General features: G+C 48.6%; 35 protein-coding genes across 35 annotated transcripts; 18 read left to right on the plus strand and 17 right to left on the minus strand.

The window, feature by feature from the left end:
• Nucleotides 1-2077: 2077 nt before the first annotated feature.
• Nucleotides 2078-4806, minus strand: ABOM_010034 (putative glutaminase; the record flags this gene model as incomplete). The annotated part of the gene is made up of 6 exons (XM_022537162.1): nucleotides 2078-2423; nucleotides 2498-2769; nucleotides 2822-2952; nucleotides 3003-4008; nucleotides 4072-4480; nucleotides 4538-4806. 6 exons carry the CDS (start codon nucleotides 4804-4806, stop codon nucleotides 2078-2080), a joined length of 2433 nt encoding a protein of 810 aa, XP_022385118.1.
• A 2052-nt stretch (nucleotides 4807-6858) lies between these two features.
• On the plus strand, nucleotides 6859-8069 carry ABOM_010035 (uncharacterized protein; the record flags this gene model as incomplete). The annotated part of the gene is made up of 3 exons (XM_022537163.1): nucleotides 6859-7185; nucleotides 7259-7438; nucleotides 7491-8069. 3 exons carry the CDS (start codon nucleotides 6859-6861, stop codon nucleotides 8067-8069), a joined length of 1086 nt encoding a protein of 361 aa, XP_022385117.1.
• A 760-nt stretch (nucleotides 8070-8829) lies between these two features.
• ABOM_010036 (zinc binding dehydrogenase) lies at nucleotides 8830-10081 on the plus strand (the record flags this gene model as incomplete). Its single annotated transcript, XM_022537164.1, has 3 exons — nucleotides 8830-9044; nucleotides 9428-9533; nucleotides 9605-10081. The coding sequence occupies 3 exons, from the start codon at nucleotides 8830-8832 to the stop codon at nucleotides 10079-10081; spliced, it is 798 nt and encodes a 265-aa protein (XP_022385116.1).
• Nucleotides 10082-10463: 382 nt separating this feature from the next.
• On the plus strand, nucleotides 10464-11734 carry pex19 (putative peroxisomal membrane protein receptor Pex19; the record flags this gene model as incomplete). The annotated part of the gene is made up of 3 exons (XM_022537165.1): nucleotides 10464-10695; nucleotides 10759-11573; nucleotides 11630-11734. The coding sequence occupies 3 exons, from the start codon at nucleotides 10464-10466 to the stop codon at nucleotides 11732-11734; spliced, it is 1152 nt and encodes a 383-aa protein (XP_022385115.1).
• A 346-nt stretch (nucleotides 11735-12080) lies between these two features.
• Nucleotides 12081-12939, minus strand: ABOM_010038 (uncharacterized protein; the record flags this gene model as incomplete). Its single annotated transcript, XM_022537166.1, has 2 exons — nucleotides 12081-12301; nucleotides 12378-12939. 2 exons carry the CDS (start codon nucleotides 12937-12939, stop codon nucleotides 12081-12083), a joined length of 783 nt encoding a protein of 260 aa, XP_022385120.1.
• Nucleotides 12940-13447: 508 nt separating this feature from the next.
• Nucleotides 13448-14313, minus strand: ABOM_010039 (uncharacterized protein; the record flags this gene model as incomplete). The annotated part of the gene is made up of 7 exons (XM_022537167.1): nucleotides 13448-13617; nucleotides 13672-13729; nucleotides 13791-13821; nucleotides 13900-13928; nucleotides 13988-14041; nucleotides 14098-14133; nucleotides 14197-14313. The coding sequence occupies 7 exons, from the start codon at nucleotides 14311-14313 to the stop codon at nucleotides 13448-13450; spliced, it is 495 nt and encodes a 164-aa protein (XP_022385119.1).
• Nucleotides 14314-15149: 836 nt separating this feature from the next.
• midA (putative cell wall protein) lies at nucleotides 15150-16004 on the minus strand (the record flags this gene model as incomplete). Its single annotated transcript, XM_022537168.1, has 1 exon — nucleotides 15150-16004. One exon carries the CDS (start codon nucleotides 16002-16004, stop codon nucleotides 15150-15152), a length of 855 nt encoding a protein of 284 aa, XP_022385097.1.
• Nucleotides 16005-19096: 3092 nt separating this feature from the next.
• On the minus strand, nucleotides 19097-19562 carry ABOM_010041 (uncharacterized protein; the record flags this gene model as incomplete). The annotated part of the gene is made up of 4 exons (XM_022537169.1): nucleotides 19097-19179; nucleotides 19247-19361; nucleotides 19423-19440; nucleotides 19527-19562. The coding sequence occupies 4 exons, from the start codon at nucleotides 19560-19562 to the stop codon at nucleotides 19097-19099; spliced, it is 252 nt and encodes an 83-aa protein (XP_022385098.1).
• Nucleotides 19563-20981: 1419 nt separating this feature from the next.
• On the plus strand, nucleotides 20982-22405 carry ptpB (tyrosine protein phosphatase PTP1; the record flags this gene model as incomplete). The annotated part of the gene is made up of 3 exons (XM_022537170.1): nucleotides 20982-21185; nucleotides 21241-21504; nucleotides 21560-22405. The coding sequence occupies 3 exons, from the start codon at nucleotides 20982-20984 to the stop codon at nucleotides 22403-22405; spliced, it is 1314 nt and encodes a 437-aa protein (XP_022385095.1).
• Nucleotides 22406-23250: 845 nt separating this feature from the next.
• On the minus strand, nucleotides 23251-24019 carry ABOM_010043 (VanZ family protein; the record flags this gene model as incomplete). Its single annotated transcript, XM_022537171.1, has 2 exons — nucleotides 23251-23885; nucleotides 23995-24019. The coding sequence occupies 2 exons, from the start codon at nucleotides 24017-24019 to the stop codon at nucleotides 23251-23253; spliced, it is 660 nt and encodes a 219-aa protein (XP_022385096.1).
• Nucleotides 24020-24635: 616 nt separating this feature from the next.
• ABOM_010044 (SAGA histone acetyltransferase complex subunit SPT7) lies at nucleotides 24636-28334 on the plus strand (the record flags this gene model as incomplete). Its single annotated transcript, XM_022537172.1, has 4 exons — nucleotides 24636-25710; nucleotides 25762-26900; nucleotides 26954-27642; nucleotides 27692-28334. 4 exons carry the CDS (start codon nucleotides 24636-24638, stop codon nucleotides 28332-28334), a joined length of 3546 nt encoding a protein of 1181 aa, XP_022385101.1.
• Nucleotides 28335-29727: 1393 nt separating this feature from the next.
• ABOM_010045 (putative eukaryotic translation initiation factor eIF-2C4) lies at nucleotides 29728-32733 on the minus strand (the record flags this gene model as incomplete). Its single annotated transcript, XM_022537173.1, has 6 exons — nucleotides 29728-29924; nucleotides 29983-31819; nucleotides 31872-32020; nucleotides 32091-32281; nucleotides 32334-32446; nucleotides 32530-32733. The coding sequence occupies 6 exons, from the start codon at nucleotides 32731-32733 to the stop codon at nucleotides 29728-29730; spliced, it is 2691 nt and encodes an 896-aa protein (XP_022385102.1).
• Nucleotides 32734-34723: 1990 nt separating this feature from the next.
• Nucleotides 34724-38029, minus strand: rna14 (cleavage polyadenylation factor subunit RNA14; the record flags this gene model as incomplete). The annotated part of the gene is made up of 5 exons (XM_022537174.1): nucleotides 34724-34743; nucleotides 34830-35522; nucleotides 35584-36586; nucleotides 36651-37082; nucleotides 37133-38029. 5 exons carry the CDS (start codon nucleotides 38027-38029, stop codon nucleotides 34724-34726), a joined length of 3045 nt encoding a protein of 1014 aa, XP_022385099.1.
• Nucleotides 38030-38621: 592 nt separating this feature from the next.
• asf1 (nucleosome assembly factor ASF1) lies at nucleotides 38622-39649 on the plus strand (the record flags this gene model as incomplete). The annotated part of the gene is made up of 4 exons (XM_022537175.1): nucleotides 38622-38730; nucleotides 38783-38822; nucleotides 38878-39186; nucleotides 39250-39649. The coding sequence occupies 4 exons, from the start codon at nucleotides 38622-38624 to the stop codon at nucleotides 39647-39649; spliced, it is 858 nt and encodes a 285-aa protein (XP_022385100.1).
• A 2189-nt stretch (nucleotides 39650-41838) lies between these two features.
• ABOM_010048 (putative SNARE-dependent exocytosis protein (Sro7)) lies at nucleotides 41839-45200 on the minus strand (the record flags this gene model as incomplete). The annotated part of the gene is made up of 7 exons (XM_022537176.1): nucleotides 41839-41864; nucleotides 41919-42206; nucleotides 42289-42410; nucleotides 42466-43021; nucleotides 43084-44664; nucleotides 44722-45061; nucleotides 45114-45200. 7 exons carry the CDS (start codon nucleotides 45198-45200, stop codon nucleotides 41839-41841), a joined length of 3000 nt encoding a protein of 999 aa, XP_022385103.1.
• A 1122-nt stretch (nucleotides 45201-46322) lies between these two features.
• Nucleotides 46323-47377, minus strand: ABOM_010049 (phosphotransferase family protein; the record flags this gene model as incomplete). The annotated part of the gene is made up of 2 exons (XM_022537177.1): nucleotides 46323-46446; nucleotides 46521-47377. The coding sequence occupies 2 exons, from the start codon at nucleotides 47375-47377 to the stop codon at nucleotides 46323-46325; spliced, it is 981 nt and encodes a 326-aa protein (XP_022385104.1).
• A 2362-nt stretch (nucleotides 47378-49739) lies between these two features.
• On the minus strand, nucleotides 49740-50964 carry ABOM_010050 (THUMP domain-containing protein; the record flags this gene model as incomplete). Its single annotated transcript, XM_022537178.1, has 4 exons — nucleotides 49740-49862; nucleotides 49936-50076; nucleotides 50138-50569; nucleotides 50926-50964. The coding sequence occupies 4 exons, from the start codon at nucleotides 50962-50964 to the stop codon at nucleotides 49740-49742; spliced, it is 735 nt and encodes a 244-aa protein (XP_022385112.1).
• A 787-nt stretch (nucleotides 50965-51751) lies between these two features.
• ABOM_010051 (alpha-keto acid decarboxylase family protein) lies at nucleotides 51752-53721 on the plus strand (the record flags this gene model as incomplete). The annotated part of the gene is made up of 5 exons (XM_022537179.1): nucleotides 51752-51866; nucleotides 51923-52003; nucleotides 52085-53309; nucleotides 53365-53572; nucleotides 53632-53721. Coding segments are annotated over 5 exons (1719 nt in total), but the record flags the coding sequence as incomplete, so codon positions are not given.
• A 1709-nt stretch (nucleotides 53722-55430) lies between these two features.
• bck1 (putative MAP kinase kinase kinase (Bck1)) lies at nucleotides 55431-60364 on the plus strand (the record flags this gene model as incomplete). Its single annotated transcript, XM_022537180.1, has 3 exons — nucleotides 55431-58278; nucleotides 58373-60173; nucleotides 60244-60364. 3 exons carry the CDS (start codon nucleotides 55431-55433, stop codon nucleotides 60362-60364), a joined length of 4770 nt encoding a protein of 1589 aa, XP_022385114.1.
• A 462-nt stretch (nucleotides 60365-60826) lies between these two features.
• Nucleotides 60827-63374, minus strand: ABOM_010053 (Golgi transport complex subunit COG3; the record flags this gene model as incomplete). The annotated part of the gene is made up of 4 exons (XM_022537181.1): nucleotides 60827-61609; nucleotides 61674-62699; nucleotides 62755-63094; nucleotides 63166-63374. 4 exons carry the CDS (start codon nucleotides 63372-63374, stop codon nucleotides 60827-60829), a joined length of 2358 nt encoding a protein of 785 aa, XP_022385113.1.
• Nucleotides 63375-63674: 300 nt separating this feature from the next.
• Nucleotides 63675-65417, plus strand: ABOM_010054 (RCC1 domain-containing protein; the record flags this gene model as incomplete). The annotated part of the gene is made up of 1 exon (XM_022537182.1): nucleotides 63675-65417. The coding sequence occupies one exon, from the start codon at nucleotides 63675-63677 to the stop codon at nucleotides 65415-65417; it is 1743 nt and encodes a 580-aa protein (XP_022385108.1).
• A 271-nt stretch (nucleotides 65418-65688) lies between these two features.
• Nucleotides 65689-67812, plus strand: nop9 (RNA-binding RNA processing protein NOP9; the record flags this gene model as incomplete). The annotated part of the gene is made up of 1 exon (XM_022537183.1): nucleotides 65689-67812. The coding sequence occupies one exon, from the start codon at nucleotides 65689-65691 to the stop codon at nucleotides 67810-67812; it is 2124 nt and encodes a 707-aa protein (XP_022385107.1).
• A 673-nt stretch (nucleotides 67813-68485) lies between these two features.
• ABOM_010056 (pyridoxal phosphate-dependent decarboxylase family protein) lies at nucleotides 68486-70291 on the plus strand (the record flags this gene model as incomplete). Its single annotated transcript, XM_022537184.1, has 2 exons — nucleotides 68486-68530; nucleotides 68624-70291. The coding sequence occupies 2 exons, from the start codon at nucleotides 68486-68488 to the stop codon at nucleotides 70289-70291; spliced, it is 1713 nt and encodes a 570-aa protein (XP_022385110.1).
• A 307-nt stretch (nucleotides 70292-70598) lies between these two features.
• On the minus strand, nucleotides 70599-73290 carry ABOM_010057 (RINT-1 family protein; the record flags this gene model as incomplete). The annotated part of the gene is made up of 5 exons (XM_022537185.1): nucleotides 70599-72212; nucleotides 72266-72407; nucleotides 72460-72765; nucleotides 72823-73070; nucleotides 73141-73290. 5 exons carry the CDS (start codon nucleotides 73288-73290, stop codon nucleotides 70599-70601), a joined length of 2460 nt encoding a protein of 819 aa, XP_022385109.1.
• A 71-nt stretch (nucleotides 73291-73361) lies between these two features.
• Nucleotides 73362-75995, plus strand: ABOM_010058 (putative DNA ligase I; the record flags this gene model as incomplete). The annotated part of the gene is made up of 1 exon (XM_022537186.1): nucleotides 73362-75995. The coding sequence occupies one exon, from the start codon at nucleotides 73362-73364 to the stop codon at nucleotides 75993-75995; it is 2634 nt and encodes an 877-aa protein (XP_022385106.1).
• Nucleotides 75996-76940: 945 nt separating this feature from the next.
• ABOM_010059 (uncharacterized protein) lies at nucleotides 76941-78103 on the minus strand (the record flags this gene model as incomplete). The annotated part of the gene is made up of 2 exons (XM_022537187.1): nucleotides 76941-77945; nucleotides 78044-78103. The coding sequence occupies 2 exons, from the start codon at nucleotides 78101-78103 to the stop codon at nucleotides 76941-76943; spliced, it is 1065 nt and encodes a 354-aa protein (XP_022385105.1).
• Nucleotides 78104-81673: 3570 nt separating this feature from the next.
• On the plus strand, nucleotides 81674-84181 carry ABOM_010060 (zinc metalloproteinase; the record flags this gene model as incomplete). The annotated part of the gene is made up of 4 exons (XM_022537188.1): nucleotides 81674-81982; nucleotides 82069-82152; nucleotides 82243-83983; nucleotides 84039-84181. 4 exons carry the CDS (start codon nucleotides 81674-81676, stop codon nucleotides 84179-84181), a joined length of 2277 nt encoding a protein of 758 aa, XP_022385087.1.
• Nucleotides 84182-91683: 7502 nt separating this feature from the next.
• ABOM_010061 (grainyhead-like protein) lies at nucleotides 91684-94237 on the plus strand (the record flags this gene model as incomplete). Its single annotated transcript, XM_022537189.1, has 5 exons — nucleotides 91684-91697; nucleotides 91765-91899; nucleotides 91979-92500; nucleotides 92556-93859; nucleotides 93915-94237. The coding sequence occupies 5 exons, from the start codon at nucleotides 91684-91686 to the stop codon at nucleotides 94235-94237; spliced, it is 2298 nt and encodes a 765-aa protein (XP_022385088.1).
• Nucleotides 94238-98099: 3862 nt separating this feature from the next.
• On the plus strand, nucleotides 98100-98967 carry ABOM_010062 (uncharacterized protein; the record flags this gene model as incomplete). The annotated part of the gene is made up of 4 exons (XM_022537190.1): nucleotides 98100-98175; nucleotides 98231-98290; nucleotides 98340-98384; nucleotides 98441-98967. The coding sequence occupies 4 exons, from the start codon at nucleotides 98100-98102 to the stop codon at nucleotides 98965-98967; spliced, it is 708 nt and encodes a 235-aa protein (XP_022385089.1).
• A 450-nt stretch (nucleotides 98968-99417) lies between these two features.
• ABOM_010063 (CLH domain-containing protein) lies at nucleotides 99418-103592 on the minus strand (the record flags this gene model as incomplete). The annotated part of the gene is made up of 5 exons (XM_022537191.1): nucleotides 99418-99707; nucleotides 99809-102114; nucleotides 102163-103124; nucleotides 103175-103201; nucleotides 103254-103592. The coding sequence occupies 5 exons, from the start codon at nucleotides 103590-103592 to the stop codon at nucleotides 99418-99420; spliced, it is 3924 nt and encodes a 1307-aa protein (XP_022385090.1).
• Nucleotides 103593-103922: 330 nt separating this feature from the next.
• ABOM_010064 (RMD1 family protein) lies at nucleotides 103923-105298 on the plus strand (the record flags this gene model as incomplete). Its single annotated transcript, XM_022537192.1, has 2 exons — nucleotides 103923-104261; nucleotides 104324-105298. 2 exons carry the CDS (start codon nucleotides 103923-103925, stop codon nucleotides 105296-105298), a joined length of 1314 nt encoding a protein of 437 aa, XP_022385091.1.
• A 626-nt stretch (nucleotides 105299-105924) lies between these two features.
• Nucleotides 105925-107494, plus strand: ABOM_010065 (T2 family ribonuclease; the record flags this gene model as incomplete). Its single annotated transcript, XM_022537193.1, has 6 exons — nucleotides 105925-106202; nucleotides 106266-106560; nucleotides 106630-106822; nucleotides 106860-107123; nucleotides 107196-107293; nucleotides 107351-107494. Coding segments are annotated over 6 exons (1272 nt in total), but the record flags the coding sequence as incomplete, so codon positions are not given.
• Nucleotides 107495-108262: 768 nt separating this feature from the next.
• On the minus strand, nucleotides 108263-110580 carry ace2 (putative C2H2 transcription factor (Swi5); the record flags this gene model as incomplete). Its single annotated transcript, XM_022537194.1, has 3 exons — nucleotides 108263-109701; nucleotides 109779-109919; nucleotides 109977-110580. 3 exons carry the CDS (start codon nucleotides 110578-110580, stop codon nucleotides 108263-108265), a joined length of 2184 nt encoding a protein of 727 aa, XP_022385093.1.
• A 462-nt stretch (nucleotides 110581-111042) lies between these two features.
• On the plus strand, nucleotides 111043-112624 carry ABOM_010067 (ubiquitin-ribosomal 40S subunit protein eS31 fusion protein; the record flags this gene model as incomplete). Its single annotated transcript, XM_022537195.1, has 4 exons — nucleotides 111043-111219; nucleotides 112018-112123; nucleotides 112193-112473; nucleotides 112535-112624. The coding sequence occupies 4 exons, from the start codon at nucleotides 111043-111045 to the stop codon at nucleotides 112622-112624; spliced, it is 654 nt and encodes a 217-aa protein (XP_022385094.1).
• A 314-nt stretch (nucleotides 112625-112938) lies between these two features.
• On the minus strand, nucleotides 112939-114459 carry ABOM_010068 (glycoside hydrolase family 18 protein; the record flags this gene model as incomplete). Its single annotated transcript, XM_022537196.1, has 5 exons — nucleotides 112939-113658; nucleotides 113710-113759; nucleotides 113811-113840; nucleotides 113898-114252; nucleotides 114304-114459. The coding sequence occupies 5 exons, from the start codon at nucleotides 114457-114459 to the stop codon at nucleotides 112939-112941; spliced, it is 1311 nt and encodes a 436-aa protein (XP_022385086.1).
• Nucleotides 114460-116537: the final 2078 nt, after the last annotated feature.

A 116537-nucleotide genomic window follows, 5' to 3' on the forward strand; every position in this document is an offset into this window, starting at 1 on the left:
GAGAGAGAGAGAGAGAGAGAGAGAGAGAGAGAGATGCGAACTGAGATTCGAGATTGCGTTTTATACGGGCCTAGCAAAAGGCGCTTATGTGCGTTCGCTGTATATCGTGACCTGGTTATTGGTCGTCTGGGATTCTTTTCGGGTGATTTGCTTGTGATTGTCTTCTTTGTGGAAGGTGAGCAGGAGAGGAGCTGAACGTATTGTAATTATCGTTTTATTCTCTTCTTTGTTTGGCTACACAATGGTTGGAAAGGGTCTTCATGGCTTGCATGGGTTCGGACAGAGCATGCATACTACTTACTTCCGTTCATGCCTGTTAAAGGGACTATAAGTCCTCTTGCCCGAAGGGAATCAGGTGAAGGACTCCACACATCCTATTAGGGTTATCAGCCCCCAAAGCTCAAGACGGGCCGAGCCAACATAACAATCGACAACGCAACTAATCCATCTACCTTAGCCATGCACATCGGCATCTATGCTTCGGTCCACTGCCATCCGGAATACTTGACTCGCCTGCCCTCCATTCGTGAGGTAGTACTTGACACTTGACGTGGGGGGCTATGGAGATAGAGACTCCAGTAGAATCAGAACGTGTCTAGACGGCTCGAATTTGAAGCTTAAATTGGTCGGCTGCCGTTATCATTGTCGCGTGTCATCGTACAATTCCAGCGCTAGCGAAATGCAAATATTAGCGAACGAAAGGCCAACCCTTTCTGCGAAAAGTCTAGCGAGGCAGAACATCTACAAGGTTAGTGATGAGCCGAGCCGCCTCGACAGTTGGATATGTGGCCCATACCCACGCTGCGCAGGTATGGAGCGGGTCCAGATTCATCAGAGGCGAATCAGGGGGATGAGTATGCAGTGTTGGAAGCATTTGACCATGTCATATTTGCCATTGCGTGCAGGGGTGGCCACTGGAGCACAAAGCTTCCACCGAGGCAGCCAATCCAGCCCCGGGTGGGTTTCTTTGTTTGTCTGCGTGCACTTGATGTGCACAGACACGGACAGTACGGGAGTTGCTCCTGGATTAGCAAATCAAGCGGTGTCTCAGCTGTCGGTCGTCTTCTGGGACTGATTTTGGGTTGTCTTATTGCTGGGGCTGGTAGGGGTGCATGTAGATGGGTGTCCTCTCAGGGTGGGTGTTGTGGTGGTTCTTGTTGAGTGTTCATAATTGGCAAAGATGTAGTACGGTGTTTAACTGGTTACCGATTGTCAGTGGTTGAGGATTTGGTGGATCATATGCTATGAAACTTGAGGCTGCTCGTGTTTTATATGTCTGTGCAGGTGACTTCCCGAAATGGAAGGTGGCATTCATTACTGCCTTCGATTTTTCCTCATCCCCATAGTGTTAACTGCCATCACTTGATTAATGTGTCTTTTCGTCCTTGCCTCATCAGAAATACGCCAAGTTAATATCCAACCTGTCGGAAATTCAGCATATACTCCACCACCATAAACTATTAATAGAAAAAGCATCTATATCCAGAGCCATGAACGACAAAGGATTATCAGGGGTCTCGAAGACCTGAAACAAGCGAAGCAGGAGCCAACAGGCATAGAACCTAAGTTCCTACAGCTTTCCGATTATACTTGACTAGCCTCAAACAATCTCCTAGTGGCCTGTGTAGTTGAAGTCTCGTCAAAAGTCCAGACTCTAGTTCGACGCCATGGCGGCGCCAGAGATATCCAACCAAAATATATCTACGTCGCTCCAGGTCTGCCATGGGGCTCTTTTAGGCCACGTTGAGGCAGGCTAAAGTGGCTCTTTAGCATTGGGTATAACACCATACATTTTCGATGTTCATCTTTTGAAGCATAGAATATCTATAATGCATTGTTCTTGGTAAGTATACGAACGATAATGATCAACGAACAGTGAGCAAGGCTGATGAGAGATCAATCAACATGCGAGCAGTTACGGTAGCCCCTTGAAATTTATATGTCTTGTCGCCTCGTAATATAGCTTTAGCCGAGAACATCATGATCAAAGGTGCTACGCTTAATATCTTCAAACCCAGCCAGCTCCTACCAACTTCGGATACGCCACCTAAATATGGTATATACACGAATCCAAAGCTTACAGCTCTACTCTCTCGGATTCATACCCGCCAAATTTGAACTTCTCCGCTGCTTTAGCGGCCATGGCCTCCCACTGGCTGAGCGTCTCAGCTGACGCTACCGAGTCACCTCCAAAGCCTGGCTTTCCGTCAAGGAAAGCCAAGCCCTCCATTGCCCGACCCTCGCAGGCACGCTGAAGAGCTAAAAACGCGAAATGACCCCCGATCACCGGCCGAGCAAAGAAGTTCGGCCCTGGGAACTCACCCTTGCCTTCAGTATTATGCAGATCGGTGAAGGGCAAGTCGGTCACCGTTTCGTTCACCCATCTAGCGACGGACTCGAGGATCTCACTCCGTACGTCCTCGCTGGCGACAGCATAGAGAAAAACTCCCAGTCCGTCTTGGTGTACAGATGGCGGCTGTCCAAGGGGAGACCGTACTTTTGCCTTACGTAGTGGTACCATATAGACTGCTTCTGGTAGATATGATGTGGAACGAATCCGCTCTTCCCGGAGTGCGGGTGGAGTGACTTTTGACTGCCACGTGCAGGGGAAACATCGGTGCCCTCCAGGTGGAAGCAAAGCTGGGCATCTGCATACAGGTTATAGATCGTAGTCCAAGATCCATACCAGTCATAGGCAAGTTTAGCATGCGTGCCGTCTCGAGACATGCCGAATTCTTCCCACTTTGCGATGTAGGTATCGGCGATATTCTGTATTTGAGTCAGAGGATTCACCCTCCTAAGTCATATTGAATATACCAACCTTATAATATGATGCGTTCGCCTTGTGTCCAGCCACTTCAGCTAGCTTGCTCATGGCATTAATACCGATGATGCCCTTAAGGGCAAGGTTCGTCTGAAGAGCAAGCCAGCCAGCAAAATCGTCCGTGGAAACTACATTCATCAGCTTTCCCCATATTCTCGCAAAACAGAAGGGTCCTCACGTTGGTTAGCAGGCTCCAGAGAGAATTCCACCAGGTAACTGGTCCACTGGGTCCAGATTTTGTAACTGCGTTGAACCCATTTTTCTGCCAAGTGCTCGCCTTGGGCACCACCGCCCCATCTTCCGTCTTGCTTATCAATTCCTCCCAGGGCTTGGAGGTTATCCAGAGGGAAATAGCCTGAGTTCTTGTCGGATGTTTCAGGGGCTGTACCTCGAGTAGACCAAACGGAGGCCGCCGCGGAGTCCGCAGAATAACGTAAGGAATTCACAACAGCCAAACCCATGATGATAATGTTGCCACACTCCTCTACAGGCATGTACTCGTCGTTGCCGTCTGGGTGACCGGTGGCATTGGGGAAATGTGTTCCCAGGTCATGCATAGCATACTTGTTCGGGTATTGTCCGCTCAACATATGTTCAATCAGGGGCTCGAGGAGATAGGCCAACCATCGTGGGTTCGTGTAAAGGAAGAATGGGAATGAAGGGAAAATAACGTCGATAGTCTGGAAATTACCGTTAGAAGAAATCTCCTTCAGGAACAGAATCGGGTTCTCGGGTGTCCCAGCAAAGGTGGTTGCTCCCATGACCTGTCGGGCGGAGAGCGCTACAATATCCACATAGTCGTAAGCCCCCGACTGATAGGCATCCTGGGCCAGTTGTTCCGAGTAATCGGAGGCCAACGTGCCTGCATTGGCCAAATCATGATAATGGAAGCTGAGCAGGGCCTCTTCATTGGAGAACCAAGATCTCCAGAGAGGCCGCATCAAGGTGAGCCCGCGTGAGGAGGCATATTGAACGACCGGATCTTGGATCAGGGCAAGGGTGAAAGTAACGCTATCGCTAGCAGGCCCTGATTTCTTTGAGGGGACGAAAGACTTGGAGAACGCAAAGACCGGTTCTCGGTCACCAACGGCACGGAAAGCGCCATCATTCTCGTTGCGCAAGGCTCCCTCGGCGACGAATCCTCGCCGCACAGCCAAGGCTTCTCCAGATTGAAACCGAGCGTCCTACCCTCAGTGTTAGCGGTGACATTTAGGATTCGCGGTGACGCTCATCCAAGGGACACGAACAGCAGGACCAGTAAAGTGGAGGGTACCCCATTCTGCCCGGTCGCGGATCTCTGATAGCAGCAGTTCTGTTTCTCTCTTAAACCGCCATCTCTGGAGAGTAGGCTTGCTGCCTTTGGTGTCGAAACCATCATATTGCCATGTGATTTTGCTACCCGCATCTCCGCTTACCCAGCGGCCATTGACATCCATATAAACGTTGACACCCACATCGCCATGGACGTGAATCGTCACATACGAAGCCGGAATCGACTGCCGCAGAGTCGATGTAGGCGTAATGGGAGACAGGAAAGAAACGGTGATCTCAAGGGGAGTAGAAGCCGATGTATCCAAGTCGATGCGGTAAGTCAGGTTAGTGGTAGACGCATCGTAGTTAGCTCCCAAGTAAACCGGAAACGCTACCTCTGGTGAGCTATGTCTTTGTTAGAGAACATTGTCAAAATGCCTTGGTTGCTCTGAGTATGCTTACTTGGAATCAGAAGCCAGGGATTCATGGGGCTTGCCCAACAACGGATACACGGTCCCCGTACTAGGAACGTGTGCCATCAAGGAGAGGCCAACCTCCTCTCCAGTATAAAACATGGGCCATTTTGACCACGGCGCCTCACGAGCATTACCGAACCAAGTGCTGAGGTAAGGGTTTCGTACAATCAGCGGTAGGACAGGCGGAGTCAGTGTAGATGCCGTACTGACTACCGCCTGAAGGGCAGCTGTCAGTACTGCAAAGGATAAACGCATCTCGATGGTGTTGGGTTGATCACGAGTGATGGGTGAGCGAAAGAAGGAGTGCAACACAGAGGCAAGAGAGGGGATGTGAGAGGTATGCAGGCACCGACCACGTGCAGACCCTCTGATGCAATGGTGTCGGAGAAGATCCCATACAGTAATGATCTACCCCAATCCAAGTAGTATTTACCCTGGGTAGGCGATTCTCTGCCTTAGATATCCTAAGGTTATATGACAATATGCAAAGTAGTAAAAGGTCGAGAGAAAAGGATTGGATAGAGGTGGTGATCTATAGGCGCAATGGTCAGACGGAGCAGTGTTGGATTTAATAGTGCATTGAGTTGGCGTTTCTTTGGAACCCCAATGCGGGGAAAGCTTTCGCACTCGGGCTGTCACGGGGTAAGAGGAAGCCCTTGGAAGGCCAATAAGGGGAAGGCGGTTTTAGGATGAATTCGATCCAGGAATGTAAACAGATTGGATAGATAATTGATGGAGTCCGCTTCCTATGTAGACCTTCGTCTACTCCAGAGTAGATCAGTAAAAGGTGATGATGTCATTACTCCAGATTGATCAATATAGAATCAGTATATCCCTCTTGGTAAAGGAAAGCAATCAATACATTGTCAAGTGTATCTATATCATTAACCTTTCGGACTTCCTTATCTCTCGTCTTTTGGGATTCTTTAATCTGTGCCCTCCAATGCACCTGTACTCATCGAATCGTTGCTTTACATATATAGCCAACGGCCTTGGCTTGCTGTTGGAGACTGGTCTACTAATTGGAAATGATTAGTTGATATGTTCTATATACTACTAGCCACTCACCCGAAAGGGTATTATGATAATATACTAATTAATCAAAGGACTACTGTTTGTCATTGCAGAAGAGAGTACATCCATATGTGAGATGGAGTAGTAACATTTTCGTGTAATCTTCTACTATAGAGTCAGTCTCGTATAAGATCCTCTCCCCCCTCTTCTGCTTATCAGACCCCAACCTTCCTTCTCCGTATATATATATATATATTTTCAAAAGGTATGCCAATAGGAGCTTTATTGGACACTTCAAGTTGTATCTAGTACAAGTGCCTACTTTTTAACAACCTGACTATCGATCTCTTGCAGGCGGTGGGGCTGAGTGGCACGTGCAGGACGGATCTAGACCCAAGCGGGCAGTGGCTGAGATCGGGGCCACAAACAGCATGACTTATGTTTGTTGACCACTCGATGGCTGGGAAGAGTCGCGCGTGAGAGCTTTGTTATATCCACAGTTGGTATATGCTTGTACTGTCCATATCCATGCCCCTTTCTCTACGCTAGACCTTGTACAAGTCTCACGTTGTGATCTTGGGGTTCCCCACAGTAGTCAGATGCCAATCATTGCTCGGAAATGCTCAAGTCAGAAGGGCCACATGTTGCGCATTCCACGTCGAAGTATCACATGCTGACCTACTCAGATCCTTGTATGGTTTGAATCGAGAGGGGTTGATGAAGTTTCACTACGCGGAAATATGCAGTGGTTGTTGCGGCATGGCGCTGCGTTTGCGTGTGGTCATGGTTCCAGGTTCCTTAGTAGGTTACTAGAAGAGGGCAAACGTAAAGAGTTGCCCTCCTATCCTCCGTAATGTATAACAATTCGACAAAGAAGAGAAGTTAGGGAGTTGCATGGGGATATGGGAGAAGTGGATATCACACGTCGCGGGGAGGTGGAAAATGGAACTAAGTCACGTCTCCCTCCGAAACGGCTTGGGAATAGCGCGAGATACACCAAACTACAACGCGATTTACCTCCCACGCGACAACTTGACTACCACCTTACCTCGCAAGACCGAGAGAACAAGTCGTGTTAACCTTCTTGTTCATATCATCTTGCTTCTCTCGTTCTTACTCTCTTCCTTCCATCCCCCTCAACACCACAAAAATACACCTTTCTCTTCCCACAATTGCTTCTGGAGCCCTAACCTCTCTTCCGCTCTCCGTACGGGTTCCTACTTGAACCCCAAATTCCTCCCACCTGCCCTCCCGCTTCTACTCTCTTCCTCTAAACGCTCCCAATACACCGGAATGTACCCAACTACACTGCACCCCAGCCCCGTCAAAGATGGGAGGCGCGTTCTCGGTGAAAAGACCGCCAACGCGTGTCTGTCACCCGCTCACCATCGGCCCGATGCTTCGCCCAGCAAACGCCCACTCCTCGAACCACCTTCTCCCAAAAAGCTCCTTCCCTCTCCTTTATTCGCTGGCCAGAAACGCACAATTGATCAAGTAGACGACCAAGCGAACAATGTCAACGTGCAGGCTCAATATGGCGAGTCTCGGGCGGAAACACAGACGGTACACGGCGTGCATAATGAAGCTCTCACACACTCTACAGCTCACAAGGATGATCGGGTACGTTGAGCAAAAACTTTGAGTGGCACTTGAAGAGTTTCAAATTTGAATCGGGACTGATTATCAGGGGTAGCCGGACCAACAACAAACAGACGCGACGGAGCTGGATGGAGCTCCATCACGGGAATCAGATAAACAACAGTCACCAACACACGCCACGCCGCTTGCCCAAAGCTCTAGACAAGAAAGAGAAGCAGGTTCAACACGAGCCGTCCCTGAAGACCCTGAAACACGGAAGTTATTTATCCAACAAGTCAGTGTGATTGATCTGCCATATTCCTATGCCAGTCTAACCCACGGAGCAGAAAGCAAGCCTTCTTCGGAACCGAATCCAGAATGCCATGCGTCACGTTAAAGATCCTCAATTTGATCGCCGTCTGTCAGAACTAGAGGCCCACAGTCGCAAATTCCCGCGTTTATCACTCCTCGAAACGCTCACGCCCGGCCATCAGAGGGAGGCGGTGACACCGCGCCGACAAGACGAAGACATCATGCCCTCCTCTATCACACCACGTGCTCTTCAACCCGCCGTCGAGTTCAAGCTGAGAACCGAACCATCATTAATTCCTCTCGGATTATCATCGCCTCCCCTATCGACAGAGAATGACAGTTCCCAAGATCCTATGAAAACGCCTACACAAACTCATCGCAGGACAGACACAGCAGGGTCTCTGATGCAGCTCAGCAGTCCTCCAGCTACCGTGTCGCGAACCGGCCGCGGCAGAATGATGGGGGAAGTCGACGAGCAAGAAGATGACATCGAAGAAAGCCAACCCGAGAAACAGGCTGTTACACCATCTCAAAGAGGAGATGCTGTTGATGGGCTCCTGAAGCTCATGAACACGGCAGATAAACGTGAAGCTGCGAACACCTGGACTGGCTGATTTGCCTTCTGACGATGAAATGACCGTTCTGTCTGCTCAGATTGTATACTATATTTACATAATCCTGTACACAGGACTAGATGCGCTAGCCATCTAGGATACCGAGGATATCCCGACGCGTCTACTGACAAAGATGCGTTCGCTTCATCCGCTGTCTCCATAGACAAGAGTGAGGAAGCAGTATCGGAACTCCAAACCATCGTATGGCGAGTTTCTTGATGCCCCACTTCATTGCCTTTAAGCAATGGGAATTAGTCAATGATACCACATACTATTTGACGGGTTTATTGATGTCACGCTCGCATGTATTAAAGCCTCCATAGCACAGAGCTCAATATATCAAATTCAGAGCACCAACACGACATTCCTGGCTTCGATCATTAGAGTATCACGATTCGTATTCCTTGTTTCTTGTGTGTTAAAAGGTCGACACGGATCAAGACATTGCCAGTGTGTGTAGATTGGATTGGATTCATACTCCCATGTGTTTTAAGTTTTAACAAGCTAGATGTACATCAAAGTACGCCAACATCCAACTGCGCTCCAAAAAGTCTCCCCAAACTGCAGATAAGAATAGACTCTCCACGATACTTGGGGAAGACGCTTCCCCACTTTGGGGAACACCTCTTGGGGTAAACCATCTAAGAACTCATAGATTCCCCAGCTTTCGATCATGATTTCTTTCCTTATTTGTATAACCTGTGAATGTCAATACTTATCTATTCTAAACCACAACCTCCAAGCATCACTTGTTCCCATCATGGCACCCACAACAATGAAAGCCATCCAAATTCAACAATACAATGAGCCCTACCATATCTCCGAAGTGTCCATTCCCAAAGCAAAGCCACACCAGGTTCTAGTCCGCATCCAAGCCGCGGGGTTCTGTCATACAGACCTCATGGCATTGAAGAATGAATTCAACACAATGCTACCTTTCATCGGGTCCCACGAGCCGCCGGGATCATCGAAGAGGTAGGCTCGGAGGTTACGGGTTTCCAGCGAGGTGATAGGGTGGGTTGTATCAATTTCGATAGCGTCTGTGGTAAGTTGCAAGGATAACTGTATAGTTGACTTCCAGGTTATCTCTAATTGGTATAAACTTGTGTAGGTAAATGCGCGGATTGTAAAGCGGGTCTCCCAATCTACTGCGATGCGCCTCTAATGAAGGGTATTACGACGGATGGAGGCTGGGCTGAGTACATGGTTGCGTATGTGGTGAGATTTCAAGATACCCTTAAACGAGCCGATTTTGCTAATAAGGCTATGGCGATACCCTAGTGACGCTCGCTTTTTGGTCAAACTCCCAGGTGACATGGAGTTCAAGGTGCTGCGCCGTTGATGTGTGCGGGTATTAGTATCTATGGAGGGATTGTTCGAGCGGACGTCCCCAAGGGCGGGTCGATAGGGATTGTTGGGATCGGTGGATTGGGCCATCTTGGGACACAGATTGCGAATTGCATGGTAAGGTTATTTTCGACGTCATTGCTGCTAGTATTCCAGACCAGTTCGCTAAGCAGTTACGGAGGATACAGGGCTACAAGGTGGCGGCAATCGACGTGAAGCAGTCCGCTCTAGATGCAGTGGCATCTTATGAGCATAGCCCCGACACTTTGATCCTGGCTATGGATCCAGTGGAGAAGTCCCTGGATAAGATCAACGGGATGATTTCCTCGGATTACCCCGGGCTGGATGCCACCGTGCTTGCGACGGATCATCCAGCTGCGTTTGAGCTGGCGGCGGCTCTGACCAGGAAACATGGAACTATGGTGCTTTTGGGTCAGCCCGAGAAGGGGATCACCATGTCTTATCAGACGGTCATCTATAAGGATATTAAGCTGGTCGGTTCTTTAGTGGCTGATACTGCGCAAGCGCAGGAGCTGGTCGAGTTGTTCCATCGGAATAGGCTTCATGTTGAGATCACGGAGTGGAAGATGGAGGAAGCTGAGCAGATGAGGCAGTGGTATTGCTCGGGGGCATCGAGTGGGAAGAATGTCATAGTTATGGAGTAGTAAGTAAGTAGTATGTACTGGTATGTATGTACAAGCGGTCGTCCGGCATAAGGATGCATTTACTACTAGTACTAGTATAGTAGTAGTATACTGTCAGAAAAGCCGCGGCGATCGGCATTGGCTCGGCATCTCCGCCCAGTCACAAAAAAGGGTCTCGCCATCAACTGATTATTCATTCACATGACAATTAACTAACTATTTGTTCCACCGTCACAAAACATCCTTCGGCTCTTTTTCTTTGTCTTCTCGATACAACCCCTTTACTCGGTTCCTTCAAACCCCAGGCCTCTCGTCGGAAACGAGTACAGCTCGACTACAATCGCCTACGCATTTCCCTCCCAGTGATCATTGCTGTTCTTCCCCTCCCCCGCCTTTCGGAATCATGTCCACCCCATCGGCATCGCCTGTCAATGGGGGTGATCCCCAACAGAACGAGTCTGCGCCCGTTTCCACTTCAGCAGAAAATGTAAAGATGGCGACGACGACCGCAACGGCTGTCCCAGAGACCTCGGCACAACCTGCAGACAAGCCACAAGCGCAACCTCAGCAACCGAAAGAAGCAATTGATGATGATGACGACGACGACGATGAATCGGACCTGGATGAATTGGACGGTAAGCTCTGAGGATCAGATTTCAAACAAAATAGAACCAAATCTCAACAATTGTTATCAAAAGATGTCCTCGACGACTTCAACAAGCCCAAACCCGCCCCCGCCCCCGCCCCCATCGCTCCATCTCAGCCTGCGACCGCACCAGAAGCCAACGACTTCGATGAAGAAGCGTTCATGAAACAGCTTGAAAAAGACATGGCGAGCATGATGGGCCACGCTGCTAAGGAATCCGGGGCACCTGACGACAAGGGTTTCGAAGACACCATCAACCAGGGCGCCGACGCCTTCACGAAGCAACTGGAGGAGAGCGGGATTCCGCCCGGTGACTTCCTCAAGCAACTTTTGGCGGATGTGATGGCTGAAGAAGATGGTGGGGATGCTAGCGCTGGAGCTGCTGCTGCGCCATCGACCGGTAGTTCTGGGTCTTCGTCTGGTGGGGCTGGAGCTGGAGCGCCGCCTGAGTCATTTAATGACGCTATTCAGCAGACTATTAATCGGATGCAGGAGTCCGGAGATAAGGCTACGGCGGCAGCGTCAGAAGATGATGCGGACGATATGTTGGCACATCTGCTAAAGGCTCTTGAGACAACCGGCTTAGATGCTGATGCGGACGACGGCGGTATAATGAACGTAGTTGCAGCGATGATGGAGCAGCTCTCGAACAAAGAAATGCTCTATGACCCGATGAAGGAGCTTGATGGGAAGTTCGGACCCTGGTTGGTGGAGAACAAGGGCAAGGGGAGGTTTTCCGATGAGGAAATGGAGCGGTTTGAGAAGCAGGCGACTCTTGCGTCGCAAATTGTGGCCAAGTTTGAAGAGCCAGGTTACACGGATGAAGATGCTAAGTGTCGCGAGTATGTGTGGGGGAAGATGCAGGAGGTATGTGATCCTTTTCGTACTGGGTCTGTTGGGTTATCCTTACTGATCTGCTGCAGATGCAAGCTGCCGGAAGTCCGCCGGAAGAACTCGTCGCGAATCCGTTTGGGAAAGACCTTAAAGGTCCCGGGGGTATGCCGATGCCGGACTGCACCCAGCAATAAAGATCTGGTCTCAAATCTCCGAACTTTCGGTGACATTTACCCAGTTTCGCTGCAAAGTGGTGATTGCAGACTCCATCTCTTATGGCACTTCAAATGCATCTGGTGTTGGCATCTTCTGTACATATATCATTTCGATACCCTATTTACTAGCCCAAATGTCACAAGGCTATCTATCTTGACATGTACATCACAGACAAATACAAAGGCTGTTGGCCCGAAACAAATCAAATGTGGACCGCCAGCGACCAACCCAACCGACGCCGTAACCCTATCTAGCTCATGTGTATTACCCTGTTCCCTGTATATCCTCCCAAGTCGTGTCAAAGGATCGTAATCCTCAGTATTCTCACCCCGACATATCCATATCTTGACTCGGTACTGTCTGATCGGCTAAATCCATGAATATGTCCTCGTACTCGTCATCACTAAACGATGAGCCAGGATCTTTCCATGCCCTGTCATTATCTTGTCCAGAGGGCGTCTGCACATCCACATTCTCAAGCAACTCCATCTCCATTGCCTGCTCCTGCGACAGATACTCATCCAGAGCCTGGATATCCGCCTCGTCTAAGAAAACGATCAGGTTAGTCATTGGTCCCGCCAACAAGTTTGTTGGAGGGGGCAAGCACAGAAGAAAGCGTACCAAGCATATCATCAACGCCCTCTTCTAAATCCCTCAAGTATCCCTGCAGAATCCCATCCGTCCTCCTACGCATCGACTCGCCCCACTTCTTCTGCTCCGCCACATGCTCCATCAACACCAGCTGCTCGCCCCTATTAGCAAAACGTGCATCGTCACGCCCTTGCCTGATCCGATTCAAGAAAACATTGCGTCTCGCTTCGCGCGCCGACGGCGAAGAGGAAGCGGTGCCATTCTTGGACGCGTTATTCAACGGGTTAGATATCGTACTCGCATAGCGCTGAGCATATGTAGGCGAAGTCTTGGAGCGGGAGGACGTGTCTGCACCCTTCGAAGGCGAAGGGGAGATCGGAGACCCGGAGAATATATTCCTGGACTCTGTTCTTGACGTGACGGGTGTGTTGGGTTGACTTTCTGATGCTGGGGAGAAGTGGAAGGGTGAGGAGGATAGCGAGGCCATCGGGCGCGCCGGCGAACTGCGAGGTGAGAGTAGAGACGGACGTGCGGGCGCGGTAGCGCATTGCGAGAAATTGAACTGCTGCATGGGGGGAAGTGCGGCGAACATGATGTTAAGGATGATGGGCAGTGGTTTGCGCGTAGGATGGAGTCAGTGTAGGTATAGGGAGTCCTGCGTTGTGGTTCCCCGGTTCGGAGATGGTGGGTATAGACGGTGGCGGTACGCGTCTCGAATCTCGAGGTGCAGCTTTTGATGGGTTGATATCGTGTCAATGGAGGTGGACTTCGGGTTTGGGGGGAGTAAGGAAGCCTAATTAACGATTTATGTGGAGTTAAGAGCTACTCTGCTTCTAATGTCCTCGTGTGCATGAGTTCTCGACCTCCAGCCACCGCGTAAGACAGGTGGGCTGGGGGGATTCTTAGCGTCGATCCGCGAGCGCGTCCCCAACACGGCATCACGGGGCACTAGTCCCGATGTGGTCATATCGCATTCCTGAGGCTGCAACCCTGGCTACAAGGCTTGGATGGGTGGATGTCCAGTACATAATTCATCGATTCAGAACAATGTTGTATCACGCCGCTTGGCTACATGCCAAACATACTGGCACATCGCCGCCTTAGAGATCGCAGACAAGGTCGAATTCTGAGTCGTATGGGATGGTGGTTTGGGCCAATTGCGCGGTTACAGTGGTCGCATCTGTTGTCGAGCTGCTTGCTGTCGGCGCAGAGGCTATGGTAGCACCTTGTGACGCTACGCTCGTAGATGATACTGTCGACATGCAACTATCTATTTGGCAGTAGGTCAGAATAATTGTTGATGGTCTGCCAAGGCCGAACGTACTTAACTGATCCTGACAATCTTGGAGGGAGAAGGATGATGTCTGGTCCGTGTTGGCTATCTAAATACGAGTTAACAGACCTCTGCGACATTTGTCAGTGGCACAGTGCCGCCATACTGACCTTTTGGCAAGAGTTAAATTGGTTGTTGCAGCTGATGGATGGACTCGTGTTAGATAAGGATTCTACATGGGACGGTGAAACATGGGACGTGGAACTCAAGGTGAGCTACCTTCTCGAGGCTGCTGATTCATAATCCGTCTATGAGATATCAGCTTGGTTATCATTCGGTGATAGGGAAATGATCGATAGAAACTTACAAACGTGTCGCCGTCCACGCCATACGGCCTTTCAGGATCACCTGTGTTCGTGACCTAGGTACATACTCAACATTGATACATCTCACAAGTCAGAATACTATGGAACTCACAGCGGGTGCGGAACCCCCTAGTGTTCCGGTAAATGTCTAATGAGAGATTCAAGATATGAGAGCCTAACTTCAATCATGGTGACGGGAATAGCTGACTACCTGACGCTTGCCGACAGAGGCGGGCGCATATACCAGCCCGACTGGATCCAGGATGAGGGCGCGAGCGCCAAGGATCAGAAAAAGAGCGCTGATGATTCTTGTCATAGGAGGCGCCATGTCTCGGGCTATTACTCCTATGGCATGGACTTGATCACCCAGATACTAAAAGGAGTAGCATCTCGAATGTGGGTAGTACTGTGTAATAATATTAATTGGACAATGTTACTCCGCATATAAATATTCCGTGTCCAGCGGCTGGGGATTTACATAGATTAGGTTTCCTATTCGACACGGGGCCAATCCTTGCCTGTATGGGAGTGGCGGCGGTTAAAGTGCTCTATTAACAAGGGGCGTTTGGTGTTTCATCGGTCGCACCATTCCGATGCATATCCGCACGCGATGTACAGTCAGTGTTTCGAGGCGGTACTAAAGCAAACACATTCGAGCTAGTTTCTGTGACAATTAAATACATAGATATCAGGGTAAAAAAGTGTTTTTGTTTAGTTGGATCGCCAGACGATCGTCCAACCAAGCTATCGAACAGAAAGAAGAGACAGTGAGACGGAGGATACCACACATCTCAGTATCTCTATGCAGAACCAGTGCTTCGAGCAGGGGAATCAAAGACAACAAGCCAACCATGAATGCTAAAACAAACCGCTGTACGTAGAAAGGAGCGTGATCTTGGGGAAGGAATGACAGGCGTTCTATGTGAACAGTATGCAAGTAACAAGGACATTGAACGTTGCATACCAAAGAAAAGAAGAAAAAGACCCAATATATCTTCACCAACAAGCGCCAATGATAACTGCGTAATACTCGTACAAACTTTACAGTGTCAAAATCACTGGGCCATCATGTACCATGCCCACATCTATATGGAAAGGGCCAGGTACGGCCAAAGAAAGCTGTCACGTTAAAAACCACCGGGGAGTGACAGGCACCTGGCTCGTTTAGAAATTCGACGCGGCGTTGACAGGACCGGGGTTATGGTATTGGTCCAAGGTGCTCTTGAAAGGTGTTCCACCAACCCCGGGGCTGGGAGCCTTCTCTCGAACGCCGGAGCCAACAGCGGTACCGCTCATGAGGTCTGTAGCTTCATCGTTGTCGTGGGCATTGCGCTTGCGTGCATGAATTCTCCAGGCAACCACACCAAGGGCACCGATTAGAATTGCACCACCTACACCAACAACGACACCAATGATGGTCTTCTTCTGGTTAGAAGACAGGCCCGAACTCTTCGAGTCCTTCTCTTCCCCATTCAGCGAAGGAGAGTCGGTCGCGCCGACAGCAGCGGACGAGGTGGTGGTAAGCGTGGTGTGAACAGGCGTTCCACTGACCGTCTCGATAGTAGTAAGGGTCTTTACAACAGGAGTTTGGGTAGTTTTCGAGCTGTTGTCCGCTGTAGTGTTGTCGTTGTTGTTGTTGTTGTTGTTGTTGTTGTTGTTGTTGTTATCTGTTGTAGGGTTGCTAGTGGCTGATGCCGAAGTTCTCGTCGGCTGGTCGGTCGTGGTTTTAGGGGGGTCTGTGGTGGAAGTTGACGAGTCTGATTCTGATGTTGTTGTGGGGTCAGCCTTGGTGGTCGTTGGCTTGGTGTCACTAGTTGTCGAAGTGCTTTCTGTAGACTCGGACGAAGATGAAGAAGTTGATGATGTCGACGATGTGGATGTCGTGGTCGCTTCGGTCTGGGTAGGTGCGGCATCCTTAGAGGTAGCGACATCTCCGCCCGTGACCGCAGCGCTCTGACCGGAGACAGCGGCCAACAGGGACAAAGAGTATAAGAGGAACGAAAGACTCGACACTCGCATGATGGGCGGGCGATGCGGGATGGAATCAATCAAAGTCGTCTCGATCCAAAGGTCCGGAGGAGATGAAGCGAAAGAATAAGGCGGTTCAATCTCGTGACTGTATGACTGACGGATACTCCGGAGACTTCCAACGAGGGTATAGGAGGTGGCAGGAGGGAGGGATAAGAAAAAAACGATCGTACGTATCAAGAGGGGAAATTCAGTGAACTGCAGATGCAGGAGGGGTTAACGAGAGACTAGATAGATATACGTATGAGAGGCACGATGTAGATACGAGAAGAGAAAAGAGTGTAAGGAGGCGGGATGGAGATGAAAAAGGATTGGAGACGGAAGGCTCATTGAAGAAAGGGAAGAGCGCGCAGTCCCACTCTGACTGGTTCCTCCGGCTAATCACTCTCTTCATGTGTCGGCTTGGGTGCGAGGGACGCTAGTCCTCATTCTTTTCTCTCGTTTCTCTTTTTTCTCTTTTTTTTGCCCTTGTTCCATACCACACACGGTTAGTGAGGTCTAATCGAACTAGGATTTTACCGAAAAGGCGGACCAATGCACCAATACCAGCAACGATGCCCGATGTGGGCGTGCACTAGTGTCAACTTGGAAAACTAAGCCCCCCCACTGGCCAGTCAGTCAGTGCGGGCTGAGACATTCTAGCCAGGAGAAAATTGGATCGCTGGGACTGTGTGCCTGACCTCTCGGGGCAGAAACTCTGTTTGGCTCCGCTACCCTTCGCTATCGCCATTAGTCCATACGACCGTTTCCTTCTTAGCCCGTCAGCTGTCAATGTTGGTCTACGAATGGGGTAACATCGTCCATGCGCAGCAGCGTACATCCAGGATAAATGGAAAATCGTGGGTGAGATGATCTTCCTGAAAACTTATTAAAATGCAATCAAGAAAAACTTGTGCTATTTTAAGGAACGTTCCACGGTACGCCGGCCCAGAAACCACAGGACACTTGGCTGCTGAGTTGTTTAATCGTTTATGCACCCATGGTTCTTAGGTAATGTTACATAGGAAAAACACAAACAAATCACCTTTACTACCTACCCCAACATCAATCTCTCCCTCCTGAGTCAAGAATTTTCTTCGCCTCTCGTTCGCTCCGTAGATGCCGTGCTTATCCGAGGATTCCAATAGCAGCAGCAATACAAGACGGAACATCCTCGGGCTTTCTAATGAGTTCCCCATTTCCCTTTAGGCCGATCGACTGCCTACTGTGAAGTAGACTACCCATTCTGTGCCGGTACTGCCGACCGGGTAAACGCCGATCGTCTTCAATTGAGACATTCAAGCCCTAGCGAATCTTACGCATTAATTGTCGGTCTGTTGACCACCCGAAGGAAGATCGGAAGGATTCGTAATATCGTTGTCATCCTTTGCGCTGAATTGTCTCTACTCGTAAGTTCAGTATAACTACAGTGCCTTCTGACTCTGTGTACGGCTGTGCATCATCCAACAACTTTTCCAATGACGCAGGGTGTGACGATCGACAACAGGTGATGAGTTCTAGATTCTGAAGTTCTGGACCACCACCTACTTCTTCTGCTGCTGCTGCTGCTGCTGCCTTATCATTTGCTCGTCACTTCAAGCAAACGTGTACTAACCAAATCAGGCGTACTTACTGTGTGTCATAATACTAGTACTCAGGGTATACATGCTCCGTACTCCGTAATTCGCACCGAGCGAGTAACGCTCACATGACTCGACGGGAGGTGGCTCCTGGTAGCAGTTCAACTGTGGAGGCGAGGGTCATGCAGGTTCATAAACGTTCGAGATGATTCCTGATCTACCAGCGTGATGCTCGAACATAACTGAGATTATTCGTCGCCACTGTTTATGTGACCGCCCAACGGGCCCGTCCACTGATAAAAATGACCTATATCATCTTGTCATTCAACTGGTATACGTGACTAGATCAAGCCCTGCATTATCCCCTGTCCAGTAACGTTTCGGCTAGCCCGGGTGCACAGGGACTCCCCAGCCTTACCCGTCCCAGGAGGCGGATGAATGACCGTCCCGGCTCTACAAAGGACAATAGATTTACAATGCAGACACAAATGCGGAGTACACAACAGCTACATAGCAGAGAGGAAGGGGCGTTTTAGATGGATGCCAATGCCATGTTTCACATTTCCAGTAAATGCGGCATCAACACCCTCGCAAAACGCCTACTGCTGGATTGAGGGGAAGGTTTAGCTTTGGTTTAGAAAACCAGTCGAGGAATAGAGTGATAATGAGCTTTTATTCGCAAGGAAGCTCGATGGTATCCTTTGGGGGTTGCGGTTATTTGGTAGCTACTTGCAATATAACAAGTGGAGAGGCTATATTTCGGAGGCTCGGAAGACTGTGTTCCTGGCAGCAATTGCGCTACTAAGGACCGTTATTCATTGTCCTGGGATTTGTCTAGGTTGGGTTGACTCCACTTGCTGTAGCTACGTATTATGCGCACCGCCTATCTAAAATTCATCACCAACATCAACCAGGAGAGATAATATGGTGATTTATGACGTGTTTTTGATCCTGTACAGCTTAGGCCTTAAGCACGAAAAAGCATAATGACCTGAGAGTCAGTCAGTGCATGCACATGCCGACGCATGCCTGCTGGCTGTTCCTCGAAGCTGAGTCTTTATCTCTTCGGTTACGCATATTGCCTGCGATTCATTGACACGCTTGGGTTACAGCCCTTACATCAGATCAACACTGCTTTTAGGATCAAAAAGAATAATATTCCGATTGCATAAGCCTTCTAGGTATTGTATTCTATTGATATGTATGCTTCCAACTTCCAAAGCCGAACTAGACCATTGACAGAACCGGATGGGCAAAGCGGATGGAGCAGTTGACGTTTGATCTCCGGATGGAATGAGGGATGTAGCTCACGGTGTAGAAGAGTTACAGCCCAATCTATATCCGGTCACACAAGCGTGTGAAATCTAGAAGTACGAGATCAACAACGATAATGAAAGGGACAAAAAGACGAAAAGACAGAAGACAGGAAAATAGAGAAGAGAAACTAAATTGGGTATCATAGTAGTAGTCATAATCGTACACAGAGCTTGGGGAATGATTGAAACCATATACCAAGGCCCATCATTAGAGCTTATTCGGCGGTTTTCCTTTGAGCTGGTCTTTGATCTCCTCCTTAAAGTACTCGATAAACTTGCTCAAACCGGGTCCTAGAGATGCCATCAGCACCAGCTCAGCACTTGAACATTTCATCCTGTAAGCACACGAGCGCCATACCATGACTGTCTCTATGAGTACCTCCCATTTCTTCGGGAGGCACCCCATGTTTCAAATGTTGGACCTTTTGATGGACTCGTCCCACAAGTCTGTGAAACGCCGGGCTGGCCAGCAGCTATACGAGAGAATATCAGTACGAAACTCGCGTGTAGGCGGTTGTGTGTGGATGTGCATACCCGAGCAGTGAGCCAAACCTAATTGGAGGGGAATGAGTCAGTCATGGATGATATCGAAAATGGCAGTAGGAAAGAAGCTGGTCTGGAACCGCGCGATTACGTACCTCGAATGTCCGGAGCCAGAACATTCGGAACACCATCTTGCGAATGGGCTGTTAGTACCTAGTAATCACAGGAGGCAAATGTATGGAGAATGTCGGTGGCAGCTGACGAGCAACGAGACCACAGGCCTCAAGAGCCGAAGGAAGGAAAAAGAAGAGGGAGGAGAAACAGAAGCCGAGGAGGTTTTTCTGTGCTGTCAGAGAAACGGAAAGAAGACTAGTCAGTCAGAAAGTGGCCTTTCCCAAGTCAAGCCTTTAGTTGTGCCACAACAGATGACCTGCAGCCAGTCAAAAGCGACGGTTTCAGTCCACCAGCCCGGGTTTAATTTTGTGGCAAGTAATTGACGAAGTCGTGCAACGGGAGGAATTAAACGTGGAATGTGTTATCATTACTTCTTTTAGGTAGATCTATGGACCTGATCGTCTTGTAGAAAAATTCCCCAGAACTTCTCCTGTACAACAATTTTAATTTTAATTTGATTGTATTTTATTATGACCATTCCGATCTGATTATATATCTTTTTCTTTTTCTTTTTCTTTACCTTTGTACTCTTTTCCTCCCCAAGCTTACAAGATTCTTCCATTGTATCAATTTATCCCTTCTTCAAATTACATCACCGTCGAGAGTCACGGTCGAGAGTCACGCCGACAATTTCCATTCTCATTGAACCCCTGCCGTGATCCCCTGGGAACTTTCTCGACTCTTTCTTTCGTTCTTTACTGTCTTGAACTTCTCCAACCATCTGCAGAATTGATCTGATTGATACATTGATTCCGACAATTGCCGCCGATTATTCCTTCTCCCAATCCTGGACTGCTGGCACGTCCTTCCAATATAGAAGTGCGGGGGAAGAATATTTTTTTCTTATTCTAAAATTTTTTGGCCCTGTTTCCGGGGGGCATTTAATATCTGTTTACTTAATTTTTTATTTATTTCTTTTTTCTTTTTTTCTCTATTGACTACTGTGCCCCTCGTTCTGTCTATATTACGCCCTGTGATTCTGTGGGGGCTTCAATAATTATTCACGCCAACCACATCGTCTTTTTTGTCTTCAGCGAGAGTGACCGTTATCGACACTGCGCGGTGTCCTGAGTTTCAACGTTGTTGGTCTCCGACTTCGCCGATATCCGCCCACTAAGATTTGGCAGCGATTTGCTCCGGTAAGATCTAAAAATCTGGCCAAGCAAATCACGACGAGGGGCAGCTTCCACAGCTGTCCCGATCTGTCCACGCTACAGATATCATCCCTGCCGCAACCGCCGAACGGCGCGAACGACGATCCATCCGGCATTGAGGGGGAACTCGTTACTGCACCACCTTCCCGCTCTACATCGCCCGACGCCTTCAGCCTCCGCTCCGGACCCCGAAAGCTTGTGTCGACTAAGAAGCGGGTCTCAAGAAAGGCGCGCGGCGTCCTGGGCAAGGTTCGGGCCTTCCAAAGGATAGCTGCGGCCAAAATGGCTCATCCCACCATCAAGATCGACACAAACGTTCAAGCGACCAAGCGCGCCCTTCCCGAAGACAACGATGAAGGCTTCGAGGTCTTGGACGGCCCTGATCAGGATGGCCCGGGTCTGGAAGCTGGAGATACTGACTCCGTCCCACATTTTCTCTGCCAGTCCGTCTTAGGTTGGTTCGCTCCTGTTCCCACTACTCCGGATGTTCGTCGGTCATGTTCCAGTAGGGCTAATCAGATGGCCGTTTCATTTTCCAGAGATCCATCAAAAATTCGAGGAACTCGAGTGGATACAGCGGACACGTCTCGCAGAAGGTATGCTCGCCAACGACCCCTCCCATCGTTGGGCGCTGGAGGCCGATCCAGAGGTCAAGGCAAGGAACCGATATATGAATGTGCAGGCGTGGGCAAACTCTCGTATCCATCTTCGCGTAAACGATGGCGAGTGTGATTTTATCAATGCCTCGCCGATTACTCTGAAGGATTCCGTGTCCCAGGAGGAGAGAAGGTATATCGCGACGCAGGTGAGCATGCCGCCGCGCTGGTAAAGAAGTGTGCTTTCTAACCACTCCACTCCAGGGACCGAAAGTAGGAAATATATCCCATTTCTGGCACATGGTATTCCACGAAACGAAGGAAGTGGGTGTCATCGTTATGCTTACCCAAACATTTGAGTCTGGACGAGAGAAATGCTCTCAGTATTTCCCTCTCAGTAGTGATAATCCCTTGATCCTACTGCGGGAAGACGAACGTGACCCATATATGAGCAACGAGAACCACCCGATCGGAGATGAAAACGTCGTGGGCACGGTTGCGCTGCTAGAGACCACTTTTGACGAGAAGTCCCGTTCCGAAATCCGCAAGTTGCGACTCACTTTGGGTGCCGAATCGAAGATCGTTTGGCATTTCCTCTTTGCTGGGTGGGCGGACTATTCCAAGCCTGAAGGCGACGACCGCAGCGCACTTCTTCACTTGATTGAACAATCAGGCTCCAAGAGCTCCTGGGATAACCCACGTATCGTGCACTGTAGTGCTGGTGTCGGCCGAACAGGCACTTTCATTGCCCTCGATCATCTCCTACTGGAGCTTCAATCTGACCAATTGTTGCAAGTCACTGACCCAGAGGTTGACCCAGTCTTTGAAACGGTCAACCAAATGCGCGAGCAGAGAATGATGATGGTTTACAATGAGATGCAGCTGCAGTTTATCTACGAGGTCTTGCGAGAACAAATCGACCGGAAGCTTGGGAAGGTCCCTGAAGTCAACGGGCGAAAGTCCGATGAACGATCTTCAAAAATGGCCAAGTTATCCACCGAGTCCTACTACCTGCCTTCCTCGAAACCAGAGCTGGAGCCTGTCTCGGATCGTGCCTCTACGCCAACCAGAAGCTGGTCGGGAACCCCAGAAGTCTCCGACAACGAATAGAGGTTCTCGCTCCTGTTTTTATTGCGTCGCATTACGGACAAATCACCAGGCTACGGCAGGGCCATCTTTCACTGTTATATATATAGTTCTCTTAATAGCTTTCTCATCTGTTTCCCAAGTTGCAGCATTCACGACGAACTATGAGTTCCTGACTTGCATTCGGCTTCACGCCTTTTTTTGCGCTTAATTGCATAACCTTTCACCATGTTTGAATATCCAATTTACGACACTCATGTCCTCATGTGTTTGCTAGAGTCTTGTGTGGGAGCATGGCTACCACTGTTTATGGTTCAGTTCCACCTTACAAGGTACTGAGAGTCCTATACGAAATGCTTCAAGCTCTGTTTCACGATTTTCATTCTTCGCTGTATAATTTTACCAGGCTGTACGGTTATAGCATGAAGACTGGTGTACGGGTAAGATAATAGGATTTGCTTTCAGCGATATTCTGCTCCGTATATTAGAAAGCGCATAGTTTTGTACCTTATTTACAACGCCGGAAGTCCCTGATGAAAAGAACACGCCAGAAAGTCGAGACTTAGTGTGCGAGGACGGACCGCAAATCCACAAAATGAGATAATCAAGTTCAAGATCGTAAGGAGTGTTATATCCTGCAAATTAATCATCAAGCAAGCTGAGCAACATAGCAATAACAGGTTGGGATATAGCTTGAAGGAGGGCGTAAAACATGATGGATAAATCGGTAGAACAGACCAGTCATAAGGGATAGGGTATGGATATGGCGACATTGGTAAGGATGGCAATGGCGTGAAGGTTGGTCTCCACGGTAACAACGACCAGGTAGGTTTCATGGCGATTAGATTTAGATCTCAGTGTAGATCGAATCAGTCACTTCGTTTCTTCCCCTCTCCCTTGTCCCCGTTGACGGCAGGCGCGGAGGATTCCGAGCCGTCTCCGATCAAACCGGAGGGCTCGTTCGCACCGTCATCCGAATCCCAGTTATCGACAGCATTCTCATCCCAATTGTCGACCTCACGCTCCAGATTCGTAACCCCCGTTTCCTGGGCCCCTAACCCCTCCTGCTCATGGTCGGTCTCACCATGGCCGGGGCCGACGCCGAGCTCAACGTCATCTGTGGCGTCTCCAAGAGCTCCGAAACGGGCTTTGCGCCGCCTCTCCATCATCCGCCGGTGGTACCAACTGCACAGGCCGACTGCGCCGAGACTGCCCACTATGTTGGCGAGGAGGTCAAACGGGTCGAACGAGCGACCATTGGGGAGGATTCCTTGGACAATCTCGGAGCCAATTCCCAGAACAACGGTGCAGACAATTAAGGTCAATTGTAACGTGCGTCGACGGGTGGTGTCGGGAATCCAGTAGAAGATGAGAGACAGCAGGAAGAACGTCACGACATGGAGAAACTTGTCATTGGGCTGTAGTTTCGACGGAACGCTGGGAGATGCACTGTGGGGGAGAAGACCGATATAGGCAGCCAAGAGCAAGACGAAGACGAAGGCGCCTGCGGAGGTTCGGATAAGTCAGTGACTGATGATGTAGGACGAATGTCTATGATGGTTTTCTGGAAGAGGAGGAGGAAGCTGCGAATCTTGTCAACAGAGGTAACATACCCGCGAAAGGATAGCGGATCCGCATGATGCTTGGGTGGTGGTCAAGGAGGCGTGCGGAGAGAAGTTGTGGTCGAGAAAGAGTAGCGATAATGATTCCGGGTGCGTCATGTGCTTAACTGAGGGAACATCAGGTCGGATGGGGAATCAGATATCAGAACACCTGCAACAATGAAAAAAGTACCTTCTTTGGATTCATTGTCGCCGCCATCCAATCTCAAGTCCACTGGATGTGGGGAGTTCACCAACTAATATACTAAATTATACACGGACTATATACTACACATTTCCATCCCAATATAATATACTATACCGGATAAGAAAACCGTTGATCATTCTCAAGAGAACTGCGCGGTTGGTCTGAAGGCTGCGGCAACCGTTCCGCCTTCACGGGATCGACTTCACTTCATCCGTTCGCGCAGAGAACCTCGTACAGAAGCCGTTCACTTCCCCATCAAAATCTCCGCCCGTCCCATCGTTTTTGGGTCGGAGATTATCTCCTCTCTCTTCTTTGCACCTCTTAGTTTGTCTCTATGTTTTTTCCCGTCACTCCAGCCACCTTGTTGCTGCCTCTCCGCACCTGAATTTAACCGTGGAGAAACGAGCCCCCTCGCCCGCCCCAGAACTGGGGTCTTGGAGCGAGCATGTCGCTCGGACACCACCACACCTGGTTGCCACCAGGACATCTTCGGCCTCCCGATGATCATCACGATTCGCGGGCAATCAATGGCTACTCGAAATCATTTTCCGGCCCCAGGACGCCCCAAATGCGCGCCTCGGTCGACGCTGATGGGTCTCACGCGGGTAATCTGATATCGGAGGCTGATATGGCAGCCGAGGAAGACCCACGCATTGCCATATTTCGCGATCTATACAGACGCAGTGAGGCGAAAATAAATAACCTATTTGCTGGCCAGAAAAATGTGGAGGACCTCGTTGGCGCCTCCGTCGCGGACGCTAATGAGCCCGACACCAAGAATGAGCGCGCTGATGAACCCGCACCTCCTCCGGTTCCCGCTAAGAAACCCGCGAGGAAGCTGGATGACGATGACTACGATGACTATGACGACGATGATGATGATGATGATGCTCCATCGCCGCCAAAGCCCAAACCGCTCACCCCTTCCCAGGAATCTAGTGCTCCTCCCCTAAGTCGCTATACGAGTGGTACGACATCGGCAGGCGGTGATGTCTCGAAAGAGACGAAGAAAGAGACGTTGGAAGATATCCGGAAGAAGTTGGAGGAAGACAAGAAAGCAACTGAGGAAGCTGCGAAGAGAAGTTTCCATACCATTTTCTATACACTAGAAAATGACCGAGATGCTATGCTGGATCAACAACGCCTAGAAGAGTCTGAACGGCAAGTTGAAGCTGAAATGTCGAGCCAAGCCAATGCTGGCAGCAATGCGACTTCAACTTCAAACGGGTACGGCTCGTTGAGCAATGCTAACCTTGGCGCGTCGAGTCTAACGTTGAAGAATCTTATTGCGAGAATCGACATGAAGCGGACAATGGTGCAAGCCTCTGATGCAGAGCTTCGGAGTTTGATGAGCGAGGTACGGAAGAATCGCAGCAAATGGGCCAGTGAGGATAAAATCGGCCAGGAAGAGCTATACGAAGCTGCGGAGAAAGTCCTCAGCGAACTTAAAGCGATGACGGAGCATTCGAGTGCCTTTTTGACTCGTGTGAATAAACGAGATGCGCCGGATTATTACACAAGTACGATATACCCTTGACTCGAAGTCACGCCTGTACTAATTCATTAAACAGTCATCAAGCATCCCATGGACCTGGGAACAATGACCAAGAAGCTGAAAGCACTGCAGTATAAGTCAAAGCAAGAGTTTGTTGATGACATCAATCTGATCTGGTCCAACTGTTTCAAATATAACACAAATCCGGACCATTTTCTGCGCAAGCATGCCTTGTACATGAAAAAGGAGACGGAGAAGCTTGTTCCTCTTATTCCAGAGATTGTAATCAGAGATCGTGCTGAAGTTGAAGCAGAGGAGCGTAGACTTCAGCTCGCGGAGCTTGACGGTGCAGAAGAGAGTGACGATGAGCCTATCATGTCGTCCAGAGGTAGGAAAGCTCCCGGTAAATCGTCCAAGAAAGGTGCTGCTCCAGCTCGAAATACCCCTAGCGGGTCTGAGCCGCCTGCAGGTGCATCTTCCCAGCCACCAGCACCTGCACGCGCGGACTCCGATGTCCCTGCCGATGGCACCCAAAACGGTTTCGCGACACCACCACCCGGGACACAGACACCTTCAGACCCTGCTGGCGTCGCAGCTGGTGTCTCCGGAAGTCATGGCGATTCTATGGAAATTGATGGGTTAGCGCCCCCGTCTAATGCACTTAGTGCTTTATCAGCACCGGGCGCGGAGGCCGAGGATCCTGAGTACAAGGTTTGGAAGCAAGTCACGAAAAAAGACAGAGCTCTTATTGCTGCAGAAAGGCATCGGTTGTTTAAAGGTGACAAGCTAAACTCGGACGAACCGGCTCTACTGCGCACCAAAGCTGGTATGCGAAGGTGGCTGAGGAATCAAAAACAGATCAATGCGGAAGGTGATAAGTCCAACGAGCCAAGTGCACAAGCCATGGGGCCTGGCCCGGCTGGTGAATCTCTTGCTGAAGGGATTGAGGTCGAAGAGGATAAAGTGATTCCTGATTATTACGATGTTATGTCAGGCGTTCCTGATCTGCCTGGGCAACTGCTCTGGAGGGAAGACTCTGATGGCAATATCGTGGATGCTTCAGAGGAGTTTCTTAGGATCCTGCCGAAGGGAACATTCACCCAGCCCGAGAGCAAACTTTCCCGCAAGATGGATGCGAATATGCGGCAAATGCAAGAGACTCGAAAGATTTGCTCCAAAATTGGCATAGTCAAGCAGATGCAGTTGCAATCTCAGGTATGTTTGCTCGCTCCTGTGAGGGCTGGTGAATATTCTAATTTGAATTGTAGATGTACCAGAACCAATTCCAGAAATACCAGCCGGAACCATTTGTTGAACACGATGTTCCTCCTCATGTGATGAATGATGAAGGACCTGTTGTTTCTCCATGGGTTTGCAAGGCAGCTTTGCAGCGCTCCGTTGCAAAGATATTCTATCATACTGGATTCGAGGAGTACCAACCGTCAGCTCTTGACGCTGTCACTGATATCGCTTCTGATTTTTTTCAGAAGATAGGAGAAACCTTCAAGTCTTATATTGAGGCACCCAAAGTTCCTACCAACGATTCAACGGATATTGTGTCTTCAAGCAATCAGTGGAAAAAGGCATACACCGAACCGGAAATTGTGCTTCACACACTGAACTCTGTCGGCATCGGAGTTGAAGACATTGAGTCTTATATAAAAGACGATGTGGAACGACTTGGAACGAAGCTCGCGACTGTCCATGACCGCTTGAGGTCTTTGCTTTCTGAGCTTCTGCGGCCTGCCCTTGCCGATGGAGGTGAAGATGGTTCCAGTGCATTTGCAGATGGCAGTGAACAGTTCGTTGGTGGTGACTTCGCTGAAGACATTGACGAAGATTTCTTTGGATTCAAGGAGCTCGGTCTGGATAAGGAATTCGGCTTGGCTACTCTCAGTGTCCCGCTTCACCTGCTTCAGAATAGGATGTATAACGCTGCTCAGTCCCAGAATACAAGGTATGGTAGACAACTCCCGGATGCATTATGGATACTCACCGTTTCTTAGCTCTACCCAAACCGTAACCCTCTTCCCACCGCCCCCTCCATACCCACGGATCACATCGGAGACGTTACCGGCACAAATTGGATTGGTCCAAGGGTTTTTCGGTGCCAAGTTGCAAGCGAACAACAACGAGGGTCTGGTTGAAGATCTCGAACTACCACCGAAACAAAGACCAATGGCTGCTAAACCTCGTCTTCCAGCCTCTGGCAAGATCCAGCCACCCTCAGCCCCGACCGGGCCGACTTCCAGCCCCCAAAAGCGGCCACTCCCTCCGGCAGCTCCTGGTCAGCAACCAAACGCTATCAAGCCTGGGCCCTCAGAACCCAGTAAGAAGAAGGTCAAGAAGAACAGTGGCGTGGCCCTGGAAATTCCTGGATCAGCTGCCGACGGGGACGAAGCTGCAGCGAATCTGGATGGCACTAAGACTACCGATGACCCAACATCGACAAACTTGGATTCCAAGGATTCTGCTGAGGTCCCGGGGGGTCCCGTCGCTGATTCTAACAACATTAAGAACGGACCAGATAGCTCCATGTCAGACGTCACCGCTGCTGGTGAAGGCGCCGGTGATGCCAACGGCGATCCAAACAAAAGTAACAACAGCACGGTTCCTTTGACAAACGGTACAGTGGGTGATACATCATGATGTTATACGAAACATACCGAACCCCTCGTATTGCAGGCCACAATGGTACTTGTACAGCCTTTCCACTACTTATACCTTTGGATGACTCTCTCTCATCTATCTTCCAGGGTCCTAAAACCCTTTCTGTTACATTTATTTCTGCATTATTTCTCACTTTCAGTGTTTTTCTAAAGTGCATGAATACCCGGCATTTCTGGTTGGGCAGGTGAAGCCAGTTTCTTGGGCATGAAATAGACAACGACTCACATCCGAACACCGGGGGAACGCTAGCGATGAGAATTCGATATTCTGGTTTTCTGGCAGCAGCGTTCTCTTCCATTTTCCCTCCTTTCTCTCAATTATTCTGCATTAGGGACCGGGACATTGAAACAAAAAAGATAACAGGTGATTATATGGAATGGCGCAGCATGGCATGATTTTAGGAGGGAATAAACAGCACAGCAACTCATCCATTTTCTGTACCAGCTGGTTCTAATCCTTGACTATTCTATTTTATCCTTCTTTGACTTCGAGACAAAGGGTGCACCCTAGAGCAGCAAATCAGTTCGGGCCAAATTGTTCACATCTGGGTGTCTTTCCTTGTCTCTTTTTACTGTACTTTGGTGATTCCTCTTCTTCTATACCATGTACTCGTATGCTAATATAAGCGTGCGCAGTATTTCTTTCTCTCTTCGTTTGGATTTCATTTCTTCTTCCTACCTTACTACTCCTTTCCCTCGTTTTGCTTGCTCGTTCATGCCATGTCTCCACTTTTTACTTGCTGTTCTGCTCTACTGGTCCATTCATCATCGATGTATTATCCGATTTTCTGCTCTGCTACTCTAAACAGAGATCAATACTCGTATAGTACATAACATGTTATCTGACATAAAGACCTTAACAATCCAGTGCCTGGCTAAGCTGCAGTTTAAAACCAAGTTTTGTTTTCAGTCGACTATCTTACCTATTGGTGAGACGCACTCGATTCCGTTTTCGTTATGTCATGGTACCAAAGATTTAGAAACATGATGATGATTACATCTACTGCCATACGCCCCGTGGGTGTTTGGTACTGAAGGACGTAGCAAAGCAAGTTGAGATGAGATTGTGAAAGCCTAAAGATATTCCTTAGGTACATACTGAAACTCTCGTCCACAACAGCCGTATCCTCCAGATCCATCCGCCCTTGCTAAAGGCAGTCAGTCCCGTTGGCTCAGCCGTCGCTGACTCGAACCTCTAAATGCATGACCATGGCTAATGGAAAATCCTGATAACATGAGCCAACGCAGCAAGCAAAGCTAAAGGAGCGGAGATAACCCAGTCCATATGCCAGACATGGCTGGGGAGACGTAGACAAGTGGTGAAAATAAATTTGCCGCTTTGCGTAATATTCAAGTATCCATATAGCCAGCACTTAGATGTACCAAACTGCGAAGGGCAGTCTATTTGGAGTACCGTGAATTGGCAGGAGCCTCGGGTCGACGGGCTTATCCTTGGGCTTAGGGTTCGTCATTGGAACTTCGCGTCCGCTTCGCGGACCAGAACTGGCAGGCACATCCTCATGATGACGAGCGCGGGCCGCAATAAGGTGTGCATAGTAAACTGCGGGGACTATAGTTGTTTATGTTAGTCACGAAGTCTTATACAATAGGGAGAAAAAGGTGCGTACACAATGAAACCGAGGTAGTAGACCGCATGTACTGATAACAATGATCATAGATCATGTTCTCTAGCTGATGTGCTTTGTGCCCAATTTGGTCCAAAATAACATGGTAATGGACGGGCCGTGAGGTACCTTGAAGTGCAATGTGAGAGTATAGGAAGAAGTCCCAGTCATGCGGGCTAGTAACGTCCTTCTCAATGAGAAGTCCTGGCAGAGGATTACCGTTTTTGTCGGCCGCATTACGATCATTCGGTTTAGGGAATGCTCGGATATGGTGGCGCTTGTTTGCGATGATAACTGTAAACTTTCCCTTCCATTTATCTTGGGTTAATTTCATGAAGATAGACTTCATATCCAAGACTTCTTGCTTGAGAATCTTCTCTCTCTCCCCCTCTGAGACACCATCGCGGAAGTAATAAACGTTTTCGGGGGCGCGTCCTTGACCAACAGTAGACATCCACTCTCGCACAAGTGGGGTGAGCATGTGCTCCATATTTGCACGAGCGATAACCTCCACTCGGTCGCCATTCGTCTCACAGGCACCCCAGTAGCGCCCACCAAAAGTATCCATGCAGACGGATACAGCGGCCATCGAAGGCGACCAAACACCTATGGTAGGATGCGTGACATCCGCACCAATGATCATCGACATTGGCCTGAGGTTGGCATCATTGACTTTTGGTATAATGCGAGCAGTGGTACCCCCGAGCTTTGCATTGACTTTCATCAAAACGTTAGAAATATACTGCGGGTTCGCCTTAGCCACGTGGGCAGACTGCAAGACCTGGGAAGGCACACCCCAACGGCAGTCACAGGATTTCTTAATCCGGAGGTATGTGAACGAGTTCTTGTCTGGGACAATAATCAACAGGAGCTGGGGCTCCCTTTGGAATTTGTTACCGGTTGAGTTGAAAAGTCTCTTTATGGCCTCACCGGTGTCCTCTGTCAATTCAGCAATTAAGGGACGTTGGGTAACATTTCCTCCATGGCCAGCATAGGTCTTCATGAAACCGTCAACAAAGTGTTCCACCTGGGTTCTGTTGATGGCGTTGCGTTTGCCTGGGATAAACCCAACACCCCAGCAGCTGAGAGGCTGTTTGTTCGGCTGGTAGAACTTCTTTCCACGAAGATCCCAGCGGCCGTTGGTTCCTGGATTGTGACGTTGGTTGCCGCCAAACTGGATATCAGGGTTTGGAAGCAATCGAGCCTTAGTACGGATCATGTTTTCGTCAATTTGGAGTCCGAAAGTCTGTAGAACCGGATCCTTAGAATGATCCAGCATTCTCTTGGACTTATGGATTGAATTGAGACGATCAGCTGGGCGTGCCGCAGCATATTTGATCATCTGCGAGGTCTGGTATTCGTTTAGTTTCCAAGGATATTTGTGGAGACCATGGATAGTCAAGTACTCCATGGGGTAGACAATGCCTTTCTTTGTCATTTCAACCATGGGAAGATCTGGGTATGTGAGTAGAAGGTTGTATTTCTTCTTGAAATATTGCTCAACTGTGATCTTCTCAATGATACCGGTCGCTTTGTCCTTGATCTCGATAATGTACTTGCTAGCACTGGCATTGATGAGGCCCTTAACAGTAAAATTCACATTCGTGCAAGGGCAGCCCCGGTAATGTGCTTGGACCACGAGCTTTTTCAGCCGGCGGTGGACTTCAAAAAATGCGTTCGATTCGGTTGTGCCGCCGTGACCATCCGCGACAGGTCTAAGCTCATGCATGAGATGCTGATGATCACGACAGTCCAAGACGGCCATAGCAGCACCCAAAAAAGAAGTGCGAGCCCAGAAGCAAGTGTTTGACACGTCAATGTTGACAATAAGCCCACGATTCTAGATAGCATTGTCAGTCTGAGGAATAGATACAAAAAGAGCATTGGCTTACAATAGCAGGCCTAATAGCCTCATAGACGCCCTTGAAGGCCAACACACCATTGCCCAAGTCCTTGTGCTCTCCATTTTCGTCGAAGAAGGACCGGCGAATTGCCAAAAATTTGCCGCTGGGCCATTCCCGAATGACGTGGTCAAGAAAATCTTTGATGGTTAGTTTATTTTTGAAGACAACCATAATGGTAAGAAGAGACAGGAGAAAGAAGGCACATACTCAGAGCCTCTAAAACAGATTCAGAAAAAGCAGCACGTCCCTGGAGCCAGGCATTCAAGACGGCGAGATTGACCGTCTTAGTAGGCCGTACAACTAGACGGAACGCATTCGAGGTTCGACCTCCAGGGCGGCCTTGTTCGGCATCAAGGTCGACCATAATATTCAGTCCGTTCGAATAGTTGTTCATCGACCTGTGACGGTGAGCAACCCCTCTTTCTATAGATTGTGCATTATGGGACATACCATGCAAGCTTGCGACCATCGTAGATGATCTGCTTCAAAGCAGTCTTTCTCGCATTCGAGTTCCAGACCTTCTTGCAGACGATATTTTTCTCATCACCGCTCCCGATGTTGACCTATATTCTGAGTTACTCCAGGTCTTCTTATGAGGCATTGGATGGACTCATTGGCTGAGCCAATGGCTGCCGGAGACACTCACATCGTATTGGTAAACGTTCCTACTAGGGAACTTGGTGATCGGGTATGCGTTTAGAGAAATATCCACTTCTTTGCCAGTGGTGTTGAAACCCGGACGAGGCACAGTTTCGACTGGGACAGAATACTTGACGACTTCGTCAGCTTCACGAACTCGGAGGTGGCGGAGGCCGCCGGTAAGTTTATTGACGACTTCGAATTCCTCCATGGTAGAAGAGAAAGCAGACGTATCGCTGGTATGAGACCAGGAGAGCGGCAGTATTAAAGAAACAAAACGAGGCAGCAAGATCCTACCGGTATGGGACAGACGAGGGAAAGCGAATAAGTTTGATAGGGAGGAAGATAGGGCTTTTTATAAGGGGAGAACGCCATCCTGTGAAGCGTTTGCACTTGATTCAGGTAATAGAAGACAAGTCAATGAATGCCGGCTTCCCACATCGATGGATAGCCTTCGGCCTGTGAATCCCCGTGATTCCATGTATGTGCCGTTTGGGTAAACGGGAATGAGCATGGGCGTGGGAAGGAATCCGCACAGTGAAGGGTGGAGAGAATAACAAAAAGACCAAAGAAGAACCAAGACAAGGGAATTAATGTGGCAAAAGAGAACAAAAAAAGACAGACGAGTCCAAGGAAAGAAGAATAAGAATAGAAGGCGAGAATGCCCAAGGGAATGTGGATTAAACCCCTACTTACCAAATGGTTAATCGCGAAAGCTGACAAGGGCAGGTCAACGTTTCGGCACACATCGGTTTTTAGCCTTGGTTTATCCAAAGCTGGGTCGATAAGAGGTACTGAAGCCATTCTTAGATTGGTGGTTGGGGTTATGATGCAGGTGGAATGGAACGGAATGGACGTTGTCTTCGGATGCAGGGTTACAACGGATTGTAAGACGTTTGTGGGGCAGACACAAGGATGGAAAATGGCGAGCGGTGATGAAGGTAAGAATGAATGATAGAGGTCGGTGGAGGGTTGATTGGTGATGGGAGGTGATGAGATGTGTGGTAGAATGAGGTAAGAAGATGTTGAAGAAGCAGGATGGAAGAGGTGAGGTGAGGAAGGTGAGGGAGGTGAGATGTTGCCAAAGAAACACAACAGGGCAAGTGAGGTGTAGTTCAATGATTGGCTCAAGGTGTTGCCAAGGGTGATGGTGATGATGATGATGATGATGATGATGAGAGTTGATTGAGCAGCTTGAAAAGTGGAAGGTGGAAGGTGGAAGATGGAAGAATAGATCAAGGGTCAGATGAGGAAGGTTCAATAGACCGTCGTGACTACCGCTTGTCTCCTGTGAGTGAGGATGGGTATCAACGGACACCGGGAAAGAGCCTTGGAGGAGTTGCGTGGCCAGAGTCAACAGAAGTTGACAGTGGTTGACCAGATCTCTTGCTGGAAATCCCGTCACAGTCAGTGTCACGTTTGAAAAGCTTGCCTCTTTCGGACTGTTCTATACTTGACATCTCTCAGCCACTGCGCACGTTGTGGAGGTGGCGCTCCCCAAGGAAAATACTAATAGAGCAAGTCGAGGCCGAGATACATATGTTCTGGAACTAAGGCAGTGGATAGAACAAGGCTGTGGAGCTGCAGAAGATCAGTCTGGGCTTTAGCACCGCTGGCAATATCATGTTCTCATCACGCTGTGGCACACTTGCATAGAGGCTTATTGAAGGAACGATCTGGATGATACATCGCACCACGCCTTTTACTCAGGTGGAAAACGTCGTCACTTCAAGAATACGTTAAATACCATTGTCAAAGTAGAAGAAAGATATTGCAGACTCGAGAGGTATCCTGAGAATCGCACAATCCGTGCCATAGAACGAAACAAAATTTCCCCTTCATCCACCCACCACAACTTCCTAGTGACCCGTTTCATATTGGAGACCAAAGATATAAAGAAAAAACTGTACAAACCCAACCTGCAATGGATAACATATCCTACCCAAAAGAAAGTCACCGAGTGATATTTGCTTGTTGATCCCAGCTGATAGGGGTTTCGTGACAATTTGCCAAACCAAACTTGAACGCCGTTCGTCAAATGTAAGCAACGTTTGAAAATGACTACAGATCTAAGACACGCCAGGCCGATGAGATGTGGTTGAAGCCGATGCGAGACACCAGGCAATGTGAACCCAAGATATTCAGATATTGCGCATTATCATCAAGCAATAGTAGGAACCATGCCTCTATGCGTTGGTATATTACTGTGGGCGATAGACACCTGTCGGAAACGGCAAGCATTAGTTCCACTATTCGGACAAAAGAAAGGTGGGGTTCCAAAAAGATTCTAGAGAACTGGAGGCGTACCAGGAAACCCAAGCCCGCGGACAGAGGGTGGAAGTGGAATCTGTGAGATGGAGGTGGGCATATCAATTCTTCGGATAAGGTCAACCAACTTCTCTGGTGAGAACCGACCAGCGTTATAGGCTGATGCCGAGGGAATGATGCTCAGGAGATAAACAATGTCACGAGGCAGTGGAGCAGGTGAACCTTGTGACCGAAATTGAGATCCAGTCTGGCTGCTGATGACTTGTTGAGTACGTTTTGGCGGGTCCAACTGTCGCCTCTGGGCTGTTTTCAGCGGGGAGTCAGCTCGAATAAACTTGCGCGGTCGATTCGTATCGTCATCAAAGTCTTCTAATGGTCTTTTCGGGGAGTTGGTTACTGACGCATCCGGATACCTCGAAGATGGCGTGCCATGACGAGACACGGGCTGCTCCGTTGGGAATGCTGTCTTGGGCCTTGTTTGGGAGGGAGAGATGATCGGCCGCACCACGGTAGGGTCGAAAGCAGGGCTAGAGTATCGATGGGCGAACTGTTCTAATGTCGGGTCTTCGGGGAACAGTTCACGCATGCGATTCTCCAGATTTATGACTTGTACTAAATCTCCGTAACGAGACTCGTATTCGTGAAGGAAGGCAAAGATGGGTTTGGTCTTGTGCACATTTTCTGGGTTAGATGCCAGCTTTCTTACCGTCATCTCGAAGACTGCACGAGCGTCTGGAAAGAGGTATCAGCTTCCACCTCAGAACGACCTACTAAATGGGATCAGGGGACTTACTGATAACATCATTAATGTCAATCAAGTGCTTCAAGTATTCGAGTGCGAAATTCTCATCCTCGGGAAATAGCTTAGCACCCCTTTCGAAGATCTTTGTTGCAGCCGGGTCTTTATAGCAGTGATATTCGATGAGTGCGCTTGCAATATAGACATCACTAGTGATACGTCCTCTTTTGCGGGCGTCCGCAAACACTTGTCTGGAGCCAGGCATTTCGCCAGGTTTACCCTTGCCTTGTATGCGGCGCATTGCGCGCATGAGAGCAATCCATGCGAACGAGACCGTTTTGGAAAGGATGTTGATTTGGATTGCATGCGCATTGCGCAGGGCTTCGATCTGGGCGTTCTTCATCGACTCTCTTGCCTTCGAGTCACTTTGGTCGTCATCGTCATCGTCTGTCTTGGACGGCTGAGTATCCGGGTTCATTTTCGCGAAAGTTTCCTCGAGTCGTGCAACATCTTGAGATTCTCGCGTGCGTGCTTTGGCGATTAAGTCGTAAAGCGCATTAAGAAGCTTGTCATAAGGTTCTCTAACCTTGGCACCTCGCTTTATGGGATCTTGTTCGGACTCTGAAGTGAGTTCCAGCCGGTCAGCACGCTTGAACGCGAGAAGACAACTCTCCGGGTTAGCTTCTATGCCGTTCTTTAAGAATTCATTGCCCTCGTTCTCCATGTCGTTTAGGAAGCAGAATTCAGCAGCCTCAAACCATATCTCTGGTAAGAACCTAAGAGCCATGAGAGCTTGCTTATACACATAAATTACACGAGCTTTGAAAGCAGCCTGATCTTCCTCTTTTAGAACAAGTGGGTCTCCTTTCTCCCATTTGATCCAGCGCTTCCAGATATCAACCTGTTGCCCGAATTCAATGTCACCATCAGAGCCTAGAACAGGGGGTAGCCTTGGTAAAGTTGTCCGGTTCAGGTCCCTGGTGATATTTTGCAGTTCTGTGTAAGAGCTGCGAGCGGTCATGTACGAGGGCGACTGCTCCTGAAGGAACTTCCGTCCCTATACATAAGCATAGCAACATTAGCGTGGGCACGCAACTACAGGTAAGCAGGGCATAAATTACCGTGAGTTTGTTTAGACCCATTTCAAACTGGTCGTATTCTTTCCAAAGATTATTGACAGCTTGAGTGGGAACGCAGATAGCTTTCTGATAAGCCTTGCGCAGCAAATCCATTTTTTGCTGGTCCTGCCACCCAGAACCGCCGACATTCCCTGGACCAGAACGTATGAACTGGACATAATCCGTCCATATAGACCCGGAATCCTTATCTACACCGACATACTGCAGTGCTAAATCATAGGCGGACGAAATAATCCTCCTTGATTGACCAGTAGTATCAGTTGTCAAAGGGTTACGCCGGCGAACGTAGTCCAGATATACCGTCCAGAGCTGGACGTCAGCAATAGTCAAAAGAGTCCTATTGAATATCTGTTCAAGGCGATATAACTCGTTGAGCTCAGACTCCATGGTGGCATATGCCACCCACTGTTCGGCCTAAGAAGGGTTAGTCCTTGCCTTCTCCAGACGATGCATGAAATACTTACAGAAAAGGGGAACGCCGTCAAGAAACGCTCGTATACTTCACGTGCACTGTCGATTCTATTGCGGCTTCTGTGTTCATTGATCAACTCGAGCCATGCTGGGATGTCACCACGTGGGTCTTCTTGTATTCTGTCCTCCAAGATACCAACGCGATCGTGAGGCAATCGGCCCTTGGCGGTCGAAGGAGAATCAGGAGCGGGTGTAGCTGCAGCGCTATCTTGCATATTTTCAGGCTGTAAAGTACGTGAGTTGTACATATCCTGGCTCAAAAGCGCAGGTGTATCGCTTTTAGAAGCAGCAGCAGAAACAGGGGTATAAGAGCTATTGGGAAAATTCTTTGCGTTGGCAGATGCCTGCACAGCACCGTCCATTGATACATCAGGGGTAGGAGTATCTTCATTTGCATTTCCTGAAATGGGTTGCTGAGGCACAGTCATAGATATAGTATTCATGTCCTCGACACCTAGTACAGCTGGCGGTTCATAATCCGCATCACCCGCGTCATCCTCATCTTCGTCCTCAACCACAAAGCCCCCAATTGTCCTCGTCTTCAATGGCACAGAAGTACCCGACGCAGGTGCCGACGCTGATGCCTGGGAGTCAGCTCGGGATGGTGTCTGGGAAGGGTAGGCACTATCCGCGGGCTGGCTGGGATCCGTTTCAAGGGGGATAGACTGTGTAGGGGGGGTTGGATCTGAAGGAGAAGCACTTGAAGGAGCGATTTCACTTTGCTTAGAATCAGGAACGGAAGCAGAATATTGATCTTGAAGTGTTTTCGAAGGATCATAATCATCTGAATCTGAACTAGCGCCCTGGTCTTCAACAGCCTTATAGTCCACGGAGTCCGCATTCATCGCCTGGGCCTGGAAAAAGGCCATTTCAGCATCATCTTCAGCCATGACAAAAGCGTTTTCTGGATCCCAATCAAGGTGTCGTGAAAAGAAAATCTGCGTGTTCGGATCTGGTTAGCGACTGACTCCGCAGAGGGGGGAAATGGACGATCCGATTTTTCTGCTACCCAAGCAACGTACAATGAATATGAAGACCCCTAGTCTGTGAGAGGAGAAGCCGGAAGGCGCCCAATCACTCTTGGGAGGTATCCGCCTCAAACAGAATCCGGGGTAAAATAAGATTCAGTAGGTCAATGGAATGCCAGTGATAGATGATGCCGTCTCACAAGCTGTGGCTGAAGCTGCAGCTGTCACGCAGAATCGTCTCACGTGATGGAGGCGGTGGGCGCGAGATTGCGCCCAACAGACGCGGCGCGTCGTCGATCCTTCTTTAGGGTCGAACTGGTTTAATTAGTACTTGCTCGCTGTGTCCCTCCCCTCGATTGAAGTCTCCAGTTTCTCCGTCCTTCCTCCCTCCCTCTTCGTTTGACTTCGACATTATTTTCCAAGTGTCTTCTACCGTCTTATTGACCACCTCTCCCCTCCTTCGCAAAATTTCCATCCAACCTTGCCCTACAATTAAAGACAGCCGTTTACCGCCATGTCCGTTGTTTCTCTCCTTGGGGTTAAGATCCAGAACAACCCCGCCCCTTTCCTTGCTCCCTATCAATTCGAAATTACTTTCGAATGTCTTGAACAGCTGCAAAAAGGTACTATATAGAATATCGCTCCCACAGCGATACTTGGCTAACCAGATGCTAGACTTGGAATGGAAGCTCACTTACGTCGGTTCGGCGACATCGTAAGCGAAGCTCGAAACGTCGCTTTCGACAGACATATTTAACTAACTTGAATAGGTCCGAATATGACCAAGAACTTGACTCTCTTTTCGTCGGTCCCATCCCCGTTGGCGTGAACAAGTTCATTTTTGAAGCCGAAGCACCGGACCTTAAGCGGATTCCTACATCTGAAATCCTTGGCGTCACCGTGATTCTCCTCACCTGTAGCTATGATGGTAGAGAATTCGTCCGTGTTGGTTACTATGTGAACAATGAATACGACTCGGAGGATCTCAGCGCAGAGCCTCCTGCAAAGCCAATCATTGAGCGGATCCGCCGAAACATCCTTGCGGAGAAGCCAAGAGTGACTAGATTCGCAATCAAATGGTACAGTGTTTGATGATCATCATGCGAGTATTAATGTGGCTAATGCTCACTTGTTTTTATCAGGGACTCGGAAGAATCTGCACCAGCCGAATATCCCCCAGATCAGCCAGAAGCTGATATTCTGGAAGATGACAGTGGTGCCTATGGTGCTGAAGAGGCGGAGCTTGAAGCCGCCCTAGTAAGAGAACTTGCGGATGCAGAGAGGGATGTGAAGGGTGAAGATCATGAGATGGAGGGCGCCGAGCCCGCCATCAAGGAAGAGGAGGAAGAAGACATCTCCGATGCTGAGAGTGAAGATATCGAGGATGAAAGCGACGATGATGAGGAGGATCTCGACGAAGAAGAGGCCGGCGATGGCGATGAGGATGTTGAGATGGGTGACGACTCTGAACAGAAAGATGATGGTCCCAAGGCTGATTCTACAAATCAACATTCTCACCAGCCAGAGGTTATGGTTCACTAGGTTGAACATCTCTTGAAATACGCATTGACATCGCCCCTATTACTTCCTGACATTTATTCTAACAAGTTTGTTTTACATGATTTTACGATTCAGTTGCGACGTTATGATGACAACCCTACCAGCCCTACTATCGTTTTACAAAATCGCTGCATCTAGTTTATGATATAGAACCAACATAATCTAACGAATGAATAGTTGCTAGGTTTCCAAACTATCTTCACTTTTTTACTCCTCACTATGAACGTAAGGAACAAGCAAGGGTATGTAGCCGGGGTAACAGGATCACTATCCACCTAGCAACTAAACTCCCGGCATTTTTGCCAGTTCATCCCTAGCGGATACATGCAAGGTGGCTGGGAGATAAGCACTCATGGCGCCCCAAAATCAGGATCTATCGTCTCGATGGATACGGTGTGAACCCGACCAGCATTGGCCGTTCTATTTATCGCTATTCCCCTTTTCCTGCTTTGGTTGAGGCCGCAACAGACGGTCCGTCCAACGCTCACACAGCAGTGCGCGACTCCTCGACATCCGGGTACTTGGGACACCGCTAGTCACGCACAAGCAATTGTATAGTCACTTTGAAGTCGGTCAGCCTGCGTTCACGTGAACACTCTGGATAAAGGGCCTTAAGTTATCCCCGTAAAAGAGAGATCGACTCGCCGTTCGAAGTATTGAACCTTGATAATACACATGAGGGCGATCTCAGCCTAGCGGGGTCCGTATTGCTCCCTTGCAATATAAGCATAGAAAAGATAGACAGGCATACTAGCCACAAAAACAAAAACCCTCAAATCCTGTGTCGTGCCTTGTTTATCCCCGTGTGATCATGTGATCATGTATAACCCTTACATGTGCTCCTGTATGGGAAAGCCCAGGCGCTTAACCAAGAAGTTATGACAGTCGGGCATGAAATAGCAGATGCCTAGTAGATATAGTAGTCTGAAGTCAAACATATCGAGTTTGTTAGTCTCAGAGCATCGCGAGGTGTATCCTTGGAGGTCTATGCACCTGAAGCAAAATAGCTAGGAAGTAAAATATATCTGAACACTAGTAAACGATAGCCAGCGGTGCAACCTCTGGAGTAATCTACATCGAAAAGATATGAGAGCAATCCTAGGCATGGTATGGTCACATGAATATATAACCAAATCGTTTTGATACATCTGTTTCAGTAAAATTTTGTACAAAGACTTCACACAGGTATCTTAAGTTTATTATATGAGAAGACTGACCTTAGCATGAATGAGGGCTTATATGGTTAAGGCAGAAGAGGAACCATGTCACATTCTTACATTTGGACTGCATATATTGAAGCAATCTCCATAAATGATATCGAGTACTATACACAGTTGCGCTACCGGCCTCGGTAGAAGGGCGAGAGGAGGGAGGGTTCTTTCCTTCCCTTCTATCTCTTTACCTTCCAAATCGTTCTCTTTCTCTTGACTAGATAGATTTTATTCACCTTTATGGCTCGATTTCTTCACCAAGTATTCTGTGTGACAGCATAAGAGCTAGTATTTATTCTAAGCCACTGAATCCCACCTAGCCTTGGTTGAAGTACGCGCCCTAGTCTTTGGTATTCTATTCTCCGTCTGAGGTGAAGTAGCTCATCATAGTTAAATGGAGGCTTTCTTTGTGCATTTTAGCATAAATGAGAGAAGAAAGACTATTCTTAGGCTGGCATGAAAAGTTAAGAACAGTGCATCGGGATCTAAATAGCCTGTGAATGATTCTTTACGGTAGTAGTTCCAGGGCCTATTAATATTACTGTAATCACTATCAGAGTTTCACGGCTAGGGTTCTGTTGCTGGGGTGCACCGAGGTAGCATTGTGTACTCTACACACATCCAGAGCATAGTCGTTGCTATTACAGAGGTTACCGGCGCTATATAGATTCATCTTAAGCAGGGTTGACTTGTTATTTTCAAGAAATAAAGGGCCTGATTGTTTCGGAAGGCCTTAAGAACTAGAAATAGAATGACTATCTATACTTACGCACGCAGTTTCTGAAAGTAGACAGTATAGAGATAACTCAACCAACGAAGACGAGAAAGAAATAACACCAACGCCAATACCTAACGTGGGGTATGTAAATAGTAGCTATACTGCATAGACACAATCTAAGACAATCAAACGGCATACTTGCCCACATTTTATAAAGGAGTCGTCTACCAGTCACAAGCATTTTAGAGTCCAAACTTTGACCCTAGCACTGTTGTTTTAGTTAGCGAAGTATGGTTAGAAGAAGAAACCAACACGGACTTACCACCCAGCACCGCCTTCTTCTTCTGGTTTTGAACGTACTTGTTGACGTCCCGGGCCCAGTTACTGCTGTTTTCTTCCAGTCGTTCCATCTGGTCACCGGCAAAATTCAGCTTTTCAGTGCGCTCTTGCACCTGGCGCTGCATATACGACCAATACCCTTCTTGGCTGCCTTGTTCCTGGGACAGATTGGACATGGTTCGTCCCTCCCTTGCAAGTCTTCGGCGCTCTTGATCTTCGAGCTTCATCTGCTCTTGCATCTTTTTCGAAGGCGGGCGATCAGGGCCTCCAACTATACGAACACCACCGTCAGTAAATACTCCTTAGTCAAATGTAGCAGAGAAACCTAGAGAAGTGGGAACGGGTATACGAACTAAGAATGTCCATGTCAGCAGGAGAAATATATTGGGTGCCGGAGATCCATTGCACGTTGGTAATCGTCGGGCGTGGGGGGGTGGCTGCCTGTACGTTATAGAGCTGGTCTTCGGAATGTCGCCTGCAATCTTCATTAGCGAATTATTGACCTCAGGCCAGTGAGAAGGTGCACATACAGCCCATTTCCAGCTCCCCAAACGTTAAACAATCCCACTTCGGAAGGCCCGGTCCAAGTAAGAACTGTTCCATTAAAGCAAACCGTGGACTCCGAAAGGCGTTTCATATCAGCCATGTAATTTATTTCCTTGCAGCCCATCTCTTTGAGGCCTGGGATGGAGAAAGCCCGCACGTTGCCATCACCAAAAAGCCCAACAAGACTGTAACCTCGACCCTCAACTTTGACAACTGCAGCAGAATCGCACAGATAATCTTCCCACGATTTATGTGCGCCCTTAGAAGTTGCAGGCTTGAAAATCCTGCAGCCAGACACGGTTACAGCAATGACGACACCGTGTACCCGAACTCCATTTCTTAAACCTCCAACAGCGTTCGGAGTAGCTAAGGCAAGATCGCCACTCTCAGCATCAATAGGAATGATGCTTATGACCTTATCATCCAGCAAAGTTGCTCCAGCAAACGAAGCCATATAGCCTCCATTTTCCGTTGGAAGGATCTTAAAGGTTGCAAGATTTCCTCGGTTGGTGCCTACAAAGCAGCAAATGCTCGAATAATCTGCAGAAAACCAAGGATTAGCATAATTTTGCATACCTCAAGACCTCGCTGTCTCTTCCTACCTTCTCCCTCCAAAGTCAATACACCAAATTCAATGCTCGTTGGCCATTCTGGTGGGGCGTCATCAGACGATCGGTGTCTCAAGAAACTACTCCGCTTGCTAGGCTTTGTTAGTTCGGACAATCGCGCTGTATGAATCACTACCGGTCCGCGCAAGTCGACGATCGCCAAACTGCCACCTTCGAAGCCGGCAGCGACAAACCCAACTTGACTATGTTTCAGCGCAGTGACTGATCCTTGTTGCATATCCAAAATGGTAAGGGGAAGAAGTCCCTGCTTCAACCCAGGATCAGCCCTGTGAGCGATCTTAGTCAACTTCCCCGGTCCTTCGTTAGCGCCGGCGGGCTCTTCGTGGCCAAAATTTCCATTATTGCCCCAACGGAATATCACAACCTCGCCACTCCTGAGGCCAACCGACAGCTCACCCGTTGATCCGCTTAGAGCCATTTCGGTGACTTCCACATTACTGACACGACCAACGGCACGAGCCAAATCCACCTGGATGACATCCCCATTCTCGACCTCATCATCATGGCCGACATCCCAGAGACGAATGGTGCCATCGGCATGAGCGGTTGTAATCACATTACGATCTTCAAAGCGTTTGAGGACCTTTTTCCCTTCCGCACCACCTAGTAGGAATTTTGGTCCTTGCGACCTCCGTTCCCTGAGACCAAGCCAAGCTGAACGATCGACTGGCGTAAGAGTCATCTTGTTCACGAAGGGATGAACAAACGAAAGAGAAGGGTGGACCATATTGGTGGGGGTAATCGGATGGCCGCTTGGGAAGCTTAAAGTTATCAGCTCTCCCGAAGAAAGCACGGCGATCAAGGCAATCGGATCATGCCCACCAGCATAGTAGGGCGAGGTGCGGGGAATAAGGCAGAAATCCACGACTTCTGCGCCTGGAGGTGTTGGGAGATTTGCTATTTGTTTTGGAGACTCGAAATAGTTCGATATTATGGACCAAGAGGATGTTTGATAATTTGGAGTTGGCCCCAGGTCGATGAAAGTAAGTCCTTTGTTGACCTCAGCTTTCGGTTTACCACCAGCTATTAAAAGTCCACTATCATCCCCGTTTCCCTTAACACACCACGCAATATGAGTAATGGGGTCCCTGAGCCCAACAGCGCTCCCTGATGGCAGTGGTCTCTCAGAGCTAGCACCTGGCTGGTCAATATTGGGGGTTGTAATTGATCTAGCCGCTATCTTGCGGCCATCTTTAGAGTCCCATAGCACCAAACTATTGTCATCATGCACTGTCAATACGAAAATCCCGTTAGGGTGCCAGATAGCCCTGGTAAGCCGTGGCCTGCGCGGCTCCTGGGATGGGACATCGCAATTCCCACCCAATGCACCCGGGGGAACTTCATACTCGAAGTACTTCTGTGCTATGTTCTGCTTGAACGAGAATGTCACAGCTCCTTCGGGATACCCCACTAGGATCTTTCCAATATCGCGAGGCGAAAAGGAGAGTGCGATGACAGGGCAAAAGCGTGCTCGCGGATTACGTTGGGCCCAGAGATTGGGCACTTTAAAAGGCGTTAAAGATTCACGATCGAGATCGTATGCAATGACATCACCTACGGAAACCAGTTAGCGCGTCATCAGTAACCGTTGCGGAGGGATTGCCCGGGTACCATTCTGCAGGCCAATGAAGGCATAGTCGAGGCTAGGATCCGTCAACAATGCGCTGACATGATTAGGCGGGGCATAAGAGAAGAGCGTCTGTCGTGTCTCGAGGGAGAAAACACAAATTTCACTTTTCGAATCAACGCTGACAAGTTTGTCGGCACAAAATTGTAGGAACTTGGCCGACGCCTTCCGGGGCAGTGAAAAGACAACGGATACCCGACGCTGGCCGAAAACATAGATCTGACCGCTGCCAAACTGAGTATCACTGGTACCAACGGCAATAAGAGATTGAATAGGATCGTAGGCAATAGCGCTGATCTGAGAATTTATGCCATATCGAGCAAACTGCGAACAGGTGAGCAACCGGAAAAATGTTGCCTTGGGTGCCAAGACATACATCATCGAGGGCGAACAAGTCCGGCGACAAGCCGTCGGACAGGTCCTTTTGGATGCCAGCTTGCTTTCCTCTCAGGAAATGCGCCATTTCCTGCAAATGTGAAGCTCTACTGAGAGGTAAGAAGAGTGTGGAGGGGAGGAAAGAGAAGGATGAGCTGTGTTTCGCGGTGTTGAAGGGGTACGGAGCGGAGACCCCACATATGAGCTTTGAAGCGTCATGGCGCGGACACTGTTGCAGGGCAGCCGATCAGCCCCGCCCTTTAATTAGGTTTCTTTTCTGCCCTATAAATTACGACCTCCTGAAAATCAACGAACAAGTACAGCTAGTACTAGCAGTACATACATACCAACTGACAAGAAGAAAAGAAGAAGATGGGGGGGGGGGGGGGGATATCAAAACAAAAGGAAAAGAAATGAAAAGGTGGGGTGCAGATCAGATCGTAAACCGTCATTTATTAGTATTAGCAGTAGGAAACCTATCGTGTAATACTTATCCACCGATATATGAGCAGATCTAAAACAGGGAAGATATAGGATAATTGGGATTTTCTACTAAACAAGTTTTGGATTTAGATTTCCTTGTCTTTAAGATCCACTGAGACTTAATCACTTAATACTTGATTTTCACTTCGGCATATACTAGCTTCGGATTCATCATCTAGGAGGGGCTTATGGTTGCTACAGTAGTATCAGGTCCAAGTCAAGTAGAGGGTATCTCTGAGAAACTATACTACTATTGGTCTATCTTCTCTAGAACAAAGGAAATACTTTTACTTGTTGTACTTATTTATCAGCGTTAGTATTAACGCGTCGATAGATAGATAGCTTAAGATATTGACAAAAGACAGCACCAATATTTATTATCCAACTGAAGCAATTTCTTTCGCAAATCACCTAGCAAACCTGGACTGTAATCAAGTCCGAGCCAAGCATTTGTATTACAGACAGTAATCGCCAGATCTGCTAGGCAGCAACAATCGACCGAATATTTACTTCTAGTTGAGGCGGTCCTGTCCTTCTGCTTACGCCCAGATTTAGCTTTATCAGGTCTAGATTCCCATTCCCGTTACCTACCTTTAGATACTAGTAGTTCCGAGTCCCGCTCGAAATGAAATCTATGGGCTTGTATCAAAGAACACCTAAACGCCGGTATTGTGCAACCCCCTGAAATGAGTCCCCCATTTGTAGGTCTGAGAACCGGGTTCATCCCTCAGATAGCAGCCATCTTGTTCAATATCATCGTCAACCGCCTCCTTGCATCATTTTCCGCAATCATATCTCGATTCCGATAGTATTGCACGGTGACTCTTTCAACCGACCGATAGCAAGCATATCTGTTAAAAGTGGCGACAAAGAAGGAACGTCAGTGCTACATATCCCAAACTCCTTGTAGGACAGATTCACATACAAAAGCTGCCGTATTTTTTCCATCTCGCTTCCTACCATCAGCGATCGTCCAAAGCCGTCCAACATCGAAGACGATGGTTCTTCAAATATTTCACCCATGTAGATGTCACCCCATAGCGTTTTTCCCAAGTCCACAATGCCAGATAACTGTTTGGATTCGGGATCGACTAGTACTTGCGTAGGGTGACCAAAGTCAACGACTACTAATCGCGGCAAAGTGATTTCCTCAAGCGCTGGTGATAGCCGACTAAGCTGGTGCCTTATCTCAGCATAAGGAAGGTTGACAAAGACGTCCTCTGAGTCACGGAGAACGCTTTCAAACAGGATGACAAAGGCCTCTCGCCATGATCGCCTTCCAGCGCCGCTGGCTACCTGCTCCAGGGTCCCAAAGGAACCAGACACATGTTGTCCAATCTTTTGGGCTAAGAATCCCAGTCGCCGGTCAATATCTTTCCGATTCTGAGGAGTAAGCCAGGGTTCCATCTCATGTAGTGTAGCTCCGGTCACATAATGCCGCATCAAAAAGGCGGAATCACGTAAATTACCTCGAGAGTTGTAATGGAATATTTGCGGAATGCCGGGAATTCTGCTCTGCTCGAGTAAGTCGAGTGCACGGGCTTCTGTATCAAGTATGAATTGCTCTCGCCGTAGTAACGGTGTCATCGGCGCCGGCGAACATTTCAAAAGTACATGGTTTCCATTGGATAGTGATATGAGACAAAGGGGATGGAGGTGCCCGTCAAGGGGGGAAATGTTGCTGACATGGACAGCAGAAGTGAAGATCCGCTGGATAATTGTACACAGCTTCTCAGATACTTCGAACCCGCGAGAGTAATGGTCAGTAAAGGAAGGACACATGATTTATTGTTCTGGCTTGAGGGATAGGTTGTCGGCAAAGATAAATACTAGTTTGCTCATTATGGAATGTTATATATTAGCCAGGGCGAACCCGCTTATGACCAAGCTTTATAGAAGATAGAAAGCAACATATGAGGGAGGAGGGAACGTGGAGGGTTAAGAAAAAACATGGTTCAGACATCAATCCTGGAATACCACCCTACAGCGTAACGAAGCCAAGGCTAAGATGCTATCAGAAGTGTTAAATTGGATCGTCTAAACGAGGATCCACATCAAGGACTCCTGCTTCGTTCGCCTATGTATTCTGCAGTTCGGCTGTATGAGACGCTATCGTCTCAATTTACCAGACCATTCTACCACCGGCAAATCACCCACTGGTTCTCTCCCGAATCGCCAAAGCAAACCACAAAATTGGATTCAATGACATTGTAGTAATGGGGTCGCCAGTCAAGCGAACGTGCCCCCTGACTGGTTAGACGGAGGAATGAGCCGACTGGATTGCACGGAGATATGCGGGCACTGATGAGGTCAATCGAGTGAGTGACATTAAGAACTGGGGCTTTCGCCTAAGGCTCCCGCTCTTAGAAAGGTGCGATGCAGTTGACCCAATCAGAGGTCTGCCTTGCCGAAGACAACAAAGCGTCCCGTCCACCTAAGGAGTTTTGATCCCCTGTAGTGGACTCGTCTTAGTACTTGTGCGCCTTGAAAATATATCTGTGCACTTGCAGTTTCACAAATTAATTTCCCAAAATGTCTCTTACGTTTTCTATACCTGTTTTGTTCTGGTTTTTGGGACTCTTGGTTCCCCGAATCACTCAACATTATTCGATATATAAAAAAAAAAAACTTAGTTTATGGAGTAGACCGCTAATTGGACCATATTAACGAAGAACTCCTACTCTCAACCGAAACAGACTCGAAACATCTGATGGATTCTGGAAACACTGTCATGACCTGTGGTCTTCACGCGTGATTAGGAATGGCATCATGACGAGGAATTATGGCGAGCTGCTAATGTTGGGGTAGGAGCATGAAATGAGTAATACTCAGTTCGTAACAAGTACAAACCTGGTCTGTACATACAATTTCAAGTACCCCGGGCCAGGTTGATCCATCACCCTTTTGGCGAGGCAAACACGTGTCCCAAGCACGTGTGAAAGGCCGTCGAATGGTCAAACAATGGTACCTTTGGGCTAAGGTTTGGAGATTTGGAATCGAGAGTATTCGAGTTGTTCCCACTTGGAAGTAAGTGGGCCTCTCCATCCATGACAACCAGACCCAATGAATCACATGGACTCGAGTGTAACTGCTATTTTGGGCAAAGGAGAGAGAGAAAGGAAAAAAAGAAAAAGAAAAAGAAGGCCTTTCCGTGGTGCAATCATTTCCTCAAAAACTGCGGGCATCTCTGTTGGTGGTGGGTACGTGGGTACTATAAAGTCTTGACTTTCGCTTACAATAATGTATGTAGGTACATAAAGCACCAGTTTGTTTCCAGAACTAACAGGTCCATGCTAAGTACAGGTAGCACATTGGATATCGTCCGACCTTGCCGTAAGTAGAACGATATGAATCGCTTTTATGGCGCCTTCCTATTCTGTCTGAGCTGCACTAATCAGATCTTACATTGAAGCGCCCGCCGCAACGCCTTCCATGCTAACCTCAGCCACATCCTATCTGAACCTCATCTTACTCAAAGAGGTCTTGGCTACTGTTCTCAGCTTTTGAGTGGGAGATATGTATCTTGATGTCAATCTTACACTCCTAGTATTCAATAAGTAAATAACACGCATTCTCTGAACAAAAATATATATAGTAGCATATCTCTCCTAGTAACTAAGTACCATAAATTTTACCTACCGGATAAAGCCACCCGGAATTTTTCCTTCCAAAGAAGGTTAGCTAGTAGTACATAGTCTTAATACCAAATACTGACAGTAATGCTATCAATTTACTACCATGGTTCTGGAAATATCTCCGCTGGCGTGGTCCTCATTAAGGTTCTTCCAAGATTTTGTTCTCCTCAAATACGAGGGAAATAACAAATTCGGTATGACTAAATGCTTACTGCCAGTCCTAGTAGGTGTTCACCGGGTCATGGTATATACTTGATTCTACGAAGCACAGTGGAGCTTGGAAGTCATCCTGGTACCGGACTTGTTCGTTACTTTCCCACAGGCCTTTGTTCTTTCTTTCCCTTTTTGTCTTTTCTTCTTCTTCTTCTCCTTCCTCTTCTTCTTGTTTTTGGGCGATACTGTAATAATCCATTAGGTAGTATTTCTTAAATATCCAAGGTTGATATTCACTATTTTCACCGCTCAGATCAAATGTATTATATGCTACGAAAGTCGATTCAAACCAGGATTCAATCAGTTGACTGTTTGGGCTCAACTTCCTGCGCGCTTGGTGCTGGTTTGTAGAGCTCGGCCAGATTGTATCTTTTCAGCTTCTCGTAATCACTTCCGGCAACACTCATGCCGATCACGTTCTGGAAACAGGGGTCAGCCATGTGGGAAAACGTATTTAAAGAGCATGAGAGCAGTGTTAGGTGAAAAATATACCTGGATAATATCAACAAGGATAATAAGATCATAATTCTCAAGATCAACAGAATGCTCAGGTCCCACAACACTGGCTACTGTTTTGATGAGACTGTCTCTGTCGAACTTTTGGTTTCTCCTTATCGCAGGCCGGATAGCGAACTGCATTTGTGAACACTAAGGGCATGTCTGGAAATATAAAGCTCAAGGTGCTATGACATACCTTTTTGGGACCCCCACCGGAGTGAAAGTGAGGTTTTAGAATCTCACCCGCAAAAGCCTCTAAATCAACGCTGAGGGTCTTTCGGATAGATTTGACAGGCGTCATCCGTTGGATGTATCTGCTTCTCTTCCTGCTTGGGTTGGCATGCGCATCCACGCAGATCTGATGGACTAGTTTCTCGGGATCAATCGACTTATCGAATCGTATAAACGATACTGGATCAGTTTTAGTCCTAGTTGCATAATCTTTGGATAGCGCTAAAAGCATCGACGAACCACACGGAATGTCTAGCCTGATGGCCTGAAACTGACGAGGTTTAGCCGAACTAGGCTTCAGACCTTCGACTTCCTTTCTGATTTGGGCTTCAATATCATCTTCGTCCTCCGAGCCGGAGTCACCACCTTGACCCCCAGCGTCTGGCGTTTCGATGCTCTGGTGCACAGGGCATATGTCAGCTGCACAGTTGAAGAGTCCGAAAAATTGCCGCAGAGCACCGCATCTTTCTGGTCAAAGTTTCTCCCGTAGAATCGTACTAACCTGAGAGAAGAGATCAAGCACCTCTGAGATACATTTCCCTTCCTTTCCTATTTCACAACTTACAAAAACTCCCCAATCCCCACTTTCAATGCCACCGTTGCCATTTTGGTGCTTATGCCAATTACTGCCTCCCTGTAGCACACATTAGATCTCCTGACTACTGGAGCAATGTATGTAACGAAGAGAAGAAGGGAAAATTCGGAAGATCATTGGATCAAGCTCGCCGAGAGGCAAAGCAAAAGTAGGCCAACCTTTCTTCTTTTAGAGGACTGAGATGAGTTGTCCGGCATGGTCCTTTTTCCTGTTCCCGCCATTCACGGATGTAGTCCGAGTCAAATTTAGGTACTGGTGCCGTTCTTTTCCTCGCAGGGATTATTTCTAAAAAAAAGTTAAGGTTGCTGTATGTTTGCACGAGTTTGGCCAGATCAACATATCAATAATGCTAGTGTCTGATGCCGCTGTGTGGTCTTCCCTGGAAATTCTTGATTATCATTGGCATTGCGGCAACGCCGCGGGGGTGTCGAGACGTCCACATTCGGTTTAGTGGAAGAGTACCTAGGCATCATCCCATCCGTATCGGGTGGGGTGGGCTGACTGTCACGCCAGCGACTCGGAGCCTCGGGTTCGTCGGCATGGAGAACCACGGATATACCTTCCAAACAGTTATCAGGTAGATCCCGATATAGACTATCTTCCAACCATCGGCCCATTCTCCATTGCGTTGGGTCGCAAGTGTTCTTCACCGTGAACTACCCTAGGGATAGCCCAGACACTTTGTATTTCTTTTACCGCAGGCCTTAACTACATTGCAACCTTGACTATGACAGCGGTGGTTGACGGTATTGTAAGTTTGTAATTTTTGTGTACGACCTTTTATCCAACTCGGCCTGGAAGCCCTGACATCACGTTATCATGACGTATGGTCTGGTTATTTTGTTGCACGTCGAGGTGTACAGGACTGCATTCATTACTATATAACTGCCGCCCTTGTCCATGTTTTCAGGAAGAATCCAGTATCCAACAAACCATAACCAAGACCTTATCATCTACTATAACTTCCAATTTTTCTACTGAGTCCTTACAATGGCGACAGATATCGCTACAAGGGATCTTCGCAAGCCCATCGATGTCGCAGAGTACCTCTTTAGGCGACTACGTGAGGTTGGCGTTCGTGCAGTACATGGTGTTCCTGGTAAGTATCAACTCGCTGGCTTTCAACGCAATTACTGACAATATCAATTCTCACAGGGGATTACAACCTGGTGGCTTTGGATTACTTACCAAAATGCGATCTTCATTGGGTAGGAAACTGTAATGAGCTTAATGCTGGTATGTCTCCACTGAATGGCCACTGGGATTTCTGAGCATGATAAAGGAGTAGTGTATATCGCTAACGGTAGTCAAATGCAGGATACGCTGCTGATGGATATGCTCGAATCAATGGAATGGCTGCATTGGTCACCACTTTCGGTGTGGGTGAGCTATCGGCACTCAATGCTATTGCTGGTGCATACTCCGAGTTTGTACCTATTGTTCACATTGTTGGCCAACCGCATACGAAATCACAGAAGGATGGGATGCTCCTCCACCACACTTTGGGCAACGGCGACTTCAACGTCTTCACCAGAATGAGCGCCGACATCTCGTGCACTCTTGGATGCTTGAACCAAACTCATGAAGTGGCAACCCTCATTGATAACGCTATTCGCGAATGTTGGGTTCGCAGTCGACCGGTTTATATCTCTCTCCCTACTGATATGGTGACCAAGAAGATCGAGGGAGAACGGCTGGATACCCCTCTCGATCTCAGCCTGCCACTGAACGATCCCGAAAAGGAAGATTACGTTGTGGACGTGGTTCTGAAGTATCTGCACGCGGCAAAGAAACCCGTTATTCTTGTTGACGCTTGTGCTATCCGCCATCGTGTGCTTGACGAAGTTCATGAGTTTGTGGAAAAATCTGGATTGCCCACATTTGTGGCTCCAATGGGTAAAGGAGCAGTGGACGAGACTCACAAGAACTATGGCGGTGTTTACGCTGGTACTGGATCAAACCCGGGTGTTCGTGAGCAAGTTGAGTCTTCAGACTTGATTCTGAGCATCGGCGCTATCAAGTCTGATTTCAACACGACTGGATTCTCCTATCGTATTGGCCAACTCAACACCATTGACTTCCACAGTACATACGTGCGCGTCCGGTACTCCGAATATCCTGATATTAACATGAAAGGCGTTCTTCAAAAGATTGTTCAAAGAATGGGCAATCTCAATGTCGGACCAGTCTCACCGCCGTCGAACCTACTGCCAGACAGCGAGAAGGCATCAACTGAACAGGCGATTACCCACGCATGGCTCTGGCCTACAGTTGGGCAGTGGCTGAAAGAAAAGGATGTTGTTATTACGGAAACTGGTACTGCCAACTTCGGTATCTGGGACACTCGGTTCCCAGCAGGTGTTACAGCCATTAGTCAGGTTCTTTGGGGCAGTATCGGTTATTCAGTCGGAGCTTGCCAAGGAGCCGCGCTGGCCGCGAAGGAGCAGGGTCGACGGACTGTACTTTTCGTGGGTGACGGAAGTTTCCAGCTGACGCTCCAGGAAGTCAGCACCATGATCAGGAATAACCTTAACCCTATCATGTAAGTTTCGCCTTTGAGTGTCACAAGTCTCATGCCCAGCTAACATCATCCGTAGCTTTGTCATTTGCAACGAAGGATATACCATCGAACGGTATATTCATGGATGGGATGCTGTTTACAATGACATCCAGCCCTGGGACTTCTTGAACATTCCTGTGGCATTCGGCGCAAAGGACAAGTATAAAGGATACAAAGTCACGACCCGGGACGAGTTGAGGGAGCTTTTCGCAAATGAAGAGTTTGCTTCGGCACCTTGTCTACAGGTAGGTTACAACCCGTTTGCCCCTGTCTAAAATGTACCAGTGATACTAATCAAAAGTAGTTGGTTGAGCTCCACATGCCTCGCGATGATTGCCCAGCCAGTTTGAAATTGACAGCCGAATCGGCCGCTGAGCGGAACAAGTCCCTTTAATTTCTTCAAGACATACTCCGGAATAAACCAAATCTCTTTCCTTCTTTACGATTCGGGAAATCGGTTTCAGTTGGCATGCCACCATGCGTCTTTAATTTCATCATGACACGTGGTTAAGAGATTCTGTTGATTGCGATAGTTTTAATCGGTTATTTATCTGCTTTACCTCTCTTTCTTTCTTCTAAATACCTTTCTAAGTTGACACTCGAATCAATTGGATTAAACGACAATGAATTAAATGTTCTTGGAAGAGAGGGAGAAAAAGAAAAAAAAGAAAAGAAAAGAACAAGAGTCTCGGGTGTACGAAGGGGGGGGGGGGTTGGTTGAACAAGCTTTGTTCAAGTGCTGCTCAGGGAAGAAAGCGTGGCTAGCTGGACTAAGGGACCGTTGTAGGGCTGAAAGAAACGTTCAACAGTTAAAAGTGGAGAAAAGGAGGTAGTTCTGGTGAGGTGTTCTCAACCTCTCATGCGCTATAGATCCTAAACATCACTAGTTTGTCTCTAAACGAGATTGACTGAACAACATGTCTCAATCTCTTGCCTATCACATCCTCCAATGACTCGAGACAAGCTTATAGTGAGAAACTCCTTTGCGAGAAAAAAGGAACAGTAATCAAAGTTGTTTCAGAGAAGGCGGCATTTAATGGAGGACTACAGCCTTGGATTAAAAGGAGAGAAAGAAAGGCAGGTCAAAGCTAAAGAATAAGGATTAATTTAAAGCAAAATAAAATACGGGGTAGAATAAAATTAAAAATTTATAAGAAAAATAAGAAAGAGAGAGAGAGAGAAACAAGACGGGTGCTTATCGGCCACGTGATTTGGCGTCAGAAGCTCTGGCGTTTCTCTCATTAATTAAACTCCTCCCGTTAAAACATTCGGCCGGGCCTCGATTGATTGATTACCCCGACCGTGATTGAGAGCGCATTTCGACCCAAGCTGAGAAGCTACGGCAATAACTCTTTGTGGCGCCAAGATTTGACCAGCTGTCATCGACCCAGTCAGAGAGCTAACTATCGCTCTCCTCCCAGCAATTTAATATTAAGTGGCTGTGGTATGTTTTATCTCTCCCCGTCGGCCCTTCCGATTTAACCCCCCCCCCCCCTCCCCCTGCGAAGACACTAGCATGCCTACTACGATCAGGGGTTGATTAACGCATCTTTTCGAGGCTATCGCTTACTTATTCACAATTAGCTGCTTTAAGACAATAATATTTTTTTTCTTTTCCTGCCAATAAATGCTTCACCTTATTCCCATCGCGCCTTCGGAGTTCTCTGAATTGCCTCCCACGCCATCCGCGCAATCGAAGGTAAACCTCGGAATCAACAGCGCCAGTTTACTGCCTGTAACACCATTTGTGCATATTTGGCTGAAGAAACTGGATGCTGCTTAGGACATAGAGTCAAATCATTGATTGATAAACACGGAGATGTTTTATATTTGCCCAATACCATCCTTCCCCTAAAAACAAGACTTGCTCCTCGAGTATCCTCGCGCCTACAGCGAAAGCCGTTACAGAATATATATCCACCGGAACAGTGTTGAGTGTCGATGATGAGTTTCACTTCCATACCATAAAATTCCGGGATCACGTTTGTCAGGATTCAGGAAGGCGTGTGCTGGAAGAGGACCAGTCAGCTGCGGAGAATATTCGGGGTTTCTTGACTACTTGGTGTACCCTATAGCATTGGCATTTGCCAAAAGACTGATACCATGGACGGCCAACGGCAGCAACAGTATATTCCGGTTCAACCGCCTCCCTCGGCGCAGTCCTCTCAGTCGCACATACTACTGCCTCCTCCCCCTCCGAGATATCAGCCAGCACAAACTCAAGGGGTAGTTCCCCCACCACCTCCCGGACCACCCCCAGGAACAGCATACGGCGCTGCGAAGATATCTAACCCACAAGTACAAGCTCCAAACACCCTTGGATGGCAGCAGAACTGGGCGGCAAGACAAGCACTGTCCCAAGGCTATCTACCCCCTCCTCCACCTCCCCCACTGGTCCCCGCGAATCAACAACTCTACAACCGAACCCCTTTGTCAATCCCTTCTGGTGAAGGTCGTACATCTGCAACCTACGTCCCGCAGCCTGGAACTTTCGGGCCAGGTGTTGGGATACCTGCATTCGACTCGCACACTCTCCCCGCATATGAGAATCAAGGAACGTTGGTGGGCAGTGATCGACAAAGACCCCAAGTGAGCCAATTGTACGAATATCCTAGCCCAGATTCTGCATACAAACGAGATGGAACTATTCCACCTACACCGTCGGCTCGCACCATCCCTTCGGCTCTAGCAGCTAATGAAAGTGCCCACGAGCCATTACCCAATCATGGACAAACTACAGAACTTACAAAGTCATCAAGCCAGCGGCACAATAACAGCAACACCTTACCTGGTGGCATGTCGCCTGGAGAAGCTGCTGCTCAGTGGCCGCTCGAAAGGGTCTTGCTGTGGCTCGCGAAGAATGGGTTTTCCAAGGACTGGCAAGAAACTTTCAAGGCCCTCGAGCTTCAAGGAGCTGATTTTATTGAACTAGGTCATGGTTTGAATGGCCGACCGAACTTGGGTAAGCTGCATAACGTTGTATATCCTCAACTCGCGAAAGAGTGCGAAAGCAGTGGGACAGGATGGGATCAGGCTCGCGAACGGGAGGAGGGTAAACGTATGCGCAAGCTAATCCGCCAAATCCAGGAGGATGGGGGGTATGATGCCGGGATACCTATTCCGAAACAACGCGACTCGCAGACGCTACCGGGCAGTGCCCCTGAGGGTGTTCTGGAGGCTTCTCCCATGCTTACACATGAACCCTTATCTGCTGGTCCTGCGGCAAATAGTCCCAACCTCAAAACACTACAGCCTGTGTATACCCAGAGGCAAAGCGTGCAAACGCGTTCTTTTACGACGCCAATTCCTGCTAGCCATGACCACCTGTCATCAGAGCCTAACTTGAACGATGGCACAAATTGGGCTCGGTCAGACATCTCACGAGCTGCTCTGTCTAGTATCGCTGGTGACCACCGAAGGCAGAGCCCCTCTGTTTCTAGTGATGGTGGCCATTTTTTCCCCCCTGCTCGACCATATGAGGGTAGCCCCAAGAGTGGCAGCCCGGCTACACAACATGCCACTCTCGCCCATCAGGGCGCATCGTCATCCACAGATGACTTGGGGGTCCGATTCGAGCATTCTCGTGGCAACAGTTCAGACTCGACCACAGGCCGGCGATATTACGAATCAATACGACAGGACAATACTCGTCCGTCGCCTCAAGACCCCTACAACCGTCAGTTGAGTGGGGACAATCCTTCATCTTACTCAAAAGACCATAGCAATCGCCTTTTGCATTTCTTCAAAAAGAGATCGAGAACCGGAGATTCTAACCACCCATCTCCCGAGGAGCAATTTCTGGAGTCTCCCACTAGCCCTGTGAACATGCGTCAGAATGCTTCACACCTCCCTTACACTAAGCCGAATTTCAGCAGTAGCGACATGTCGCTGGTCGAACGTCCGTCGTCTTCGTCTGTTTCCGACCACGAGCGGCTCGCCTTACGAGCAAAATCTGGGCACAAAGGGAGAAAGTGGGCCTTTGCGACCATGGATGGATGGAATTATCGTTTAGTGGATATTACCGAAACGGAATCCGTGGAGATGATACGCGCCACTATCTTCCAGAACCTTGGGATATCTGATTGGACCGGTGCTCAGATATTTTTGACTGAGCTGGGGCAGACGGAGCACGATGAACCTTTGAATGACTCCTCCCTGGCTCTCTGTCGGAAGACGAAGTCGGATTCATTTGGTTCTCTGAAATTCTTTGTACGAGGATCACATACACATGCAGGTGTGAGCAGCTCTCCGCACGTTGCTGGCCTTGGGGTCTCATTTCCCGAAAGGCATACAGCCTCGCCTACAAGCGGGCAACATCAACTACACCGTAAACCACTGGATGACGAGGCTTTGAACAGGATCGCAAAACCGACTTCTCCACAAGTGGCATCACGCCAACAGCTAAGGACCCCTGCTGTTAAACTACCTACCCGTGATATATCTCAAACTTCACTTGCGGCATCCCCAGTAGATGGTGGCCAGGACGCTGGACATCTTGACCCGGAGCAGGCAGCTCGCCATGAGGAACACCAGCGGGAGGTCGAGAGGAAACAAAAGGCCTATGGGATCTCTAAAGTCTCATCGGTACCCCAACCGAGAAAGGATGCCTATGGTGAAACTGGTTATAGACGAGAAGGAGTCATTGATTTCGACTCACCTCGTATATCTCCTTACGAAGACAAAAAGGCAGAGCCTCTTGTACCGCTTCGCAAACCACCCACTGCGCCTCATGAATCCCATACTCTCACCAAGGTTAATTCTTTAAGGAAGAAAGATGCTGATCGCCCCCGCGTTCAACAACCTGTTCAGACCCATGGCCTTGGCGCGGTTCTGGCTAGTGTTGGTAGGATGACTAGTGCCATAGGAACGCCGACACCTTCAGTGTCTACGTCACAGGCTGGAACGAACACCCATGCCGACATTGAGGCTCCACCCGAAAGTCATATCGCAGGTAAGCTTGATATACATACTCTCGGCCATCGCACATGTTCCCTTTGCCCTTCACTAGCGTTCCTTAAGATGGTCATACCTAACATATATGTTAGACGAATTAAAAAGCACTTCACAATCGCCTGCGGCAGAGGACAGCCAAGAGACTCCAACCTCGCACACCAATCAATCACCTGCCAAGACTGCTGTTTCCGAGGAACCACGACCAACGGTACAGTCTCGCAAGTCTTTTGGACCCGAGTTTGACTTCGAGGAAACCAACGTTTCCTTCCAGCGCTCGCCCATACCGCAGGAGGATTCAGACGACGACGATTCAGACGATGGCCTTTTCGCAATCCCATTAGCGAATAGCAAATCGCCGACAAAGGAGAAAGATTCTGGAACTGGTTTTTCGGCTAGTCAAAAGCTATCAGCAAAGCCCTCGCTCACCGTAAACACCGAAAATAGGTTGAGAAAGGGATTGTCTGTGAGCTTCAGATCACCTAGTGCCACGCGTGAAACTTTTGCGGGCTCAAGCGGTGATCCAGATCCTAGAACAGGGTCGGTCTCCGATATGACCGCTTCGCCTGAGGAAGAGAAGCCCCCCCGGAGGGATTCATTCGCTCGAGGCGATATCTGGGCAAGCAGACCTCCCGTAGAAGGCGTTATTGAGTACCTGGACGACTTCTTCCCCAATATTGATCTCGATGCGCCTTATCTAGATGGACAAGGCGCATCCCCTCCCTCGTCACCAGCGAGCAGAGTTGCCGCCGAAAGTGAGCTGAGCCAAAAGGAAAGGCCGCAGCCCCCTCCTAATCCTAGTGAATCGACATTAGGCTTGAGTGAGCCGACGATCAAACCACAAGAGGCTAATATTGTTGCTCGACGCAACGTCAACCGCTCCGGCGGGCTTACCCGAATGAAGTCAATCCGTGAAGTTGCCAGGGGCGCCAACCAAGCAAGCAGGAATCGAAGTGTCACATCCTCTACAGGAAATCAAAAATCTGGTGATATCCTCCGGCGTAAAAGTACGAAGATGTTTGGAGCAAGGATTATGCAAATTAGCCCTAAACCAGGAAGCCGGCTCAGCCAACTCGATCCTATCCCTCAAAACAATGCCCCTTCTACAACTGTACCCCAAAGACAGCCAACCTTCCGCATCATTCGCGGTCAGCTTATTGGCAAAGGCACATACGGCCGAGTGTATCTGGGCATGAACGCAGATAATGGTGAAGTCTTGGCTGTCAAGCAGGTGGAAATCAATCCTAGAATCGCTGGACAAGACAAGGATAAGATGAAGGATATGGTAGCTGCTATGGATCAGGAGATCGACACGATGCAACACCTCGAACATCCCAATATAGTACAGTATCTTGGGTGTGAGCGGGGAGAGTTGTCTATCTCAATCTATCTCGAGTATATTTCTGGTGGCTCCATCGGCAGCTGTCTCCGCAAACATGGTAAATTCGAGGAAAGTGTCGTGAAATCACTTACACAACAAACCTTGAGCGGACTGGCCTATCTTCATGATCAGGGAATCCTACATCGTGACTTAAAAGCAGACAATATTCTTCTGGATTTGGATGGGACGTGTAAGATCTCTGATTTTGGCATTTCTAAGAAGTCGGACAACATCTATGGAAATGACTCGACAAATTCCATGCAAGGATCAGTATTCTGGATGGCGCCAGAAGTTATCCAATCTCAAGGCCAGGGCTACAGTGCCAAGGTGGACATTTGGTCACTTGGTTGTGTAGTACTGGAAATGTTCGCAGGCCGACGGCCATGGAGCAGGGAAGAGGCCATTGGTGCTATATTCAAGCTTGGAAGCCTAAGTCAAGCGCCTCCGATTCCCGAGGATGTATCCATGAACATTAGTCCAGCGGCGCTTGCTTTCATGTATGACTGCTTTACTATGTAAGTGCTTCCTGCTGTGACCCCGACCTTTGCATGAATGGACAAGCGTACTGACACAAGACTCATTTAGTGATTCACTCGATCGCCCGACTGCTGAAACTCTGCTCACCCGTCACCCTTTCTGCGAACCAGATCCGAAGTACAACTTCCTCGATACCGAACTCTACGCAAAGATCCGTCATGTTCTCTAGATTATATCTCTATCTGAAGCATCGTCATTGAGCGCGTATATATCTTTTTTCGGCTATACTGTTCTTTGCTGATCATACCCAATTCAGTATTCCTTTACAACGTTGTGTGTATATACTTGCAAGAACCATAATGCAACCTCTCTAATTGGAATGGTGATCTGCCCATTGAATTATGATATCCAGGCTTCTCCTCATGATGGCTGGCTTGGTACTACTTGACGCATAATCTAGAAAGAACGAGAATATGTTCTGGCGAAAGGCATCGTCTAGGCTTGATATCGACGTCTGCCACCATGAACGACGTGGTTTCTTTAACAAACATACTATAGGCTCTAGAGAACAGGGCGATGGTACCATCATGTACAGTGTTAGGTATAGACATTGCGACAATATGGACATGGCATTAAGAGGTTTTTGTATATACATTCAGCAACTTGATATCTATCCAAAAAGATAAGCCAGCTACCGACTCCTAGACTCAAGGCTGCCGCTCCTGCTCCTGCTCGTATCTTCATCGTCTGCATCGGAGATACCAACTCGGAAGATACTCTCACACCACTCTGCGAAAGTGTCCACATCCCATACGGCATCCTCGCGACCCTTGCCCTTGGTACTCACGAAATGTCCCTTGCTCTTCTCCGACGACATGTACTTGTCGAAGAATTCTTCGTAGATCTGGATAACGCGTTCCTGGACGGCACCCACTAATGTTTCCTTCATACGGACATCGTCGAGGTAGTCGCTGAGGATCGTCCGGAGATTCGGGACTTCTTTCTCGATGTTTCGACATGTGGGATAGATGAGCTCTCCGCGCTGCAGATTCCGGGTATCGACGAACTTGGCCGGGAGGGAGGCCGTCATTGTGGTGGCGTATCCGCTGATGAAATCGTTGATCACTGTTCTGAGGCGTCCGTCCAACTCCACCTTTGCGTCTAGCATGTTTTCTACGACTCGGGGTAGTAGGCCGTGGCCGACGAGGCGCATCAGGTTACGGGGGTTGAAGAGACCGCCTCTTTCTCGTAGTTCCCAGAACGTGTTTGTGACGCCTGAGAAGTCGAATGAGACTTCAGGGGCAACGTATTCAATGTCAAAGGCGACGATTTGTTGTTTTAAGATGAGCATGTGGCTCATCAGAAACAGTTGGCTGTCTGTGACGGATTTGCTGGCGATCAGGGAGCTTGCGTAGTGGAGAGAGATGTTGGTTTGGTGGACTATTTGATGCGCTAAATCATCAAATACAGTGGACTATGAACAGATTGTCAGCATACCCAGAATATCTAATTGACAAGGTGAGTTGGGGCCTTTGTACATTCACAAGGCGGTAGATCCTGCTCAAAAGCCAGATGGCTTTCCGTAATGTAGGGTACCAGTTGCTGGGCGAGACCTGCGACTCAAAGTCCCACTTTGAGTCTTGTTCTAAAGGAGAGTCTACGCCGTCATCGGGCTGCTTTGCGGGCTTGGGGAGATTTGCGAGAGCATCGGCAGCCGTAACTTTCCTGCCCGAAATTTGCCCGTCCGTAACTGATATGGAAGCCTGTCTGTTGCGCGCAGGGTAATCAAGGTCATCGGGGCGAGGCTTGTAGCGTTCAATTTCGTCGCGAAGGAAGGCCTGGGCGCGGAAAACTAGCCGAGTCTGAACGTCCTCCAGCACAGGTTGAATCAATGTAGAGAAGTCAAGTTGATTGACGTCTGTGGGCTCGGTCTCTTCCTCCTGGTCGAAAAGGTAACGGGTTTGAAGAAGAGCACAAAGTTGGCAGAGTTTGATGATTTTATCTTCGTGTATGATTCTTGGTTGAAGATGGTCGTAAAGAGGCTCACATATTGTTTCCAGAAAGTCGTATAAGCCTCCCTGTCCGTGAAACCATTCGCCCCACAGGTCAAATTCGTCCAGACATACACCGCGGATATAGCTGATACTACCACGAGCGAAAGCAACTAGATCCGTCGACGTACTTGGGGCCTGCGCAATCTCATTGAGTTTCTTGCGCACTAGTGGCACAATCAATTTCCCACGGATAGCTGCGTAATTGGCATGGAGTTCATTGAGAAGACTTTGATATTCAGCTTCCGTCCCTTGCTCGGGATCTAGTGGGGGAACTGCTCTCTTTTGGATCTCCAGACCGATCTGCTTTAACTCGGGCGCGCCAACTCTGAACTTCGCATAAAGCAGAGCAGACATAGTAGTATCATTGAGCTGTTTATCTGCTATCTTTTTTGAGACATTCAAATATATGTCGCGCAGTGCAGAAACAAAGTGTCCACGAATGAGCGTGAGGGCACGTGTCATCAGGAGTCTATACCTGGAACGATATACACCGGCCTCTTTTTGATCGGCCTGTGAGAGACATATTAGCCAATTTACCGATCAAACACGCCCATAAAGCACCGACATGTATTTCCATATAGTCCAAGCATTCGTCAAGCCGTCTTAACATGTCGGAGAAGTCCTGACCGCGAACCGTATTACCAGCTCCCGGAGCGTTAAGTTTCCTTGAAGCGGGATCCAGGAAGTCATAGTATTGGAGGTTATCTTGGATATCCGTAGCTAGCTCTGAGTCACGTTTCTGAGCAGAGAGGAGCCCTTCGCACTGGTTCTGAAAATTGGACGTCTGCGATTCTACTGCTTTAAAATCTTTGGACAGGTTTGATAGGAGGTCGAGGGTTGATGAGGAATCAGACAGCAGCGTATCGAGGTGTGACTTCGACATCTGCAGTTCATGAAGGCAGGCTCTAATTACAAGATGTGTCAGGCTTCAGGATATCCTAAGTTCCTCCCAATGGCTTCGCGGCATGGCGCTTACTGGTACTCATCGTAGCTACTCTCGAGCAAGCTGTCTTCCAACTCATTGTACCATTGGGTAAACTCAAGTTCATTATGAATGTCTCCAATCGAATCCAAGCCATCTGGAACTGCCTCAGCTTCCTCGGTCTCCTTGGCTGTCAACTCTAGAGGCGGACGGGACGGGACAGTTTGCCGACGAGATCGCCGTCCCGCATTCTCTTGACGCATTGTGAGGTCCAAAGCGAAGGGTAAAGGGATAAATACAGGATCGCGCCTATACCTCTATAGGGGAGCACACACTCCCATAATTAAACTCGTGTGGGAACTTGACAAAGAGGAACCAATTGGTCGCCGTGTGATCTCCGTGTCCGCTTCGAGGCGCTATTCTGCCGCCGCATTCCGCTTCCGCTACTTGACGCAACAAATAAACCAATTGGAGGCTTCTGATAAAACCTGACCAAAAGCATACTTTTATACATTCTCTCAAAAAAAGATATGTGCGCTTATTGAGGGAAGCGTCAACACATCATGTGGATATCTCGAGCGCGACAGCCCGTGACAAATCTTGTCACCGTCTCACGTCGCCTGCCTCGGACTACGCCTGTCGTCATTCCTTGGAGAAGAGGTTATGCCAGTAATGGCCTTAATGCATCGGAACAGTCTGGGTCTTCTTCACGTTGGCTTAAGACTTCTTTAGGCCTTGCGGGAACAGGCGCTGCTGCTTTTCTCGTCTACACCTATGCGACGCTCGATAAGAATCTGGCCGGAAGTCAAGTAGACTCGAAGGCTCATGCTCGCTACCAGGCCACAGAGCAACTAGACTCGCAGTATGTTCAACACAAAAGAAGCTTAAAAAGTCCCGGTGTATATGTATGGGGAACAAATTCCTACCGTGTTGTGGACCCCAACTCTAAGGAGACTGTCATCAAAACCCCTCGGAGAATTCGTTATTTTGACGGCCAGGTGCTACGAGACCTTAAGCTTTCTGACAAGTCTGGTGCAGCGATTGCAGAAAATGGCGACCTCATTCAGTGGGGTAAAGGCTATTCAGAGTCCGACTTTAAGCCCACAAAGACCTTGACAGGGAAGAATTTGACTTCGCTGTGCATGTCAAACGACCGAATACTCGCATTATCGTCAGACGGCAGTGTTTATTCTCTTCCAATTGCCAAGGATGATCAGCAGTCCGGCCGAAAACTTAAAGAAAGCTCCTGGGTACCTTTCTGGTCTGGAAAATCCGGAGTAAGTTACCGGTTGCTGCAACCTAGCTTAAAGTTGGGTGAGAAGGTCACTATGCTCCGCGGTGGATTGGAGCATGCCCTTCTTTTAACGAATCATGGTCGCGTCTTCTCTGTCGCTTCTTCTACAGAAAGCTATCCATCTTTTGGACAGCTTGGCATCCCAGGGTTGACTTGGGTAACCCGACCTAAAGGGCCAGTCGACATGTGTCATGAGATTGAGGCATTCAAGGGCACCAAGATCACACAAATCGCTACCGGAGACTACCATTCTCTGGCTCTAAGTAAGGATGGTAGCTTGTTTACTTTTGGCGATAATTCCTTCGGGCAGTTGGGTATGTTGTTTGACGCCGCACTACCTTTTAGTGACACACCTACCTCTGTGCCCATCAAAACCCTTTACAGGGGAAATATGTGGTTCCCCAAGGTAACGGGAATTGCAGCCGGGGGTGCCAACAGTTTTTTCACTGTGGATGCACAACGAATCGTTGGTCCTGGTGAAAACCCTTCCGCTGTCCGCGATTTGGACCGCATTACGGCTGATACCTGGACATGTGGAAGAGGAATTTGGGGCGCTCTTGGTAATGGAAAATGGACTCACATGCAAGACGCTCCCACCAAGGTCAAGTCCTTGAGCGGTTTATTTGAGTATGACGAACGGAAGAAGCAATTGACACCTATTCATCTTCGCGATTTATCGGTGGGGACGACGCACGTATCAGCGGTAATGGATAACGATGCTCATATCGATTCATCACCTAGCAATTCTTTGAACGATGACACCAACTTTGGTTTCGATGTGCTCTTTTGGGGAGGAAACGAGCATTTTCAACTTGGCACGGGCAGGAGAAGCAACCAATCCAAGCCAACTCATATCAACGCGCCTCCGGAAGTTAAAGGAAAACTTGCTGAGCAGGAGGCACGGCTTCAGGTCATGCCTCGTCACAAGGGAAAGATTGGCTCCCGCACAGTGAATATGGAGCAGCGCGTGGAGTGCGGGAGACACATCTCTGCAATCTACTCTTCTGTATAATCTGTCTCAGAATGTTTTGTATTCCTGGTTGTACTATGACTGCCATCATTACCAAATTAAATAGTGACTACTGTACATTATTACACCTAATGAAATCGACGAAAACATTTATCCAAAAAGGGAAAAGTAACCCAAGCAAACAGGACAAACATATGCTTAGTTGATGCGCGGAAGGCGCTTGGACCACCGCTTATCCCAAAAATTTCCAGCGCAAAAGGCTGGATAAGAACTTCTCTCTTCCAACCACTTAATACCCTCCAACAATAACATTATGCCTCGCGAGAACCAAAAAAGAGGTCGCCGGGCGGCCGAAAAGGCTGAGAAAGATGCCGCGAAAAGGAAGCGCGAAGAAGCCCCCGAAGATTCACTACCAAAACGGTGGAAACCCTCGACAGACGAGTTAGACGAAATCAATCAAGGAGCCGACTACATACCTTTCGACGAGAACTACAATGAGAACAATGATGGAAACTACGATGAGAATCACAGTGCTGCGCCTGCGGGTGATATGCCCTTCTATGGTCTTCTCGATCCCGAGGAACAGGAATATTTCTCTCGAGCGAACGAGGTGTTGGAATTGAACCAATTCCAGGATGCAGATGAGCGCAGAATATTCGTCGACAGTGTCTATAAAGAAGCCGATGGAAAGGAGTTGAAAATCGCATGCAGTCAGGGATGCTCACGCCTCATGGAGAAACTGATATCGATGTCCGATATGCGCCAAATCCACAGGCTGTTTAACAAATTTATCAGCCACTTCCTGAATCTTGTACAGCATCGTTTTGCTAGTCATTGCTGCGAGACCCTCTTTATCAATGCCGCACCCGGTGTAATGCAGAAAGTCTCGAAGTCGAAGAGTGACAAGATGGATGTAGACGAGGAAGAAGGAGAGGAGCCCGAGCCTGAACTGTCGTTGGCGGAGATGTTCATCAAGGTGGTCGAAGAATTGGAGGGCAACTGGGGTTACCTACTGACAGAACGGTTCGCGTCGCATACAATCAGAGTTTTGCTTCTTGTGCTTGCGGGAGAGCCCGTGGACGTTTCAGCGAACGACTCGGTTGTTGCAAGCCGTAAGAAAGAGAAATTGGGCCTACTCCAGGGAGAGACACAGGATGGGGATGCTTCTGCGCAAAAAAGAAGCGTACCGGATGTGTTCGAGGCTACTCTGAAGAAGATTATGAAGGATATGGTCTCCGTACTTGATGATACGTATTTGAGAGCACTTGCGACTCATCCAGTTGGAAATCCGGTACTTCAAGTCTTAGTGTCTCTCGAGCTCTCGCACTTCGGAAAATCGAGTGCCAAGGATCCAAATTCTATCACAAGACGACTAATTCCGGATGAGAGCTTTGAGGAGGGCTCTGAGACCACAACGTTTGTGCGTGGATTACTCTATGACCCAGTAGGCTCTCGGTTACTCGAAACAATTGTGCGCTGTATGCCCGGAAAGGCATTCAAGGGTCTTTACAAGAATTTCTTCCGCGACCAAATAACTTCACTTGCCCGCAATATCACCGCCGGGTATGTTGTGCTTCGAGTACTGGAGAGACTCGGAAAGGATGATCTCCAACAAGCCTTGGAGCGAATTGTTCCTCAGATCCCTAGTCTTCTCGAGCGGTCTAGGATGGTCGTTCCCAAAGTGCTTATTGAGCGATGTTTAGTCCGTGGAGTTGACACAGCACCCCTCGCTCGGGCACTGGAGGAAGCCTACGATAAAGACCCTGCTCGGAGACTGGAACAAATTCTGCGACTTGAGAACACAGCCCAAGAGGAATCTGAAGAGTCAGAGCAGAAACCCAAGGCGGCCAATGTTGCTCCAAGCCAATCATCAACAGGAGAAAAGCTCCATGGTTCGCTACTTGCACAGACAATGCTCACTGCTCCTGGACCGATAAGCGGGCTTGTTTATTCGAGTCTGTTAGCGCAATCTTCAGAGTCACTCGTTAAGATCGCCAAGGATCCTACTGCATCTCGCGTCCTACAGCAAGCTCTTACAGTTCCGACATCTACCGCTCAATTCCGTCGACAGTTTGCTCCACGCTTCACCAGTCATTTGCAGGAGCTTGCCCTCGATAGCAGCGGATCCCATGTGGTAGATGCACTCTGGCCTGCGACCAAGGACATTTTCTTTATCAAGGAGCGAATGGCACAGGAGTTGACCCAGCATGAAATGACGCTTCGGGACTCCTTCGTCGGCCGTGCTGTCTGGAGGAACTGGGCGATGGATCTCTACAAGCGACGACGGGGCGAATGGGCTGTGAAAGCCAAAGGTATTGATACCAACAATGGCTCCGGAGAGAGACCCAAGTCTAGGATAGAACTCGCACGGGCTAAGTTTGCTGCAAAGGCAGAGGAGGATGCGAAGAAAGGTGCGCAGAAGGGCGTAGCTGCCTAGTTTCGAGCGTGTTCAATTGGGTATAGCGAACTTTCGGCAAGAAAAGTCATGTATGTACATAAGGGTCACGGGATTGGGTATGTGGATATCAAAAGCACGCAATTTATACAGGTCGCATTAGTGTGAATTCAATATCGCAAATGATCGGCACAAGTGCCGAAGAACATCATGATCAATAACAAAAACAACGTATTTCGAAGGCCCCAGAACATAGCAGGAATCGTGGTTTTTGTCTATTGATGGGAATAGAGTTGTCTTATTATACTCGACCAGACATCTGCCTGATTTGCAAGGCAGCGCCTGTTTTTGTTTAACCAAACACGTGCGGGGTATCAAATGGAACGATAAGCAATTCTTTCTCTTCCCCACCATCGTAAAGAAGACCCTAAATGCTTCTAAATCTCTTTTCGCTCGGGGAGCCGAATCTAAGGACCGTTACAGAGCCACCATTGGCCTCTGGAACCATGATGTCAGACTCTCCGGGTCTGTCGCCATCCATTTCTCCAGCGGATCCGCAACGGTGCCGGTGACAGAATGGGTCCTCCGATCGTAATTTCTATGAATGACCTCGGACCTTTTTGAATATTCCAACCATTGTCAATTTTGGTGTACATATCCTTTCCCATATATTATATCACAGTATATATTATTCTAAAACTACAATCAGTCATAGATGGCTGTTTCCTCCCCGTCCCGCCGCGCGGAAGAAGTGCGAAGTGTGAGTCAGAATGCGCTTGCTACTTTCTGGAGAGAATTCCACAAGCTTCTGAGAGGAACTGCTTCCAGTGCTAATAGATATGTATTCTCTTAGCTTCTAAGTGCGGTCGAAGACCTCCTGATTCCCTTCATCCAGTCTGCAGATCAAGATCCCCTAGGGCAGAAGGCATTGGAAAATGGCGTTAATGGAACCAACGGCACTCATAACAACCTTGAACCATCGAGTACCTCGTTAGTGGATCACAAGAAACCGGAGGAACTTCAGAAAATTCTTCAATTGGAATTGCCAGAGCAAGGAACGGGGCAAGATGGTCTGGTCGAGGCCCTGCAGAAGGTCTTGCGATACTCCGTCAACACTTGGCACCAGGGCTTCCTTGACAAGCTGTATGCATCCACCAATGCCCCGGGTGTGGCCTCTGAGCTCATCTTGGCCGCCTTGAACACAAACGTCCACGTTTACCAGGTCTCACCCGCTTTAACGGTTATTGAGAAGTTCACCGGCAAACAGCTGGCTTCGCTGTTTGGGCTTAATGGTCCACGAGCGGGAGGTATATCGGTACAAGGTGGTTCTGCCTCGAACACAACATCAATTGTCATTGCGCGAAACAATCTTTTCCCTGCTACAAAAAAAGACGGAAATGGAGATTACCGTTTCGTGCTATTCACAAGCGCCCATGGTCATTACAGCATTGAGAAGGCAGCACAGATGCTAGGACTCGGAAGTAGCTCAGTTTGGTCTGTACCTATCGATAAGCAAGGACGCATGATTCCAGCGGAGTTGGAGAACCTAGTCCGAAAGGCTCTGAGGGAGAACCGTACCCCGTTCTACGTCAATGCGACAGCGGGAACAACCGTTATGGGATCTTTCGACCCGTTTGACGAAATTGCCGCCATCTGCAAGAAATACAATTTGTGGTTCCATGTTGACGGCTCCTGGGGTGGCTCGTTTGCCTTCTCCAAACGCCAGCGACAGAAACTCGCCGGGGCAGAGAAGGCAGACAGCATTGCAATCAACCCTCACAAAATGCTCGGTGTGCCGGTGACCTGTTCGTTCCTTCTTGCAGCTGATCTGCGTCGCTTCCATCGCGCAAACACCCTTCCTGCTGGGTACCTCTTCCACAACGAAGACACCGAGCTTCCCGAAGCCAACGGCTGTAATGGTACCATCGAGTCCGAACTCGGTGTTGACTCGCCCGAAGTCTGGGACCTGGCAGATCTGACCCTCCAGTGCGGTCGTCGCGCCGATTCCCTCAAGCTCTTCCTCGGCTGGACTTACTACGGGACGGCAGGGTACGAGAAGCAGATTGACACTGCCTGCGACACTGCGGCGCATCTTGCAACTCTTGTCGCTGAGAACCCGAACTTCATCCTCGTCAGCGAAAACCCTCCTCCATGCCTCCAGGTCTGCTTTTATTACGCTCCCGGCGGACAATTCCTCCATCCTCGTGGTGTCGTCTCGGACGAGGCCGAGCGCGGCAAAGCCAACAGCAAGGTCACCGAGCAGGTGACGCATGCGATCGTGAGCAAGGGCTTCATGGTTGATTTTGCGCCACCCAGCGGTGATGAGGATGCCGTCGGGAATGGCAAGTTCTTCCGTTGCGTAGTTAATGTGCAGACTACAAAGGAAACCGTCGAGGCGCTTCTGCGGGCAATTGAAGAGGTTGGTCCGGGTATACTTGAGAACATGAAGGTGCAGAATGCTCCAAAGAACTTTAACAGACCGGGGGAAAGTGGCCACGGTCCAGTTGTTCATCACCCTTGAACTCTCATTTTCTTAAGCTGATACTGGAACAACTAAATCATACGTAACGAGCTGAAAACAGCTCTCCGGGCAGGACTCTTTCAACAGGATCTTGTACGTTTGGTTGTCAGGGTTACCCAAAAGCACTATATAACATCCCTTTCATAGATTTTCCTATTTTCGAGTAAATACTACAATGAATGATTAACGCCGCTGTGCTAAAACATTATTAGGTACACTAGATTCATATCAACATATCTCATGCAAGCTAAATTTTAAGCATAACTATCAGTTCCCACAATGATTGACGAATGTAATGTCGCTAAATCTAACTATTAATTTCAACTCGCCTCTCCAGAACACTTCTCCCCTCCGCTTCGGAGAGAGTTTCGATGTTCAATTCACCAAGGACAACCCTTGCGCTTTCGTTGTCCTTGAACAGCCTCTTCTCTACGTCCCACAGTCCTAGCGGTGCCGTTTCCTGCTGATCACTGTCCTGTGATGCAGACCCATTCTCTGCTGCTTTCGGCCCACTGATACTCAATCCGAGAAGGGTGAGGCCCTCATTAAGCTTCCTAAGCACATTCGCCGAGCTGCCAACCTGAGCCGCCGGGCCAAGGGCCACATCAATGACATTGCAGAGATGCTCAACATCGCTTATCAGCTGCGTTGCCCCTGCAGCGGAGAACATATTCCTCGTAAGAACATTATTCCAGATGTAGGTTTGGATAGAGAGAAGCACTTGGCGGACAATACGACGTAAGGGTGCGATGCCCAAGGTGCGAGAAAGGAAGGAGATCTCGCTGGATAGAGTACGCATCGTGGGCGCAAGATCCGAAGTAGGGGGCAAAGGAGAAGCCAAACTAGCAGAAATGGTTGCCCACGTCGAAACGCGAGAGTAGGGTTTAAGGGCGGTGCGCATGTTTGAAGTCAAAGTTGATGTGATGATGGATTCGGACCGGAGCCTCAGGCGGCGATATGCGGATGCTGTCTCATCGAACAGGGCGCCCTCAGAGGCCTCTCCATGTTCGTTACCGTTCGCCACAGCTTGAGACGTCCGCGAGGCAACGTCCGCAACAGACATCGAGCCAGCCACATTCTTGCCGCCGTCCTTATTCTGTCGGACTCGTTCTTGAAGTTCAGACCAAAGCTCAACGAAGAATACTTCGTTACTCCAGTCTTCCATTTTCTTCTCAAGATATTCGGCGCTTCCGAAAACTCTGGAGAGCCGTTCTAGCCCTGCAACACCCTCCACACTAGTTCCATCAGCACCTTGCACTGTGCGACCAATCGTCGACGTCATTGCAAGGTAGGCTTCCAGCGCTGAATGCAGGCGTTCGTGGAACTGGTCAAATATTGTGATCTGGATATCAATAAGAAAGCGTAACTTCTGGCTGAATGACGACAGAGGCTGGTAACGCTCGGTTATTGTCTCAAGAAGATCATTGACACGGATTGCAGCTTTAGTAGGTTTTGTCGCTGAACGATCGACACCGTCATAATCGATATGACCGCTATCCGGCGCATCTACAATTTCCTTATACCGTGCCAAGGCAAAATCTTTCTCAACCTGAAGCCAACGCTCAAACCACCCTTGTTCGGTCAGTACCTCCCACGTCATGCCCTTCCAGTTATCATCAGTATAAGGATCTGGTAGGTAATTCCACGATTCACGGATCTCGTTGTCGAAATTCATCAACTCGTGGACGAAGTGACTCAACAACTGCGGGTGGCTTGAGATTTGGGGCAAATATGAGGTTATCTTATGTCTCAGAATTGGCAAAAGAGCCGTAATGTAGGCATGTGAGGCGTTGTAAAAATTCCACTCCAGATCGGATCCGACAGCCTGTGCCTTTTCATCGAAGATAGGCTGCAACGTCGAAGCAAAAAACCCGCCGAAATTGTTAAGGAGGTCCGTCAGATGAGCAAGGAAATATTCCGGCTGGAAGCTCAGTTAGAACGGCATCCCTACAACTATCAGATGGCAATCCTTACCTTGTCAAGCCGGTTGGTTGGCCTGTCCCCGCTGAAGTGGTATTTGAAACGAAGCTCCAGTGGATGTACCATCACTTCCAGCGGTAGCAAGATTGGAGGCTTGAGAGGCTCTTCTTTCGAAGTGTCACGGCTGTGAAGTTCACTAGCATAGATATGTTAGCGTACCAAGTAAAAAAGTAGTGGCCTATACGTACGGTGTCTGAAGGTCGAGGAGCAACTCCACATATTCTCTCCACTGTGCTCTTAGGTTATCCGGAAAATATAGGTCCTTCGACGGCCACTTCATCTCCTCCAATGTTCCTAGTAGCCGCTTAGTGAAGTCGGTTTTCATGTGATCTCTCAACGCAGATGCTAGCTTTCCGACATAGTCGATTAGGTGAGGGGCAGCCCCTTCTGCTGCAGGCTGAGCTTCTTTCAAGGATTGGACGATGGTCCTTAGCCGGGTGTATGGCTTGATGGCCGATTTGGGTGAAGACTGTATGCTTGTTAAGGCTTTCTTGCTGTATATCGTCTTAGCGGCCCATGCTCTGTTTCGACGCGATCACTGCTTTAAATACCTCAATTCCTCCGCTTCCTTGAGCAAGGACACATATCCCTTTGACAGCTCCAGCTTGCGCAGCTTTTCTATACTCGCTTCAAATCGTTTTGCCGCTTCATCGCTCGCATCTGACCTCGTGAGGGCTTTCAACCGCCTATCGATATCCGCCTGGTGCTCATTGAACGCCTCGGCACGCTTTCGAGTGGCTTCGGCATGGTCGCTAGAGGCCTTTGTCGCTTTCGATAGTGCTTCCTGTGCTTCTGCTAACTATGTCAAGGCCATCAGATAATTATCTGATTAGGTCATGTAATGATGGACATAAGTGAGACAATAATACCTGCTTTCGTTGGAGCTCATGCTGGGAGCGAAGGCTAGACAGCAATGAGTCAAGGCTTTCGAAATCGGCCGACACCTGAATCTTGTCGTTTAGGTAATCTTCGACCCTTGTTCGTTCATGCGGCGATAGCGTGGATGTTGGAGTCGCCATTGTCAGGTAGTGTTGGAGAGGGGAATGAAATGTAAGGTGTCGCGAACAATGACACCTCCGCCTCCGGACGAATGAAATTGAATTGCGGGAAAGCGGAGCTCAGCTCCATCCAGCTTCAGCTTCCGCCGACCGCCACTGCCTGTTTCTGTCAACAGATTGGCCACCATGGAGCTCCTTACGTGGATGAATACAATATACGTAACATCGACGATATTGTCAATCTCAAGCACAACATGTCTAGCCCGGCCAAAAAGCGCAAGAGAGATGTCCCAGTCTCATCCCCCCAGCGCAGTCGAAGCATAGCGTCATTCTTCAAGGGCCAAGCAGCCAAGCAAGCTGATAAGGCGGAGCAGACTCAGTCCACTGTGCCTGAAGATACGGACCAAACTCTTTACGATGAAGCTCTCGCCCGCAAGCTCCAAGAAGAATGGAACCGGCAAGATGCTGCCTCGGCTTCGGAAACTCAGACGCCAACTGGTGAGCTCATCGCGACACCGTCGAACAACAAAGACGACGACCTAGAGCCGTCAAACAAGACACAGAAGAGAAATACACTATCATTACAGTCTTCTACCGGCACAGAAGACATCGTTTCTCTTGCAGTTCCTTTTGATCAGAGTCCCTTGACGTTCGACTCAACCAAATGGGCAGAGGAGTTAAAAGAGCACTGGGCTGCCACAGGTGGCGATGCTTCATATGCCCTCTTAACCCGAGCATTTGTACTTGCAAATGCCACGACAAGTCGCATCAAAATTGTGGATACACTCGTTAACTTCCTGCGAGTGCTCATTGATGCCGACCCTTCGAGTGTCCTCCCCGCAGTATCGCTAGCAACCAGCTCAATCTCTCCACCGTATGATGAGTTAGAACTAGGACTCGGTGGCTCTTCTATTTCAAAGGCTTTGAAGAAGATCTATGGACTGAACAGCCAAGGACTCAAATCGCTCTACGATAAACTTGGAGACGCTGGTGATGTGGCGTTCGAAGCTAAAAAGAGGCAAAGCTTTACGTTAATGAAGCCCAAGCCATTGACAGTCAAAGGGGTATATCAGGCACTGCAAAGGATTGCCATGAGCAAGGGCACAGGGAGCCAGGAAATAAAACAGAGAATCGTCGAGAAACTGTTACAGGATACTAGGGGTGCGGAAGAAAGCCGGTATATTGTGAGGACGCTCGTCCAAAACTTGCGAATAGGAGCCGTGAAGACTACCATGCTCATCGCACTCTCCCACGCTTTCCTCTACTCTAAACCGGAAGGCGCCGATTTCGCTGTCCGTTCCCAACAAGAGTTGGCTCGTCTTAAAAAGGAAGAACTGGCTGAGATTTACAACAATTCAGAAGAGATTGTCAAGGCATCATATGCTAGACACCCTAATTACAATGATCTAGTTCCCTGTTTGCTCGAGATAGGGGTCACAGAAGAACTCCTTGTACGATGTGGCCTACAGCTACATGTACCGTTGAGGCCGATGCTAGGCAGCATCACTAGGGACCTCTCCGAGATGCTGACAAAACTTCAAAGACGGGACTTTACCTGCGAATACAAATATGACGGGCAGCGCGCCCAAGTGCATTGTGATGGGAATGGCAAAGTGTCGATATTTTCTCGTCATCTAGAAAATATGACAGAGAAATACCCGGACCTGGTGTCCCTGGTCCCACAGATTAGAGGCGAGAGTGTGTCGAGCTTCATACTAGAGGGTGAAGTAGTCGCTGTTGACCAGGAAACAGGGGAACTGCAAGCCTTCCAGGTTCTGACCAACCGAGCCAAAAAGAACGTTGATATAGGGACTATCAAGATTAACGTTTGTCTCTTTTCATTTGACCTGATGTACCTGAACGGGACCCCTCTGTTAGACCGATCTTTCCGCGAACGTAGAGAGCTCCTACGAAGTTTATTCGTGGAAATCCCCAATCGGTTCACATGGGTGAAGAGCTTTGATGCCACATCTGCCGATTCTGAGGCCGTCCTAGAATTTTTTAAAGGTGCAACTGATACCAAGTGCGAAGGCATCATGGTCAAGGTGCTCGACAATGTCTCGACGTCAAATAATTCAGAACCATCGCAGACCCCAAGCGACAACATAGACAAGCCGGAATCACACCCCACGAAAGGAGGCCGCCGAAAGGCCTTACTTTCCACATACGAACCAGATAAAAGACTCGAATCGTGGCTGAAAGTCAAAAAGGACTACAGCACCTCCTCCGAGACCCTTGACCTGATCCCGGTAGGGGGCTGGCACGGACAAGGCCGAAAAGCCAAGTGGTGGTCGCCCATCCTGTTAGCCGTGCGGAATCCCGAAACTGGCAGCCTTGAAGCCGTCACGAAGTGCATGTCTGGCTTCACGGACAAATTCTACCAGGCCAACAAGGATAAATACATCGAAGGCAGCCCCAACGTGATCTCACGGCCCAGTTACGTCGAATACTACGGCGAGCCGGACGTCTGGTTTGAGCCGCAGGAAGTGTGGGAGATGGCATTTGCAGATATCACGCTCAGCCCGACTTACACGGCTGCTATCGGGTTGGTGAGCGATGAGCGAGGTCTTAGTCTTCGGTTTCCTCGGTTTCTTCGCGTCCGGGAGGACAAGTCCATTGATGAGGCTACCACGTCAGATTATCTAGCCTTACTTTGGAGGAAGCAATTCGAACGTTCCCAGAAAGAGGAAGCAGAACCCCCTGCTCCAGATGCTGAGTTAAGTTAGCAGGAGGAGCGAGGGTGGCGCGTAAGCTTTGGTTCGGCAGATATGGTACCGGTTAGATCGACCGGAAACGGGCAATGTATCAGGCACAATATATCGCCATAATAGTTTCATCTTGGGTGATGAGTATCTTATATATTGAGAACACCACATGCATGGTTCCCCGGATCACGTTCTATATGAAATCGGCTACTTGGTGTGTTATCGACACGCCTGTACATTAAGCATATATATTCATACAATGGATAATAGCCACGTGATAATAAAGTGGTAAGGTTGAGTCTTGGCTAATCCCGATATAGAATAGCATCGATCACATGCATGACACTAATCCTAGTTTGGGATGGTTGGAACGCGAAATAGCCACGGGATCTGAGTTTGACGCGTCGGCTGTCGCGTGTTGTTTTCCTTAATTTTGTGTGGTGCGATTTTCAGAGTGGGGTCATCTTCGGGTTTTTGTTACCAACCCCACGGATTCGTTGCAGGTTGAAAGCAATGAGGTAATTGATTATTGACATGTCAAATGTATGTACAGTAAAATTCAAACAAGAAAAGTTGAGGGAGTAAGGTTCCGTATATGGGTTTCACCCAGAAATCACTGATAATAACCAAGAAATGGTAAAGAGTGTTAGACGATTAATTGAAACGGGTGAGTAGGCGAGTACATAAGGAATTTACTAGCGGAATCGATTAAACGAGACATAAGAAAGGGTATGTATGAGCAGCAATGCATGATTCGGTATCAGTCAACACTGGGGTTAAAGCTGTAAGGAATTTGGAAAGTTCAGAAGGAAGAAGGGGAAGCGAAGAAAGATAGATAAGAGTGAAGACCGACGATCAAGACATTGACCGAACATGAGATAATCACAAGCTGTGCGTACGTGAGTCATAGTAGTCGTGAAAAGCATAAACAAGCAGACAAGGTTCTCTTGGCCAGGAACAATGAGCTCAAGGTCGCAGCTCTCCACCAAGTTGCAAGACAACGCCTGCTTGCTTGGCTCTCGTCTTGGGGCTATCTGCACCGGGAGGCAACAAGTTCTCCAGGTGAGACCTTCTTCTGTCCCTGGCTGTTAGCGGGGTCTTGGCAGGGCCTCCAGGTGTGCGGCCACCCCAGGCAGGTTGCGCTGGACTAGGTGTCACATTTACAAAATCAGCGAAATTGAATTGCTGGTTAGGAGTACTGAAATTCGGGAAGACGCCACCACCTCCAGGTGTTGGAGTCAGTGAAGGGAGAACAGCATGCTGACTTGGCGGGGTGGATGGGGGAAACTCCCGGCCATGAGCCTTCGCAGCGACACTGGCTGGGGTAGGGGAGTTGGCTAGATAGAGCAGCAGATCCGCACCATCTTCATGCCGTGTGGTTCGATCATTTCGAGATAACCGAGCATGCTTTGGCGGTGGAGTTCGAGGAGGTGAGGAGCTCACCATGGAGCTCACATTCTGGAAGCTGTGGATTGGGAGGTCCGGATCGTTATCTTCATCCGACTGGTGATGGTATGCGGGAGAAGATAACTCCGGAATTGTAGCCGTCTCACCGACAAAGGGAAGATGACGATTCACGAGGTGACGGTTGAAGCCTGGGGACGATTCGGGCAGCTGATAGGCGCTTTTCCATGACGATCGGGGGATTTTAGCAGGGTGATCTGCGATTGAATCCGACCGGAGACGTTTTCGGCTGGCGGACAACATCGGCTGCATCACTCTGGAATCGAAGGTCACAGCATGTCTATTGCGAGACGACCGGGGCAGTTCTTTCGAGTACATCGCGGTCCGTAAGGGGGGAGAGGTTATCGGGGTCTCGCATCGACTCTGGGAGATGTCGGAAGAGGAGTCGGAAGGTTTATCACTTCCTAGCTGACTGTTTCGGCCACCATTCTGGTCCAAGCCGTGAAGACGACCATTCTGGTACTTGACCTTGGCAAGACCCAAGCGATCCTGCAGGCTAAGGGATACCTAATGCCAGAGCGACGAGTCAGTCCGAATTTTTCCAAGCCACGCGAGCTGGGGAGGATATGGTACAGCGTTCGTTGAACGCAGGAGTGTCGACATACCTGAGCGATGTCTATTTTGCGGATCGTCTTCTCCGATTTGGAAGGCTGAGGGAGAGCCATTGGTTCTGTGCACAGGATTCACTGGATGGAAATAAAAATGGCCGTGAACATGGAATCCGTTCGTCGGGCAATGCAAGGTCTAGGGAGCTTAGTGAAGAAGAGGCTTGTGAAGTCACCGAGAAGTGAAGGGCGGCTGAAAGGTGGAGAGGGATGAAGGGAGAAGAACGAATAACGAAAGTGAAAATGGAAGCCAACCCAATTGGAGAGCGGAAGTTTGGGCTTAGATCGCTTTAGCTGAGTGAGACTAAGAAAGCAGGAACTCTGGGGGAAATGGATCTCAGATTAGCCGCAATTTTAGCATGGAAGTAGTTAGTGAAAGCGAGAAATTTTCCAAAAATTCCAAAATTCCATCTCGAGGAGGGGAAAAATCAGATGGGGCGCCCTTTTTGAGGTCAAGATGTTGGTTGCCCTGGTGTGGATCTTGAAGGTCACAATTCGTCCCTGCTACGTGCCAATGCCCCCCAAAAACATCCAATCGCTCCCGGTCGCCTCGTACCTTCCACTACTAGTACTACTAGATTGGTACATTCGGTTCTCCATGGATGTATCTTGTTTGAATATATGTAGGTGTTTCAATAGTACCTGATATTTGAGAGGTATTTGAGAGGTACATACACACACACACACACACACACACACACATTCTCTCTCTCTCTCTCTAATATTAGGAAGTAGCTCTACTCTCCCCTTACGTTCGCCCACTTTTATTTTATTCTATTTTATTTTTGGTTTGCCCTCGACATTCCCAACATTTTGGCCATGGACCGAAGAAAGATGAGGAATAAACCTTTCCGTCTTCTATCTGTTACTTGATAAGTATGCATGGCACCGCCGATTTCTTCACGTCGTTTCTCAACCTTGTGTCTCTTCACAAAACCAGCATACCTGAGTTAGAGATATGAATCTGTACTTACTATACTACTTACGATCCTCGGACGACGCAGAACCAATCGATTTGGAATGTCCCGGTCGGTATGCAACCAAAATCTCCGATCCATTCTCAATTCCCTCCCTTGATCTGGGCATTCATAAGCCCCTTCTTCCCCAGCTTCGCCTACGACCATCGTATCCTGCAAGGAACAAAGAGAGTAATGATGTTCATACAATTGAGACTACTCATACCAAGTATATAAGCGTTGCCGTGCCAGCAGGGAAGCCGTGCGAACCGATTTTGGTTCAAAGCCACCTATCGATTCTCGATCGAGGACATTAGGACATACTACCTTCACACACTCTGTCTCCCTTGCTCCTCCTACTTTAGCAACCGCAAAGTACCGACCGGTCGGGTTTCATTTAGGTTTTCTCTCTGTCTCTCTCTTTGTTTCAGAGTTAGATCAAGACGTACTATGACAGTCAACAAGGGGATCTGCCAGCATTGACTTCTGTCAACCATCGCCCCTGTCTGAGACACATTCATCCCTGGATGTGTGGTGAGGAGAGACAGCGGCTAAACGGCGTCGGTGGCATTCCGATAGTAAGACATCGTTTGCTTGCGTTTCCATAATTGACAGCCTGAGGCATGACCCTCTCCCTCTTCAGTCTGGACTTTCCATCCACCCCTTTCCTTATCTTTTTCGCCGGCGTTAGTGCTCACTTGTTTGCCCACTGCCAAGAAGCATTAAGCAACTTCAGGAGGTGGGGTTCGGTGAGTCCTGCAATGATAGGAACCAACAAACCCTAAGGATAGAAAAGAAGAGGAAGAAAAAATAATAATAATAATAATAATAATAAGTCATAAGAATAATATATAGGAAGGATACAAGCATCTGACGAGTTATTGAGGCACTGGGATTGGAGAGCTAGCAAACCGTAGACAAGGACCGGGCGAGGAGTGACGTGGACCGCAAGCGGCAAAAGCAGATGTATGTACTTATAGGCACTGTGTCGTTCATACTACTACTAGTAATAACATACAATTCTCAAAATATCAAAGATATTGTACTCGTACGAAGTATATCATTGTGTACAACGCCAGCTAAAAAAGAAAAATGAATTGATATCATGGTTGGAGAGGGAGAAAGGACAGATAAACGACCATGGAATGGATCCCATTTCGCACTACTAGTAGCTACTAGTACCAAGATCTCTAGGTTATTCAAGGTCTAGGTCAGTCACTATTTTAGGGGCGGGCTTCTTAACCGGCTGGAACTTTGATTGAACTTGGTCAGGGTAAAAAGTACTAAAGAGATTTAGTCACGGGAGCCTTTCCCAAAACAACCCGGTTAGAATAAAATCGAAATTTAAAAGAGAAGGGGAAAAAAAGAAAAGGGACTAATCAGAGATCAGAGATCAGAAAAAGAGCACAATATGAAACAAAATTTTCTTTTTCTCAAACTAAGCCCTAGACACACGGGTCAGGGACGTTTTCTTTTTGAACCTTGAGTTTCAAAAGAAGCTTCAACCGAGTATGTGTCGTCAATTCAACCTCTGAGAATAATGGACGAGAAAAGTCTTCGATCCCCTGTAAAACTAAGGAATGCCGTGCCTAACTGCTCCAGCAAAGACAAATTTAGCAGACGATCTGATCCACTCATGAATGGGTAGTGAAACTCGAGATCCCTTATGGTTGGCCAGTGAGATGCCGCCGACGTAACACCTCCTTGTCTATACGCAACAGCGTCGCAGTGGGTCATCATCGCCCTTTTACATGCTTTCCCAGGTTGTCGCGCTCGAGAGGGGAAAGAAAAAACCTGGAAGTCTGTCTGATAGTAGCTGCATCCTAAAGCCTGGAAAGGGGGGGGGGGTTGCGTGTGGGATGCTGGAGGTGTGATAATTGATTGGGAGAATCGAAGAGAGGAGAACAATAGCAATTAGTTACTATTAATATCTGATATATCAGTATTGGAAGTAGCGATAGGAGAAAATGAAGGTAGGTATCTAGTATCAGCTTTTTTTCCCTTTCCTTACCCCCCTCATTGCCCATCGCCACAATAATTCATTAGTCCATCGAGTTTATCTACTGGGTCACGAAAGATAAGTTGGTCCCATACTCCCCAGTGGTAGGTGAGTTTAGTTAAAACTAGTCGCTCGATTTGTTTCTCATTTTTTTCCCTTTATTTTATTTGGACTGTATTTCTATTCTTCCCTTTTGCTCTCCCCCTCTTGTCTCTCGCTTGCTACCTTTTTCTTTTTTTTTTTTCTCCCTCTCTTTTTTCCCCTCTTTCTTTTTATATCGCTCTTCTCTTACGCGTATAATTCATGCGGGGTGGTTATTGTAGGTAGTTACCAAAATTGGCTATCAGTCGCAACCGCAAACGGTCGCTTTCGATTCTTCCACCTCGGTCGTACCTTCTCCCCGACAACTGGCTATCCTGAATATCTCCGGACAGTTCATTTCTCTCGTTTCCTCTTCGCCAATTCCTTGTTCTCTCTTTCCTCCTTCCGATTTACTTCCCAGTCGGCCTGGACTGGTTCGTCCCTCGTTCTGGCGAGGAGAGCGGTAGCAATTCGGGAGGAAGGAATACTACCAGTACTTTGCCTCTTGCTCGTGGAGGCTTTCTTTCCTTGTTCATCGCCACTGATACACAGTTGATTTCTCCTTCAATTGACAGTGACAAGAGTCCTCTCATCATGCCGTTCTTTTCGCAGCTTCGTCGCCGCTCTAGACCTAGTTTTCGGGCCACCAAATCCAATGAGACGAAATCCAATGAGTCGCAATCTAACGGTGAAATGACGTCGGGGAAGTCGTCTTCCACTCTCGATACGGCCTCATACAGCTCCCTCACCCCGCCCTCCTCCATTAAGCCCACCACTTCGTCACCGAATCTCCCCTCGTTGAGCGAAACCAATGGCAGCACCACTGGTAATAATCCCTCACTGTCGGTGCCTCCTCAGCGACCGGCTCCTCACACGTCCCCATCTCAGCGCAGTAGCATTGTTGTATGTGATATACCCTCTTTCATGTCTTGCACTTAGAGACCGTGAGTTCGATTTCTGCGGTTCCATACTGACAATGTGTTCTACAGGGGAGCATCAATGGCGGGGTTCGGACACCAACCCCTTCCTCACCCTATGCTCCTAGAATAATCTCCATTGCAGATAACTCTTGGGTAGGTGTCCCCTATCGTTCTCAATCGCATACCTAGTGTACGCCCGCGTTCCTATAACAGTCCGAACTAACGAAGCTCAACGATGTTTAGGTACATCAAAAAGTACTCCTCGCCTACGGCCAGATTGGAGACCCAAGGCAACATCCGCTGGACGGAAGCGTAACGGTCTACCATCACCAGGATGGGTTCCCACCAGTCAGCTGGCCTGTCACGTCGTCTCATTTCAAAGTTCTAGTACATCTCACCCCAGGTCCGAATCGCCTGCGCTTCGATTTTGTTTCAACCAAGCTGTCCGCAGGTAGTTCTTACCCTGCCGCGCACTCGTCCTGGATTTGTATCAACTACCTTCCGCTGGTAAACGCTCCGCCTTTGCACCTGGTGGTCTTGCTAGGAAAGGACTCCGACGGGACGTTCGATGCTACCCCGGCGGAGATACAGCGAGAAGGCAATGGTCTAGAAACTGCTATTCAAAAGTATCGGATGGCCGCATATTTATGGCAAGCCTTTACTGGCGAGCAAATGTTCCGGAACAATTTCGGTAGACGATGTTTCCGCTTCGAAGAAGAGTGGCAGAGTGGGACTCTGAGCCGTCGGGATACAGTCAATGGGCAGATGCGGAATGAAGCTAAAGTCCACGTCATTCGGACCGATAAAACGGTCGCTGAGCTTCGGGACCTCAACATCGCCCAACAACATGGCCCGGCTACAAAGAAGGACGAACTATTTAAAATCGCCAAGGATGCTGTGAAGAACTATCTGCATCTTCAGCCAGGCCAGAAGCAGTACGTCTCGGTCCTACTCCTGGATTCCCACTGGGACACGGGTTCCCAAACTATCACGGGTCACGCTGCCCTAGGGTCAGGTGGGGATGATATTAAAATGGCCATATTTGGGTCCCATAGCCTTCACAGCTATCCATCCAGTCTAGAGGAAGTCGTTGATGCCTTCTCGGATTGCACCCGGACGGACACAGATTTCGTTGCCAACGACTGCGGTGAAGCTGGGTCACGTTGGGAGTCAGCCAATATTGGAATTGGAGCCCACCTCCATGAAGTGGGACATCTCTTCGGATGCCCGCATCAAGAGTCTGGCATCATGCTCCGTGATTACGTCCGTTTTAATCGATCCTTCATGACTCGTGAGCCGTTCTCGACCCGTACTAAGACCCAGGGGCTTAAGTTGTGCTTACCTCCGGATGAGTGCGGCTGGCACCGACTTGATGCACTACGGTTCCGTTTCCATCCTTGCTTCCGACTTCCTGGGGACGCTCCTATGAGTTCGGATGATAGCGTGCAAGTCTGGCCTGTCGAAAATGGTAAAATTTTGATTACCGCAACAACTGGAATTGCGTTTCTGGAGCTATATGCCGAGGGTGACAATGTTTGCCGTAATTTTATTGAGTATATCAACACAGAATCAAGCAGCAATGGGCTCCCGCGGCAGGTCACAGTGACAGAGAATGAGCTGCGACAACGCGTGTTCGGTACAGATAAAGAGAAGAAAAAGAATATCAAGCTGACAGCTTTCTCCGGTGCCCTTGGCAGCCACACCGTTGATTCTATCAATGACCTCAAGTCGAAGCAATCGGTGGTGAAACTGCCGAAGGGCCATACCGGTTATAAGGGCAGCAAATTGGGATTTTCAAAGATGGAAGGCAGTCAACCAGACCAGCTTCTTTTGGACGGCGCCTTCGCATCAACCAAACTCTTGACCTCGATCCGGGTCTATCACGGCTCAGCAGTAGATGGGCTGGAATTCTTTTACGAAGATGCGACTAGCCAGCTCTTTGGGAAACGAGGAGGTAAACCTGGCGGTGACGATTTCGTTCTTGGTAAGTCAAAAATCCGTTTCCGCCTTATCAACCAACAGGACTGACAAATTCCTAGATACACGACGAGGCGAAATCCTGCTCGGCTTTTATATCCGAGCGGGGGCTTGGATTGACGGAATAGAGATCCTCACAAGTCAAGGGAGGAAGTCCGGCGTTTTTGGCAATGCTCATGGAGGCTCAGGGTACGCAATTCCCTAGCTTAGATTTGACTCTGTAGAATTCTTTCATGCTGACAAGGTGGCCTCACAGGCACACATTAATCCCCCCTCTTGGCTATAAAATAGCTGGCATCTCAGGATCCTGCGGTCCCTGGGTGGATGGATTCTCATTAATTATCATGCACTAAACTTATATCGACATTACATGCCTCCAATATCCCAAGAGAAATATACGGACGAAAACCGTGCCTTCAGTTGAAGCGCGGAACGCTCCCGGTTTCAAGCCGACCGTCTCGTTTCGGTTCAGGAGTATTTGAAGGACCTTAGTTCCTTCTAAGTCCCAAAGGGACGCAGAGTCTTCATTCAACGCGCCCTGAGCCCTGGGTCCAGGAATCCTACATATATCACGTCTCACCTCGAGCGACTCCCAGGGTGAGTCCGGACAAGATTACTTGCTCAATTTTCATTTCTTTGAAACCAGTTTCTTTTCGACGACATACATCGCGCGATTTCGCTTTTCTAGACAACAGATAGTTCGGGTTCCCATTGACTTTCATCAATGCAGCATATTATCCTAGGGGCGGAAGTATGAGTGACAGTGCGCAGGAGTTGTGGCGTCCGCCGGTTTTCTCCCTTCTCTTTTCTTCTCTGTGTCTTTTTCTTCGATTCACCCTTCAGGGGTTCGCCGACAGCGTGTCGTTGATGTTATGTATGCCATGAGATAAGCGGGACTTAGCATCACTGGCGGTTCATACTGGGATAATTCCAAGGAACATAATTGATAGTTGGCGCGACGGCTGGTCCATAGATACCTACAAATAATACCACATGGGCTCTACGTCTGCCATTGACGCATACTGGGAGCGATTGTTCTGACTGTAAGCCTTGAGCGGACTTCTGTAGACACTCATGTCCTCAACGTCACATCAATAGAAGCTCTCGGTCTGTGCTATGAGGGGTGGGGGTAATGCTGTTATCTATGTTTGAAGCTTCATGTGACAGTAGAAGCCATTGAGTGTCTGTTTCTGCTATCGCCAAAAATTTACCGATGTCTCGGACTTTTGTTTCCCGATACGGAACACGACATACGATGCCGTGGATTAGTTAAGCTTAACGGTGCTAGTCCCCAATCCGGAGGCCCTACACTACTACTAAGTACTAGGTACAGCGTACCTAGGTAGTAGTTAGTACTACGAGGAGTACGTCAGAGTAAAAACTAAGTACCTGTGGACGGATGTGGATTTAGCTGCTTCATTAAAGTCTGCAGGGAACACAATACAGATAACACAGTATTTCGGTATGACATCATGGGTACTACCCACCCTGGGAATCCACATCATTAAATGCGCCTAAAAAAGAAGCTCATGATTCAGGAAAGGCAAAAGAACAAAAGAACAATACGACACTAAGCCGGGGGGGAATGCGACAAAGTTCAAACAGAACGAGTGGGTCCATTGATTGAGCGCTCCTCCCCCCCAAGAACAGCTGCCATCTTTCGCCATTCCCCGATTCAAGGCCATGATTTGTCGGGAAAATATCACTCACGATCAGATGGCTCAAAAGCCAAGTGGGGTTTGACGTCGCAGTGGCACCTATCATGGCCTGGTACCTGTTGTGGCGACAAGATTCAGATCCCGAGGGCATGGGTCAAACTCACTCACTTATTCAACCGTACCTCGTCTTTCTGCCTCAAGAGGTACCGCTAGGGCTTGGGGAACCACGGTTAGCACCGTATCTTACAGTTCCTAGGGTGATTGGCTAGTTCCAAAGCGGATCTATCTTCCAAAAGACGGGATGGCTTTCTTACTGGTACACTACGGGCTTGGATACGATAATGATACGAAAGAAACCGATGTAATGTGTATTATGGTCCAGGTACCAGTGATCGGGGCGTTAGAATAGACAGATAACGGGGAAAATATCATGTCAGCAACAGTCGGTGTTCCTCACACGTTAGTTAATTGTTACTCATCGTAGTATGTCAGCGACATCAGTATGTGAGTAGTATTTCGTGGGCTCTTGTCATTTGATATCGTCAGATATATAATACTGCCGCAAACGGCCCCTAACCCTGCCACCGAGACAAATGCATGCCAGCAAATCCAACACTGTCTTTTCGGTACTTGCGCTCGGTAGCTCGAACATCCTGCAGTATACTAGTTAATTTACACACCGATCCTGCAAGAATATGCATGGAAAACTGGATCGCGACATACCTTAATCTAATAGTACAGCACGCCCACAACTTGGGGGGGGGGGGATCTAAATCTTCTGCCTAACCAGGCCTGAATGCTTTGGCCCTGCCTCGCGATCGAATAATACCTCGTTCTTCAGCGACGCGGGCAGGAAGGAGGGGTGGACAGCAAATGATGGCGTGGCAAATGTCATATGCGAGTTGTCTTTTAATGCATGCTGAACAATGTACATATGATGTGAAGTCTTGGCTGTGCCCTGCAGGGGACGGGGGAGCAACCAAAGATAGCTCAACAACAGTCCAACTAAGTAACCCGCCAGTAAAAGAAGCAAGCTCAGGTATTTCCTAATCGGTGTCCTCCTTTAAGGGATATCCCCTTCTCTTCGTGCTGACTGCCTGTGCAGTCCTCCTATCGACCACGGTAGGCGATTTATACCCACTTTTTCTCGGGGATGCTCGAAGGATCTTCATTTGGTAGATCCGTGAGAGTTTCCTGGCCGGAGGGTTTCAAATATATAATTATGACAACAGTGAAAAGGAATGCGGAAGATAGAGTGGAATCTCCGCCGATCACGGGGCTATGGTTAAAGTATGTTTGTGGTGCAGACAGGGTTATCGTTCCTCCCATTTACTATTCGCGCCCATAACACAGGTGCCTACTATCCATGGCCATGGGACCCATAACTGGAAAGAGATATCTGAACCATGAATCTCAATTTTCGAACTTGATCTGGTCATGGCATGGCGATTCTACGCAGCCTTCTTTTGTCTTCTTACCTCTCTGGGTTTCCTCTTTGGGAAATGTATTCTCTGTGAAAGTGGCCCTGTCGTTCAGTCTTATGCGTGTCATATCGATAATCTCTCAGCATTAAGTTATCAGGGGTGAGAACCGCGCATAGATACACAGCACGGAACTGGAGCCGTTGGACAGCCCACGGCAAATCGGCTTCTGCTATTTATGATCCGAGGAATATCAGTGCGACGTTTCTTAATTGAACACAGTGTCTACGAACGAATCCAGATGGATTTTTGTTTCAGCGGGGAATTGGAAGCAGTTTGGCGGGATCTGATTGATTATCCCCTTGGTCCAATAGGGTCCAATCCTAGTACATTAATTTATGGATGTGTACTACTACTAGTACTCCTAATGACTGACTGCCTACCAATCCTGGTTACGAGTAAACCGAGAAATCAGTATACACCCAATCGCATTGATATCACTGTCACCCACTGTGGGAGAAAAGACACAAGCTTATTCAGAGTGGCGATTCACAGCCATCATATGATGGGCCCTGTGAGGGATAATGATCTGCATCGGCTGTGGCTTATTCATTTATTTTTGTCTATAGTTACACATTTCCCGACCTGTTTGTGCTAGTAGTGTACGTATTCCGGTTCCATAACGGCCATTTTTCAGTAGTATTCGATTATTATTTCTTATCATTTTTTTTTATTATTTTGTTTTCCCTAGTACACATGCGGAGAATACATAGCAAGTCATCAGATTGACCGCTTAGCGGTCTTTCCCTCTTAGTCTAAGGGGACCACAATGGCCTGGCCACGCAGGGACCCACTTGCCAATTAGCTAGCACGCTGGAAACCGTCGAACTAGTACGACTGGGTAAGAAGACTCGGTTAGTCGACGTGATGGAGTACGTTAGGGTAAGTGCGAGAGAGACAGAAAGTTGTGTTGACTCTTGGGAAATATCGTAGTGCCGGATTCTGCGTGCTGGGAAGAGATGTCATAAATGTGGAGCGGGAATGCTACTGCGATAACCAAACGGAAAGTGACGCAATGCATGCCTCCCTTTGTCATTTCTAAATGGGAAGTTCCCCACAATTGCCCTACTGCGTACTGTACCTTATCCTAGTACGTACTCTGTACTAGTAGGACGGCTGCACCCCCTTGAGTCGGATCATTCGTCCAACAAATTAGATGGTCTCACGGAGATCATCCACTTATCGTGCGAGGAAGAGTCAACTTCCCTCTAGGACGATCTCGCCTGTCAGCAAGTAGTCGGACACGAGCCTCCTCCTAACGGTATGGAATGAACGAAAGACAAGAAAGAAAAAAAAACATTAAAATTTCCAGGAAACAAAATAGAAACTTCCTTTTCTTCCACTTCCCTTTTCCCCCCGGTTACTGTTGATCAGGAAACTTTGAATCCCTTCTATCCCTGGGGCAAATACGGAAATCTAATGCTAGAGCTGAGGGACTTAGTTTGTTAACTCACCAGCCACCGAAGTCACGACTCCAAATTTATTCTTTGGCAGGGCTTTACAATACACGGTCGTTTTGTAATTGACTTTCGGAGAGCTCCGTGCGACGGCAGCGGAATCCCGCTCTCTTGATTGGCGGCCCAGTTACCCAGTCAATAGACGCCGTTGCGACTCTAGGCAATTTGATATCGCTGTCATTACAGACAATACAATACCCAAGACCGATAACAACGGAAGACAGATTGTCAGGAGAGCATGAATTCTTCAACAAGAATGCCTCCGGTGAGCTGCCTTCAGTGGGCATGATCTGGTATCCGTTGAACACAGGGACCTACGTGCATTTGAATAGCGTTCTGCCATAATTCCCAATCCTATGGATAAAGTGGCCCAAAGCTCACACGAATCGGTGGATCGCAGGTGCTCCGTGCACCCCCATTAGGTTGAGACTCGAGGGTTTCGGGCATCCAAAAAAAATGACTGTCTTTCCTATTTCTTCTTTAGGTGCTTTAGCCCCCTCAGGGATTCAACCTTCCAGATTCTGGACTGCATACAGGTTTCTGAATCATGCGCAAGTTATCAATATGCCTTCAATGGTTCAATAAGAAGCCCATCAGCAAGTCAGTGAGGCTGGCGGTGCTGTCGCCACGACGGATGTGCCGTACGCCAAACGAGATTAGGTTCTCCGGTTATATATGTGGCTGTTACTGCGAGAGTGATGATATCAAGATCTGGGACGTGCCAAGGGAATACAGGTGCCTTCCATGCGATGAAAGTATAGATCTGGGGTTGGAGGTGGTGGTGCCTTAATCCCTAGTAGGTTAAACCTTTTCTAGAAACGTCACCTCTGTCGCTCGATATAACTATAGCTTGTTTATTATGCACCATCCACACATCGTATCAAATTTTTAGAAAAAAAAATAAATAAAAAAGAGGTGGTTCTAGAAGGGGACGAAGGAAAAACAAAACACCAATGTGCCACATGTCTTACACCACGGCGACATACATATAATACAATTATGCCTTCCACCGAAAGGTGTCTGAGTTGATTCTTTATGTTACAAAGATATGTTTTGTTTTAGATCTCGACAGCTGAGATGTATGGTAACTTCCGCAGGGGAAGTTTGAGCCCCTGAAGGTTACCGGGGCTTCCACGACCAACTGACTCGGGACTCACCCTTCCATGCCTTCCCAAGATGGAAACAGCCTTTGATAGTGGACGATAAACAGCTGGTACTCCCACACCTGGCGTACTGTCCATACCATAGAGTGTCCGAAATACAAGCCCCCTGGAGATATGGCGTTAGGGAGTGATGGCTGGGGCTTAGTAAACCAGAGGTCCGTAGTTCGGATATCTCTCGGTAGGAGAATGTTCTGAGGATTGGTGTATTACCATTAGCAATTAACTCCGTTAAGCCGCCTCTTCAAGATGGTTCAAGAACATGGCATAAAACGGTTCGGCTTGGCCATCTGATCGAAACCCACAAGTATAGCTCCCAAGAACGGTTCGAATGTCTTTCCCCTTTCATTGTTAACTACATACCTCCCTATGTATCATACCTGAGAGTACTCCTGTCTCCCCAGTAGGTACCCACCTAGCAGATTAGGTAACTGATTCTCTCATACCGTGGACTTTGAAGCCCAGATACGGGCATAGTTACCATACCTCCTCATACCACATTATTTCTGCATGTATGTACGGTACCTCTGTAATACCTGGCGGGTAGGTCGTCCACCTATTGGATCCACCCCACACCCCTCTTCAAATCCAGGTTCCTCCCCACCCGCCCGATCCCTGGGCCATGTCCGTTTAACTCCATACCAGAAAATCTAAAATATAAAATTCGAAATCAAAAAAGAAAAAAGAATTGGAGAGAAATCGAACGATAGGAACTATAATGTTCCTTTTTCTCTTTTTGCCCAAAAGAAAAACGGGGGCAAAAAAAATAGAAGAAAAATAGAAAAACTGGAGAAGCTAGCTTAATTCCATTTTCTTTTGCTATTTTAATTTGTCTTGACCCTCAAAACCTTCAGCTTTCTACTACCTCATTCGGCTTTTGATTTTATTTTATTATTGTCATTTTATTTTGTTGGATTTGATTTACTTTTTTAATTTGGGCCACCCGTTTATCAAAGTGTTTTTGCACGTCATTAACCTCTTTCTTTTCCATGCGGCCCTTTTGCTGCTGTTGGTATTAATAACTATCACATCCTGTCCACAATTATTCCGAGCAGACCAAGTCCACCTAAAACTAGTAGAGTTGCGTTGTTGGGCGTCCAGGGCCGATTCCTTCCCCAAAAAGGCATTCTACTTCATTTCTTTACCTCCTCCACAGTCCTCCGAACTAGTTCAACATTATTGGGTGCTTCTTGTGCCGTTTGGTTCCAGCTCTTCCTTCACATTAGATTCATCATCGACATTTTCTTTTTTATTTTATACTATCTTTCTCTCTCTTTTTTTTTTTGCCCCTTCTATTGTGACCCTTCCTATTCGTTTCTTCCTCTCCTCTTCCTCTCTCCTCCCTCTCTCTCTCTCTCTCTATTACCCACACCCCCCTCCTTCACGCCCCAAAGCGTTCCCCCACTACCTACTCGACACAAACAGATCCTGCGTGCATAATATTCTCGTCGCCTCCTCCGAGATTGTACTTAAAACTGGTCTCCCGTCACTATAAGCTTCGTTCATATCTCATCTGACATCTTGAGCAAGGGGACACTTTCTCGTTGTAACTTCGATTCATATCTCTCTGCGTTTCTTCCCTTCGACCTTCCGCCTTTTTTCCCACCACATCCGCGTCTTTCCCCAACTTGTTTCCTCCGCCTTTCAACTGCGCGCGACTGCGACCCGACCCTTCTGGAGGTGACTCGGGTCGGCATAATTTGGCCGCATTATTGTCTACTCGACAGATCGGATCATACCGACAATTCATTTTATAAAAAAAAGGAAGAAAATAAATTCAAAAAGAGTCCTTCCACCACAGTTTTCATATTTGGAGCTTGAAAGATTCTCTTATTGAGCCGGATGTTATCTTTATTGACACTCCCTTCTTCACCTCGTCCCAGCTTTCAACCCCCATCCCTGGGCCTACCGTCTGGGTACTAGATACACACACGCCCGACTTCTGTTAAGAATGTTTCGCAATAGGTATGTACTCAATTTTTCCTGGGATCGCTATTGAATGTCTTGCTGATGCACATGGCTTGCTATACAGAAAGAACTCCCAAAAGCCAGGCGACGAACTCATCGAGAGGTTCCAAAAGACGTTCTCTGATATCGTTCCTCCAGTTCCCGATCGCCATACAGCGCCTTTTGGTCAAATCCCTGCTGGCCCAATCACTCCGGCTAAGTATTTTAGACCCCTTTTACCTGCCATCACAAAAAGTGTTGCTGTCCTAAGTGGAGACTGACTGTATTCTTCGGCTTAGACTTAGTATGGATAGCGGTGACCTGAAAATTAATGATGCCACACCTCGTCCGGGCCATGATATGAGATTCGCGCCGTCTTATGTTGACCCTAACTCACTTTCCTTCATGAATCCCTTAAGTCAGCCGCATGGCTACTACACACCGAACTCAGGCGGGCTCGGTGCGGTGTTCCACAGCCAAGCAGGCGATCTTCATACTCCTATGGGAATGAACATGATCACTCCTCTTACCCTGCCACAGCAGCTTGCTAGCTCCACTATCAATGCTGATACTACAACCATGGGCCTCGACCAATTCAATCCACCGTACATTACGCCGCATTTCCAGAATCCGCAACCGTTTGCTCAGCAAGCTCCATTTGCGCCTGCATTTGTTCACCGTGATTCAGGTTACGATGCCATGGATGAATCTGTGGATGAACTGTCACTAAATGACGTGGATATGCAGGGAAACGTCCATTCACACATGATTTCGTCCATGCTGCAACGTGAGCAAGGCGATGTCCAAACTCCTGGCGAAAAGTAAGCTAGCAAATCCCCTCCCGTCAGCTGTGTATCTAACCGTATCCGATCATAGGTTCCGTTACCACGTCACATTGCGGGCGCCTACAGCAATGGTCAGAGACCAAAACGAGGTTCCAGTATCCTATCTCAACAAGGGTCAAGCATACTCCGTTTCCGTCGTCGACTCTGCTCCGCCGCCCCCGATGAACGGCCAGCCGATAAAATACCGGACTTACATTCGTGTCTCGTTCCAAGATAAGGAACAAAGATCGAAACCCGCCGCTTGTTGGCAATTGTGGAAAGAAGGCAGAGGGCTGAACGAGGCGCATCAGCGTGGTGGCAAGCTCCAGGCTGTTGAATACGTTGACCCCATCCAGGGAGGTGTTGACGACCAAAAGAACCGACAGGTCCAGCTTGAGAGCTCTTCCTTCGACGGATTTTGCGTGACCTGGACGGCCAGCCCAACAACCGCAGCGTCGGAGTGTGCCATCTCTGTTCGGTTCAACTTCCTCTCAACTGATTTCAGCCACTCTAAAGGTGTGAAGGGTATTCCAGTCCGACTTTGCGCCAAAACACAGATGGTTTCTACAGACAATGCAGATCCAGCGCAAGATAATGAGGCGGAAGTTTGCTATTGCAAAGTGAAACTATTTCGTGATCATGGTGCGGAGCGAAAGCTGTCTAATGACGTTGCCCACGTTAAGAAGTCCATTGAGAAACTCAGACAGCAGATCGCTCAGGCTGAAATGGGAGCTGGCAACTACGGAAAGCGGAAGCGTAGCGGTGGCTCGATTGCGCTTAAAGGTTCTGACGCTCGCCCTACGAAGATCACAAAACACAAGCGGACATGGTCAATGGGCTCCCAAGATGGCGACAGACTGTCTATGGAAGATGATCTACATATAAAACTGGCTTTAATGCAAGAAATGTTCACATCTACCCGACCAGTGAGCATTCTTGGCTTGCAGGGTGATGAGCAGGATGACCCCGACCTTCACCCGGTTCAACTCCCCGAGCCTCGTGATTTTGTCAAAAAGGAGGGCAAGAGTGGCCCTCGGTTCAGCATTGATGGATCGGCTGGTTTCTCGACCTTGTCACCGACGAACAGTTGCATTTCGTTGAGCTCAACTTGCCATACCCCGACCGTTCAATCACAAACGGGCTTATATTATGACTCAGGCTACCAATGCTCGGTGAATACATCCGCAGAAAACTCACGACCCGGCTCCGAAGCTTGCGGAGACAAAGTTGTTCTGAAGCATCCCATAAAAATCCAGAGGGTGGCGAATGGAGACGGGGATATGCCCATGGGATTTATTGAGGCGGTGGATATCGATCCAACATATAGACCACCGGCCGAACGCCAGCCCAAGCCCAGTAAGTAGCATGAAATAAAACATGCGTTATGCCACACTCGCTAACCATGGCTTAGTTGCATGTTTTTATATTCGATTCCCACGCAATGATCAAGCTAAAGATGGTTATTACCGAGCTGTTTATCTGACAGAACGGACCGTCCGCGATCTGATGGAGAAGATCTCTGTCAAACAACGCATAGATCCACAGCGTATAGTGCGCGTGCTTCGAGTCAATAAAAACGGTCTGAATATCATGGTTGATGACGATGTGGTTCGCGAGCTGCCTGATGGTCAAGACATGGTGGTCGAGATCTCCGAGGCCGCTGCTTTTGATAGCCCAACAGCCATCGATCCCGACAATATGAGCTCTGGTGTTGAGCTCAAGCTAAGCTACTAACTCCTTTACTGGCCCATCCGTGTCTTTTTAGAAGCCCTAGTCTGAAAAGCTTACTTTTCCATATGTCCTTTTCTTTAACTCACGTTGGCAATGATAATTACCAAAGCAAAAGCGGTCCTTTCCGGGTCGTCTTGTTTTTCTTATCGGCGCCTGGTGCGCATCAAACCGACTCGATCTCTCACCATCCTGTTAGGTCTTTAATACCTTCATTTATGTTCTTTATTTTTCTCATTATTTCTTTTCCTTTTGGAGTTTCGGTTGTGTGTTTTGTTGGGGGCGTTGGATACGGGGATAATACACGAATCTCCGAGCAATGATACCCTGTCGTTATATGAGTTTTTGATCTTCTCGTGATTCTCACTTTCTTGTGCCATATTTACGATATCCTAAACCCTATCTGCACTCGAATTATCTTTCCCCTTGCTCCTCCCACTCCTCACTCTGCCTTTCCTTCTTGCCAGGCTGGTGGGAATACACATCCACAAGCATTGTTATTGGTTTCATGACTGTTGTTGTTCCGAGGCGAACTGATTCAAGGGCTCAGCATACGATATAGATACCCTGTTCCGTTTATGTAATACTTGGGCATGATTGTTTTGTTACACTTCGCAAGCCTTATTTTTCGTTTTTGAGCGTGGACTGATTGTTTGTTCAATGGGGTTTATGATCTAACTCCAATGTGTTACCATTCAATTTCTCAGCCGGCCTATGACTCTGTCATGATTTGTGCGGGAACTGGGCCGGCTCCTGTTGGCATGATATAATCTCTTCTGATGGAATGTCTTGAACGAAGCAGTATCAACTATTGATCATATGAACCGCTCGGAAGCGGAGGATTGGGATATATTACGTGTTGTGCACCAAAGTCTAAGCTCAGAGTATACAGATCAATTATTTATTTTTATTTTTTTTTAAAAAAAATTAGTCGGGTTATTTAAAAGTCCATATGACAGGTGTTCTTCTGTCCTTTCAATTCTTTTTTTTACCTCCGAACATCCCCACTGACATAGACCGAGTTGACTATTTGCGGTCTATGCGTGACCCCTGGAAGATTCCAAGGTCATTGAATGGTCACGTGCAAACGCTTCGCAAAAGTGGCTGCATTAGCGGGCCGTGCTAGTCCCAGAGCGACTTTTCTATAAGCTTACCTACTAGTACTACTAGTCCTAGTAGTCGTAGCGCTGGTTTTTTGATCTGTCACTAATATCAATATTAATCACGGATGCTGTATCTGTTAGTGCTATCATCAAGGGTAAATGTCACAGCCCTTCGGGCGAGGATTCAAAATCGAGATGAAGGGGTGCTACTACGGTTTCCGCGTTGCAGGGAAAACTACCCCAATGACTGACTGTTACTCCAATCGACGAAGTTTTGCATTCCAATCTCCAAATTAGGTTGAGGAATCTAGATCGTCCTTTTCAACATTCGTCGGGACGATCATACGCTTCGGGATCTGCTTTTGGCGGCCCAAATTGGGAACTAAGCCGTGACCACATGGCCGAACCTTTTTAAGTTACTGCATGCAATGTCTATCTTGCCTGGATTGGGCTAAAACCACATTGTCAGTAGTATTATGGAAATTGGACAACCATGGGAGCCCCATGCAAGGCGGAACTGTCGCATTTGATAACTGAGAGGAAGTCTGCGATCCTACTTTTTCCGTATCGAAGATTTGTTCAAAGGTGTGTTCTTCAGGGGTCACCCGTCATACTCTGGAGGGTTATCGTGGACGATTGTTAGTATGTAGCATGCGGATACTACTAGTAGTATCTGATTTCGAATCTCTAACCAATCATTGACCGCGGAATTGAGACGGTATGAAGAGTGCTGAGGTGTAGATGTCCACCTTCCAGGCCCTTCTTTCCTATCAACACATCCTCGATTTGATTCGTCCTTGCATTCCTTTCATCCATTTGCTTTAGGAGACGCGCAAGCTGGCCCATAAGGTGCTGGATTCTTCCTCTCTGCGCTAATTGACTATTATCTAAATATATTTGGATTAGGGGGGCCATAGTGAAGGTCTAGATCGGTTATCTTTTCCATAAACGTATCTGGACAAAGGCACCACTGGGGATCTGACATCATAGCTACCGTTTTATCACTCACAAATTATCTTGGGAGACCTCGCGATGTCGTCATAGTTTGAAACCGACTAACCGACTCGACAAATTTCCTTGGAAAAATGAATTAGCGGTAAATTGGCGCGTGCTCCCCACTCGGGTCGTGCCGATGTGGGCCTGCGAACTTGTCCATGTAACAATCGCTAATTTAGCCTGGAACGTTTTTTCCCGTACGTACGAGTGTACACTCATACGTATGAGCATACATGGCGACGGAAACTAGACGGTATACGGTATTCGTATTTCAGACCTAGCGTTCGTGCTTGCTACCTATCCTGAACTACCCTTGGTACATAGTATGCATTGCACCTGGGATATCGTTCAGAAGGTCGGCAAGATGAGAGTCTTGTACTACGTATTGAAATCGCACATTCAATTACCTGGTACTTGTATCGTGCGATTGACTCGGGGATCTTTCCTTTCGTTCGATTCCGTATCAAATTCATATCCTCGAACGGTTCATAGAGTAACGGCGGCTTTGTTTTTCGCAGGACGCTCGTCTTGAATTTGGCTCAATTAAGCTCATCCTAGTGTGGACCAGTGGCATTACGGGCGAATTACCCTGGACTGGTAATGTACGGGACCCGAGGGCCTGGCTGTCTAGTGGGCAGGCCACTGACCCAATTTCTCCCTGTATATCATAAGAGACTGGGGTGATTGGCTGATCCTGGCGTGCAGAGGGCTAACACTGGGCGGGTTAGAGGCTCCCTACTGGGGTGGGAAGCGTGTCTCGGTCGATCTTATCGTCCTCACGTTATGTGAATGGCAACTCTGTGCACCGATGGTGGATACGATGCTAACGGTGGCTTCGGCACCGTTTCGAGGTGGAGGTGGAATCGCCGAGTTTTCTTTCGGCTGAACGGGCTCTAGCCAGGGCACACTAAGTGTCTAATGATTTGCACAGTTGTTATGCAAAAATAGTCCTGTGTTGGTGGTTTCAATTCCTGGGTGGCCGTTGAGGTCCACATCCGATGAAGCTGTCCTATCAGTTCAAGCCCCCCAAATTGTTGCCTGAGACACCCATTCGCTTTCTAAATACATCCTTTTCTTATACTCAAGCGTAGCTGGGGTTTCCAGATGAGTGTATCATGGTTTATCCGCCCTCTCGTGTGACACGTTGAGTTGAGCTTGTCTACATGTGTCACCATATAACCCCGGCGTCGAAGTTTCAATAAATCCCCCCCAATATCTCCTTTTGTTCTGTGGAACAATTCCCCATCTTCAGGCAGTACATGGACTCCCACTGTGCTACTAGGATAGATACTACGAGTAATGCCCCTCAGATTTCAATTTCTGCCGCATATGCATATGCATACACATATGTGTGTATGTTCAAGATGCACCCTGGAAGAACTTCACTTGGGTATCTTGCCCTCGCATTTGATACTATACTTAGCAGCATCAAACAGTGAATGTCAAGTCACATGTATTCAGGCCCATCAATGCCAATCAGTTCATGCCTTCCCTTCTAGGAAAACTGTTCGTTGCACCTTCTTTCCAAGGCAAGAGGGTGTCACGGGCAACGCCTGACTCTCCCCCTCTTTCTCTTCTCTGCTCGTCTGGCTTTCTCCCTCTTCTTCCCTTTTTCTCCAACTTATCTATCCCCTCTACTCTTCACGCTCGCTTCCATCCATCAAGATTTTTTTTTTCTTATCCATCCAGCTTTCTCTCTGAACCTGCCAACTTTCATTTACCCGTTCTCTCTCAGCCTCAGCGTGCTTTGAAAGCTCTACCCCTTCGAGATGGCTTCCAACTCGTCCTTCAAGCTTCTGATCTTCCTCACCGTCTTGGTCCTCGCGGCCATGGTTCCCGCCTTGGGTAAGTACAGTACCGCTACGGAGATCGCCAACAAACACACCACTTACATTGATAGATGTCACGGAGAATCTTGGCAATGTCTACGATGATGACCACTTGCTGGGCATTCCTACCTGTAAGTTCTCTAGATTACACCCAAAAGATGACGATATCTCTGATCATAGCGCGCTCGCTAGTTGATGAACCTCGCGCTTTGGTCCCCCGCGCTGGTAAGTTTCCCGGCCTGTCATTAGTTACATCCAATCGCTAATCAAGCATTCTTCAGGTTTCGTAACTGTTACTGTTACAGACACAGTGTGTGCTCCTCCGCCCGTGGCTACCACTTCTCAAAGCACGGGTACCGCTCCTGGAGCCCCGGGTGCACCCCCAGCCCCTACTGTGACCACCCTCTCTGAGACTACCGTGGTGACTGGTTCTGCTCCTACCGACACTGGTCCTACCGGCACTGGTCCTACCGGCACTGGTCCTACCGGCACTGGTCCTACCGGCACTGGTCCTACCGGCGCTGGTTCCACTGTCATCACCGCGACTGGAACCGTTTCCACATCAGTTTCCACTAAGTCTTCTAGCGGGTCCAGTACTGCTCACCCAACTAGCTCCCAGTATACAGGGCAAGCAGGTACTACCGCCACTGCCAGTGGTAGTCAAACTTCTACCGTTGCCCCGACTTCGAATGAAGCGGTTGTGCAGGGGAGAATAAGCAACGTTTTGCTGGTCCTGGTAACGACTTTCATTGGCTTCCTGATGACCGGAGCGTCCATTGGCATTGCGGCACCGGGTGCCTACCCATGACGTTGGTAACTTCATAGTGGTCTGGTGTTACAGGGTTGATTGTTTTCAGCAGCATCTGGGATGACTGACCATGGATTTCCTTGTCGTTTTGAGATCGCGTCAGAATCGTTTTTTTTTTGTAGTTACAAGTTTGCTACGGGGTGCATTAGTGATTACACTCCCTGCTCCCATTAATATTGAGACGATCGATGTTTGTTTACGGAGCGGTCAGGTCCCGCCTAATCTAAAAGAGACTCTTGCAATTCTCATATTACTTGCACTGTAATTGGTACTACCATGGGTATCTCCTAAGAAACAAAACTATACCGTCTGTGGTCGCGCGAGGGAGCTATGTAGCGGAACCAGCCGTCCTTCACCGACATCGATATTAACATGCACTAAAGCATCTCCGAGAATGACATTTGTGGAAGTGCTCTCAGCAAAGCTTGTAACGAGACACTGTTGGTACGTTTACGTATCAGTTTCTCCGATCGCTTCAATCTCCTTCGTAAGAGCACAAATTCGGCAGCCATCGCCAATCCGGTCCCGGAGAAGACGAGCAGTGGTGACCTTGGGACCAACAGTCCGGGATGTAGACATCGAGGGCTCGTCCAGCGTTGGTGTACGCGGTTGCCGGGACGACTTTGGAGTTTGAGCAGCCGACCGACTTTCCGGCGTGGTTTCATCGGAGGGTTCAGTGGCATGAATGTGGGAAAGATGGAAGATGTGTCCGCAAGCGAACCCAACGAGAATCTCCTTCTCTGCCAGTTTAATAACCATTAGTTTCAAGATCCAGGAAAACAAGCGACCGAAGAAAGGAACAAAAACAACGGCTACAAGTTTAAACAGAGATAAAACTTACCGTTGGCGTGGAAAGGAAGTTGACAACCTGCACATCTCCCGACTTGTGTTGGAGTATGTGGTGGTACTGAAGTCTTTTCAGAGCCGGCGTCACTCTTCGCTTCGTCTTTCTCGGTCACCCCGGAAAGGGTAGCCGCTGATGATGCTGGTCGCTTTTCTTCTTCAACGACATTGAACTTGATGCCCCGTCGCTGACCTCGGCGTAATGTGTCCATGCCCACTGCGACCTCGCTTTGGAGGACTTTGGCGGCGCCTTGACTAATACTTGCCTGGAGATCGTGTTCTCGGATCAAGTGCGACAGGCCCTCGCGCAGGCCTTCGATTTCTAGTCCGCTGGGGATACGTCGGACGAGCTTGATTGGGTCGATGGCCGTACCGGCTTCCACTAGGAGACCGTGGATGAAACGCGGTTTGTCCATTGAGTAGTCGAGGAGGTCCTCCCAGAGGTCTGGTTCGCCTTGGGACTTGGCGAATGAGATGGCTTGTGATACATCCTTTAGTTCAGAGAGGATGAGGTTCAGGGCTCGCTTTGTTTGACCCATCTTTGATAGGAGATAGATGAGCTCGGGTGTAAAGCGGCGGCCTTCGCAAATAGTCACTGCCAAGTCGAATGTGTAAGCGGTGCTAGTTTGCAGGAACTCCATCAATAATGTACGGTCGTAGTTTGCAAAAAGCTCCACTGCTGTATCGGCGAAAGTGTCAACCAGCGCTTTTCCTTCGTCGGCTGCTAATTTGCTCGCTGCGTCCCGGATGTGGGCGAAGTGGCCCCTTCGGGGTTTAGTAGCGCCATGTGGTAGAGACTCTCCTCGCCAAAGAGACCGCAGATAGAAATAAAGGAATAAGAGTCGGTTTGCTGCTTTCAGCTGGTTGACGACGGTCTCTGGACGAACGATTCCTGTATATGCTTCGCTCACGAGGAGCTTGATGGGCTCTGCTGTGAGCTCCTCCAGCTCAGATTTGGGCGCTGACTTGAGCTGCTCCTTGGATACCCGGATCATGATAAATGCCGGGATATCGTCAGAGACTGCATCCAGTAAACGATGCTCTCTTGTCAAAGACATCGCCGTGTCTGCATCTTGGAGTCGGACATAGCAACGTAACGCTTCACCATAGTGACCACCAGCTAGATACAGCTTGGCAAGACAATTCATCAAAATGCGCCACTCATCTGAATCGGGTGCAATTGAGCCTGATTCAAGTTGCTCTTTAATAATCGATATGATTCCGGCGACATCGAACAGATCGAACGGCCAGGAGTCTATGATCTCACTAAACCTATGTCTGTCCTGAGTGACATAATGACCAAGAATGGTTTCATAGATTGCTGAAGATAGAGGCGGGTGCATATCGGTCGGGATGACAGGTGATATCTCATCCAGCCTATCGCGCTTTATGAAAGTCCAAGCCCAATGTTCCCAACGTGGTGCGGTATGAAGTGCTTTTACACAAACCTCAGCCGCCTCCTTCCAGTTATCCGCCTCAACTAACTGCTGTATCCATAGCTCGCCAATACGCCGCTTTTCTTGCTCAGCAGCGGAGATGATTCCTCGACCGGTGGTTGTCGTAGAAGACCTATCATCTGCTAAGAATTCGCCAAGCGTAGTTGGAGCTCTTGCCAAAGGAGCAAACATGGTATCGCTCTGTTCACTTGCAGATCCTGCTGCCTCGGGATGCTCATCGATGAGCTTCCATGCTTCCTCGTATTTCTCGTGTGCGTCCAGCCATGCCAGTCGATCTGCGAGATCTCTTTTCAATGCAACGACACAATCATACGGACTATGTATGAAGATCTTGGGCCCCACATTCCCTGAGATATCTTGTATCTCTTTAGACAAGGGCTCCTCTACAGATATCCGACGGGAGGTATAAGTGCTGGGTGCTTTACTAGACCCTTTGTCGCCGCTGCTAGTCGAACTGCGAATACTGGCACCCGAGCTGAACAAGCGTGCAGGGTACATAGTTGCATCCCAAAGGCCACTCCCGAGAGCTTCCAATGCGCCTTTCTGTGAAACGGATACAGTTGTCTTCCAGGGAGGTAGAACACACATATGATAGTCGGAAGACGTGAGATTCTCGTATCGGCTGACTGAAAGTGTATCCGCACTGAGCTCTTCTTTGGTCTCAATATCGATTATCCGAAGCTCAGGCTCTAATCCCTTGGGGCGATGGCGTCCTTTGGGATGGAGGACTCCGTGTTTGGATCGTTCATCTCCTGAAACATCCTCTTCAGCCTCGATGTAGGCGAGAACCACCAAAAGGCTGGGAGTATACAATGAGATTCCGGATATAATACAGTCAGTTCGCAATCTGAAGATCGGTTAGAAATCGGTCAAATCCAGTACTTTAAAGACTTACATTGTAGAAACCTCTACAGATCCAATTCTTTGGTCTCTGTTGTTCTTGCTTGGTCGATCAGGATAAACTTCAATTACCCAGACCGTACCACCCCAACCCACTACCAACTTCTCTACCTTTTCTTTGGCGGATGTAACGGTGGAGTGGTCGTGGAGTGATGCCCCGCCTTTGTGCTTCGATGTCTCCTCGCCATCAAGAGCAGTGCCGTCAACCCATTCAGCGCGAGCCTTCCAAACACTAGACATTTCTTCCCATCCAGGACGGTTGGGGCGGTCAATGTGGCTGATGCGTTTCCAGGCATATTCTGAGTCAGACGAATCTAAGTGAAGGTTTGATCGCATGATTTTGATTCCTTCTTCATTGACCCAAACAACAAATTTGCCAGATAATGACCATTTTATCGTGCTAATGGCTCCTTCACCACTATGTAGTATGGTATCCTTGCCGGTGTTGCTCCCGAGACCAATAGAGCCAAGCCAGCTCGTAGCTGCAGCTGCAGCACCCCCCATCGTGGTCGAATTCGTACTTGCTCCCACTCGGCCACCTGTAGTGAGGATCAGGTCACCTGCCCGGCCACCAGATAAGAATGTCCTGTCACTCTTGTACTCTGGTGATAGTGCGACAGCTTGTACAGGCCGACCAAAGTTGCGTAAGAGGACGTCCTTGGGATCCACAAGAGATGCAACGCACACATTACCATCTATAGAAGACGTCGCTATATATATCGAGTTCGAGGGCGTAGAGGAGAGCACCGGGGGGTTGTTCGGCCTTGGCCTGCCCCGAAGACTGGAAGCGCCGGACGATGGTCTGGAGTAGTGATCCTGCGCTTCATGAAGCCTAATGCTGTCGGGTTTGGTGTTCGGTAACGGTGGGGGAAATGGCGAGACTGATATTGAAGTGACGCTAGCAGAGTGTGCATGGTAAACACGGAGAGATTGGAACAGAGGTAGTGATAACGCATGCTGTGGAATGTTAGTTGCGGAGTGTACTCGAGGGCAGCCGGGCAACATACAATATTACCATTATGCGTTCCAATTATCTAAACAAATTCTCAGCTTCAGCTAGCATCTTCGTATTCACAGATATCATACCATCTTGTCTCCAGCAGCGAGGAAGGAGCTCGTTGCATCCCCGTTGCGGTACACCGCTCCCAAATGCTTCGTCAAGTACGCATATTTAAGGTGTGGCTCCTCTTCATCCTCCTCGTCCTCTTCTTCCTCCTCCCCTTCCTCTTCGCTATCATCCTCGGGCTCATTGTCACTTTGGTCCTCATCCTCGTGGTCCTCGTGCTCGTGATCGTTTCCTGCCAATTGATCCAGGTGGTTGGAGTGGGTACTGGACTCGTGAACGTTTTTCCCGGCGGATATCTCCAAGTCGGAACCATCCTGGCGGACACCATCCGTCGCCTCAGTCGCGCCAGGCGCGTCCATGGCGAGAGCCTTTACCGTACCAAATGGAGCTATGCTGAGGTGTCACTGATGCAAGAAAGCATGTCCGGATGTTGGGGTATGTCGGGGACCGGTTACTAAGCAGTACCTCTAACCAACTAACTAATTTCAGGTTAGCTCCAGTTACATCACCAAACTGAACCCGTTCTTTTACTTCCGCAGAACGGCCGCGGTCTTTCCAAAACCTCATTTACTCCAGATCTTCAACGGCCAAACCATATTTGTCATGGCACTAGTACTCAGTTACTTATTGCCTTATTCATTCTAATCTCTTTTGTTTCTTCAAAGTTTCCGTTTCTTCCAATTGCGTAAATGTTTGCAAAATCTTTCGTTGGCTCCATTTGCAAAAGACCCGCAGTGACCAGGCTTGTGAAACAGCCTCGGAGCCAATATCTTCATGCCACATCACCGTTCAGCCTTCCTCGACGCAAGGACTTCTTCTCATCCAATGCGTACCTTACTCAGAAACAATCAAAAGCCGGAGACGTGAGCGAGGAGGCGGGTCAAGAATTCCAGAAGCAACGGAGAAGAGGAGGTAGATCGCCGGCAGCGCCAACCTCGTTACGGAGAGTCGCGGTTGAGGCACAAAGATCAAAAGATGGTTTTCTCTCCAAGGCCATGCTCAAAGAGCAAGGGCTCTATCAAGCCAAGGTTTTTAACTCTCGCGTCTCGACGGTAATCTCAATCGCTGATTTTTGATTCATGAGCGACAGGTAGTGACGGCTTATGCGGTGGCCGAACAATTCAACATCCGCAAAGCGCGGGAAATTCTCCAAGAAAAAGGCTATGAGCCAGATCCCTTTGATACTGGCCTATACCCCCAGGTGGTTCATGTTCAGGTCCCTCTAGATTCCATTCGCCGCGTGAGCAACCCGGCCACTACAGACTTGGCTCCCAACGAAGTTGGCGATATTTTCGTTTTCCCGTCCGGTACCGTTGTGGCGTGGTCTCTCCCAGAAGGCTTTACATCTTTTCTCGCAACTAGAACCTTACTCCCTGCAGCCGAAAGACCTCATCTTGATAACTTAGAGACGGAAGATCTCGAGTATGTGGAAGATCCGCAACGAGATAGCAGCAGCATAAAGGGCGATACCATCATCCTAGGCACCAAACCAAGCAGCAATGGAGCAAGCCCGCAGCTTGATCGACAACCTGTGGATACGGTCCTAACTAAAGTGGCTTTTTCCTCCGGGCTGGCTCGGAGCACAAAGTTAGCAGTGTTGGAAACTTTGCTGTCGAATTATTTCGAATCAACTAGATCGATACCTACACTACTGTCACAAGGATCTCGCCTTCCATTTACAAGAGATTTTATCCTTCGAAAGACGGGGCAGTTATTGAGCGTACGCGCCCAGTTGAATCTCTATTCAGAGCTCACGGACTCTTTGCCGGACCTCTTCTGGGATAGCCGGCATGAACTTGGTTTGGAAGGATACTACGAACAGGTGGGAAGAGCGTTGGATGTCGGGATTCGGATTAAGCTCTTGAATGAAAAGATGGATTATGCGCAGGAAATAGCAAGCGTCCTCCGGGAGAGGCTGAGTGAGACACACGGGCTTCGGCTTGAATGGATCATCATCCTCCTCATCGCAGTAGAGGTCTGCTTTGAGGTTTTGCGATTGTGGAAAGAGCGAGTTCATGAGCAAGAGGTGCAAAAGGAAAAGGCTAGAGATGCGGTGAGATCTTGATAGCCTGCAAATGTGTGTGTATGTATATATATAAACGACCTAGCCTTACATGATACCCATCTCATTCTTTCAAAAGAACTTCAAACTTCATTTTCTACATAGAAAATTATCTAGGAATATGGCTCGGGTCAGGCTTGGTCTGTACCGGTATGTCGAGATAGTTACCTATCGATACCAGCGCCCAAAAAAGGCGGGATAAAGATTCACCGGACATTTGCTATGTTTGACGGATGGTACCAAGTATAAGAAAACGGGAAAGAAAAAAGAAACCAATCGAAAGAAGTGCCAGGAACCAAGACCGCAGTCAAGTCATGAGAGTTGGTTATCAATAGTCGGGGCTTACTAGTTATAGTTTCTCCACAGCTTACATAGCTCAGTTAAGGTTATCTAGCTTCATTTGTCTATCAGCTGACGGATCACATGTGGCAATCCAACTTAGTCATCGGTCATAGGACCACAGGGTACGAACGTCTATCTTGAGCTATCTTATTTATGTCCGATCATCTACTTCTCCTATTTATCCAATCGAGTAAATTGCGACAGATACTTAGTTTAGTTCTACCCCCAAGTCCCTTAGAGGAAGGAAGCCGGAGTGCGGAATACGCCACCTTCCCTACTAGCACTAGTATATTGCCATGATGCTCGAAGGAATTCCAGGACCACAACAGGTGCTAACTGCCTTGACGGGGTCCTTGGGACTCTCAAGCCTCCTTGGACCCGAAATTGAATCTTCACAAAGCAGCTTTCAGCACTGCTCTAAGGCTGAGCTCAGCTGCCAGACTCCGTATCATGGCCAAGACAAATGCTGCTTTAACTATCCCGGGGGGCAGTTCCTTCAATCGCAGTTTTGGGACGCCGACCCGGCCATTGGACCGGAGGATTCCTGGACTATCCATGGATTATGGTGAGTCTCTTACAAGGAGAACTAATATCTGTAATTGGGACACTGATTCCCAGCTCTTTTCAGGCCAGATTACTGCAATGGAGGTTACCCTCAATACTGCGATTCAAAAAGGCGGTATAGCAACATCTCCCTGATCCTGACTGACTCGGGCCGAGGGGACCTTCTGGATGAGATGCGTACCCTCTGGAAAGACTGGAAGGGCGATGACCCGAATCTGTGGGAACATGAGTGGAACAAGCACGGAACCTGCATTAGTACCCTAGAGCCTCACTGCTACGACATATACTACCCGCAACAGGATGTGGTAGACTACTTTGACAAGACAGTGGAGCTCTTCCACGGATTGCCTACACACGAAGTTCGTACCCGTGCATTGCTTTTGATTCCGTATCGCACCAACGCGCCTAGATAACTAATCTTTTACTAGATCCTTGCTGGTGCTGGGATCGTCCCTTCTTACACGGAGACCTACTCCCTGAGTGAGATTCATGACGCTCTAGTGAAGGCTCATGGGGCCGAAGTCGTCGTTAGATGTCGCCACCATAACCTGAACGAGGCTTGGTATTTCTTCAATGTCGCTGGACCTTTGCAAACAGGCAAATTTGTCCCTGCCAACCCAGGTTTGCTCCCCAGGCTCTGTTTCATCTAATCCGAAAGGCACACGATGTCTAACCACCCGTACTAGATGGCCAAACATCAAATTGCCCTTCCAAGGCATCCGGTATCAGCCAAAGACGCCTCGAAAGGGTGAACCAACCAAAACACGAGGACCATCGGAGCCAACAGATACCGGTACACCGAACTCAAAAAGAGGGAACCTGATCGTCACAACACAAGGCCAACAAAGGGGTTGTATCATCAGCCGCGGAGCCTGGTTCACATCAGGGACTTGCGCAACGTTCCGAATTGAAAAGGCCTCTGGTTCGTCCTTACATCTCGCTGTGCTTGTAACTGCAATTTTCCGAAAATGTGCTAACGATATACACCTCGTAGATGAGACATTCACATTGCAGTCCAGTAAGGGCAAGTGTTCTTTTGAAAAAGATACGTTCAGCTGTGGTCCTCGGATCAAGAACCCAGTTGAATTTAGTGTACGTTTTTAATCTGTAAATATCCATTCTTCAACCCAATTCTTACATCTCTTCTAGATCCAGGATGGCAAGCTCTCTTACCGGGGAAATACGACCTTCTTTGCTGATAAGGCACCTAAAGGCCCTACAAAGAGCAAAATCTATGCGTCACAAGAGGAACATCCGATTGAGCTGACAATAACGTGGAGAGGAAGTCATTAATTTCTCTTATCTTCGTGCTAGTGCGCGTATTGCGTCATGTAGCCGTGTATTATTTGTGTTCTACTGCTTAGGCATGGTTTATAGAATCCCTATAGATTGAATACTGAAACATAGAATGTTTCCAGGTCTGCAATAACCGAAGTACTGTCTATATGTAGATTTCTTTTTGTTTTGGTTTGTTTTTTCAGTGGATCTATTGCAGGCCTAAAGTACAGGTGGGCATGGCCACCAAGAACGACGATGTATCCAACAGCAAACAGTTCATACCCATTTAGTACAGTCTTCGAGTCTTAAAAGCAAATCACATGAACGTCATATAAACTCGTGAATAAAAAGAACGAAGGAATATAGGGCGTGAAGCATAACAAAGGAAAGGATGACCTGCAGAACTCCGTATAAATTGTCAAAAGTTGTTCCCGCAAGTCCCAGAAGTTGTCGTACATGTGTCGCTGAGCAAGTCACATAAAAGCAAAATGAAAATGTAACCACGTTGAGATGAATAAAAGAAAAGATCGAAATGCCCGAAAAAAAGTTCTGTCACAAAGGTCGTTGGTAGTGGAAGTTGATCATTGGAAAGTTTTGATGAGTCGTAAATTGTACATAGTTTCGTTGTGCCATTTTTGAGAGTTCGTTTGTCATATGCATGGTTTCCAGTCGTCTATATCTCAGTCATGAAAGTTGCTCACATTCACCATTATTCAAGTGTCGTTGCGTCGTCAGTCTCCATCAATGTTCCTTCGTGTCTATTAGTTGTCGTTTGCGAGTCCTTCATTCCAAGAAGAATTCCCTTGTCATAACGTCGGATGGTTGTTCGTCCATCTGGAATTGGAAAGAAAAGAAATCGTCACCCATTGAGGGACCGGTAGAGAAACTTTTGCCTTGAAACAAATCCATGCCGTTGTCAAAAGCGGGGCCATTCACATAATCAGGGAATGCCGCCATGTCAGGGTCAGTCAAGCCAGGGAACTCGTGCTTGCTGAAGCTTGTAGATGGATCTTGGTTGATGAAAATATCTAAGTCGGGGCCATTTGAGGAGTCGGTCAGAGTGGGTGCGGTGTGTGGAGAAGACAGGGCATGAGCCGTCGAGCTTGTAGCATTTGTGTAGGGGCAGGCTTCAGGGTCCGAAATTAGAGGTAGACTTGACTCCTCAATGATTCTTTCCAGGGGCCGTTTTGATGGAGACAAAGGTGGCATTTCATCTTCCGTGCTGGGTGTAATCGATCGGTGACTGTGGGCAGGTGATGGTCTGTTTCTTATGCTACCTCCAGGAGAGGCGGGAGGTGTATAAGTCAGGACCTCAGGGGGCAATGAATAATTGATATTGCTGAACATTGGCATCTCTCCCACCGGACTAGAACCCTGAAGGCTCATGTTTTCGAAGACTTCTGAAGGCGGCGAATTGCGCGAGGTGTCTGATCCAGAAGAGTCAAACGATGACTTTTCAGCGATTCTCTGGCGCGTCCTGGAGGACTTCTCTTGTCTCTCATCCATTTCAGGCCGGTGCTTTCTCGGACGACCGCGTTTGGTAGTCTTGCGCACAATACCCTTGTAGCCGCCGATACACATGCCCCGTTGCCGATGCCGAGTCAAGGCATCATGTCGGGCGAACACATTACCGCAGAGGCATTCGTATGGTTTGTCACCGGTATGTATCTTGGCGTGGCGCTTAAGGTCGTGCCCGCGGACGAAGCATTTATCGCAGTGGCCACACTTGTACTGACGATCACCGAGATGTGTTTGGACATGGGACTTGATGTTCTCTTTCCTTCCAAACCGGCGTTCGCAACCGGGGTGTAGGCATACCCATTTTCCATCTTCTGGGTCAGGACCATGGATGTATGATGCTATCTCGTCAATGGTGACACCAGTTTCTTTGATAGAGGCATGGACCCTGGCGTCGAGATTAAGGCTGTCGATAGATGCTACCCTTGGAGAAAGTTTGGGTTTGGCCGAGCTAGGGGGAGCACTTGGTGTCTTCTTTGGAACCATACGGCTAGGCGTTGCAGGGTAGATAGGCATCTTCTGCGCCTTACCACTGTCCGCAAGGTACGGCATGGAGGCAAGGTCTGATGAGGAACTGAAAGGGGATGTAACTGACGACGACGACGTTGAAGAGTGGTTAGATGAAAAACTTTCAGACTTTGAAACTTCGAAACTAGAACCCTGCTGGCAGTCAAACACATCGAAACTATCCACTTCGAAAGAGGCTGTATTTGGGGGGAGGGCATATCAATCTTTTGCTGGGAGAAGGTTGTCCCAGCCACTCCTTGGAGAGACTTAGCACGTTGCATGTACGACGGCTGGGCTGAAACGGGAACAGACAATCTCTGCTCCTTGGTAGGGGTTGGCTGCATGTCGCCACCATACTGCGCAAGATCCACTGTTTTCTTGAATGGTGTTGTCGCAGGGGTAATGGGAAGATAGTCTTTAAGTTTCATCAGTGAGGGTTGCCTCCTCCTGTAAATAACACCAGGGCACTTACGCGTAGGTTTCGGCGTATGTGGTCTTTGCGCGGGACTGACATCCGACTGCACTGATAGTCGTCTCAGATCTGCAGGGATTGCGTTGGCCTGGTGCGGAAGTCCCGTTGTGAGGTTGTCGTGTGGGTAGAAATCCCAAGCGCCATTCTCCATGAGCTGTGCTTGCTGCAACTGCTGTTGCTGGATCAAATTAAGATGGAGGCTCATCGGCCGACTTTCCAGTCCCGGGGTCTCAGCCTTGGCGTAGGCTGGGTTCATGTATCCCATACTTGGTTGGGTTTGCAATTCTTCATGACTGAAAGTCTGGCACTCAGGCATCATGGGCATGGGTGTCGGTTGCGTCGAACGAGCATAGTGTTGCTGTTGCATTACCAGGGGACCTGCTGCGTTAGTATTTAAAAGGTTACCATCTTGCACGGTCTGCGATCGTTGCATGTGTAGAGATCTCTGGTCTAGACTCTGGCCGCGACGGTGAGCATGGTATCGGTGCATTGCCTGTGCAGGAAGACTAGGGACTTTTGCGGCATCAAGAGCGGAGGGTGTTGAGATCTGCCGCCGATGTTGTCGATGTCGTTCCTGTAGATTGCGATGTGGGTTCGATAACATGGTGGGCAAAATCTATGAGCCACTCGTCACAAATCGGTGGCGGGCAATTGACAGATCTAATTCTATATGTAAGTCTTCCGGAAAGCTGTGCGCATATTGCATAAAACCTCGGTATGCATACCTCACGCAGCGCTAGTCGTACGATAGATGGTATCAAAACCGACCTGTCCACTGTGTCAGTCGGTGAACTCTTCAACAAAGAAGACGGATAAGGGGAAAAAAGGGTTAGAAGGAGAGGAAGCTCGGATGAAAGAGAACTATATCGCTCTTCCGACTAGATCGGAAACTAATGCGACAGCGAGATTGAAGCTTCACTCAGGCTTCCCTGTGCGATTCCTGGACCTCTGGTTCTGAGAGGAAGAGGACCAAGGGCAAGATGAAGTATTTAGAGGTGGGAACCAGGGAAAGGTGGATGGAGAAGCTGAAGCTATCCCGATCTATCGCCCACGGTTCAGATCAACAATGGCGCAGTTGGCCCAGCAACGCACCCGGGTTGAGGCGTCAGGGAAACCAGCGCCCTTGGCATGGGGCCGTCCATTTGCGCTGCTGAGTGGATCGCCGGCGCTGCGCCTTGGTTCGAGCACGGAGAATATCGAACGAAAAAGTGGCCCAAACGCAATTAAGGCTGCGATCCGGCAGGTTAGTTACTCCTGCAAGGAGCTCGTTTCTGGTTCCCCCTCGCGGTCCAGACAAACACCCTATATGAATTATCGACGTCGCCGCCTCTTCTTGAAGAAAATGGACCCTGTCGCCTGTGAGGGTTCAAGACACTATCGCTTCATGATACGCCCTTCCTTTGCAATAGCCTGGATAATAATTGACGCCAATCATGAAACCATTTGATCAATAATTAGCAACTGGCGAAGGGATGGATGATGATGACGATTGAATTCGGTTGGTCTTCCAATCTCGATCGAGGGGGTGGTCCCAAGACGGGTCGATCATCTCGTCGCCTGCACTTCCAGGCATTCACGTGTGACGTAAGCCAACGCTCCCGCAGCGAATCCCGTGACCTGACTGCGTCACATGACTCGACCCAGGCCGAGGACCCGGAGAGCCTGATTATCCGAGATTTTCCCCGCTAGGGCCAATACGGCCAAAGTGCGCCGCACGTGATCACACAACCGATTTTAACGCACTAAGACCCTGCCAGTCTACATATTTTCGACACGATCGCAAGGTTGAGGAAGACAAGTCTTGTCGAGGTTAGTGATGACCCCGTACCCTGCGGTGATGGATATGGGATCGCAGTCGCTTGGATCACTTTGGTCTCTCTTTCTCTTCCCAGCGCTTCCCCTGGCTCAGCTATGCGAAATGGGCAAAGGAAGAGAACGGAGGCAAAATGACCGATGACACTTGCGCCTATGCATCCCAACATTCATCCAGCACAACGTGGATCTCAAAATGCAGGTTAGACTAACAGTCTCATGATACCAGGCCTTCATCAAGATGCAGATCTTCGTCAAGACCCTTACGGGTAAGACTATCACCCTTGAGGTGGAGTCCTCGGACACCATTGACAATGTCAAGTCCAAGATCCAGGGTAAGCATTTCTTCTCTCGCTACTCCGCACAGGAAATCCAAAGTGACCGTGACTAACATGAACATGTAGACAAGGAGGGAATCCCCCCTGACCAGCAGCGTCTGATCTTCGCTGGCAAGCAGCTCGAGGACGGCCGTACTCTTTCTGACTACAACATCCAGAAGGAGTCCACCCTTCACCTCGTGCTCCGCCTGCGTGGTGGTGGTAAGAAGCGTAAGAAGAAGGTCTACACCACCCCCAAGAAGATCAAGCACAAGCGCAAGAAGACCAAGCTTGCCGTCCTCAAGTACTACAAGGTCGACGGTGATGGCAAGATCGAGCGTCTCCGCCGCGAGTGCCCCGCCCCAGAGGTACGTTTCTTTTGGATATCCATCTGTTCCCTCTGTGGCAAAGTGACTAATAACTGTACAGTGTGGTGCCGGTGTCTTCATGGCTGCTATGCACAACCGTCAGTACTGTGGCAAGTGCCACCTCACCTACGTCTTCGACGAGTCCAAGTAAGCGATCCAATCTTGGATTGCTCCGCCTCTCTTGTTACCGGTGATGCATTGGGTGTTTATCTAGGGCAATTTCGGTGGATTTAGATTGGTGGATCTTAGGTTGAGGAGCATGGGTTGCCATAGTCCGCTAGGGGCCTTTGAAAATAAAATAAAAATTCGAAACACTCGTCCCTTGGCTTGGGTCTAAATCTAACGACTCGTAAAGTATATACATGAGCATTTAAACCCACGGCAAGAACATGCAAACGCGACAACAACAGCACCATGTTGAATGTTGGGGGGGGGGGGGGGGGGGTATATCTCAAACTGAAGCTCTTAAGCGAAACCGGCTCGCAGGTTGTCGTACTTGCTTTCCGGGTATTCCAGTGCGTTCGGGGTCTGATCCAAGGCAGCCGGTCCTCCAATGCCCTCGACGAAGGTTCCAATCAAGCTACCATCAGCTTTGTTGGCAGTCTTGCCTCCTTTGTCAGCGCTAGTCTCCCACCACATACCACCAGCGAGTCCATGATGTCTGATGAAAGCCGCTTTGGTCTCACCCATGCGCACATTGTCGTACGAGACCATCGTGCGGGTTGCAGGGTCATAGCTCCACGATGCACCGATACTGGGATCAACGTATTCCGTTGCCCCTGGTCTAGGAAGTGCCTTGTAGTCCCAAACCCCGTTCTCCCAGCTTCCTTCACCTACGCCGGAGAAACTCGTACCAGGACCATCGGTATTGGTGAAAGCACGTCCATAGATGGGCATACCAACAACAATCTTGGAGCGCGGCACAAGACCCGCCGTCTCATAATATGTAAGTGCGTCGACTGTTGAAAATGGGGTCGAGCCTGGCCTGTCAGGAGAAGGATAGAGATTTGCTTGATGGCCCGCAACACTGTCCCAGCTGCCAGCATAGTCGTAGGCCATTAAGTTGTAGAAATCCAGGTAGGGTGTCATTTCACGAAGCCTGAGCTTTGAGTAATGCTCCTTGCCTGCTGGGCAAGCAATGGTCAAATAGAACTTCCGATATGGGCCAGCTGCCCTGTCCAGGGTCTACACCGTGTTAGCACCGAGGAAAGAAGGGAGATAACGACATCAACTCACCTCGCGACACTTCTGCAGAAGCAGCACGAAGTTATATGCCTCGTAATCATCTACGTGGCCTGTTAGCAAGTCTCCATGACCGTCTTCTTGCATTTGCTTACCCTTTGGATATTCCCAATCGATATCAAATCCTTTTCATTTCGTTAGCAAATGATGACAGACACTTAAAATCCATTGATGCAACTTACCATCAAGACCAAGGTCCAACACCAGCCTTGTGGCAGTCTCCGCGAACCTCATGCGTCCGGCCTCCGTACTTGCCGGCTGGGCAAAATTGGCAGAGTAGGTCCACCCTCCGATAGAGAGCAGAACTTTCAGTTGCCTATCCTGCTGTTTGAGCAAGAATAGCTGCTTGATACATCCGTAGACATTAGTGCCGACGTCATTCCATGAGTCCGTTGGATAGTGCTTCTCAATGTCGGACCAGGTGTCTGTCAGGTACACTTCTCCGGACTCGGGCCGGACGTTGGCGAAGGCATAGAGGACATGGGTCAATTTATCTGCGGGGAGATCCTGGGGGTTGTGATTGCGCCCGTAGATCGCCTGGATCCGTTAATACCTTATGAAGGGAGCTCCTCCTAGACGCCAGCTTACCCAATTGACGAAATATGCCACAGACTTTAGACCGGAAGACATGGCTGGAGGGGTAGATGGGATCAGAACTGACGTATCACCAGGGTATCGAGAAAGAAGAAGAGCGAGAAGAATGCCAAGAAATGCAAGACAGTGGACAAGTTGAGAAGGTATCATACTCACCGAGATATAGTTGGTATTTTAAATTGAGTGCTCCTGCTGAAAATACACTGCAGCCTGATGGGGGTTGTACCTGCCTTAGGATCGACTTATGACGCGGGCCGGATACCCAAAATAACAACAGGGCTGAGAGTTTATTGGCTCAGGGTTTCCGTGCGGCGGTGCAGGGATGTGGGGTGTGGCGAGTGAGATGGATGTGGCTGACGAGCTGTCACTGACTGTGGCTAACGTAACTAACTAACTAAAGGATGACACGAGATGAGTAAGACATATTGTTATCGACGAAGAAATCTAACGGTTTTATATAGATGTAAATGTAGTCTATTAGACTAGCTCAGGGCGCCAGTTTGTACGACCATTTGAAACCAACACCAGGCCTTCGGTGGCGTAGTCATCCTCTGCCTGACCTGTTATCTTCTCTATTGAAACCTCCATGTTCCTGGTTCTTCATGTCCAGGTGACTGCGGCATTCCCTTGTCCCTCCGCACGCGGCTCCCTTGCCATATAGCAGAGTGGTATGGGGATGGTTCATCCCAAGTACTCATACTATTCTCATATGATGATGATCTGAGTCGTGTAACCTGTCAGAAGGACAGGGCGTTATTACGGAAGGGGCTTCCTTTTTCCGACGACCAGGATATTTTCTTGCGGCTCTTGAATCCCTGGGTAGTGAGTGGTGAACTACTTGGACAATCGAAAGTCCGGGTGATTGTCAAGGAATGTGGACGAATGTCATCTCGCCTCTCTTGTTTGGCCGTAGGGGGATATCATGGGGATTCAGGTTACAATCTCTTAAGAGTACGATGACCATAGGTGGTATTAGAACCACAACGGTGGTCTGCGGGGTAGGGCGGCTTCCTAGATACTCCCTCGCATGCGACGAAGAACTGACCGATCTTAGAGGTCAGAACATGTCAGATCTCAAAAAATATATCTGCCAAAACGGGTCCGTGCACATGATCTATCTACTTTGGACTGGATCATGATGCCAATATTCCTTGGAATGTCTGTTTGAATTGTGTGCAAATCCCACATACATCCAGGACAATCAATTTGGACAACAGTCCTGTCATAAATCCAGTAAACGATACTTCTTCATCCGTGTTGTTCTCAGTGTCCACCACCTACATAAGCCTGAACACAGCAAGGTGGAAGGAAGACACCGATACAGGAATCGTGACTCCAAGTCACGCACCTTGAGTTTCTAAAAGGGTAAAAATATGTTGAGTTGTTGAGTAAGAATTCCTTGCGTAGGAGAACTCCGATTCAGGTCGAGTGCAAAGTAAACGAAGCAAATCCCGAGACATCGGCAACCCCAAAAGAGTGAAGGGGAAAAAAAAAAAAAAAAAAGAAGAATGTCGAGTAAATCGCCTTGCATCAGACAGACGGCAACATCACACGCGCTTCATAGTCAAGGACGATCTCGAATGTCAAACCGGCTGTTTGGCGCAAGCGTACATGGGACAGACAGTTGAACCTTAGTAGGAACAAGACCAGACCTACCTTATCTGGGTTTTACTGTGGATCACTCTTGTTCCTCCTCAGCTGAACCGTGATGCAGGTCGCCAATCTGGGCATCTGATTGGTACCCGCGGCTTTAAACTACTGCAGGGCTTCTCTGCACGGCCACATTCCGATCCCACCGACCACCAAAGGATTGGGAGGGGGGAAAAAAAGAAATTTTCTTTCATGAAAAGTCTGTCTCAACTCTCAACTGCCGTGCATTTTGTGCTAAACTTAGTCTTGCTTTGTGCCCTTCCCTGACTCCACGCAGCTTTCAGCTGGGATGTCCTCGACTAATCGACGCTAAAAGGGATTGTGCATAAACAGTCCCCTCCATGTGGTTCGGTATCTCCGAGGGACTAGTCGGCGTTAAGACGTTACCCAGGGAAGAAGGAGCAATCGCTTGCTTCCCTCGGAAGGTCGGATTATTACAGCACTGTATGTCCATCCATCTTGGACCATGAATACTGCTGGACAATCCATATTAGGGCTACTACGCCGGAGTCGTACTAACTACTGCTACTACTAGAACTAGTACTACTTACCTAAGGTAGTATAACCTAAAGAAAAAA

The sequence above is a fragment of the Aspergillus bombycis genome (genome assembly GCF_001792695.1).
Source record: "Aspergillus bombycis strain NRRL26010 chromosome Unknown contig00113, whole genome shotgun sequence".
In the NCBI taxonomy this organism is placed as follows: Eukaryota; Fungi; Ascomycota; class Eurotiomycetes; order Eurotiales; family Aspergillaceae; genus Aspergillus; species Aspergillus bombycis.